General features: G+C 37.9%; 7 protein-coding genes across 8 annotated transcripts; 3 read left to right on the top strand and 4 right to left on the bottom strand.

Annotated features, from left to right (window-relative positions):
- Positions 1-26,607: 26,607 nt before the first annotated feature.
- Positions 26,608-27,660, top strand: LOC137725038 (uncharacterized). Its single transcript, XM_068463650.1, has 3 exons — positions 26,608-26,846; positions 26,936-26,999; positions 27,100-27,660. The coding sequence occupies exons 1-3, from the start codon at positions 26,608-26,610 to the stop codon at positions 27,658-27,660; spliced, it is 864 nt and encodes a 287-aa protein (XP_068319751.1).
- Positions 27,661-37,026: 9,366 nt separating this feature from the next.
- LOC137729172 (zinc finger protein STOP1 homolog) lies at positions 37,027-38,185 on the top strand. The gene has a single exon (XM_068468025.1). It carries the CDS (start codon positions 37,059-37,061, stop codon positions 38,136-38,138), a length of 1,080 nt encoding a protein of 359 aa, XP_068324126.1. The 5' UTR covers positions 37,027-37,058; the 3' UTR covers positions 38,139-38,185.
- A 24,795-nt stretch (positions 38,186-62,980) lies between these two features.
- LOC137735974 (probable LRR receptor-like serine/threonine-protein kinase At5g10290) lies at positions 62,981-70,607 on the bottom strand. The gene is made up of 13 exons (XM_068475328.1): positions 70,522-70,607; positions 70,227-70,441; positions 69,377-69,525; positions 68,776-68,908; positions 68,569-68,640; positions 67,529-67,672; positions 67,383-67,454; positions 67,132-67,197; positions 66,931-67,001; positions 66,695-66,838; positions 64,930-65,666; positions 64,201-64,516; positions 62,981-63,596 (listed from the first exon to the last, which is right to left on the bottom strand). Exons 3-12 carry the CDS (start codon positions 69,456-69,458, stop codon positions 64,202-64,204), a joined length of 1,836 nt encoding a protein of 611 aa, XP_068331429.1. The 5' UTR covers positions 69,459-69,525; positions 70,227-70,441; positions 70,522-70,607; the 3' UTR covers positions 62,981-63,596; position 64,201.
- A 17,681-nt stretch (positions 70,608-88,288) lies between these two features.
- LOC137749356 (probable LRR receptor-like serine/threonine-protein kinase At5g10290) lies at positions 88,289-95,410 on the bottom strand. The gene is made up of 11 exons (XM_068489456.1): positions 95,272-95,410; positions 94,249-94,397; positions 93,684-93,819; positions 93,484-93,555; positions 91,336-91,479; positions 91,164-91,235; positions 90,967-91,032; positions 90,763-90,833; positions 90,533-90,676; positions 89,277-90,007; positions 88,289-88,844 (listed from the first exon to the last, which is right to left on the bottom strand). The coding sequence occupies exons 2-11, from the start codon at positions 94,328-94,330 to the stop codon at positions 88,536-88,538; spliced, it is 1,827 nt and encodes a 608-aa protein (XP_068345557.1). The 5' UTR covers positions 94,331-94,397; positions 95,272-95,410; the 3' UTR covers positions 88,289-88,535.
- Positions 95,411-112,130: 16,720 nt separating this feature from the next.
- On the top strand, positions 112,131-112,862 carry LOC137725025 (pentatricopeptide repeat-containing protein At4g39952, mitochondrial-like). The gene has a single exon (XM_068463639.1). The coding sequence runs from the start codon at positions 112,131-112,133 to the stop codon at positions 112,860-112,862; it is 732 nt and encodes a 243-aa protein (XP_068319740.1).
- A 912-nt stretch (positions 112,863-113,774) lies between these two features.
- On the bottom strand, positions 113,775-114,731 carry LOC137725017 (zinc finger BED domain-containing protein RICESLEEPER 2-like). Its single transcript, XM_068463635.1, has one exon. The coding sequence runs from the start codon at positions 114,729-114,731 to the stop codon at positions 113,775-113,777; it is 957 nt and encodes a 318-aa protein (XP_068319736.1).
- An 8,632-nt stretch (positions 114,732-123,363) lies between these two features.
- Positions 123,364-125,359, bottom strand: LOC137720162 (wall-associated receptor kinase-like 20). 2 transcript variants are annotated; one of them, XM_068459180.1, is made up of 2 exons: positions 124,320-125,359; positions 123,364-123,832 (listed from the first exon to the last, which is right to left on the bottom strand). In XM_068459180.1, the coding sequence occupies exons 1-2, from the start codon at positions 125,230-125,232 to the stop codon at positions 123,783-123,785; spliced, it is 963 nt and encodes a 320-aa protein (XP_068315281.1). In that variant the 5' UTR covers positions 125,233-125,359; the 3' UTR covers positions 123,364-123,782. The 2 variants fall into 2 exon arrangements, with proteins under 2 accessions (XP_068315281.1, XP_068315289.1); XM_068459188.1 differs by lacking the exon at positions 123,364-123,832 and adding an exon at positions 123,945-124,088.
- Positions 125,360-144,179: the final 18,820 nt, after the last annotated feature.

Raw genomic sequence — 144,179 nt, 5'->3', positions numbered from 1 at the left:
ATTTGGCATCATGTAGTAGTTGAGGAAGTTGACTCGTCGGCACTGATTTTGAGAACATGTTATTCTGAAACAAGGTAGGAACTTGCATAAGGAAGTAAGTCTCACAAAAAACCCTCAGGCTAAAAACCCAAGTAAGGACAAAATCCATAGCTTAAGGAAAAATGCATGAGAAATGCAAAGTCAAATGGAATGTCAACTGGACGTCATCAAGGATATGATCAACCCAAGGTGGGTGCCTCGTTAAAACCTAGTTCGGTAGGAAAAACCCAGTGGCAAAATGCTCCTAATCGTAGGGAAAAAGAGTACATTAAGATCAAGCAAGTATACTTCAAGATACTCCCCCTAAATTTGACACAATTCCAAAGAGAACTAGCAATCTTACAACTCAGAAAGTTTACGCATACCAATTCCTTGAATGAGCTTCTGAAATGTCGCTGTAGACATACAAAAGGTGTATCACAAAGCTCTAAGTGGCATATGACTGGTCATAAATAGACAAGTCATCAAAGACATGTGGCACAAATCAAGCAAAGGAAGTACAAAACCTTCCTAAATGTTGGCAAAGGAGAGAAAATCCCTCTTAAAATTGGCGAGGTGTCCAAGTTGCTCCCAAAACCAGAAAGAAAGCTAAAGCATTTTCATAAAAACAAGTAAGAATTGAAGATTGCTTACAAAATAGGTAACAAGCCCTCTAATTCGGCCAAAGTAAGGGAAAGTGGTTGAAATTAAGACACAAAACATAGATTCTCCCATGGACGAATCAAGACACAAATCAAAGCCAAATCCACCCAAAGGCATGGCTTTGGAAGTTTATAAATACAAGGTCCCAAGACAAGCATAAGGTCAACAATTTCTACATTGAAGGGCAGAAATTCTCACATTGAGAAGAACCTCTGCCAAATCTTTGAAGACTAATACGCTACCAAAGCTTTCTTTGAAGAATGTACAGCCAAAGCCAAAGGTTTCTTTCGACCAAAGTTGAAGCATTCCCTTGAAGAATCTAAAAGCACTTGTGTTAATTCTTTCAAGACATTGTTGCTCAAAACTTGTAATGATGTTTGTTTCAAGATCAAGTCGCCAAGACCCTTGAATCAACGAAATCCTACATCAACACTACCTTTGTTATAGGTCATACACAAACTTAGAGGTGAAGACTATCCACTCATTGTTTTAAGCTCAAAACTTGAAGCTATCGTTCAATCATTCGTCCGAGATCAAGTCATCATGACCCTTGGATCAACAACCTATGCATCTACATCAAATTTGAAGGCTAAATGAGAGGAAAATTGTAAACAGAAATTGGAACCCTACAAATTCATGTTTACAAATTTGGCATGCCCGGTGGGATTTCTCTGCCTTTCATCTTTGTCTTCAGATCCATAAGAAGCGCAAATGGCATCAAGAAATGATCAAGCTGTTCGCACAACCAACGTGAAAAACAAGAACATCCTTGCCACAAGTGGTGACACTTTGGGCATTACAACCTGTAGCAAGGCAAGAGTTCTTTCTTCCATACTTTCCACCCTTACACCAAACTTGCCGAATGAGCAAGAGCACCCGAGGCATAAGCTCGTCATCACTTTGGCCTTGCTAAGGACGCTAGGGGAAGAAAGCCCGAAGAGGTACTCTGAGTCCTTGATTTCCGATGTCGACTCAAGTAACAGCTTGCATCCCTTAGCCATGCAAGTCATGATTATTAATGCGATTTCTATTGAGGAACAGCTGGCTCAAATGAATAAAGCAATTGCAAGGCTAACAAGGACCGTAGAGGAAAATGACTTGCAAATTGCCGCACTCATTAACCGACTGGAAGCGTAGCAGGACAAAAAAGCTGACCATGACTGAAAGATTGATCTACAAAAGAAGGAAACTGACAAGGATGAAGAGCCTTCGATGGAAAAAGTCAAGGAGGAGCCGACCAAGCAACAGATTTCATGGGATCTTTTTCTATCCAGCAGCTACAGGAGATGATCATTAGCATGATCAAGGCGCAGTACAAAGGAAGCTCACACTACTCCGTACTGTACACAAAGCCATACTCCAAGAAGATTGACGCCTTGAGGATGCCAAGGGGTTATCAGCTGCTAAAATTCATGCAATTCGATGGAAAAGGAAATCCCTAACAACGTATTGGCCATTTCATTGAAACCTACAACAATGCTAGGATGAAAGGAAACTACCTCGTCAAGCAATTCAGGTGCTCGTTAAAAGGTAATGCCTTTGACTGGTACACCAACCTCGAGCCCGAGTCTATCAATAGCTAGGACCAGCATGAAAAGGGAATTCCTCAACTGCTTTTACAATACTCGCCGCACCATAAGCATGTCGGAGCTGACGAGTAGAAAACAATGGAATGATGAACCTGTCATCAACTGCATCAATAAGTGGTGTTCAATAAGTCTGGATTGCAAAGATCGGTTTTCTGAAACCTCCACCATTGAGATGTGTGTTCAAGGCATGCACTGGGGGTTACAACTCGTTCCCACGACATGAAGTTGAGTATTACCAATCATGGGAAGAAGGAGCCCATCATCGGCTTAAAAAATGATAAGGTGTTCGACCCAAAGGTAAACAAGACTGGGAAGAAGCCCACAAAAGATACTTTTACCTTCAATACTACCCCCATCAAGACCTCCTTTACGCTCATCAAGATCTCCTTCAAGAACAAAGCGAAGGAGATAAAGAGAGGTGAGCCTTTTCGCACCAAGGACAGGTACAAAAAAACCTTGAGGGAGTTGGAGCAAAACACATACCCTTTTCCTGACTCTGACGTGGCTGCAATGTTAGATAACTTGCTGGAAAAGAAAGTCTTCGAGCTACCCGAATGCAAGCTCCCTGAAGAGATGAATTGTGTTAACAATCCTAGGTATTGCAAGTACCATTGTATCTTGAGCCATCCTGTTGACAAGTGCTTCGTCCTCAAATAGCTTGTCATGAAGTTGGCACAACAAGGGCAAATTGTACTTGACCTTGAAGACATGGTCGCAACACACGCTACTATGATTATGTTTGGATCCTTTGATTCTGTGCCTCTCCAAATGACGCATAACCACTCTCATCAATGCTCAAGCCACACGACACCTTCTGCATAACTATCGCTAGGGGCAAGTGACCAAAATGCACTTATCGACAATGAAAAAGGATGGACGTTGGTGACCTACAAAAATAAAGGAAGCCAAGACAACAAGCCACACAACCAATGGTTGAACAAGGGAGAAAACACTGTTACCGCAACAATAAGAAGCCCAAGAGAAACGTAAGAGCTGCTAAGCCAACGGACGCTGAGGAACCTATGGAGCAAGAGCCACGCATTCCCGTCTCCTTGCATGAGGACTTCCCGAATGACTTTTACCAACAATGCACTACCGTTGCCTATCACATGGTTGAAATAAAGATAAAAGAGCCCTTAAAAGGCAAAGTTGTCGCCATCGATGAAGAGAAGACCCTCACACCCAAAGAAGGCCTGCAAACATACTTTAGCATCGAGGAAGCACTAGTATTGCCTAAGGAGATATGAAAAGCACTAATAGCAATCTTGGCAAGTCCCGACGACCACGAAGTGCAAGAAAGCAAGGACGAAGGCTTAAAACTTTGGCCACATGAGTATGCCATGTGTTGTGCTACCCATGATGCAATCAAGCATGATATTCCATGTGATTGATGCAAAAACTTCATATAGCTTACTTTAGGAAGGCCTTGGATACATGAGAATGAAGTGATGTTATCCACCATTCTTCAATGCTTGAAGTTGTACCGAGAAGGAATAAAGGTGATACAAGGCGACACCAAGCCATTCATAAAGTTGAATCACACTTCGCGGATGCCAAGTTCTACATGGGCATGGTGCTTGAAGCTCTTCCAAAAGAAATCATATCCACAGGCAAAGCCGCACCTAAGAAACAGGAATGGCAAGCTGTGCCCAAGAAGCCAGAAAGGGAAGCCGTGCCATCTTCAAGCAAAAAAGACGATGAGTCTGCTAAGCCCACAACAATCAAAGGGAGTGTGACACCCTCAAAAGGATCAAACACACCCTTCTTTGGATACATCCTTATGTCGAGAAGAAAGAATGGGCAATCCCCATTCGAAACTGGAACAAGCAAAGCCGACACACAGCTGCACAAGGATGATGTAAAATTGCTCAAGATAAATGTCGTTTTACCTCTGACACGGCTAGGCGATGCTAAAGTTTCAAAACCACCACAAGGTTTTGTAAAACCCCTGCCAAAGGGGGCGGAACCAAGCTTTCTTCCAACCAAGAGGACCGAAGAAGGTTTCGACCCAAACGCCTACAAACTCATGTCAAAGGCTAGGTACGATTTCATCTTCTATTCAAATCTTGGAAAGAAGAATGTAAACACCGTCAATGACAAAGAACGTGACCTCAACGAGACTCAAAAGAAGTTGATGTAGCATAGTTATAGAGTTGACAACAATAAAGCTAAACTTGGCTTCACACAAAATACACTTGTGAAGATTTCAAGGAAAGCGAAAAACACTAACGCTCAACACATCAGCATGATCGTTGAACAAGATCAAGAGGAGCCTAAACCTCTCGAACACCAGTCTTTGATAGGTTGACTCGTTCAAGACCCAAAATTTCAGCATTTGATCTCATTGCTGGTCAAGACTGAACTTTCATCTTCAAGTGACTTAACATGCCAACAGGCCAAAAAGACGACACTGACGAAGAAGTCCAAGAAGTCTTCCACATCACAATCCAAGAAGACAAAGAAGACAAAATCCCCGAGGAAGACGTCACTATTGGGCCACCACAGCTTGAGGATAAGGAGCAAGCCACGGTTGATGATCTTAAAGGGCTTAACTTAGACACAAACGAGGAACTGAAGCCTATCTTCGTAAGTGCACTACTAAGTACAGACGAGATCGAGGAGTACTTCCAATTGTTAATGGACTACAAAAGCGTCTTTGCTTGGACCTACAAAGAAATACCCAGCCTTGACCTTACCATCGTCGTGCATCGTCTTGCAGTCAAGCCTGGAACACGACCGATAAAGCAAACTCAAAGACGTTATTGATCCGAGCTCATTCCACAAATTGAGGCCTTGATTGACAAGCTAATCGAAGCAGACTTTATTCAAGAGGTGCAATACCCTAAATGGATCTCCAACATTGTCATTGTCCTTAAGAAATCTGGACAAATACGTATTTGCGTAGATTTCCTCGACCTCAAATATGCTTTCCAGAAGGATGACTTTCCCTTACCAATCATCCAAATCATGTTGGACACGACCATTAGCCATGAGAATGTTACATAGACAACGTAGTTGTCAAAACCAATAAGAGATCCGATCACTTGAAGGATTTACGAATGGTGTTCGATAAACTACGACACTACAACCTCAAGATAAACTCGTTGAAGTAGGTATTTGGCATTACCTCTAGGAAGTTCCTTGGCCTTATTGTCAAGCACCGTGGCATTGAAGTGAACCAATCAAAGATTAAGGCAATTCAAATGATGCCTAAGCCAAGGAATTAACATGAGATGAAAAGTCTACAAGGACGGCTAGCCTTCATTAGGTGTGTCATCTCTAACCTTGCTGGACGTTGTCAACCCTTTAGTCGACTCATAAAGAATGACGTTCCATTCATATGGGATAACGCCTATCGCAATGCCTTTGAGAACATAAAAAGGTACCTGGCAAACCCACCTATCTTAGGAGCTTTCATGCCTAGAAAGCCCCCATCATCCTATACATTACTGCACAAGAAGGTTCCATTGGAACACTCTACTACCAAAGTAGAACTCTCACTGGTGCCGAGCTCAACTGCTCACCAATCGAGAAGATGTGCCTTGCCCTAGTCTTTGTCGTCCAAAAGCTAAGACGCTACATGCACATTTACACCATCCACTTAGTTGCTAAAGCAGACCCGGGCAAGTACATTATGTACAAGCTGGTTCTAACGGGGCTACTAGCTAAATAGGCGTTACTTCTCAACCAACACGAAATCATATTCGACAGATCTGCATGAGCGGACAAAGCTGGGGCAGGAGTAGTGTTCATGTCACCACAAAGACAAGTATTATCCTATTCTTTCCGACTAAGCGAGCTATGCTCCAACAACGTCGCTGAGTACCAAGCATTGATTATTAGACTCCAAATGGCGATCGACAGGGAAATCACAATACTATAAGTGTATGGCGACTCCAAACTCATAATCAATCAACTTTTGACAACATGAAGTGAGGAAATATGATATCATCTTATACTTTCTGCTAGCAACTCAACTGCTACAAAAATTCGAGGCTGCAACTCTAGAACATGTGCCAAGCAAAGAAAACGAATCTAAGGATGTGCTAGTTTGCCAAAGATAGGTGATCTTGCTCATCATTGAAATGCTACTGGATGATACAAACATCATCTCAGTACTTCCAGTCAACACTGAAGAGTGAAGACATCCATTGATCAATTACTTAGAGCATGGAAAACTTTCGGACGATCCTAGACCCCGCTCTAAAATACATTGACGACCACATTAATCTGGACCAAAGCTACACTTCTAACTCAAAAGAATAGGCTACTATTGGCCAAGCATGGTGAATGATTTCTTGGAATATGCCAAATGTGCCAAGCCTGCCAATTCTATGCCAACTTCATACATTAACCGCCTGAGCCATTACACTCTACAGTTGTTTCATGGCCATTTGATGTATGGGGATTGGACATCGTGGGACCAATCATACCAAAATCATCTGCAAGAGAATTCTTCATCCTAGCTGCAACATATTACTTTTCCAAGTGGGCTGAAGTCGTACCCCAAAGGGAAGTTAGGAAGGAAACTGTCGTCCGTTTCATCAAGAAACATATCATCCACAGATATGGTTTGCCTTGTTACATCATCACTGACAACGGAAAACAGTTCTCCAACTGACTCATGGACGAGCTCTGTGAGAAATATCAGTTCAAGCAGCACAAGTCTTCTATGTATCATGCTCCGGCCAACTGTCTTGCAGAAGCATTCAACAAAATGATGTGTAACCTCTTGAAGAATGTGATTGGCCCAATAAAGAGAGACTGGCACGAAAAAATAAGCAAAGCATTTTGGGCATATAGGACGACACATAAGACTCTTACCCAAGCTACACCTTGTTCTCTCGTATATGGCGCGGAAGCTATTCTACCGCTTGAAAGTCAAATCCCCTTACTGAGGATGGCTATACAAGAAGGCTTGACTAAAGAGGAAAATGTAAAACTACGACTTCAAGAGTTGGAAGCACTCGACAAAAGAAGGCTCAAAGATCAACAACACTTGGAATGCTACCAAGCATGGCTATCCAAGACATTTAACAAGAAGGTCCACCCAAGGTCTTTCCAAACTAGAGATCTTGTCTTGGCATTACGAAGGCCTATCATCCCAACTCATAAGACAAAAAGCAAGTTCACATCAAAATGGGATGGACCTTACGTAATACAAGAGGTTTACACCACCGGCACCAACCTAATCATGGCAGAAGATGGCTTAAAGATCAGCCCCATCAATGGAAAATTATTCAAGTGTTACTACCCTTAAAAAGAGACACACAACGCTGCTTGTTCGCAATAGCTTAAAAGGTGACACATAACGCTTCTTGTTCGCATGAGCTCAATACTTCAAGTACAGTCACATCACCAACAAAACGCAAACACTTTGGAGAATAAAGTGCAAATTCAAAATGTGAATACTTTATTTCTTTGAAGGAAGAATTCGATTACAAAACCTTATTACAAAGTAAGCAAAACAAAGAAGACTTAAAGCACAAAAATAGAAGACACTACTTGAAAGCTATGTTCTTAAAACTAGGGCAACGACCTTCAAGCAAGCCTTCCAAAGTCTTTAAAGTCTCCACATCGGTGGGAGACAAGGTGGGCACTTCCATGGCCATGCCTTTCTCTTGCTATAAGCGTAAAATCTCATCTTTATGCTGGAAAGTGTAGCTTTCTGTTCCAAGAGAACACCTTGAAGTCGTGGTGCTTCAATTTTCATCTGCTCTCGTTGTCACACCAACGCTACTAGATGCGCTTGAATGGAAGCTAAAGAAGTCCTTATGGCTTGATAACCTTCCAAAGCATCTTGTTAAGAAGTACGAACTTGGGCAATTAATAAGTCTATTGCCACAAGTTGCTGAGCTCTAACCTCTGGATTCAACTTCTTCAAGGAAACAACATGCAAAAAAGAATACTTAATTGGGGCAGCCATAAGTTCGACAATCTTGACTTTCAAGAACGAGGGATCAATGTTAAGGTTATCAATTGTAGAAACAAGCTTCGACAAGTCCTCCTTGAGCAACGCATTGTCTTCCAAAGGGCACTTTGAAATCCTTTTCTCAATATGGCTCTTGATATCCAAGGTCACGAGGTTGATACAATGGATAAGATGCTCAGTGCCACAAAGGTTCGACTCTCTAAGAGAGATTTTGGAGCTAGTTGATAAAGGTGTTGGACGTATGAAAGGCTCTTGTATACCTACACCTACACACGGCAAACTTAGGTAACTTGGCTGATTTGGAACAAGCTATACACCGAGCGGATCCCCAATCTCTTTGTCTGTAGGTAGATTGCCTTCAAATAACATCTTTGTAAAGGAATGAACACCCGCGTTCGTCAAATAAAAAAAATAAGAAGGCTCAGCCTAAAGAAGACAAGGAAATGTGTTAGAAACAAAAGCTAAACCAATGAAAGTAGAAGAAATCACAAGAAAGAAGGAAATACATACATCTTTCTCAAGTGACACATGGCCATCAAACTGAGGAGGCCTAAACACTTTCTTCTTCTTATGACAAAAATTAATGTCACTTGTTCAAAACTTAAGGACGCTATTGCAAAACAAGTTCATCCCCGTGCGAATCTACTTTGTCACCCACCTCTTCAGAAGCATCCAAATGTTAAGAAGACAAGCACGGGCGTTAAGAAGCTAAAACAGTAGGTCCATCTTGCAAAAGAGTGGCCTTCGCACAATCAAAGTTGCTAGTTACATAGGAATAGCAAAACAACCCTCTCAGTGCATCATTATGTGAATGAGAAGATTCGGTGTCACTTGCTATCCCAAAGTCTTCACGATGTACCTTTGACTACCAACCTACATAGGCACAGGTCACTGGATTACTCTTAAACCTGTTCTTAGCTGGTAGGGTGATAGAATCATTTGTACATGTACGGATGCAAGACTCCTAAAGCATATACACTACTTGCAAGGATTCCAACTGTGCATTTTCCTTCAGCTTGCTTGGCACATGTTAGACAAAACCAAATTGCCTGCTAAAACGGTGAAGACTATACAGCTAAACAATACATCGGTCTCTTTGCCGTAAAGAAACATACCCCGAGACTTATGTGAGATAAGACAAGTCTAAGAAATGAAGATGTGAATCATCTATGAGACCTTGTCCTGCCGAGCCAACTCTCACCAGATGGTCCATCGTCAAACGGTCATAACTTCTATACAATGCTTACGCCTGCAAATCATCAAGGCTCTTCATAGAAAGCACGCTAGAGTACTTTGTCATCAAAGGCCCCAGCTCTCAGCTTGACTCAAGTTGTTGAATAAGACCCCGACTTGTCTAAAGTCGAAAAAGAAAAATGAGTCCCAAAATACTCACCTAACCAACCGTACACATAGTGGTAGAGAAGTACTGCCACACGATCTTCGGTGCTCGTTGAGTTCGAAACAACACTCAAGCCATCATAAATATTGGCTAAAATCGGAATAGCAAGGCTAAAAGATTCATCTGCAGCCCTCTTGCTAGCCACTTTGAAGACTTCGGGGCGAATAAAGTTGACGTCGTCTTTGGGGAAAACAAACTTACAAAGCCAACAAGCTAAGAAAACGGCTAGGTAAGATTCTTCCACATGCTCTGATGCTACACCAAGATCCTTAAGCGCTTTCAACTCAGTAGGGGTACGGCGCCTAGCTGAACCAATGGCACCTGATGGATCTGAGTCTTCCTTTGGCCTAGTGGTCTTGTTACGGCCATTTTTCTTCGAAGGCTTCTTGTACTTTATGGCATCCCAATACCAAAATCGGATCCATGAAGAAATATTCATGCTTGACTTACCTTGAGCCTCCTAGGAAAACTTGTGATACGCCTAAAACAAATATCGGCAACTCGCAGGCAATCCTCAGCTATTGCGATGAGAAAATTCCTCTATGCAAAGAATAACCTCATTGTAAAATTTACCATAGATCGGCAAGCCTCCTATCTTGTGGAGATCCCAAAGTGAAATCGACATCTCCTCTTGTGACGTGTGAAGTGTGTTGGTCACTGGACACCAATGTTCAAAGAACGCATAAAGGACGGAAGGATGGCAATCATAACTAAACAAAGATGCGTACACAACGTGATAAAGGCCTACATTAGTAAGCACATCTTTAGATTGGCTCAAGACATCTTCAAACCACTCCTAATAAAACTTAACAAAGACGGCTTTTCTAGTAGTCGGCAAAGTGCTATTCCAAGTCACAGCTCCGTTACACATGCGGTCACTAAGAAGCTCAAACAAAGCCAGTGAATTGACACGAACACGGTGCGAAAGATTCAAGATAAAAATCCTTGACGTACATACCCTCTTCTTCATATTTGGTCGACCAAAATCTGTCACCTCCCAACATACTTCCGAAGACCACGATTTGATATGCATCGAGTTGTCTTTTGTAGGAAGAACAAGTGCCTTAGGGCTAGTCAACGGTGCACAAAGTTTCAAAGTCGTTCCCCTATCTTGCAAATCACCTTCGTTCGCAAAAATAGTGATGGCATTTCTCTTAAAACACTTGAAAAATACCATGGCTGCAGCAAAACAAAAAAGACAACATAAGCACAAGTGGGAAGGCAAGAAAGAAAAAAAAAAGAAAAAAAGGAAAATAAAGATTGCTTCACTAAAGTAAAAAGACATGCGAGACAAACCTCGTGAGTGATAAAAATGACGATGACAAAGTCACAAAGACAAAAAGAAATCAACCACAAAGCTTGAGCAACACAGTGCAGAGAGCAGCTGCAAGACAGTCCTTCAAAGAATGTTATAGTAGCAAAGAAAACCAAAATGCTACGCAACCCCACAACGATTACTCAAGTAGTTTCTTGCACTGCACGGCAACGCCACCACCGAGGGAAAATTTTGACCAAAAGACACTACACAGCAAAACCCTGCTACAGTCTTTTGCATAGCACCACGCTGTAAAAATGACGCATTGCAACAAGCTCCAAATGCCAAAACTCACAGCAGTAGCAGCAAAAAAAAAAAAAACAAAATCCAACAGTAGCAAGCACAATGGCAGGAAACGGCAAGGTTTGTTATGCTAAAAACACACACCTAATTGTCCTATAAATAAGGGTCAATTGCTTCCTAATGCTATAAGGGAAATACATACCAAATAGCAAAAGGAAAATCAAAATAAGGAAGTACATTCCAACCAAAAGAAGGAAGCAAATTCCAAGCAAAAAAGGCAATGTAATTTTGGCACTAAGGAAAAAAAGCATGTTGTTTTTGCACCAAAAACTTAGCAAAGAAAAGAAATTGAAACAAAAAAAAATAAGGAAAGGACTTTAAAATTTCCAAAACATCTAAGAACCTTTCCTTGCCAAAATACAAAAGGGAATCCCTCCAAGGCAAGGACAGGTCTTCAAGTTTCCCAAACCAAGAGGAAAAACACCCCTTTAGCCCAAAAAAAAAAAAAACAAAAAAAAAAAAAAAAAAAAGAAACCAAAGAAAGGGAAAGAAAAAATGCAAATCCTACTTACCCAAGGACAAGCATTAAATCTTTCCAAAACCTTGAAATAACCAAAACTTTCCAACACTTTGAAGGAAATCACCCTCATTACCAAAATTGAAGGACGTTCCTATGTAAGGAAGGAAAAACATTTTTTTTCCCACAACCACAAGGAATAATTCAAAATACACCAAATGTATTTTGTTAAAAATTATGGAAAATCAATACGCACAATAAGTATATGTCGATTTACCCATTTCCAATATTTCTTTCAAGATTAAGCCTCTATGGCCCTTGAAGGAATAAATTTTTTTTTTTCTTTCAAGATCAAGCCTCTACGGCCTCTAAAGAAAATTTTCATTTCATTTAAGACCAAGCCTTAACGGCCCTTGAAGAAATATTTTGTTCAAGAAATACACATCAATGGCCCTTGACGAAATTCTCAATGGCCCTTGAAGAAATGTTTTCATTCAAGATCAAGCCTCTACGGGCCTTGAAGAAGCAAACTAATTCAAGATCAAGTCTCGATGACCCTTGAGTTAGAACATTCACATTGCAGGACTTCAAAACACGTTTCCTACATGTGACAAGCACATGCCCACAACGCGCCTTGAAGTGGGGGAATTTGTAGACATGTAAATTTCGTTGCATACAAAAGGTGCATTACAAATCTTCACATGGCATATGACTGGTCACAAATGGACAAGTCATCAAAGACATGTGGCACAAATCAAGCAAAGGAAAGACAAAACCTTCCCAAAAGTTGGCAAAAGGGAGAAAATCCGTCTTAAAATCGGCAAGGGGTCTAAGTTGCTCCCAAAATTAGAAAGAAAGCTAAAGCATCTTAATAAAACAACCAAGAATTGAAGATTACTCACAAAATAGGTAACAAGCCCTATAATTCGGCCAAGGTAAGGGAAAGTGACTGAAATTAAGACATAAAACATGCCTAAATTCTCCCATGGACGAATCAAGACACAAATCAAAGCCAAATCCACCCAAAGGCATAGCTTTGGAAGTCTATAAATAAAAGGTCCCAAGACAAGCATAAGGTCGACAATTTCTACATTGAAGGGCCAAAATTCTCACATTGAGAAAAACCTCTGCCAAATCTTTGAAGACTAATATGCTACCATAGCTCTCTTTGAATAATGTACAACCAAAGCTGAAGTTTTCTTTCAACCAAAGTCGAAGCATTCCCTTGAAGAATCTAAAAGCACTTGTGCCGATTCCTTCAAGACTTTGTTGCAAGCTCAAAACTTGTAACAACGTTGTTTCAAGATCAAGTTGCCAAGACCCTTGAATAAATGAAATCCTACTTCAACAGTACCTTTGCCATAGGTCATACAGAAGCCTAAAGGTGAAGATTATCCATGCATTGTTTCAAGCTCAAAACTTGAAGCAATCGTTTAATCGTTCGTCCGAGATCAAGTCATCACGACCATTGGATCAATAACCTACGCATCTACATCAAATTTGAAGACTTAATCAGAGGAAAATTGTAAACAAAGATTGTAACCCTACAAATTTATCAACACAAATCAACTTTGTACATCTGTTCTTATTTCATTCGTTACAGAATTTTTATGTCTACAGTCACCTTCGGTAGTGATTTGGTGAAGAGGTCAGCCATATTATCTTATGAACGGATTTGTGTGACTTCAATCTTCTGATGCTCTTGTTGTTCATATGAGAAGAAAAACTTTAATCTTCAATCTCCCGACTTGGTGTTGTCTCCTTTGATGTAACCCTTCTTGAGTTGTTTAATGCATGTTGCGTTGTCTTCATAGATAGTCTTCGGGACATCAATGACGGGGTAAAGATCGCAGGAACTTTGAATATGGCTCACAATTGCTCTCAACCAAACGCATTCCCGAGTTACGAGTAAGACGAAAATTTTTGCATGGTTAGACGAAGTGGCAACTAAGTCTATTTAGTTGACCTTTAAGAGATTATGGTGCCTGTAATGGTAAAGGCATAACCCCTTTGAGAACGCGCCTTATGCGGATCAGATAAGTATCATGTGTCGGCATAACAAACAAGGCGAGAATCAACTTGAGATAAGGAGGTGCGGCATCACTCCAGGATCCGTAGGGATAGAACAATCCCAAATCTGTAGTACTCTTAAGGTAGCGGAAGATGTCTTTAACACCAGTCCAAAGTTTTCATGTTGGTGCATTACTATATCTTGCCAAAAGATTAACAACGAAGGCAATGTCGGGTCTAGTGCATTGAGCTAAATACAATAAACCGCCTATCGCACTTAGATAAGGAACTTCATGCTCCAAAATCTCTTCATCATCCTCATTCAGATGGAAGCGTTCTTGTTTTGTACCTAGCGATCGAACAACCATATAATTACTTGAAAGCTTCGCTTTATCCTCGTTCAAGCGGCGCAACACCTTCTGGTGTAGTTCGTTTAATGTACAAAGATTCTATATGAACGGTGCTCTATCTCGAGACTCAGACAATATTAAGTCTTTGCTAGATCTTTCATCTCAAATTTTGACTTCAGGTGCGCAACAGTTCTCGCGAGATTTTCAAGATTCCAAAAAGGTTTATGTTATCGACATAAACTGCAACTATTGCAAAATCAGAATGTGACTTCTTAATGAATACACAAGGGCATAGTTCGTTGTTCACATATTCCTGACTAGTCAAATACTCACTCAGACGGTTATACCACATTCTTCTAGATTGCTTCAAACTATAGAGTGAACACCTTAGCCAAATTAAGAATGTGTTCTAGGGGTTAGAAATATTTGATCCAATCAATGTAAGTCCTTCGAGACCTTTCATATAAATTTCCGTATCAAGACCTCCATAGAGATACGCAATTACTACATCTATCAATTGCATACTCATTTTTTCGTAAAGTACCAAACTGTTAAGGTAGTGAAAAGTAATCACATCCATAACAGGTGAATAAGTTTCGTCATAGTCAATCCCGGGGCATTGTGAGAAGCCTTGCGCAACAAGACGAGCTTTGTAAACCACTTGTAGCCAACGGGCTTCACATGTGGAGGAGTAGGAGCTACAAGTCTAAACACCTTACGTTTAGCAAATGAATCAAGTTCGACTTGGATTGCTTATTCCCAGTTTGACCAATCGGTTCTACATCGACATTCATCAACGGTACGTGGTTCAATGTCATTACTCAACATGATCTCAGTAGCTACTGCATATGCTAATGCATCGTCGACGATCATCTCATTTCTACACCAACCATAATCTAAGCTAGCATAATAGATCGAAATCTCATGATTCTCAGGAGGTAGATTCGTCTCTTCAAGGACGCTTCCATAATCAAGAATTTCCTCATGAGTTAGATAGGATTAGTAGGCGACAGTCAGATTCACGGTAGGCTCTTTAGGTGCCTGTGCCATGGTTTTCTCTTCCGAGTGTGTGAATCCTTTGAACCAAGAAGTCTACCACGTTTTTGTGTAGGGGCAGATGATTGGCTACCTGCTAATGTACGTGGATTGCCAAATTTGGCATCTCGAGCCTCCTGGAGGAAAGTCTGTCGTACATTTGGTACATCCATCTTTCTAGGCACATTTGCAGCTGGAATATGTCATCTTGTCACTCACGCTAAATCGGTGAAAGCATCTGGCATGCTCTGAGCTATGCTATAGAGATCTAATATATACTGCACTTCAGCTTCAGACTAAGTGATGCGGGGATCTCAATGAGACAAAGTGGGAGTCGTCCACGATAATTCGTGTCATTCTTTAGGAACGTTGACGTTCTTATCTCCCCTTAACGATGGGAAGACTGTCTCATCGAAGTAACAATCCACAAAATGATTGGTAAACAGATCTCCTGTCAAATGTTCTAAGTAACGAATAATTGAAGGAGAATCATATCCGACATAGATTCCCATCATTTGCTAAGACCTCATTTTTGTACGTAAGGGCAGCGAAATAGGCATATAGACCGCATAACCGAAAATGCGCCGATGCAATATGTTGGGTTTGTATCCTGTAACCAACTGAAGGGCATTATATGGTTGGGTCGCAACATACCTCAGACGGACCAATATGGATGCATGCAATATTGCATGGCCCCAAGCAGCGATCGGGAACTTGGCATGTATGACCAACGATCGAGCAATCATTTGTAAGCACTTAATGAATGCCTCTACCAGGCCATTTTGGGTGTGAACATGGGGTATTAGATGTTTAACTTCAACCCCAATCGACATCCAATAGTCATCAAAAGTTTTAGATGTGAATTCTCCAGCATTATCCAATCGAATAGATTTGATTGGATAATCAGGGTGGTGAACACTGAGCTTGATAACCTAAGCCAACAGTTTAGAGAGTGCAGAGCTCCTTGTGGATAACAAGTACACGTGTGACCAACGTGTGGAAATGTAAACCAAAACCATAAAATATCTAAATGGTCTGCATGGAGGGTGAATCGGTCCACAAATGTCCCCCTAAATCCTTTGTAAAAAAATGTGAGGATTCGAGCGAATCTTGTCATAAGAAGGCTTAATAATAAGTTTTCCCATGGAGTAGGTTTGGCATGCGATTCCTTGAATCGAACCTACATTTCGGGTTAGTAGATGCACGTGTGATGATTTGAGGATATGGTGGATTGTTGTTCGTCCAAGGTGTCCTAAACGATCATGTCAACATGTAATTTCATGCGTGGTCCTAAAGGTAGGGTTGGCCACATAGTGGCTTTCTATAGGGCATATGGTTATAGTATACAAACCACTTGGGATACGCTCCATCTTCTCTAGAATACACTTCTGGCCATATTCGTAAGAAGTTATGCACAAAAATTCAACTCTGTTTTCTACATAGGTTTCAGCATGGTAATTATTATCTCTAATGTCCTTAAAACTCAACAACGTTCTTCTGGAATGCAGAGAATAAAGTGCCTCATCAATGGTCAAAATTGTACAATTGGACAACATTATACATGCCTTATCGTATCCTTTGATCAGGTTTGATGGGCTTGAGAAGGTTGTCAAAGGTGTCTTCTTAGGTACAATGTTAATGAAATAGATGCATTCACGTAAAACAGTGTGCGTGGTTGCACTATCTACCAAACAACTAACTTCCCCACTAGTCATACCTAGAATGAAAATTAATTTGAATCGATCGCATGCATAAAAGTTCTAAGAACAAATATCCATTCAAAATAATTTTAAGTAATCAAGGATGGTAATTAATTAAAAACTTAATATCGAAAAATAAATCACCAACAAATAATCTAAACATAAAGGAAAATTGTTCAAAATTAACCAAAAACACAAGAGGGAAGCGGTTCGGCCACTAGGTGGAATTAGGCCCCATTGTGTAAATTTTAACTAGAAAAATAATTTATGTCTAAGATTCTAATCATCCATAGGGGTGGTATCCTCCTGAAAGTCAGAAACCTCCATCGTGGTATTCTCTGGTTTATCCACTTGCACAAAGTTTGATTCAAACTTCTTACAACGAGAATGATATTCAACTACAATCTTCTGAGGAGCTCGGCAAATACGAGACCAATGGTCCTTTGAACCACAGTGATAGCATATGTTCGCATACATGGTTTTGATTGCTTTACCCTTATTCTTGAAGTTTAAGACCTTGTGAGCGAGGTTAGGGCGCTTCTAGGCTTTGTTTCCTCCCTTGGATGGGCCTTGGCTCTATTGACCTTGACTGTGTGGCTTCTGGCTATCCCTACCACGCCTATGTTGGCGTTTTGTGAGCTTGTTTTTGCTATAGTGTGCTTCAGGCATAGTAGTCGCCCTAGTAGGTCAAACTTGATGATTTTTCATCAACAGGTGATTCTGCTTTTCAACGAGAAGTAAAACACAGATCAAATTCAAAAACTTCGTAAACTTCTAAGCCCTATATTGTTGCTGCATGACAATATTAGTAGCAAAGAAGGTCGAATAGGTCTTCTCGAAGAGATCTTCTTCGGTCAAAGTTTCGTTACACAACTTGAGAAGTGATAGGATTCGGCAAACTTCAGAATTATATTCATTCATAGACTCAAAGTCTTGGAAGTGCAAATTCTACCTGTCATGTCTTGCTCGTGGATCCTCCTCAGCAAGGTACTCGGTTTGCAGTGTATCATGAATATGTCTTAGGATGAAGATCATGGTAATGGCTTTCTCAACTTTGCTAACCGGATTATCCATCTCATCTTCAATGGCGGGACCTAAATTCTTTGTAGTGAGGTGGATTTTCACATCTTAGATCCATTTGAGGTAGTTTCTTCCAGAGACCTCCAAAGCAGTGACGTCGAGTTTGTTCAAATTCGACATATTCCTATCACAAAATAGATGGACAAGATACGGTTAGTGTAATGGAGAAAAAATCAATCCATTCATATAGAAGTAGAACATTCAGGTTCTAATAAACATGTATTGGTTTAAATTCGCATGAAAAACTTCGGGTTTTCATGGGTGATGTTTTTAAGGAAAAACTTCAAGTTTTCAAACAAGGCATGTTTCTAGAAACTTCAGGTTTCAAAATAATTATGAACTTTAGGTTCATATGTTCCTCCAGACAAACACAAATATATACACAGAAATATGCAACAAGAAAATATGCAAATAGAACTTCAGGTCTATAATTATAATTGAATTAATTATTTAGACTTTGGGCCAAATTTAAAGTGTGGGTGAAAAATTATAAAACCCAATTTGTCTAAAAAAAAATTAAACAATTAAGCTCGGGGCCCAAGCCTAAAATTGGGCTAGAATGGGCTCGGGCCTAGCATGCAGGCTAGCCCAGCATCACAAATTTGATGGGTTATAGGCGTAACTCCAAAAAACAGAGGCCTGTGAAAGGCTTTGATCCATTGTGATGCATACACGGATACACCAGTGCATAGGCTGGGATTCAGTGCGATGTGAACATGGGGGAACACTAAGAACTAGCTTAGGCTTGTGTTATGAGGGCTGGGAGTCCAACAGAAGCCCAATTGGCATGTTGGATATGGGCTATGGTAGCAAAAGCAAACAGCAAGACCAAAATGGGTGCTGTGTAATGCAGGCCTGTGTGTCCGAGGCCTACTAGGGCTCAGGTTGAGAAACCTAAGACAACCTAGTGGCACTAGGTGTTGGATTTGAACCGAAAAAAATTCCGGCATCGCTTTAGGCGACTTTCCTCGAGTGGTTATGGCACGACAATGCACAGGGGTTTAATTGGGAACCCTAGGTTTGGAAGGAAAATCAAGTTTCAACATTAGGGAGGTCTAAGAAACCTTCGAGGATTCGAAGAATCCGTCGAAAAATTCACGATTTTCATCGGTTTTTCCAAGAAAAATTCATTGTCGTTGACGATGGTTTGGTCCTAAGCACGACTGCAAGTCATGATTTCCTAGGGGGAAATGGCGGTGAGGTCGTGGCCAACTACGAGCAGTGCTGGGTCGTGGGTTCGATGCCAAAATGGCATTGTCTTAGATGGAGCATAGATTCAGCTCTGATGAATCGCAGCCCAATGAGAATCGCTTGAGCTTGGGTGTGCGTCACAGGTCATGGGTTCGAAGAACCCTAAGAGTTTCTGATTTTTTTTCTTTTTTCTTTTTAGATTATAATTCAATGCATATTGACAAATAATTTTAATGAATGAACATATATTTGATGCAATTCATGGAAAATGTCAAATTCACATAATTAAACAATTATCGATATAATGCATACACAATTTATGTAGAATCTAAAATTCAAAAAATGTAAAGTTGGGTCATGCATTATGGTGAATGTTCATGCTATCAGGGCTGGAAAAATATGGAGATAAAAACCATTGTTTTGGAAGAACCTGATTGCGTGATGATATTTGGATGAACTGGTTTGATGCAGAAAGCTTCCACGTCAGATTCCTAAGTACAGTGGTAAGAACGTGTTGATAACGTGTTGTGACCTATATTTAACTGATAAAGGAAGAGGGCCAGTGGCACAAAGAGAGGTTAGAGAGAGATGTGTTTGTAGGATTATGTAGAGGAATGTGTGTGTTATTCCCCTTACGCAATGCCTTTATTTATAATAATAAGAAAGAGAATAAATCATTATCCTACAAGGAATACAAATCCATACAGGAAAGAATAACTAGAATCAAATCTAATATAGGATTTACACAATCAAACTTAAACTAGAAGTTCACAACACTGACACATATTTTTATTTTTTATTTTATTTATTATTATTATTATTATTATTATGGAAAGGGAATGTAAGGATGATGAAATCAAATGCTCAGAGAATGTCACTTGTCAATAGATAAAGGAGTTGATTATATGGTTATATTTTTATTTTTTATTTTATTTATTATTATTATACTATTATTACATATATACTCAATATTTGTGTAAGGTTCATATTGATCAATAAGAAAAGTTTTCCTTTCTAAAGTCTTGAATTCTTTGTCTCTCCCTCTAACTTTTTCTTCCTTCTTATTCAGACCTTCATTGCTAAAATATTGAGTTCTTAATGTGAATCTACACATGGTATCTCTAACTCTGACTTCTTTCTTCTATGTTATCTTCTACAATCTGGGCTTCTTCAATCAAGAAATTCGATAGAAAATTTATTGTTCTTCTGGTGCTTGACAATTGTTTGTTCCAGCATTTTAGTGAAAATGTACTTCATCTGTCTAAAGACGGTTATTGCTGGTTAACTTCAAATTGTTCAATCTCATATCACAAGCTTAATGTTGACTATTTCTACATCTGTTACAGTCAAATTTGATGACACAAAATTATCTTACTTGGAGTTTTTAGATCAAGCTTTTACTAAAAGGTCATGGTATTCTAGGTTTCGTTGATGGTTCAAGAAAGTGTCCACAATAATTTTCTAACAACTTAGTTGTCGAAGATGTGAAACTGAAGATTTCTTGGTTTAGAAAATGCATGATTGAGCTCTCATGAAACACTGTCCTCTACTGCAGTTTCTTGTATAATTGGAAGCAATAGCTCTCATGAAATGTGGGTTATTCTTAAGGAAAGATTCTCCATGGTGACAAAAACAAGCATTTTTCAGATGAAAACTGAACTACAAAACATCAAGAAAGACTCATATTTATCATCATATTAGTTACAGAAAATCAAGAATGTAAGAGATCAACTTGCTGCTGCTAGAGTATCTTTTGATGACGATGACATCATCATCCTAGCACTAAAGTTTACCGATAGAGTATAATACTTTTTGGTGTGTAATCAAAGGCCAAGAAAATGGTATTTCTCTAAAAGAATTGTGATCTCAACTTCTTGCAGAAGAAGCCAAACTTCTGATTCTTCCTTGTTGTTTGGTACTGCTATGGTTGCAAGTAGTTCATTAGTAAAAGTACAAGCTTCTTGATTTAGATTCCAAGAAGTTTTATTCTTCTGGACAAGAAAATAATCAAGGTGTTAGATCAAGTTCTCAGGGACTTCATTCAAGGAATGGCTCTAACTATGGCTACAACTATGTATTAAATTCTTAGGGATGTAATAATTTCAATGGTGGTTTTTTCAACTCTGGCAGGTACAAAGGTTTAAATTTTAAGGGGCAAAGAGAACGGCATATTTCAATACAATTCTTCTCTAAGATTCAATCAGCAGGTCTACATGCAAAGACTAGGACATATATCAAATGCAATCACTTCTGCAATTCTTCATCAAACTCAAGTTTCAACATTACTAGATAATTGTCCTACTATATGTCCATCATGTTTAGAAGGGAAATTTACAAAACTCTCTTTCTCATATCCTACAATTAAATTTGTGCATCATTTAGAGGTTATACACAATGATATATGGAGACCGGCCTCTTTGTTGTCATTAGAAGACTTTATGTAATATGTGAGTTTTATTGATGAATGTATTTGATATATATGGGATTTTTAATTGAATAATAAATCAGAAGGTTTGTAATCTTGTCAAATTCTATGCCTTTCACAATACTCAATTTTCTGCAAGAATTAAAGTGTTTCAAGGTTATGGTGGTGGTAAATACATTAGTAAAAAATTTCAAATCTTTTTTTACTGAAAGATGGTGTTTTTTTATGAAAATCTAGTCCATATACTCTAGAGCAAAATGGATCGGCAGAAAGAAACTATAGACACATTGTTGAGCCTCCTATCTTATTACTACAAACTGCAAGTCTTCCACCAAAGTGTTGGTTTCATGCCTGTGCTAATGCAACATGTTTGATTCGTAGAATACCTTATGCTACATTAAAAATGAAATCTCCTTTTATGTTGTTAAATGGTCAAGTTCCTAGTATTAATCATATGAGAGTGTTTAGATGTGCATGCTTTCCTTTACTAAAACGTTATGCAACATCTAATTTTCAACTAAAAACCATAATGCTCCGTTTGGATACAGTAAAATAAAACAGAATTTCACTTAAACTAGGGAATTAGGATGGGAAAGCAGTTTTCCCACGTTTGGGAACCTTCCTGCGAGAGAAACGGCAATTTCTACGGGAAAAAAAAGGGGAAATTGGGGATGAAGATTACCGAGTTTAATTTCCATCTAAATAGGTGGAATTTCACAATTCCAACAACAGAGAGAATCCCAAATCCATCAGGGGGGAAATCTTGCAGGCGCCAAATTTTGCAGATTAGGGCACCAAACTGGGAGTAACCGCCAAAGTTCACAGTAAAAAGGGCTCTCACCAATCTTCGAAGGGATTCTCGCTCGTGCGCTCGTGCTTCATCTTCTTCCTTCGTTCTAGGTCAGCCTCTTCCCTCTTCTCTCTTCTGTCTTGAATTATTTTAAGCTTTTTGGGTATACTCTTTATAGCAATTGTGAATTTTGGTGATAGTCATATGCTTGGTGTGCTTATGAATTTTTTTTATCCGATTGACAACATCTTTAGTTCCTGCTACATATCTTCTGCGTTTAGGGTTCGTAGGAATTTATCCGCTTCTATTTTCAAGCTGTGGTCTAGGTTTTGCAGACCTGCTTTTCCCCAAAACTGATGATTTTTGTATGAATTTGAAGGAGGTTGGGTTTTAGTTATATCTGATTGACTTGCTTTTCCCGAAAACTTATGATATTTGTATGAATTGGAAAATTTGTAGCTTAGAATTACACTGTGTTTGGATGGACAACAGATACTTTTGAGGGACAATTAAACGAATGAAATTATACATGGATGTTTGGTGTCATATTCATGGGGTCAGAATCTTGAGGCGGTTGGTATACTACAATCTGCATGTTTTCGGGGTTTCCACGGTCTGTATTCTCTGACCACCTCGCCTTCAACTCTGCTGTTTTTGCCTGTGTAAACTGAAAATGTTCCAACAATTACCGTATAGTCAAATTCCAGTTAAACCAAGAGTACTTTTTAATTAGAGGTAAGGGGCCAAATTAGCCAAGAGGCAGAGACTTACAGAAATCAACAGGGGCTTGTATCTCATGTATAGTACTACTCGAGCCCTCCATAGGACTAATAATACCTTTTGGATCAACAGGGGCCGGTATTTCATGGTTTTCAAAGGGTAGGACTCCTCGAAATACCATTTGAGGTGTGGAGGATGGTGAAACAAAAAAGTTTTGAACATCATTTGAGGTTAAATTCAAAAGATCTTCAAAAAGTATCCTGATGGCATACTATCACATGAGAAAGACATTTTGGAGAGGAGATTTAGGGAGAGATAGAACTACTTTGTGAAAGGAATAGAAGCAAGAGTACAAGGACCGATGGAGAGACTGTATAAAGATGTAGGGAACAAATGCTAGTTCTAAATTTATAGCGAAGAAGGAATCTGCATAGAAGGCAGGCACATTAGGCACGGAGATGTTTTGGAAAAAAAAAAAAAAAATTTATTGCGGGCCTTCATTTGGATAAAGGATTGCCAATTAGGAAAGTTGACGGGCCAATAAAATGCTTAGAGAGGGGGAGGGGGGGAATTATCTACACACCGTGTCCAACTGCTTGGCAAACCACTGATTTAGCTCCTTGATACAAGATGAATCTCCAATTAAGTATGGATGAAAGTCTACGTAAGCTAAATAGATGCCATCCCCTGCAAGTTAAGTAGGGCTAAAAGCTCATAAATATGAAAAGGCAAAAATAGTGAGCTTGAATGTGGAATTCCTAAGCAGAAAAGTGAACATGCATTCCTCCTTCAATTGTGCACAAATCACATAATGAAACTAATGTCTCTAATGCACAGTTCCAGAGGTCTTAATAATTAATACATTGATCATGTCTCTAATGCAGTTCATGGATGATGCTGCTCCTAGTCCGAATATCTTTAATTTGAATGTGACTTGTATTGCTACTCTTTTGGTTAAAGCAGAAAGTTGCATATCCCATAACTGTTGTTGCATGTCACATTATATCTTTGTTCATATATTCAAACAGGTATGGAAAATACTGATGTTGTAGACATGGTAACGAGGTTAAAGCGAAAGCGTGCTATAAATGAAGAGGAAAATAGGAAAAAGAGGAAAATTATTGTCGGTACGATTATATATGTTATTGTCATTGTCATGCATTGGTATAGTAAGAGTGTTCTTCTCAAAGAACCTTCAAATGATTGGGATCAAGAAAGACAATCTTTCCTCGGCCGATTGTTTAATGGAAAAGATTCAACTTGCATTGAACAATTACGAGTTAGCAAGAGTGCATTTAAACGGTTATGTGAAATTTTACAAGGGATTGGTGGATTAGTTCGCACTAGACATGTCTCCATTGAAGAATCTGTTGCAATTTTTTTGCATATACTTGCCCACAACTTGAAGTTTAGAGTCGTCGGTTTTCACTATTATCGTTCCAAGGAAACAATTAGTCGGCAATTTCACAATGTGTTGCATGCAATGATGAAAATAAGTCAAGAATATGTGAAATATCAACCATGCATTATTGGTAATTCTGAAAGAGAGAAGTGGCGGTGGTTTGAGGTAATTCTGAAATGCATTAGTTGTTTGTTTGATATCTTCACTGGCTTTTTAGACTTTAATCTTTTTTTCATTGTATGAAATTTTTATTTAGAATTGTCTTGGAGCACTTGATGGAACTCTCGTTCCGGTAACAATAACGGCTGAGGAAAGACCAAGATATCGAGATAGAAAGGGTGATATATCCACTAATATGTTAGGAGTTTGTGGTCCAGATTTAAGATTTTTTTATGTGTTACCTGGATGGGAAGGCTCTGCATCTGATGCTCGTGTTTTGCGTGATGCTTTACATAGGAGTAACTGGTTTCATGTTCCAAATGGTAATGTGTGATACCAATTAGTTCTATGTTAGAAAAACAAAACTTTAAAATGTATCTAAATTTGTTCTCTAAATTTTTATTGTAGATAAGTATTTTCTTGTGGACGCTGGCTATAGTAATGGACCGGGGTTTTTAGCACCTTACCGTGGAACTAGATATCACTTGAAAGAGTGGGTTGGAAACCGTCGACCTGAAAACTACAAAGAATTATATAATTTGCGTCATTCAAGGGCAAGGAATGTTATTGAGAGGGCATTTGGATTGTTAAAAAAACGATGGAGCATATTGCGCACACCATCCTTTTTTGATATTAAAACACAAGTTAGGATTATAAATGCATGTTGTATCTTGCATAATTTTATTAGAACTGAGCAAGCAGCTGATCCAGTTCTAGAAGCTCAAGATTTACAATTTTTAGAATCTGTGGACTCAGAGTTGTTAAATCGTTCAACAAGAGAGGAAAATGAAAATAACTCTGATGGGATTACATATGTTCAAGCTACTGCCGAATGGACAGCATTTCGTGATACATTGGCATTGCATATGTTCCATGATTACCAAGCTCAGATAGTTGCCAATACTTCTTAATCGAATATTAGTTGTTTTTCTTAGCATGTTATCTTTAACGTCTCATTTAATAATTTTGTCAATGACATTATTGCTACGAAATGCATTAAGTTTTTAAATTTTATGGAATGCCCCGATTTTCAGATTTTGGTTTGATTATATTGTCTTAATGAATGCTAATACTCTGATTCTTGATATGCATGCTATGAAATGCATTAGTTTTTATATTTTATGGAATGCCCTGGTTTTCAGATTTTAGTTTGATTATATTGTCTTAGTGAATGTTAATACTCTGATTCTTGATATGCATGCTATGAAATGCATTAGTTTTTATATTTTATGGAATGCCTCGGTTTTCAGATTTTGGTTTGATTATATTGTCTTAATGAATGCTAATACTCTGATTCTTGATACGCATGCTATGAAATGCATTAGTTTTTATATTTTATGGAATGCCCTGGTTTTCAGATTTTCTTATTAGATTTAGTTTCCTGAATTGAGTATTTACATCATGATGTTGCCTTCTGGAGTGTTATAATTTACTTACTCAGTATAATAATCATCCAGTAAGCTGGATTTACCATCAAATTGTTTCAGTTATGAATTCCAAAGTTAGTTCATAGTTTTTCTAGGGGAACAAATCATTTGTAATGGGATAGTCGTGTGATGGTGGAGATACAAGTGTCACGGAAGGAAAGCAAACGATTGTAACCTAAATGCATTGTCACATACCTACATTGCCATCTTTAAAAAGTAAAACCATGTGCATATTTAAACAAGCTGGTAATTTCATGAACATGCCTGGGTGCGCTGGCTCCAAAATATGTCTTCAACATGTTGCTGCCAAACCGTGTCTTCAGTGCACATTGCAGAACGATTTCAATGTGCTGAATCATCATGAATGGCAAGAATGCTTTGATGCTTCATTCCAGGCACATAATGTTGTACTTGATTGCGTGCCCGAGCACATTTATCCGTTGTCTGTTGGTATATTGCTGTTGTTTTCTTGTTAATAGAATAAAATGATCCAAACAATTGTATGACTCAAATCCATCCCTCTTTTTCAGGTAGTTGGCAAAAAGTATATTGCTTAGTGAATGTTAATACTCTGATTCTTGATATGCATGGGTTTACGAATGACTTAAAATTTCAATTAATATTTGTTTAATGTTAGGAGCAATGGAAGGATCCGATAGAAAACCAGTATGCAAACAAAAACCAAGGAGAAAGAAAGAGAACCAAGAAATTGAAAATGAAGGAGATGAAAATAATTATTTTAGATGGAATGTAGATATGGAACGTGCTTTGGCTGACATACTTCGTGAAGAACGAAGATTGGGTAACAAAGGAGATGGTGGTTGGAAGACAGCTGCTTATGAAGACAGCTCCATATATTATCTGCTCAATTTGATATTCATGTAACTGTTGATAACATTCGAAATCGTGTGAAGTCTTGGAAAAAGTTCTATGCAATTGTGAGTGATATACTAAGTCAAAGTGGATTTAGTTGGCATGCAACCAAGAAGATGATAAGTGTAGATGAAGATCATGTCTGGCAAGAGTACGTGAAGGTATGACAAATTCATTATTTTTCTTTTGTGTGTGTGATATTATTTTAACTCTTCTTATACTTACGGTTTGCTTTTTTGATTTTTATGTTTTGATTGGTAGTCACATAGTGGCGCTAAAAGTTTTCGTTGGAAGGTCATTCCAAATTGGGATGATATAGTGGATTTGTGTGGCAAAGATAGAACCATGGGTGAGGGTGCTGAAACAGGTGTGGAAGCTGTTGAGATTATGACTCCTCCGCATAATGAAACTAATCATATTGATTTGGATGGTGATACGCAAGGTTTAGAAGATATTGAAATTATTAATGATATATCACCTACTTCAGCCAATGTTCAGAAGACTCAAAGTAAGAGAAAACCAACAAATTTTGTTGATGTGCCTCATACAAAGAAAAAACCAACCACCCCTAAAGATATGATTGCAGATTCACTTGCCAAGATGGCTTCATCCTTTCAAGAATATATTTGTGCAGACACAAAGAAGCTTGATCCAACAGAGGTATATGATGAAGTAAATGCAATACCAGATCTCAGTGAAGAAGAACAAATCAAAGCATGTGCTTGGTTGATCGAAAATGACAAGCAATTTCTCATGTTGAAGACACTCCCAGTCGAGAAGAAAAAGAATATGGTATTATTGTTTACTTCACGAGGCGCATAGGATTATTTTCATTATATTTCCCATTTTAGTTTTCCAGTAAGATTTTAGTTAGAATAAAAGCCTTGATGAGATTACATTGGTTGGTCTCATTTCGGCTTCTGCACAATTAGGTGCGTCTAAGTATGCTAATTGGGTTCGAGACATTAACCTTGATGATTTTTTCAGGGAGTGAGGGAAAGAAACGTATTTTCTCATAGCTCAATGATTTTTGTTTCATGACATTAACCTTGATGATTTATAACCAGTTTAACATTTTTATTCAAATTTGTATTCCTCTATTTAATACAAATTCTAGAGAATATCCAAACAATGAAATTTGGAATTCCCTTCATTTTGTAATTTCTATGTATCCAACATCCAAACGATGAAATTTCAATTAACGGGAATTTAATTACTGTCAATTGTAATTCCCATCATTTAAAATTCTGTGATAATTTAGAAATTCTCCATCCAAACACAGTGTAACTTGTACTTTTTTGGGGTATGTAGGGCATTTTAAATGTTTTGCATACTTTGATCCTGTTACCAACAAAACTTGTATTAGAAGACATGTGCTTTTTCATGAAACAAGTTTTCGACACTATAAAAGATTTGTTTCTGTAGAATTCAAATCATCACTATCAGTTCATAATTCGCTACCTTTACCTGTTATACAATTACCATCCATTTCATTGCATAATCAGGTATTATTACCTTTATTATTATCACATTCATTTGCTTCTAGAGCTTTAGAGTCCTTGAATGCACATTCATTTAAAGCCTCAGAATTCTTGAATACAGATTCATCGAAAGCCTCAGAGTTTATTAACACACATTCATCTGATACAGCAAAAAACATGTCAACATTAAATCCATGAACTCCAAACCCATTTCCAATTTGCCTAACAGTCTCCAATCCCCATGAATCCTAATTTTCAACATAAACAACTTATTGTTGTTATTCCTTTACCTATGAATATCCATCCAATGCAGACACCCAAAAGTGGAATTGTTAAAGTGAAACTCTGCTACTGTTACTTCACATTCGTCTTTAGTAGAGCTTAAAAGTTTCAAAGCAACATCCAAAGTGGCAGAATGGCAGTCTGCAATGAAAGATGAAATTGATGCTCTTCATTCTTAATAAACATGGTCTTTGGTCCTTTTCCACTAGACAAGAACCTTGTGGAGGTGTAAATGGGTATATAGAATTAAAAATAATGTTGATGGTTCTATAGCTATGTATAAGGCTAAGCTAGGATGTAGTTAAGAAGAAGAGATATACTATGGTGAAACTTTCAGTCCAGTAGTTAAACCAAGAACAATAAGGATAATTCTTGCTCTGATAGCTCAGTTCAAATCGTCCTTTAGGAAACTAGATGTGAAAAATGCATTCTTGCATGGTGTTCGAGTCATCCATCTCTTTTGTTTTTTGGTTTTTATTTTATTTTATTTTGTTTTTTTCGCAAACTTCAATGGTCACTATATGGTTCAACAAAGCTCCTAGAGCTTGGAATGATAGATTTACAAGTTTCTTAACTGGTTTAGGCTTCAAAGCATCGCAAGCATATCTATCTTTGTTTGTTAAGCACTCTTCATCAAGTAGAATGGTGTTGTTGTTATATATGGATGATGTGATCTTAACTAGTAGCAATTCTCAGTTGATTTCAGAAGTTATCAAGGATCTCACCACAAAGTTTGATATGAATGATTTAGGCACATTGCGTTATTTTCTGGGTTTGCAAATCAATTATAATTTTGAAGGCCTGTATGTGTCCCAGTCCAAGTACAAGATTTAATTGATATAGTTGATTTACAGGATTGTAAACCATGTGCTACACCATGTTTACCCTATCACAGGTTGCAAAAAGATGATGGTAAGCCATACCATAGTCATGAACAATATGAGTATTGTTAGGGCACTACAATATCTTACCTTCACAAGGCCTAATATAGCTTTTCTTGTCAATCAAGTTTGTCAGTTTATGCATAATCCAATTGAATCTCATGTTTTTGTAATAAAAACAATACTAAGATATCTTCAAGGTACTTCAAAATTTGAAATTCTGTTTAAACAGGGACTTTTATACTTGCAATCATACAGCGGTATTGATAGGGCTAGTAATCCTAATGACAGAAGATCAACTTTAGGGTCTACAATTTTTCTTAGTTCTAATCCAATTTCTTAGGTTTCAAAAAGACGGCATATTGTGTCCAAATCCTCCATAGAAGCTAATTATAGAGCACTTGCAATCACTGGGGTTGAAATTTCTTGGATTAGATAGTGGTTTTGTGACTTACATGTTCCTATCTTAATGCCTCCTATGGTCTACACATCTCAACTATAGCCTTGTCGGAGTTGGTTATATGAGTTTGTTAAAGTGAGAATCTTAGAGAATAAGTAACAATCTTTTGTAATAAGGATCTTATCCTATAAGAGAATCTATGTAATAATGACTTCTATACTCAATAATGTGTGTAAGATTCACATGTATCAATAAGAAAAGTTTTCCCTCTAAAATCTTGAATTCTTTATTTCTCTCTTTCTCTGTCTTCTTCTTCTTTCTTATTCAGACCTTCAATTCTGCAATCTTGAGTTCATAATGTGAATCTTCACAGGAGAGAGTTCGAAACAATTACAATACTTTAGGGAAAGGGGGAGTATTAAACTCGGGACGCGTGGGTAAAAACCTAACACCTTATCTACTAGAATATTGGACCACATGCTCGACTGACACATTATCGCCTTATAACAATGAAATTCTGACTATAAGAATGAAAGGGCTAATGATTTCTCGTTTGGACTCAATTTTGTAAATATGATCTATGATTCTTGATCCAAAAATTGAACGATTTATTTTATAAGAACAAGTATTATGGAGTGAGACCGAACACGTGGTAAACTATGTATTAAGTTAATAAATAGTTAGCGCTTTAGGGCTCTTAATAAATGAAGAAAAAAACTCACACATGTTAGAAATTTAGAATTGGGTCAGTTGGATAAAACAAGGGAATTTTAACGAAAAGCCCGCGGTATTGTTCACTTTAATGAAAAACCACATTTTTACACTAAAAAGTCAATCCTGGTACTATTCACTTTACCCTTTATTTTGTCCTTATCATTAAAACTCCAAATTTTCAAGTCTTTTTCATTAGTTTTCCTATAAAACAATGGGAGATTAAAGCCCCACTGAACAAGAGACTGGGAGCGAATGACAGATTAAAGCCCACTGGGGCTGAGTTAATGGTTGGACTGGACCATAAGGTCAAATTAATTGATTATCGATGTGTTGTTTGGCTCTTTCGAAATGGTTTACGATGGTTTTGCAGGATTATGTTGTTAAAACATAGCACTAGGAACATGTGTGTAATCAGCCATGCGTAACGAATTTAATGCTCATGAAGAAAAGTTTTGTTAATTGTGTGGTTGTTAGTAAGTAAAACATGAAATATTTTATGGTACTTTGAAGTATTTGGTATTTTGGATATTTTAGACTTTTTTATTATTAGTTTTTTTGGTTGAAAACACAAAAGTAAATTTCTAACAATTAAAAAGTTTAAAATATTCTATACTCTACAACACCATACAATTTTTGGTAGAATCAAGCTATATTGTAAGTTTAAAATATCATGTTTGAAGGTGAAAACATTCGACCTATGGTTATTATTGCAAAATTCAATATGGACTTACGGAATTGTACGTCCACCAGCCCTATTGGAACTATAATGCCACATATCAAATAAAGCCTAATAGGGGTTACAATTGATCTCTATTGTTTTCTCCAGTAGTTGTGATTTTGATGGGTTTTTCTTTTTTCCAACCAAATGATAGATTTTGTTATATTAGATGTTAGATTAGTCACCAACGGGGTTCGAACCCACGCTATCATGCAAAGACTCGACTCTTTTCCACTACTATGGTAAAGGGCCACTTGCAATTCCCTCCAATACATTTTAGACTTGCGTTGGTTTTTATTACGAATGTGACGATTGGATTGGTCATTGACAATATTTTTTACCATATTTGGTGCTAATTTTGCTCTCTGTATTGATGTCATTTGTAATTGGGACGGAACACTTGCCTATTTTTATGTTCTATTAGTTAAGCAAAACAATATTATCTCACTTTTTAGATACAAAATACACACTAGATTCAGCTAGCTGCTTTAACTACCATCAAGTACAAGATGAAATTAATAATAAAACTAAATTTTATCCACAAACCCACACCTAATAACCAAACCCTTATCATCACACAATTTTTGCCCTATATTCTATTATGGCTAAAAACTAGCTCTATTCGATAGGTGGATTGTAATTTCGAAGTTTTGGATCCTCCAACTAAGGTAGGTTTTATGCAAGTATGTTTTCTTGCCATACGTTAGAAGTGTATTGCCTTCAAAAATGGTCTTTGTTAGCCCAAGTCGGTGTGCAAAACAAAAGAAAGAAAAAGAAAAGGGATTTTATGCCCTAGCTTTTGCCGTGAGAAAGACAAAGAGTCGTAAAAGAAAAAGGGTCTTTGATTGGTGGGATTTATGCTGAAATTCAGGTTACAACCATGCGATTCTCCATATAGTGTAGCACTAGCAATCTCCAAGCTTTCATAAGCGGCAGTCCTAGCTTTTATGTAGTACTTTACATAAGCACTTTTCACTTTGATTTTTGTTGGGATCAAACAACTCATCCAACATATTGACGAGGGTATTGCACAGCTCTGAAGAAGTTTGGTCGGTTAGTATTGCCACAAAACAACCAAGCTCTTAGAGCCCATGGAAAATTTCTCTGCGTTTTAATAGCCAAGAACTTGTCCCAGGCTTGAAGCAGTCATTGTTGAAACTAAATTCACACACCATTGCGGACAGAGGAGGTTTTCAAGTCCGGCTACCTGTAAGAGAGGAAATAACCGAAGTCAGACCTCGGGTACCAATGGGGTATCGGTTAAAGGCTCTTGTGGGACCTTAATTTTCCAAGGTTGGAATAAAGCTGATCCGAATATAGTTACCTCAAAAGTCCAGTCATAGACTCACCAACTTCGTGCAGAGCTGTATCAAAAGGAGCAGCGGTGCCACCATCACCCTGTTCCAGGGTAACAGGTGGAGTCGCTGGATAACCATGCTTGTACTACAAGACACGTATTTTGATTCGGATATGGAATCAGATACTTCAAGTCTTGGAGTTCCTACAATCTAGGAATTAGCGTGGGCCACAAGTAATCACAACTCCTAAGAGGGTGCAATATATACTTCTAAATATCCTCTAGGATTCTCCTAGCTTAAAACGAGGATTCTATTAAAAAAATGGCTCTCTCCCACAGTATAAATACGCCCATTTAGAGTTTATCTTTGGTAATGCAATCTAAACACTTGAATTCGCTTACTCATTACTTGAGTCTAAAATCATTCACTAACTTGGCCGTCGAAGAGCCTTTGGCCAACACACACATTCTTTGGTCTTGGGTTTGTTCGCATTTGTTTACTATTTTGCAAATTGCTCGAGTTTGTGCACAACCACTACTCACAGCAGTGCGCGAATTTAGTTCCAACAATTGGTGCTTTCATTGAGAGTAGACTCTTATTCCTCTCAGCCAAATCACTTTGCTAACCTACATGTCTGAGAGTTCGATTAACAATATTGGTTTTTCCGTCCTCTAAGGCAATATCCACTAAGAATATGATGGAGTCATTGCAATAGATGAGATGTGGAAAGACGTCATGGAAATCTGTCTGTCTCTTAAAAGTGTTCGGCAAAGCCCGTTGGTAACAAAATCCATTAGACTTGTCGACATGAAGGCACATGTCAAAGATCTAAAGGAAACTATTTCCCAATTCAAAGAATTGGCTACCCGAATAATAGAAGTAATTGATCTGACTTCTGAATAATCGCCTCAACATCCTAACCCTAAACAGCATCGTAAGAAATCTAGAAGGCTTCTGGGTCTCACCATGTCCAGTCTCAAGGGGAATGAATGTTTTATGGAGTGAATTACATACGGTAAGTAAGAATACCTGGGAAACACTTGGAAAGAAAGATGAGCAGCTTGTAAGAAACCAAGAACGGTGGCCTCCATTAACAAACCACTAGCCATAGATTCCAATATCCTACCATTCTCATATTGGGATTTGGAAGATGTCCACTTGCCCCATGATGACGCCTTTGTTGTCGAAATACAAATCCCTAACGCCCTAGTAAGTCGCATCTTGGTTGAAAATGGCTCAAAAATTAGTGTACTCTTCAAGGATACCGCTGCAAAGATGGGGATTGTTGACATCGTTAACAAAGGAAAAATGACCCTTTCATGTGATGGATTCTTTAACTCCCACAACACCATCATCTGTTGAAATTGGTTGTATAAGATGAAGATTGTTCCATCTAGCACAGTTACTTCACTACCTTACTCCAAGTAGAGTAAGGGAATGGCACACTGTTATGCTATTGTTGAGAGTATGAACATGATCCATAATGGAGAACGAAGCTCAAATGTCTTCATGAACTAATCAGCATAGCAACCATAGTCCAAGGGTCAGCAAATGAGCTACAAAGAATTCAACTTAGATCTTGACCCCTAAGACGACAGCATGTCGGAGTCAATGGCGGACGAAGATGCACTGTATATCAGCCTCGACCTGACAAATCAGAGTGAAAAATGAGGAATGGTTCGAAGCTAACTGATAGAGAGAAAAAATTGTTCACCAACTTACTGCGGGCTAACAAAGACATGTTTGCATGGTCAGTAAAAGACATGCCAAGAATCAATCCCTCTGTGATCTGCCACCATTTTCACCTAGACCCAATTGCTAGACCACTTACCTAGCACAAACGCAACCACAGAGCTAAATGAAGAAAATCATAGGAGCAGAGATCGACAAACTCAAATATGCTTTGTTCATCTCGAAGTACACCATCCAGACTGGCTAGCGAATGTGGTGTTGGTCCAAAAGAAGAATGAAAAGTGAAGGGTAAGTGTAGACTTTACAAATTTGAATAAAGCTTGCCCAAATGAACCATACTCATTCCCACAGATCAACCTACTGGTAGATTCAATGGTAGTTTAGGAAGAGCTGCTGAGCTTCATGGACACTTACTTCGGATACAACTAGATAAAAATGTATGAGCCAGACATGGAGGCAACATCCTTCCTTATCGACCCAAGGACAATTGCTTCAAGGTTATACCTTTTGGACTTAATGCAGTGGCAATAAACCAACGACTTGCCAATCAAATCTTTAAGGAAAATATCAAGGGCATGATGGAATTTTACTTGGACGACATGGTTGTCAAAAGCACATAGAAGAAGGATCACATAGTACACCTCCAAGAGTCGTTTGGTCTACTCCAGAAGTACAAAATGAAGCTAAACTTGGAAAAGTGCACATTTGAAGTAGCATCGGGCCAGTTCTTAAGATGTCTGGTTATCAAGTATGGAATTGAGGCTAACCCAAATCAAATAAAAGCCATTATGGAGTAAAGTTGCCCAGAATTATGAAGGAAATACAAAGCCTGACAAGACGAGTGGCAGCCCTCAGCAAATTCCTTTCGCAATCCACAGACAAGTGCAAGCCATTCTTTATGCCGATAAAGAAAAACAAGCGCTTGCTTTGGACCGACGAATGCGAAAATGACTTCCCAAAGCTCAAGGAATGCCTCTCTAAACCCTTATTGATGTCCAAACCAATCAATAGAGAGGACTTGGAAGGGACAAAAAGAACATCTTGTTCTTTCATCAACAATTGTTCATCACTAGTGGACCTCTTAGTAGGGTTCGAACCGAAATGAAGTTCTAACCATCTATTAGATGTAAAAGAACGAATGAATCTTCTAGGAATTCCTAAAAGCAGTGTGTGTCTACTAATTTCACTATAACGGCTTATTCGAAATCATAATAACCTATTTTTAGTCACTTGTCGAGCATGAAAGAGTTAATTCAATCCAATATTTTTTTAAGAAACCATTCAAATTGATGAACAAAAACTCGTTTAAAAATTAGGGATAAAACGTTTTCGTTAATGATAATAATATTGATTTTTCTTATTATTGTCTTTTTATTTAGTATTTTAGGATGACAATTTTTTTTAACTGAACTAATAATGTAATTTTTCGTAGGCTATTACTTTATGCTCTCTTAAAATTAATATGTAAAAATAATATAAGTGTAAGTGCAAAGTGAGGTCATATTGGTTCAATAAAATATTCCTTCTAAAAATTAGATAGTTTTTGTAGGTGGAATCATCGACCACCGTGTCTTTGGAACTTGGGAGTGTCGCTGAAAACTGGTAAGCAATATCGTCCTACATTATTGCCTTCAAATTTGATTAAGTGTGCATAACTTTTTCCATTTCCCCTCATTGGTTGGTGTGCTTCTTGCCCTATTGTTGGAGTAAAATATTAGTACACCATCTACACATTTTTATTAAATTCTAGCTATTGATTTTTTTTAATTCATTCAACTTGAAAATTGAAAACAAAAAAAAAAGTGTGTAAGAAATAAAAATAGATGTGTGAATAGTACTATTCTTGTATAATTTACTATCAATAATGACAAATATAAGTATATTTTAAGAAAAATAATGTACTGAGATACGAGCCTGCTTCTTCAGGATCCAATTGAAGAACACCATTGGCATGTTGATGCCATGTTAAAAAAACACTAAAAAATTCTGGAGTACCACATCCGACGGTTAAACGTGTTTACAACATGGCATATCACATGATTCAAAAGAATGGTTCACTGTTTTGTTGTTAAGTAGCTCATAATTTAAAAAAGTAAAAACATGATACGATATGCACATTCATCATTCATGCAAGGATTCACGTTATCTATGTATAAGTGGATTATGTTAATTGAGTAAGATATTGTGTCTATTCCATTATATTTAAAGTTTAAATTTAACTTTTGATTTTACTTTTGCTAAAAAAAACCCTCGAGGTTATCTTCAAGAAATTTTTTAATGTACTTAAAATACAGAAGAAAACATTTCATGTTATTATACACTTCAAAGAAAGTTTTCTTTTTTTAAGGCGTCCCTCGAATTATGAAGCACCTGGTATGGAAAGCTTCCAGAATCGAGAGGGTTTGTATGTGTCTTGGCCAATAAAGCACTTCACCTGATGCAATGGGCTTATAACATATAATACTGAAAACGAAGCTTCTTAGCTTCCACCACCTATTTTATACTACAAAGTAGAGACTTTAACCGAAGCACCCCGAACAAACAATACCACATTTCTCCGCCTCATTCAACGGCTCCACATGACCGACCTTTGCCACGTGTTCCGTGAGGCCCCACCTTTGCCACCTGTTCGGTGGCCCCCATCTTTGTGCTGATTTCTGCTCGTGCTTCGCAGCACTCCCCAACGAAGTATTGACAATAAGAAACTCTTGGAGATGGAGTCTTGAGAGTTGAGATTGTGATCGTGTCCGCACTATGTCGTTTCCGCGTCAACCTTTTCATACTCCGCCGGAGAGCTCCGTCGAGTCTTTGAATGAGGACACGGACCAGGCAGTCCCGCTCCGGAATCTCTCGATGGTCCGAACAAGAATGGATTCCCTGCAGTACTTCCTCACTGATTCAATCCACGCCAACGCTCTAGTCAGCAACGACCAGATGGATATGGTATCCGCCGGCATCGCCTCCGCCATCCACGAAATCATCTCAAACGGCGCCGCTCTGTTGGCTCTCTCTCAGAACCCGATACCCTATTCCGACCCGACCCGAACACCTGCCGCTCAAATCGAGGTTCCCGAGGTCAAGAAAGAGGTAAAAGAGAACGACAGCGGTAAGGATGACGCAGACGGAGGTGAGATCGTGGAGGTGGACGCGATGGAGCTGCTGGCGGAGCACATCCATTACTGCGAGATTTGCGGGAAAGGGTTCAAGCGAGACGCGAATTTGAGAATGCACATGCGGGCTCACGGGAACCGGTTCAAGACCCCCGAGGCGTTGGCCAAACCGGATAAGACCCCGGCCCAATCGAGCAGGAATTCCCGGTTCTCGTGCCCGTACGTCGGGTGCAACCGGAACAAGGAGCACGGGAAGTTCCGGCCGTTAAAATCGGTGATTTGCGTGAAGAATCACTTCAAGAGGAGTCACTGCCCAAAAATGTACTCGTGTAACAGGTGCAATAAGAAAAGCTTCTCGGTGGTGGCGGATTTGAAGAGCCACTTGAAGCATTGTGGCGAGGCTAGGTGGCGGTGCACGTGCGGCACGAGCTTCTCGAGGAAGAGCAAACTGTTCGGACACATGGCGTTGTTCGAAGGGCACATGCCGGCGGTTGAGGACGAGAAGAGTGGTGGTGGGAGTAAGGTTGTGACAGCTATGGAGCAGCATGATGATGAGGAGGAGGAAGAAGAGGAGGAGGAGGAGGGCATGACGACGTCGTCGAAGGGAAGGGAGTTGAATTCGAGTTCCAATATTTACGAGGATATTGAGTTTTCTGATGAATTGCTTAATGGGTTCGGTTCGATAGATGACTATTTTTTGGAGGATATGTTGACTGATTTGTAACTGAGATAATGATGGTAAGGTGGATTACATCTTTTGCTTTATTTCATTTGTTGTAGTGCTTTTGTATGTATTATGGATGTAATAATTTTTTTAATGAGAGATTTCTTGTTAATTTCTCTGTTGAGATTAATTTTCTTTTTTTCTTTTTTTTCTTTTTTTTTTGGTAATCTCCTGCTGGATTTTCTAATAATTTGAATAAATGCGTATTTTTAGGGTATATTTGCAAGGCTACCATCCTTGTTTTGTTGGTCACAATGAGACTCAGTAACAAATGTGTTTTCATGGAGTTGCATATCAAGAAATGAAACACGGCAAAATTGTAGCAATGATCTGAAGTCTAAACTATACCGGAGTTGCATGGGTCCAATTCTTCTGAAGTCCAAGCTTTAAGGAAATCATGGTCACTCATTGTTCGGTTTTAATTTACCTGTGAAGAGAAAGTAACAATAAATGTTAAATGATCATAATTGTTATCGAACAGTAGGCAGTGGCAGATTCAAAAAATATTATTTTGGGGACTCAGTAAGACTAGCACGAGCAGCGTGTAGAACTTTTTGAACGGAATCACATGAAAATTGGCATTTCATTGAGCCCTGGTAGGCCCGGGCTCATTTATCAAGTCATATTCCATGCATGTCGACAAATGCCAACAACTTCCAAACGAGCATGTCAACTAATGTCAATGGTTTTTGAGTGAGCATGTCGGCATATGCTAATGTACACCGAGTGAGCTTACCGACAAATGCTCATAACAATGCATATAAAAGTACGAGACTAGCATCTACTCAACCCAGTGTCCATACAGGCAATTCGTCGAGTAGTTGGAGAGCAGTTTTCAAGAGTATCTCAAATTTCCAAAAGGCAACACCTAGTTCTTCCATAGAAAATTTCTGAGCTTGGGAGGGTCAACCGATCCACATTACCTGAAGGTGAATCCGTCCCCGACAATAGGTGACCACGATTTTTTAACCTCCCAAGGTCCAGGAGAACAAGACTGGGAGTTCTATTTTCGGTTCCAAAACTAGTATAACAGTTGATCTAGTCCTCTATTTAACCCTAAATTTGTACTTGTTTCTTTTTAGGCTTATGTTCTTTAACAAATGCGCCTAATTTTGTGTTTTGTCTTTTCGTGACCTATAAAGTCACTATATTTAGAGAGAGTGTTGACTATACATTTTAAGTGAGTGCATTATACGGGGATATGAACGTAGTTCCGCAGGTATCTTCAAACGAGAAAACTCTCTCACAGCTATCTAGTTATGAAATGCAAAACTTCACTCTTGACTATGTTTTTTGGGCTTTTAAAAATTAATTTTTTTGTGGGAGAGTCAGTTAAGCCTTATAATAGGCTAACTATGATAATTTGGTCCGAATTTGCCTTTGACGACAATAAGACTTCTCACTTACAAGTAAAGAGAAATATTACTAGACAGCAGTATAATGTGGCTTAAGATAATTGGAGAAATGGTTTATGAACTTTGCTTAACTTGAGGTTTGGCCACTGAACTAAAAATTCGTGATCGAGTATGAGTTCTTGAACTTGTTATCATATGGAGCAATGATCATTTTGACTAACTACAATAGAATTTACATTCATTTTTGCCCCTTTAAACTCTTTATTTTGGATTAAGTCTAACGAAATTAGTCTAAACGACCATTACTCTATATTAAACAGGTTTAGGGATTAGTCCAATTTCCTTTTAATATCTTTTTTTTTTTTTTAACAAATGATATTATGCATATTATGAAAATAATGTAACTGTTGTTTAATTAGTTTTTACAAGAAACAATGTATCTACTAGTTTATATTTATAAGAAAATAAAGAACCTATTAGAATTTACATCCATTTTTTGCCGCTTTAAACTCTTTATTTTGGATTAAGTCTTACGAAATTAGCCTAAACGACCATTGCTCTATATTATAATTGTAGAGCCAAAAATAATTAAGAGGCAACACGTGGATTTTTGGGCAAAAATGACAAAATTACCCTTAAGGAGCACCAAAATTCCTATGCGCGAGCGGTGGACAAACATCCCACAATCAAGTCAAAAGTACCCAAAATAGGTAACAAATTCAAAGTTATTTCATCCATCCTCATCCTATATTTTCCACAAGGTAATTATTTCATAACCTTCAAAACATTCCATATAAATTGAGTTAATTGGTTAATTAATGGATTTATTCCTAATTAATCCATTAATTACCAATTAAATCACCCATTTCACACAAAAATACCCCAAAGGGCCGGCCACCTTTTCTCAAGAGGGGGACTGGCCATGCACTATATATTCAACCTCATTTCCTCTAAAAACCTAAGTCCACACTCTTGCAAAACTCCAAAAACTCTCTAAACACTTTTCTCTATAAATTCTAACTTTGGCATCCGAGGTTCTTCGGCCAAAGCCCCCCCACCCCCCCTCCCCCGCCAATTTATCGTGGGTGCGTGAGGCTCTTGGCCTTGACCCTAAGGTGTTAATTGTTTGGTAGGTGAAATTTTGTCCAAGAAGAAGGAGGCGGATATTTGCATCCACAAATTGGTGCTTTCATTAAGAGTTGAAGTACACACACTCGTAGAAGACTCTCGCATAAAAGGTTTTTCTCTATTTTTTCTTGTCCATTTGTATATTTTTTTGTATGTTCTTATTTTTTTGTCAAAGTAGTATATGCATGACCAGGTGATATATGATTTTGGAATAGCAGTACTCACTAGCTTCCTGACAGAATAACTTGTTTCAATTGTGTTCTTTTGATTTCTCATTCGTGATCACAACACCAATAATGTGTATAGGGAATTAGTACATAATATTTTGGCATTTTTCTTTTTTTACCAAACGATAGCATTGGTGTGGTAAATTGTTGGTTATTAGAAAGGAAAGGGATTTGTAAAGATCGAACCCGCACCAGAGTGTATAAATATGATTTCCTTTCATCACTACAGTAATGCATCATCTGCATAATATTGTGGCATTGAGCAAGTTGCTTCTTGTTGGAATATGGGGTTTCGGAAATTAATCAGATAAAAATGGTTTGAGGTAAAATCAAGCTATTTCTTCTTTATTTTTTGCCAATTTCTTATGAGAATATTTATTCTGAATTATATTTTGTCTTTTATTTATGAATCTAATTATATAATGTTATGCATGATTAATTAGGGTCTCGATAAGAACAATGTTTTCCTTTCATTGCTCAACTTGGGGATTGTAAAAACACCATACATGTCATTTCGAATTTGCAAAGGTTACATGCTCAATTGTGATTGATTTCATTAGAGTACATGCAAAGGAATGTACATCTTATGGACAATCTAATTAAAGGATACAAAGATAGTTGTTATATTGCTCTATCTATTTATGATGCAATTAAAAATGAATATATTCAGCATTGTTATGAACTTTTCTAGTTTAAGTATGATTGTGTAAATCCTAGATTATATTTGATTCTAGTTATTCTTTCCTATATGGACTTGTATTCCTCGGGGATGAAGGATTTCTTCTTTGCTTTTACTACTATAAATAAAGGCACTACGTAGGAGGGATAACATATCCTCAACACACAATTCCCCTACGATTCTACCAACACATCTCTCCTCTCTCTCTACCCTTGCGACTGGCCCTCTCTAACGTTGTCAGATAAAATAGGCTACAACACGTTATCAGCACGCTCTTACCGTTGCGCTTAGGAATCTAACGTTGAAGTTTTTCTGCATCAAACCAGTTAATCCTTATCATCACACAATCAGGTTCTTCCAAAACAATGGTTTTTATCTCAATATTTTTGCAGCCTTGATAGCATGAACATTCACCATAATGCATGACCTAACTTTACGTTTTTCAAATTTTAGATTCTATACAAATTGTATATGCATTATATTCATAATTGTTGACTTATGTGAATTTGATATTGCCATGAATTGCATCTATATATATATGTACATGCATTAAAATATTTGAATAGAATATGCATCAAATTGAATTGAATTGAAAAAGAACAAAAAACAAAAGAAATCAGAAAAGGCAACCTGGGTACCCATGAGCTTGAGCCATTCGACCAAGCCTGCAGCTTGGGTGGCCGAGCCGTGCCAAGCCGCGAGTTCCCCAGTTGGAATTGAGGGCTCCAATACTAAAACCCAGTAACCCCAACGCCTTTCACAGCGTCTTCTCCCATTACAGGTTGGCCTGCAGCCAATCCCCACCCACGGGTCATCGTGTTTTGACTGCCTGAAGTTCGTCCCCAACACCAATTGACCAAGATTCCTTCGAATCTCGTTAGAATTTTTCTAATTTTTCGATTCATTTTCTAGGGTTTTTGATAGAACGTTGAGATTTCTCAATTCCCATTCCTATTTATGGTCTCCATTGATCCATGAACTCGCCCCAAGCATCGTTGTCTCAAAGCACGGCCGCTTGAAGCGGTGACCCCGACTTTCTTCCTTGGCATACCCACCCAACTACGGCTGGGGTGTCTTTGGACTCAACCCGAGCCCTATTGGGCTTTGTCTTTCGGCTTATTTCTCTTTGGGCTTGCCTGCAGCAGCCCCCTCTATTCGCCTGGCCTAAGACCCAGTCGAGCCCATCTAGGCTCCTGCCCTCTCTCCCATGCACTACGTTGCCAATCCATGCCCTTCTTGGACTCTTACTTTGGACTTGCAAATGAAGGCCACTCTTTGTGTTGATGGGCCCGCATGGCTACTAGGACCAAGACCAAAATTCACCTAGTTTTTTGGGCCTGGGATGCACTGCACCCTTTTATTAAGCCCACCCATGGGCTTAGGCCTTATTTTGGGCCCTGAATTTAATTGCCTAATTATTTTAGGGCCAATGGGTTTTATATTTTTTCACCCACACTTTAATTTTGGCCTGAAGTCCAAATAATTAATTCAATTATAATTTTAGACCTGAAGTTCTTGATAGGAGCATATTCATGCGACTTAAATGGCTTGTTCTCGTGAATTTACGTTATGTTTCTCTCGTTATTTTAGTCCTTTATGCTTCTTTTGTGTGTTTTCAGGTTCTAAGGGCCTAGGGAGCAAGAAAGTGCATTTTGAGGCCATTTGGAGCATTTTTGGGCATGGATTGGATAGCTTATCCATGGAGCCAAGAGGATGGACGAATTTGAAGGCCTTGTATGCACTTGAAGACACAAAACAATGGCTCTAGCCCAATCAAACACATTATGCCATACAAACCAACCTATTTTAGGCCCATTCTATGTACTTAAACCCTAGCCCTTTAAACTAATTCATTTATCACTTATCAAACCATTCACTTATCACTCACCACATATCATTCACTTATCACTTAACATATCATTCATTTATTTCACTTCCATACTCCTCTTAATTCCACATGCATTCTCACACATGCACATCATTCACTCACATTTCCACCATTCATTCTTTATTCCTTTCCAAACATCTCACATGCATTTCCACCTTCCTACTTCATCATTTCACCACATTCTCCCTCTTTAACTCACATGCATTCATCATAATTTACAACACAAAACAACTTCATTGCCGTGGGTTCCCATTTCCTTTCCAAACATCTCACATGCATTTCTTCATTATTTCCTAACCCTACATGCATTATTTATTGCATCTTCACATGCATTCACACACACTTTACACATTCAAACCGTGAGCTCCCATTCCTATATGCCATTTTCAGATTTCCACCCACTAACCTAGTCATCAACACATGCACTTCCACCTTTCATCCACAATGATTCATGATTCATTCACTTTGCATCCTTTAAATCACATACTTTTCCATCATTAATTAGCCATTTGCATCTTAAACAAACAACCATATGTTCCCTCCACTACTCCTATAAATACCCTTGCATTCATTCATTCAATTCATATCTCATATTTCCATTCACAACACTTCACACAACACAAATACACATCCATTGCCGCAATTCCCCTTCCATTTTCTGTGCAGTTTTTCTCCTTCATTGCAGCCACTATCCAACCACTTCCCATCCCTCCAAAACACTTCACATAATCCCCAAAGCTCACCTTAGACCTTGTGCTACAACAACGAGGAAGAAAAGAGTGCTTAAACGTTCATACAATTCAAGTTTGAGTTGTTGGAATGTTTAAGTGTTTCTTTGATTTCAAAGTTTAAATTTAATTCTCTTTGTTTTGTACGTATGAGAAGGGAAGAGAAGAGTGCCTAAACGTTCATACAATTCACGTTTGAGTTGTTGGAATGTTTAGGTGTTTCTTTGATTTCAAAGTTATGAGGAACTAAACCCCCCTTTAGCTAGGGGGTGATTCGAAACTATGTTTATATTTGCATTTTGAATTGATTACGTTTGGTTGGAATTTCATAAGTTGTGGATTCAATTCGTTTAACTGTTTGATTGATAACTTATTTATGTATGTTCATTGAGATTGCAAGCTTAATTTTCATGCATAAATATGACGCTAGAATATAAGTGAATTTCACCTAATCGTTATGAACTTATATTCACAAGTAGTAGAGGTTGCTTATAAACAATCTCGTTAAACGAATTCTTGGCATAAATTTCATGCGTATTCCATAGTAACGAATGCCTCGTCGATGTTTATGATTTCCGTTGAACTTAATGATCTTGGTTAAATGTCTCTATCATGCGTATTCCATAGTTAGGGACTTTGATTAAGAATAATTTGGTTGTAATGCGTATTCCATTCAATCCAACGAATTTAGGGAAATCTGAAAGTTAATCTAAGCGGATCTAATTAACTTGGAGCATTGAGTTTCACAACTTATCGAAAGACCAACTGAGAATCAATTTTGTTTGCAAGTGTAACATGTGTGGAGAAGAACCCCTTGGCTATTCCATCATCCATATTTTCATCACATTCATATTTACATTTTGCCTTTAATTATATTCTGTCTTTTTAATTTAATATCGTCCAAACACAATTCCCCCCCTCTATTTTGTTAAGTTTTAATCATTCGTATTTGTTTTATTTTTGTAACTTTAAGCTTTTGGAGTCATAAACATTTGCAAATTCGTCTAAATCAAGTTCTAGCTTCTATTTGAGTCAATTTGATTGTTTTAGACAATTTGAGTTTTTCAAAGCCATTCTGAGTCATAGTAGTCTTGTTAAGAGTATTTTAATTTAGTTTTTATGTTTTTAAGTCAATTTAGAAGGTTTTAGCAAGCCCTCCTAATCCCCGGTCTAGAACGGTCCCTCACTTATCCATTCTACTACAATTGTCAAACGAGGGTTTAATTTGAGTGTCAAGTAAATCTCGCATCAGTTCTATTTGCATATTTTCTTGTTGCATATTTATGTGTATATATTTGCGTTTGTTTGCAGGAACATGTGAACCTAAAGTTCATAATTATTTTGAAACCTAAAGTTTCTATAAACATGCCTTGTTTGAAAACCTGAAGTTTTCATTAAAAAATCACCCATGAAAGCTCGAAGCTTTTTCATGCGAATATTAACCAATACTTGTCTATTAAAACCTGAATGTTCTACTCATATATGAATGGATTGATTTTTTTTTTCTCCATTGCACTAATCACATCTTGTCCTTTATTTTGTGATAGGAACATGTCGAATTTGAACAAACTCGACTTTACCACTTTGGAGGTCTCTACAAGGAACTACCTCAAATGAGTCCAAGATGTGCAGCTTCACCTCACTGCAACGAATTTGCATCTTACCATTGAAGATGAGACGGACAACCCTGTTGGCGAAGCTAAGAAAGCCACTGCTATGATCTTCATCCGAAGACATATTCATGACGCTTTGTAAACTAAATATCTTGCTTAAAAGGATCCACGAGCATTATAGGTCGCTTTGGCTGATCATTTTGATCACCAAAAAGACATCTTCTTGCTTGAAGCAAGACATGATTGGCAACAATTGCGCTTCCAAGACTTTAAGTTTGTGAATGAATATAATTATGAAGTTTGTCGAATCTGATCACTTCTCAAGTTTTGTAATGAAACTTTGACCGAATAGGATCTCCTGGAGAAGACCTATTCGACCTTGTCTGCTACTAATATTGTTCTGCAGCAACAATATAAAGCTCAGAAGTTCACTAAGTTCTCGGATTTGATCTCTGTTTTACTTCTCGCTGAAAAGCAAAATTACCTGTTGATGACTAATCATCAAGCTCGACCTCCTGGGGCGACTGTTGTGCTTGAAGCACACTATAGGGCAAACCAATGCCCAAAACACCAAAAGAGGCATGGTAGAGGCGGCCAGAAGCCATCCCGCCAAGGTCCACAGAGTCAAGGCCCATTTAAGGGAGGAAACAAAGCCCAGAAGTGCCCTAACCTCACTTCCAAGGCCCCAAACTTTAAGAATAAGGGCAAAGCACTTAAAAGATCATTGGTCTCGTGTTTTCTGAGCTCCCCAAAAGGTTGTAGCTAAGTATCATTATCGTCATAAGAAGTTTGAATAAAACTTTATGCAAGTGGATGATCCAAAAAGTACGAAGATAGAGGTTTCTGACTTTCAGAAGGCTATCACACCTATGGAAGATTAGAATCTTAGACATAGACTTATTTTTTAGTTGAAATAAGACCATGGGGCCGAATTCCACAGTAGTGGCCGCCCCCTTGTTTTTGGTTAAATTTTGAACAATTTTCCTTTATATTTGGATTATTTGTTGGTGATTTGTTTTTTGGATATTAAGTTTTAATTAATTTCCGTCCTTGAATACTTCAAATTATTTTGAATCGATATTTGTTTTTAGAACTTTTATGCATGTGACTGATTCAAATTAATTTTTCATTCTAGGTATGACTAGTGGGGAAGTTAGTTGTCTGGTAGATAGTGTAACCATGCAATCTGTTTTACATGAACGCATCTATTTCACTAACTTCATACCTAAGAATGCACCTCTAACAGCCCTCTCAGGCCCATCCAATCTGATTGAAGGATACGGTAAGGCACGTATAATGTTGTCTAATGGTACAATCTTGACCATTGATGGGGCTCTTTATTCTCCACGTTCCAGAAGAACATTGTTGAGCTTTAAGGACAATAGAGATAATAATTACCACACTGAAACCTACGTAGAAAACAGAGTTGAATTTCTATGCATAACTTCTTATGAATATGGCCAAAAACGTATATACCCACAGAAAGCCACAGAAAGCCATATGCCCACAGAAAGCCATATGCCCGAGTGATCTGTATACTAAGACCATATGCCCACAGAAAGCCACTATGTGGCCCGCCCTACCTCTAGGACCTCGCACGAAATTATACTTTGGCATGATCGTTTGGGACATCCTGGACGAATAACGATGCGTCGTATCCTCAAATCATCACATGAGCATCCACTAACCCGAAGTTTAGATTCGATTCAAGGAATCGCATGTCAAACATGTTCTATAGGAAAGCTTATTACTAAGCCTTCTTATGACAAGATTCCTTCGAATCCTCCTATTTTTCTGCAAAGGATTTAGGGGGACATTTGTGGACCTATTCACCCTCCATGCGAACCATTTAGATATTTTATGGTTTTGGTTGACGCTTCCACACGTTGGTCACATGTGTGCTTGTTGTCCACAAGGAGCGCTACATTCTTCAAACTATTGGCTCAGGTTATCAAGCTCAGGGCTCACCACCCTGATTATCCAATCAAATTTATTTGATTGGATAATATTATAGAATTCACATCTAAAACTTTTTATGACTATTGCACGTCGATTGGGGTTGAAGTTGAACATCCAGTACCCCATCACACCCAAAACGGCCAGGTAGAGGCATTTATTAAGCACTTACAAATGATTGTTCAATTGTTGGTGATACGTACCAAGCTCCCAATCATTGCTTGGGGCCATGCAATATTGCACGCATCCATGTTGGTCCGCCTGAGGCCTGTTGCCACCCAACCATATAACGCCCTTCAGTTAGTTACCAGATACGAACCTGACATATTGCATCTGCACATTTTTGGTTGTGCGGTCTATGTACCAATTTTGCCGCCCTTACGTACAAAAATGGGGCCTCAGCGAAAGATAGGAATCTATGTCGGATATGATTTTCCTTCGATTATTCATTACTTAGAACCTTTGACAGGTGATCTGCTTACTACTCTTTTCATGAATTGTCACTTCTATAAGACAATCTTCCCGTTGTTATAGGATGATAAGAACTTCAACATTCCTGAAGAACGACGAGAATTATCGTGGACGACTCCCACTTTGTCTTATTTAGATCCCCGCATCGCTCAGTCTAAAACTGAAGTGCAGTACATATTAGATATTCAGAGCATAGCTTAGAGCATGCCAGGTGCTTTCACCGATCTAGCGCGCGTGACAAGATCACATATTCCAGCTGCAAATGTGCCTGCAAAGATGGACGTACCAAATGTACGGCGGACGTCCCTCCTAGAGGCCCAGGACGCTAATTTTAGTGATCCACGTACATTAACGGCTAGCCGATTATCTGCCCCTACACAAAAGTGTGGTAAACCTCTTGGTTCAAATGATTCATACCCCCAGAAGAGGAAACCCACGACAGAGGCTTCTAAAGAGCTTACCGTGAATCTGACTAGCGTTTACTCGTTTATCTAACTCATAAGGAAATTCTAAATTACAAAAGCATCCTTGAATAGACGATTCCTCCTCTCAAGAATCATGAGATTTCAGTCTCTTATGCTAGCTTAGCTGATGTGTGGTGTAGAAATACGATGATCGTCGACGACGCATTAGCATATACAGTAGCTACTGAGATCCTATTAAACGATAACATTGAACCTCGTTTCGTTGATGAATGTCGACGTAGAACCGATTGGTCAAACTAGAAACAAGCAATCCAAGTCAAACTCGATTCGCTTGCAAAACGTAAGGTGTTTGGACTTGTAGCTCCTACTCCTCCACATATGAAGCTCGTTGGCTACAAGTGGGTTTTCGTTAGGAAACGTAATCAAAAGAACGAAATTGTGTGTTATAAAGTTTGTCTTGTTGCGCAAGGATTCTCACAACCCCTCGGGATTGACTATGATGAAACTTATTCACCCGTTATAAATATGATTACTTTTCGCTACCTTATCAGTTTGGTAGTTTCCAAAAAATTGAGTATGCAACTGATGGACGTAATAACTATGTATTTCTGTGGGGATCTTAATATGAAAATCTATATGAAAGTTCCCGAATGCTTACATTAACTAGATCAAATATTTCCAAACCCCAAAACACGCTTTCAATTCGAGTGAGGCATTCACTTTATGGTTTGAAGCAATTTGGAAGAATGTGGTATAACCGTCTGAGTGAGTATTTGACTAGTCAGGGATATGTGAACAATGAACTATGCCCTTATGTGGTCATTTAGAAGTCACATTCTGGTTTTGCGATAGTTGCAGTATATGTCGATGGCATGAACCTTATCGAAACTCCTAAAAAGCTCGCGAGAACTGCCGCGCACCTGAAGTCGAAAATTGAGATGAAAGATTTAGGAAAGACTCGATACTATCTTGGTCTCGAGATAAGGGCACCATTCGGATGGAATCTTAGTACATCAAACGAACTACACCCAGAAGGTGTTGCACCGCTTTAACGAGGATAAAGCGAAGCCTTTAAGTACTCCTATGGTCGTTTGATCGCTAGATGTAAAACAAGATGCCTTCCACCCGAATGAGGATGATGAAAAGGTTTTGGAGCCTGATGTTCCTTATCTAAGTACGATAGGTGCTTTATTGTACTTAACTCGATGCACTAGACCCGACATCTCCTTTGTTGTTAATCTTTTGGCAAGATACAGTAATGCACCAACATACAGACATTGGACTGGCATAAAAGACATCTTTCATTACCTTAAGGGTACTACGGATTTGGGCTTGTTCTATCCCTACAAATCTTTGAGTGATATCGTGCCCTCTTCTTCTCGAGTCGATTCTCGCCTTGTTGGTTATGCCAACGTAGGATACTTATATGATCCGCATAATGCACGTTCTCAAATGGGTTATATGTTTACCATTTGAGGCACCACAATATCTTGAAGGTTAACGAAACAGATCTTAGTTGCCACTTCGTCTAAGCATGCTGAAATTCTCACCTTACATGAAGCAACTTGGGAATGCTTTGGGTTAAGAGCAATTGTGGGCCATATTCGAAGCTCTTGTGATCTTTACCCCGTTGTAGATGTCCTAACGAGGATCTTTGAAGACAACGTAGCATGCATCGAACAGCTTAAGAAGGGTTACATCAAAGGTGACAACACCAAGCACATTGCACCGAAGTTCTTGTTCTCACATCAACAACAAGAGCATCAGAAGATTGAAGTCATGCAAATCCGTTCACAAGACAATCTGGCCGACCTTTTCACAAAATCACTACTGAAGGCAACGTTTCAGAAGCTTGTTCAAGGAATTGGTATACGTAAACTTTCTGAGTTGTAACATTGCTAGTTCTCTTTGAAATTGTGTCAAACTCAGGGGGATTATCCTAAAGTATACTTGCTTGATCTTAATGTACTCTTTTTCCCTACAATTAGGAGTATTTTTCCTACTGGGTTTTTGCTACCTAACTAGGTTTTAACGAGGCACCCACCTTGGTTTGGTCATATCCCTAATGACGCCCCGCAGACGTTTCTCTTGACTTTTGCATTGCTCATGCACTTTTCCTTTGACTATGGATTTTGTCCCTACTTGGGTTTTTGTCATAGCCTTAGGGATTTTTAGTGAGACTTACTACCATATGCAAGTTCCTACCTTATTGAGAATAAGCATTGTTCCCAGAATTTGTGCCTACGAGTCGACTTCCTCAACTTCTGCATGATACTAAAATCTACCTTGAGTATTTACACACTCAAGGGGGAGTGTTATGAACTTTCCTAGTTTAAGTGTGATTGTGTAAATCCTAAATTAGATTTGACTCTGGTTATTCTTTCCTATATGGATTTGTATTCCTTAAGGATGAAGGACTTCTTCTCTCATTTTACTACTATAAATAAAGGCACTACATTGGGGGGATAACATATCCTCAACACACAATTCCCCTACGATTATACAAACACATCTCTCCTCTCTCTCTACCCTTGCCACCGGCCCTCTCTTTCTTGTCAGATAAAATAGGCTACAACAAGCATCATATTGTTAGGTTTGTGCATAATTAGTCCACATGAAGAAGGTTTTTTTTGTTACATAAACTCCAAATTTGGACATTGCGTCCGATCCTAGCTACAAGTCCAAATTTCAAGGAGCTTATGACTAGGCACAACTCAATTGTTGCTCAATTTGTTTCTATAAAAACGAGTGATTTTTCAAGAGTACAAGGTCTAGCTGGTTCTTGGAGTCTATCAATTATACCACAAACGCCAGATCATCAAAACGTCAGAAGGTAAATTATTTGATCATTCAAACTCCAATGTGAATTTTTTTTTTTTTTTTTTTTTTTTTTGTCTGTTTTCTTAGATAACATGGGAACCCTGATGAACCTTCTCAAGGATCCAAAGAAGACGATCAAGTTGGAGACCTTTCATTTGTTCAAGATAGAGAGCATTTGTTCTCAACGCCATAACTATGGTATATGCTCACCATACACCTAATCATCTATCATGTGTTCTTTCACTTAACTCTAGTTAACTTTCACATTAAATGTTATATTTTGAATTTTGAAAAAATTAACCAAAATTAAGTATAATAACACGTGATAGATAATTAAGTATATGGTGAGCATATACCATAGTTTATGGTGCTAAACAATAATGCACCCGTTCAAGATATTTGTTGCAAATCAAAATAAAGCTTCCTAAGATTATTCACGTGATTATATATAAAAATAAAAAAAAAAAAAAAAAAAAAGGCGATTGACAATTGAACAATTGATGTACATGCCTTGTAAATCATTATTTGAAAAAGGAAATTGAATCACATGGTCACCTAACTAAATTATCTTCAATAAATATTTACAGGGTCACGCTCAATTTTTGGATAAAAAATAGATAAAGCTAGTTCATAGATGGCACAATGTAACAAATTTCTTTTTGGGTTCCTAAAGACAACATATTGACTATATCAATATATCAATGTAATCAATTTACGGAATTATTTGTGATGCCCACAAATTCATCATTTTTGGTAAAATAAGTGACGCATTTCGAAATGTTTTCTTGTTGTCTATATTTGCAGCCCTTGCGCGATGAACAATATCGTTGTCAAGGCCATTTCTGAGATTTCGGGGGTCCTGTGCGAAATTTATAAAATGGCCCCTCCCTAAGATAGTTTTAGAAAAGTCGGACAATGTATTAATGTCAAAAAACAATCACTTAAATCAAAACAAACTTTAGTACTCACTTATTGCAAGTTTACAAATGTCATTAATTATAAGTAAAAAGAGGTACAAATATAATATTCACTAAATGATCAAAAGCATTTCAATATTCAACAACCAAACATGAAAAAAAACTTCAAACCTCTAACTTTAAAGTTTCACTTGAATATATAACATTATTATATAATAAAATTGAAAAATATCCCTTTTTAGGAGGTTACTATTGATACCCAAAATATCTCATTGCACTCCAAATTTTTATATTTAGAATAGAAAAAAAAAATACTCTTTTAAGCAGTGCATAATGAGATTTTAAAGTGCTAAGAAAAGAAATTTTTAAATATAGAACATTATTACATAATATTAGATGGCAAAAATTTGGGGCCCTATCTAACTGCACCTTTCACTCCCCCAGGGGGGAGGTGGAACGAAAATTTAACCCAGTTTCGTTCCGTGGAACAACATATTCCACATAATTTAGCGCATCAAACATGAGACGGAACGTCTCCGTCCCACTTCGTTCCGTTCCATCCCACGTACCCCCCTCTGATCATTGTGCAAGGGTTTTTTCTTTCTTTCTATTTTTTGTGTTTTTTTTTTTTTTTTTTTAAGTTTTTGCTTGAGGAAATTGACTTTTTTGTCGCTCAAGGAAGCATTGAGCAACAAAAGGTATTTCGTCACGCAAGTAGTTTTTTTTTTTTACTAGTGAATGTTATTACGGGTTCTTTATTAATCAAAGAAAGAAAAAAAATATTCTTATGCCTATTTTAAATTTTTGTAACAACCCGTCCCTAATTTTACGAGTTTATTAATTTTAAAAGAGTGAATTGATGAAAATGCCCCTAGTGGCAAGATTGTTGACTTTCGTTTACCATCTTTTCGTGACGTGTACAAGCTATTATTTTATCGTATTCTCGAAGTACTCGATGGTATGAATGCGTAGGCGAAAGCAGAATCAAAATCGGAGTTACGATGGAGGTTTTACGAAACTACAAATCCGCAAAATACTTTTGTTAAAATTACTATTTTATATTTTATATATTTTTCAAAATTATTATATTATTATTTAATAATTTTTTGTGGATCTTTTATTATTTTAATAATTTATTTTTGGCTGTGAGGCATGCACATCACAAACTCTCCACTCTCTTCTTGCCACATTTCCTTTCTCCCTACACTCCCAGACCTCTTTCTTCCTTCTTCCGTCAGTCTCTTTCTCGTCCCTTTCATCTCTCCCGATTCTCTCTCTCACTCTAACTCTCTCCCTTTCCGAGAGTACTACCTTCGGCCTTACACGCCATTTCGACGAGCATCTTCACCAACAATCACAACCTTAAAAACCTTCCTAGTCAAGATCCCAAACCAAGCAGAGACCTTTTTTCTACCTTCTCTCTCTACACAGTGGCACCGCCACTGTTCATATTTTCCTATGGCGAGTTCTCGAGTTTTCCGGCGAAGGTAAGCCTCGAAAATAACCCAAAGCTTCTTGGATCATGTTTTAGTTCTTGATCCTAACATCTTTAAGGATTTTCGGTGATGTTTGAACACAAAAACTAGCTTAGGAAGTCTCCCCAATTTTTTCGATGATGACGCCACAAGTGTTGCCATTTTCTGACCACGGCTGAAAACCAAAATGGTATAACTCGAATCCTTATGTTCATAGCTTCATTTTGATATTTAAGTGGTGAATTTTAGTTGAGTTTTGGAGCTAATCAAAGCCGTGGTAGCTTCCCAGCCAAAATACCTAATTCCAGGCGGTTGTAGCGGCAACCGAAAAAATAAAAAAAAAAGGGCCCAATCTGAATCCATGACTTGGCCCAAACCTTCGGCCCGTTAACCCGATCAAGCCCATTTCTGAAAATGGATTTAGAATATTCCTGGAATATTCTCTGAAATATTCCTTAGAATATTCTTTGGAATATTCCTTAGGTTGACTTTTTCAAAATTTTCTCGGAAACCCTCATAGGCTAATTTCGATGCCCCAAGTTTGTTTGACATTTATTTAGTTAAATTTCAAAGTTTTAACGTAGTTGACTGTCTCGGCGACTCGGTTGACTTTTTGGGTTTAACTGTTGACTTTTTAAAAAATTGCACAGGACCCTTCTTAGCGTATTTTGATGCCTCCAAATTCTCACCCCGTTTTCCCAAATTTAATTGTTTTAGTTGAGTTTTACTAATGGGTCCCAATATTATGCTTAGGTGCGATTACTATTGGAGACTTCGGCTTCCCTCGTTCGAACGGCTACAACTTCGCAAGTATCTGTGAGTGAATCTTTACTTTTATATAGTATATATATACTTGTTTAGTTTCCAAATATACATCTAATAACGAAGTTCCTATGTGATTGCCATAATTAAATTAACATTTATAAGAAATGTCGTATTGTTGGGAAATTATGAAAAAATCATATGGGATGCATAGGTAAGCTTACTATAAGGGGATGCCTTAATTAGATTTATGGCTATGAATAGTTTTATGTCGACTAGAATTATCGAATTACCATGCATATTTATATTTACGTTATATGCTCATCATGTTTGTACACGCTCGAGCCAGGGCCAGACTTCACGTGTATGTTCACATCGCACCGCATGCTCACTTTGGATCCATTATAGGTGTCAGTCATGTCCTAAATTGCTATAGGCAATTAGGACTCGTATGTGATGCGCATAGTGCCAATCTTCACTTGATTGTAGTACTAGAGTGTAAATCACTACTACACCCAGTCCTGCTCATGCCATAATATCTTTGCATGAGCTCATGTGTCAGCATATGTTGATGAGCACTCGATATGATATGTTTATTTCTGCAAGATATTATGATTACTAGAAATATATGCTTATTTACGAATTATTGTGAAGTATTGCATTTTTGAGGTATTGCTGGTTACGATAAGCATTTTCATACTATATGTAGTATCTTATATTTGGAAACTATATTTGTTTTACGGTGAGGGGTTATACGTTTTTGAAAAGGTTTTTACAAAGCTTTATTTTTAGGCCCACTCACCCTTGTTTTTTGCCCCTACAGGTTTTAGACCAACTCCAACCGAAGTGTTAAAACCTATTTTTCCCCTTCCCCCTCCCCCCCCCCCCCCCAAAAAAAAAAATCCATTCCATCCCAAGTGGAAAATTGGACCTAAAACCTAAAACCTAAAACCAAGCCAGAAATAGCCCTGGATTTAGCCCAAAAAATGGTGTGGGCACCACCAGCGGGACCCTACCCACTTGGGCATATCCCCCATGGTTTATTGAATCCAACGGCTGAGATCGAATATAATCAAATCTAATGGTAAAAAAAAGGATCTAACAGTTCAAATTTAAGTCAAACAGCTAAAATAATTATAAAAAAAAAAAACTATTTAACTCAAAATTCATCCAAATTTAGTGATTTTTCAATATTTATTGGAATCTAAATATTTTTAGGTTAAAATGTTCATAAAATAAAATTAGGATAGTGTACATAATTTTTTTTTAAATTACTTAAAAGAAAAAATTAGCCTAAATTTATTCTTTAATAATCTCGGGCTGAAACTTTTAGGCCATAAGGGGTTGGAGCAAAAAAGCTGTTTCTGGGTTAAAACCTAAATTTTCTGGGCTACAAATTTTAGGTTTTAGGCCAAGAGTTGGACATGGTCTTAATAGCAGAGCTTTCGTGTCGACGAGGATTCTTGGCAAATGTTGGAATAGGAGATTACCTTCGATGATATAATTCTTATTTCACTTTTACTATACTTTACTTGTGCTCTAACATCACGTGTGAAATGGGTTCATTCCCGCTCACAAGCGCACTCTTACATTTAAACACTTTTAGGTTTAAATTTACTCACATTTTCCCAAGGTTCTAGGCGCTAGTCGGGCGGCAGGCAGGGGCCTAGGGCCTAGGCGGATTTATGTAAATTTATTATATATCTTGTAAATAAGTGCATGTTTACACCTAAAAAAAATATGCTTGTATGGATAATAAAATAATGATAAAATGCAAAAATAGAAGTAGAAGAATACACAAAGTAATACATACAAAAAAGTTCAATATTTAAAAAACAGTAAGCATATAATCATAATGAGGAGGATTCTTGGATGATAAACTAAATTCTTCTTGTTCATGATCCTTGCATTGGATTGGACATAGACTAAATTATTTAAACTTGTTGTATCTAGTTTATTTCTTTTCCTTGTATGTATCCCCTCAAAAGTGCTCCAATTCATTTCACTATTGGATGAACTTGTAGTAAATCCATCATTTGCAAATTAGGTACACCATTTTCACAAGTATACCACCATAAAACCAAAAAAGAAAAAAGCACACAATTAATAATAAATAAAAAAATAAAAACCGCCTAGGTGCTGCCTAGCCCTCCGCCTAAGAGCCACCTAGGACCGCCTAGCTCCAAACCGATTTTTCGAAACGATTTGCCCTAAATCGCGGCGAGTTTTCACCGCCTAGGCCGATTTTTAGAACACTGCATTTTCCACTTCACTACACTTTATGACTTCGTCACCTTCCTGGTGTCGACCAACACAGCTCGATTCGGAGTTTAGGTGGACATTCCGGGTTGGGGTGTGTCAATTTTAGTAAGTCTATGCAGAAGAAAAAGTACTATTATTATTTTTTTAATGTCATTATAATTTGAGAATAATTTATAATTCATAATATGAAAAGTTGGGTTCATGCATTATGGTGAAATTTCATGTAATTAAGGATGAAAAAATATCGACAATTAAGAATGTGTTTTAGAAGAATTTGAATTGTGTGATGATAATTGTAAACTGGTTCGCAGCAAAAAATTCTCTTTCCAATTCCATAGTGCAGCATAGGAACGTGTTGTAACTAATATTCTAATGGGTATAGAGAGGGTGGGGCAAGAAAGAGAGTGGAGAGAAATGTTAGAATGCTTAGGGATTGTGTGGCTCTCCCTATGTCATTGCCTTTATATATAGTAAACCATAAGAAAATAATAACTTGTCCTCCAAGTAATACAAAGTCTAAAACAAAGAATCACTAAAATAATAGGTAATCTAAAATTTCCACAATCACATATATTAAATATTGATCACAACAAGCCAATACTTCTTTTGTCATGGTTAATTAGCGTGGCGTAGATGTAAATGCATGCATCTAACTGGACTTGTATTATTATAACAGAACCAAAATTCAAATTTGATAAAGCTTAATAATTGCATCATTGCTTTCATCAACAAATCCCATTAAAAAAAATTGGCAGCTACGTAACAAGGCTAGCATCATGACTTCGATCACGACATAAGGCTTTAAAATTATATAGAAGAACATAAATAATAAGCAAAAGTAGTTAATTTAATATCAATAGCTAGAATCATGTAGTTCACGAGAACATTGCCTCTTAAAATAATCATATGCCATATATTTCCCTCCTTGACATGTTCTGGTAGACCAAAAAATTTTCCCTGTTTGAATATTATGATTCACTCGTGATCATTATTAATGAATGAAACTGGTACGCCTCTCCTTGATGAGAATTGCACACCTATATAATTCATCTCCAAATATTTACAAACTTATATAAGTTACGTTGATAGTATATCTGGTTAGAGCATGCACACATAAATCATGTCATTTGTGTCGTTAGAAGCTTTAGCAATGGCAGGCGTCGATTATCGCTCGGCTGATATAACTGTGGAAGGATGGGAGAACGGGGACTTCGAGCCATCAACTCCACCTCATTTGCTAGCAGAAGATGTAGAATACAGAAAAGAGGAAGTAATAGTTGAGAAGAAAGAAGAGAATCATGAGAAGAGAAAACCACTTAGGGATTGTAATTGTATAAAGAACGGATTTCTTAATACCACATTTCTCCCTTACCAGGAAAAATTGACGAATTTGTAAACGATACTATGTTAATCGTGGGTAGGCCATATGTGGCTTTTATCTCAAAAGTTTAGGATACGATTGAAAGTGAAATCACTCAATTTAAGTTATATTTAATGTTGTCAATTTAATTTACAATGTAATATTTTGTATCCTTCAACATATGTAATCCTAAATTTTTAACGTGGCGAAAAAAGTAAATTTGGATAGGTTTACTTTTAGTTTTTCTTTTTATAGTTATAAATGAGTGATATATTAATTACACGTTGCAATACTTTAATTAATTTTCTAGATCGAAAGATGATAAAGTAGGATAGAATAGTTTATATATCAATCGTTCGAACCAATTTGGAATAATTCGGGATGCAAAAACATGGGAATCGATGTTTGTTAAGGGCTACCATATGGAAATTTTTTGTTAGTGATCAATCACGAGAATTTCAAGATTTTAAGAAAAGTAACTAAATTATCAGGCGTTGAAGTAAATGACATTGGCAAAGGTTGTTGATTCTACGAGAATATGCTAAAAATTATAACCATAATTTTGCCAATATCACCCAAACGTTAGCCCTTATTGTAAATTGTCACCTAAAAAAATAATTTTAGTAGTCTCACTCAGTTAAAATTATGTTGCAATGTGCCAACAACTGAGAAACTTCATCTGTTTTGCTTCAAAAATTTTGCATGTGCTTGCTACGAAATCCTACAGAACGTCAAAAGAGTCACGTTTGATTCACCCACAACATTTTTAGACAAAAATAAAAAATAATGAGTTACGCTATAAGCGACACATTGCAATGAAGTTCTATACGAGCATTGAAATTTAATTACTTTTGCAAGTCGAAAATAGTACACATTGGTCCAATAAATTCAGTAAAGTTGATGGTTTTCAAGCGGTGCTTCTTGTCCTTACAATATGGATGAAATGATACAGTTGATACCGCTTGAAACTCATTACTCCTTTCATGTACCATCATGTAAAAAATATTAACTATCTACATACGTATTTTTACTTTGCATATACATCTTTCAATTTCGGCCTTCAGATCGAATGAATTGAAGAAGATCAATGGCTAAATATTAACAAGAGTATGTGAAAGGTAAAAATGAGTGTGGAAGGTAAAAATAGGTGTGTGAATAGAACTATTCTAAAGAAAAAAAGGTTGTTTCAGTTTTTTGCTTCTTGCTGTGGTTTTTCTTTTTTGTACAAAGGATATTATCTATACTACGGGAGAGGGCGTGGGCTTAACCTCCCAATAAGTTAACAACAATGTGGTTCAAATTCACCTTTGACAAGAATCGAACCTAACCTCTACTTAAATGAAGAAGAATACTACTAAACCATAGTACTAAGTGGCAACTGGTAACGTCATTTTAATTTGTAATTACAGTGGGGAATTGGGAATTACCTAAATAAAAAAGTGTACAAGATAAGACAAATCTCTCTCCCCGATCTATAATACGAGAAATTCTTGGATCCGGATTGTAGACCCATCAATATCATGTGGTTTGGAAACCAATAATTATATGCCAGTTGTGTCACCTTTCTTTCTTCTCTCACGAGTCACATCTCTCGTGCTTGGTTTCTTCTTGTTCATGAATAGTTTTCAGTTCTCTCCTAAGAAGTTTCCAAACGACCATACCCAATTCAGATGATATGTTCCGGCTTCTTTCATCCTTGATAAGCGCACAATAATTAGCAAAAAGAAGAAAATTTTAGTTTAGGGAGTTTTTTCTATTAGATATGGAAACTAAAGGGATGTTTGACAAGGAAACGGATTAGTATATTACTGGTCCTGTTATTTGTTTTCACAGTTTAGAGCCGCTATATTGCCAATTTGTTGCCTTTATATTTCCCATATGTTTCCTTTATATTTCAAGTATATTGACACTGTATTTCCACTATATTTCTAGTAAATTTTCAAATACTATTGTATAAAATCAAAGTTAAAATCTTTTCAAAGAAAAAAAACCACTGAGAAAGAAGGGTTCAGGAAGTCCCACCCCTATATTGAAAAGTATTTCCTTTATCATCGCTTGTTCATTTTGTGGCTTAGCTTGAACCGCACGTGATGTGAGTGTAAAGTATTTTCTTTTTGGAGAGTGGTTGCCTCATTGCTTTCATCAGTTAACCCCATCAGAAAATGGCAGCTATGTAACGAGGCTTGCATCATGGCTTTGATCATGAGCATAAGACTATAAAATTATATAGAAGAAGATGATTCATAAGAAAAAGTTGTTAATTCAACAGCTAGAATCATATTGCTCACGAGAACATTGCCTCTTGAAAGAATCATATACTATATTTCCCTCCTTGAAATTTTCAGGTTTGACGAGAATTTTCCCTGTTTATGCCTTTGATATCCCGTGATCACTTTTATTGATTGAAATTGGTACGCAGCTCTTTGATGAGAATTGCACACATATATAATTCATCGTCATGTAACCGAGATCGAGTTCATCATCAAAACATTTCAGTGTCACTTCTAAAGAATCTCCAAATATTCACAAACACAGTAATTACATTCACAGTATATTAAGTTTAAGCTAGCACACATAAATCATGTCATTCGTATCATTTGAAGCTTTAGCAATGGCTGGCGTAGATTATCGTTCGATTGCTGTAACTATTGAAGGATGGGAGAACGGCGACTTGGAGCCGTCAACTGCACCCCATTTACTAACAGAAGATGAAGACGGCAGAGAAGAGGAAGAAGTCCAGAAGAAAGAAGAAGAGAATCATGAGAAAAGCAAACCCACCTGCAAAATTTAACGAATTTGTAATTGATACTATACATTTATAGTTAGGCCAGGTTTAGGGGTGTGATTTTTATCTTAAAAGTTTTCGATATTATTAGAAGTGAAAGCCCTCAATATAAGTCATATTTAATTTTGTCAATTTTCTGATGCTATATTCTTGTATTCTTCAACATAAGTTGCCATCTTACCAACCATGATTTTTTTTCGCAGTTTGTATATGAGTGACATGCACTTTGGCAGCGTAAACAGAATCATATCAAATGTTGTCGGTTTGAAATTAAGACTAAAATAACCTAGGTTAATCGAGTGGGTCAACAAAAGAGAAAGAAACCGAAACTTTTAGACATAAAATGTCGATTGAACCTTCGGAAATGGCAGGCGTGGATCATGCATAACTATTGATCTTGAAAGTTGGAGTGTGGCGCTCAGGAACAGCCATCAGCCGACGCCATATCTTCTAGCCGATCGGGCAAAGTTCTGACATTGACACTGATGAAAAAAAACATGGAAGATGTCATACTAGTTGTCAAACGAATAACAGATGAATGCAAAATATGCGGATTATAATGTTTCACCCAAAATCAAGAAGGAAATGTCTTCAGATTATGTATCATAAAAGCTGAGGATAATTTTAAACAATCTCACCCAACTAAATGTTGTTGCAACATGCCAGCAACGAGGAACTTCATCTATTTTTTCTTCCAAACGACCCTTTGAAAAAGGTCAAGTTCAAATCACACACAACATTTGACACCAGAAAAATAGACGAAATTTTGTTGTAAGTGATGCATTGCAATAAAATTCTAAATGTGGTTGTACATCGACACCATTTTTTTGCAAGTGAAAAAATGATAACAAATCATTTAGTTATGTTGTCATTGGTCTAACTTTCCCATAAATTATCATTTCTTTTTCCTTCTGGAATCCCATAACTTATAAAAGAGAATATGGAGTAAAATGGTCCAATAAATTGAGTCAAGATTGCTGGTTTCAAGCATTGGTCGTTTTTTTTTTTTTTTTTTGGAAAATTCGAGCATTGGTCTTTTGTCCATACAAATATGGATAAAATGATACTGCAGCTTGAAACACATAACCCATGTTAATTACGACCTCACTTTTCATGTATATACCTTGATATTTCTGCACGGTTAGATGATAAGTATATTACGGATTGGAATTAGCAATAGTTTAGCCAACACCCTTCTTTTCTTTTTTCTTTTTTTTTTTTATTGTCAAACCATATATTTGTTAGATTAGATGTTTAGATTAGGAAGTCGACGGCGTTCGAACTCACACTGTAGTGCAAGGACAACACTCATCTCCACCTCTATGATAAAGGACCACTTGCTAACTAACACCCTTCTTGTTTCCCATGTTTTGGGTGAACGCAGTGGCGGAGCCACATGGAGGCCATGGTCGGGGCAGGCCTATCCTGGAATTATTCCTCAGAAAAAATCAATATATAGAAATTGTCTGCTCCTTTTATCATAAACAATTTGTGTATTGGTTATCAGTATTTGACAGTAGTGGAGAAGTGATGAGAAGTTATGTTCTTATAATATTTTCAATTCCAATTTTTTTCATATGAGTTTTAAAGCTCCATCACATTTGTTTGATTAAAATTTTTCATGCCACTTTCCAACTAATTATATTGTTATATTTTTCCTAATTTCTTTCATATGGCTTAAAGGCCCTCTTGAGAACGATTTCTAGCTCCGCCACTAGTTGAATGGTTGCTTGAGTTTTGAACTTGTTACCGCAGTGTATTCGTGACTTCTTATTGGTATGGTGCATCCTATTGAACTTTGTCATATAAATTTACACCCATTCTGGCCTTACAGCAAGAATCATCAAAGAAAAAGAGACCAACCAGTTTATGGAATAACTGCAAAACTACAACATTTCTATAATGACTGTTGACGTAAATTAATATCATCTCATAGCAATGCATCCACACCTACCCAAGGAAACTAATTAAACTACATCACATGTGTTCATATGTAAATCCATTTAACACTTCCCAGTTAAAGAAGCTCCTCCTGGAACCAAATCAAATCTTGTGTCTTTTGCCACATTTGGGCAAGATCATAATTGCATATTAACCAAACTTTACATTTCTTCGATTTAATTGTAGTAATGAGAGAGAGCGAGAGTGGTTGAGGTCACAGATTTAACAATTTAAACTCTCTGTACATGAAACCTGTGAACCGCTTTGCACAAAGGGGTTGGTACCACATATCAACATCATTCAACCAGACTTCTGAGAGCAACGACGTCTGCACCCATATATAATCTCAAACGCTATAGGTCTTTGACAAACTAACAGTCTTCACAAGTTCAAACACCAGTTTATGGGTGCTCAACACACATAGGTGAAGCCATGTCAGCAGAAGCTTTGGCATGAAGAGATGGAAAGAAGAGACAAGGACCACGCATCACAGTATCTACTGGCCGAGCAAAAACCAAACAACAAAAGTCAAAGGAATGAGAAGAAAGAGATGATGGTAGCAGAACCACAGGTGAAGGAAAAAGTGGAACCATGAGCAACAGTTCCCTTCATGCAACCTGAAACTTCTCGTGGTTGCACAAGACCTTCGTTGATGAAGTTGAGCATCTGCATTATTGCAAGACGTTTTGCAAAGTCGTCTGATTAGATATCAATTTCAAATTAAACATGTATTTACAGATCTTAAGCTGAGTTTGATCTCTTAAATATTATAGTTCTATTTTATCATGACACCACAAATAGCAATAGCTAACTGTAACTTAGTATCGATGACTACAACTAATTTAATTGTTTGAATAGTAATTCAATTTTTCCCCTGCAAAGAATAACAACACTCTAATATCAAGGTTTGTACCTAAACATGAACTGAAAAGTGAGACGTAGACTCTACTGCCAACGATAACCAAAATTATGGAAAGCAAAAAAAAGCTTCTATCACGCTCCCTGGCTTTCCTTTAAGATAAATACTAAATTCAGAACAATATTAATCAACTTGATGATACAATCTGCAAGGTTTGTGCTCCATGACTTGGCCACACCAACAAAAGCATGTATCCACAAGATTGCAAATTAGAATTTAAAAGATGAAATCATGATATTATGAATTGGAAATACAGATATGCTTCATTGAGGGTTTAACCGAGCTAAACTACCAAAAACAGTATTACATGCTGACGGAGTAAGAGGAAATGAGTATATAATTTCTGATTACCTCAACGTCCACCGGATAATTCAATAGCATCCTGATTATAAACAGAATCTTCTCCCCAGTCAAATCTCCTTTGTAGTCTTTCATACTCTTGCCTGCGAGTAACTTCTACGTTCTGCCATTCTTCCCAGCGCTCAGCCAGACCCTCCCCTTCGAGCATCCGTACCACCTCCGACATTAATGGGCGCTCTTCAGGGGATCCTTGAGTACAGAGAAGTGCAACTTTGATCATCATTTCTACCTCTTGGATGTTGAAACTATCATTCAAATTGCTGTCTACAATAGCATCCAGTCTCTTTTCCCTTTCCAGCTTTTTGACCTTCAGGAGCAGATAAGCAGAGAAGGTTAGCACAGTGAGTCCAAACTCAGGCAAAAATCTGCACTCAGTGAAAGAAAAAAAAGCTACTTTTTCTTCCTCAAGTGTGATATCATTTCATGTTGAGCATAAGTTACGAATAAAATTCCATACCCTAGCTTCATAGAATTGGAAACAGTCTTTGACCCTACAACTTCATATCATCTGTGAGCATGCTAAGCTCCCAATGCCAATGAAACAATTATTACGAATAAAATTTAAAAACATGCCACTTCCTTGAGTTATCTTAACATGTGCAAAAATAAGTTTATCTTCCATGGTCAAGGAACTAAACAAGTTTATATAAAAACAGAAGTTCGGAGAGGGGGAGTGGAGAAGAGAAAGAGAGACCCAAATACAGAAAGAGTTTATCTTACATGGTCAAGCAACAAAACATCATCTTCTTCTTCCAAGCGTGAAAAATCAATTGCCCGTTGTCCTGTTACAAGTTCTAAAAGCATAATCCCATAGCCAAACACATCTGTCCTTTCTGATGACTTCCCAGTGGACAAATATTCAGGAGCTATGTGACCCATTGTGCCACGAACTTGAGTTGTCACATTAGTCTTTCTAACATCCACCAACTTTGCCAAGCCAAAGTCGCCAACAACTGCTTCAAAATCTTCATCAAGTAATACATTAGCAGCCTTAACATCTCGATGAATAATCTTAGGGTTACAATGTTCATGTAGGTACTCTAGCCCACGGGCTGTGCCTAATGCCACCTGCTTTCTTCTAGGCCAATCTAAAACAGGCTCGCCAGGTTTAATCTCTCGTAACCGATAGGCAACACTTAAATTCTGCATAAAGGGATACACTAGAAGGCGTTCTGTTGGAGTCGTGCAAAATCCAATCAGTTTTAATAGATTTCTGTGAACAGCTACACTTATCATTTCAACTTCGCGCTGGAAAGCTGCATCCCCCCCAGGACTTTCAAAATCAGTGAGACGCTTAACAGCAACTTTTGTGTTATCAGATAGCACTCCTTTATAGACTTTTCCAAAACCTCCCTGTCCTAGAACATTTTTCTCACTGAAGCTGTCTGTTGCTAGCTGCAATTCCCTCCACAAAAATCTTTTTAACTGGCCAAATGCAATCCTTCGGTCAACTTCACCTGGTGGTTTTCGATTATAAAAATTAAAAATTAAAAAAATAATTAAAAAAAAAAAAAAAAAAAAAAAAAACCCAAATGAGCTCAATTATGCATGGCAGGGCTCACCTATAGACAGAAATTGGTGACAATAAAAAGTTCATTGACAACAAAATCTAAAATACACAGCTTTAGATGACGTGTGCCATACCCTGTCATGAGTACTTAATGGATCCAATCAATTTTCTCACAGATACTTTAGATTTTTTTTTTTCTTGCATCATTGAGTGACTTGTGCAGTCAAATGGAGAAAACACAATCTTTCTTGTAATGATTAACGTTTCATGATTTGATTTATATCAAAATCAAGTTTTCATCACATTCCCATATTAATGATTTCCACTTAAAAATTTGTTTAACTTATTCAGGGGTCCCTTTTGCATCCATTATTTCGATAATTTACAGTGTGTACAACTTTCAGACTAGCAGTTGATCCAGCATTTTTTTATCTGTTTCCTTCAATCATGTTACAATGATGATGATTTCCTAATGGTTGTGGGACGCCCAGTGGTGACACAAAGGGCCCAAATGTCACTGCCTATTAGAGCATTTCTAATGGTAACGGCAAGGGCCAGAGGTCAAATCTAGCCTCCCGACCAAAAAGTCGCTATTCATAAAGTTTAGCCCTCTAAATTTGTATTAGAGAACTCAAAATTTTTAACATGGACTGGCCAATAAACAATATTTTCTTTTATGAAACTACAAGATATTGATCACCCCCACCGCTCTCAACCTTACATAAGTGCAATGACACGACATACCATGAATATGTAAATATTTATCCTGAAGAGGAACCCCTTATGTAACTTCAGTCGATAGACCAATTCAATAATAATCCTAATTTGGTTGACAGAAAGGAAATCTCACTGAGCCATTATAAGATTATGGTTGAATCACTTTAGCATGATTGGTCAAAGCTAAAATCAAGGTCCCATTGATTGGTCAGATGATGGAGTTGTTAATCAGTTCTACAACTAGAAAGCAATGCATACCTGCAACATCCACAAAAACTTCACGCTTGGAGCCTTCGTGTCTACGCTTCCAGGTGAAGTACAGTAAACCTCCAAGTAATAATAAAATGATCAGCCCCCCAACAACTCCAACTATGATTCCAAGCTTCGGCTTACTTTTAGCGCCTGTCAAGAGTGGGGAAACCCAATCGTGTAAGCTTATAAACGGAGAGGGTAAATAGAACGGTTCAATTTTAGATGTTGCTTGACCCATTAACCTGGACCAGCAGTATCAGGTGCACAATGATGAGGGAGATTCACACCACAGTTTAGGTGGTTTCCTGTAAAACTGAAACAAGCAACACGGGTCAACTCAAGATTCATGCTGAAAAACATATTCTGAATATGTGGGTGTGTAGAGAGAGAGAGAGAGAGAGAGAGAGAGAGAGAGAGAATAGCATGTAGTCTTGTGTTCATACTTGTATTTTGGGACATCAAACAACTGCTCAGGTATTTTTCCAGTGAGAGCATTGGAGACAAGCTGACTGCAAACAAAGTTTTAAGTTTGCCATCAAATACTGACGAAATGAGCCCCAAGCATACAACTTTCACATGGATAGCGTTCAGACTTTTAAAAGTTGGAGAGCCAAATTAATTCGTCTAGTATAAAGAATGGACAAATCCTGATTTCTCATATCACATGTGCATTGTACAGGAAAAGATAACGTACAGACTAATCAAGTTTGAAAGACTTGAAAGTGACTCTGGGATAGTACCACTCAGATTATTGTTATTCAAAGTCCTGTTTACATCGTCAAGAAAGCACTGTCAGATAGAAGTAAGGATAATGCAGACAATGTGGACGAAACAACTTACAAGAATTGAAGACTTTTCAGATTGCCAAGGGAGGCTGGTATTTCACCAGTTAAATTATTATTTTCTAAATTCAAGGTGGACAAACTTGTCAGATTTCCAAACTCTTTTGGTATCTCGCCAGTTATGCCATTTCCTTGTAATGAACTGCAAGATGAATGCACCTTATACATATTAGAATCGTGGGCATTGCCTTTCTGTTCGTCCTGCCTGTTACATCTTATGGTAATCAATAGAAATCGAAAAACACAAAATAAAAAACAATATCACTTGTTTTCTTCATAAGAATATTGGTGTACCACAATTCGGGAAAGCAAGTTGTTAGGATGAGAACCACCACTTCTTTTATATTCTAACAGTTCTTCCCACATGTAGGCCTCCCTCCACTATCATATCCCAACATGTGGGATTCAACTTACAAGGGAGGTTTCAATTGCAGGACTTCCAACTCATGATTTTCTATAATCTAACAATTTGCGAGGTACCTCATTTGCAAGCTTCAATTACTAAAGTTAAATGTCTTAGCAAGCGGTCAAACAGAAAATAACAAGTGTAGACACATGAAGCTAACCAAATTAGCTAGAAGTTGGAACAAGGTTTGTTTAATCCTGAATTAATCCGGAAAATGCTTGAGTTGAATTTGCAATCATAGAAAAGTTGACATTGTCATACTCTACAAACAAGTCTAACCGTACTATCTTAACAATTCCTTACTTTTAAAGCATGGGATTTGGAGTCTAAGCTAAAAACAAATAAATTGACTTCAATAACTCAAGTACACAACCCAGGACGCTGTCAATGCATCAGAATGAAGCATGACATTATTTATTCTTCAGTTACCCTAAATTGCATTTTCCATATTCTTAGAAGAAAATATTATAGTTGATCACAAAATATAATACATCAGATATCTTACAAGTCAATATCAAACTACAGATACTGAGAATCCAGTATCTGTGGTGACAATGCTAGTTTCCGAAATGACTCCAGACGATCCAGTGTTAGAAATTATGATAAACAGAACTAGTATTCTCCTTACTCACAGTGTTTGAAGATTTTTCAGGGCTCCTAATTTAGGAGACAAGATGCCAGAAAATCCAATATTGGACAATATTCTGCAAAATGAAAAAGACCAAACTAAGCATAGACAAGCCAAAAAAAAAAAAACATTAATCTAGGCAATGAGGAATTTCGTATTGTGAAGTGATCTGTTGACAACAAAACATCACAATAACCAAAGGATGTCTTACACAGAAACGACATTATAGTTAGAGTCGCAATTCACATTGGACCAAGTGCATGGATTGACTTGGTTCTGGTTCCAGTCCTTGAGCTGATTGGGTGAACTATTCAAAGAAGTCCTTAATGAAAACAGTGCATCTCCTGAAACCGAAAATGCCAATATTCATTATCTAATCGGACAAATTCGCCAACAAAAATGCACTACCACGTTACATAAATACTAGAAAAGGAATAGATACAACAAAGGAAAGTAAAAGATAGTAAACATATTCTACCATACAAAAACCTAAAGACAGTCCACTAACCCCCTGGTTCAACGTTCTTTCTACAATATCCTAGAAAGAGCAAGAGAGGAGATAAAGAAAGAGGTGCAGAGAGGACAGCAAGAGAAGAGAGAAAAAAGGAGGTGCAGAGAGGACACCAATGTTTGAATATTCTAATTGCATCGAAGTCACAATATTGGACATATAGCATTAAACAATACTAGACTTCTTAGCCCTTATCTTGTTTCTTATGATATGTAACTGAAAGAATGGGAAGATTGTTGTGATTAGCATATCCCAGATGCTGTCTGAATGAATTAAATGTAGCATAACCTCAGAACCGTACCTTGTGAATCAGGCAGTACAAAAGACTGTAAGCAAGCCCACACTAAAACTGCAAAGACCAACTCCATTTTCAACAACACCATTCTTGCTAGTGATGGATGCAATGAAATGCATGGCGGTGATCAAGGAGCGCTTGAATCAATTCCATATCTGCAAAAAGGGACAAAAATCCTTCAGTGAGCTATAAATAGTAGGAACTGCAACAATAACAAATTCGAGGCAAGCCTACGTTGCCATCCTACCAAAGTATAGTTCAGTCAGGAAAATGAAACTGCGATAACAAACAACTTAATGGAAAACAATATGTGATTAAGTTTTTTGGGAGCCATAGTCTATATTTGAGTACAAAGCCTCAATTCAATTATTTCCTGCAGCAGTCTATTTCTTAAGAAGCAAATTTTAATTATTACAATGAATTTCATACTTGACAAGAAATTAGAAATTGTCATCCTTTGGAAGTTTAAGCTTTAAAGTGCACAATGTAAGAGATTCAATCATTCATGTTGCTGGCTCGGCTGTTCCCTTCTCAACAATCATTCATATATTGCAACCAGACTCGAAAATCGAAAGAAACACAGATTCAGCTCAACCCACAAAACAATTCAAACTAATAAATCAAAAATGGGGGAAATTGCAGTTCAATCTTCATTCCAGGAAAAAGTTTATTCCTTTTCTCAGGTCCCAATTAAATGTTTAAAAGTTCAAATTTTCGTCACTTCCATTCCCCACGATCCCGTCAAGTTTTCCCAGCAACCAAACAACAATGAAAAGCAAGCAAAACCCATGTCTACAAACAATAAAACTAAGAAGAAATACAGCTGAAAGGAGAACAAGAGGAAGGATAGAAGTACCTTTGAGGAGGAATCAGGAAGGCATGGCAGAGTTTCTGGAAGATTGAGGGAAGCTAACCACTCATAAGCTTCTTAGCTGTTTCCCAGTTGACTGTGAGACTTGAGAGGGGGGAGAGAGAGAGAGAGAGTTCAGGAGGGTCTGGTTATTCTCAGCAGCAAGTAAATCTCCGAAGACTCAAAGAAGCTTCTGTTAAGTCTTCTGTCTTTTTGCTTTTCTGTCATGGAAACATTTTCTAATTCGACTTTATAATTTCGTGGAGGAGAAAAATCCTCGGAAAAATAAAAAATTAATTACTTTCTCTCGCTGGCGGCTGTGCTGCTGCTGGTGTAACAATTTGGTTCAATGCTTCTGGTGAAGCAAGAGAGAGATCCGTATCAGTTACCTTATCACCTAATTATTGAGAGACAATTGACTGTTTGTAATTGTTGAATTTGTTGAACGGACCCACGGACCCCAGCAGACATAATAAGATACGAGTCTTGGCTCTTTGGAAAACAAACACTAATCATTCTATATATGGAGTTCAAGGGGTGAAAATTTTAAACGTGTTATCGATTAACAATTAAATAGGAAATAAATAAAATAGTAAACAAAGTTCCAACAACATTCTTAAAAACTTAAATGGTGTTTTGAGAAAGTACATGAGGGATTGTGGCCAAAAATACCCCTAGATATCAAACAAAGTTGTGAGTATTGTTTCTTGCACCATTCTCTTCGAGATAACATATTACAGGCATGATTCTGACACTGACGACCACACCTACATTTTGGAAACTTTACTGCGACTTTCACGCCTTTTGAGTTGTTCTTCAATTTGCTCGTCCGTCCATTCTATATCAGTCCCCTCCGCTTCAGAAAGTTATTATCAATTCACAATAGATTATTAAGAGTTACAATCGCATACTGCCTCGCTAATTGAAACTTAATGGATCGTACACCAAGTATAGATGAATGTAAAGAAATATCAATGAGATGGATAATCAATTAAATATTTTAATTAAGCTTGGCTAAGACTAATTAATTGGTTAATTAACCATACGAAAATGTTTCGCATTGGGCTTTATATTAGTTTCGATTTTCGTGGCCCAAATGTGTTTGGTCTATAAAGACCCATTGGTTTTAAGTTGTATGACACAACCCATTGGTTTTAAGTTGTATGACACAACTAAAACCAAATAGGGAATTAGTCCAAAACTAAAGACCTGGTCGGCCAACATGCAAGGGGAAGTGATGGTAGACTTACTACAAGTTTGCTCCTTTTGGTGTAAATATATTGTTTGAAAAAAAAAAAAAAAAAAAATGTGTATTAGGTCTTCCACAATGCCTATTCAAAATTGTTCGGAAAGAGTATGATGAAGTCTATAAAAAGATAATTCTTTTCTCTAGGCAAATCATTTAATGTACTTTCTCTTCTCTTTGATGTGCTTTTTTTCCAGGCTCTACCTCATAGTAATGAATAGTCTAACAATATTAAAGCTCAATCCTATGTCATCCTGTGATATCTTAAAGAGATGTCGAGCACTCCCTTCTGTGGTATCACATAAGGAAGAAGAAGGCTTCGGCACTATCACGTATCACGGCATCGTACGCATGTATTTTGTTTGTTTACGAACGTGATCTGCAACAAAGACAAACTGGGATTCTTGGAGCGTGATTATCACAACAAGAATAGAAAAACAATTCAATTGGTTTGAGAGAAGATAATATATTTGAATTCAAAACCAATTAAACTTGCCACTCATTCCAAGCTCCAAATGGTGCAGTAGAAACCGCACTCAGAAGTCCGCGATCAGACCTGAATGCAATAGATTTGCTTTTCCACAAATCTTCACTATCCATAAATCAAAACCAAGTCTCAGTCAACCACTAATCCAAATTATTAAATATTTGGAAAAAGGTTCTTGAAAGTTGATTTGTATGTTTGTTATTACTACTGCTTTTGATCAAGTTTATCAAGCAGCAGTATTTTTTCTGAGTTACTTTTATTTTTATTATTGGCTGTGGCATAAATTAATATTTGTAGTTATGAGCTCTATTTTAATTTGTGAAATGGCTAATAAGTTTGAGTCAATCAAAACTGAGAGATTCAATAATGTTAATCATCGTATATGAAAGATAAAAATTACTTATCTTCTTACTCATGAGAAAACTTTGTATATAATTCAAGATGAGACGCTCGTTTACGCGAGCTTATACAATATGGGAAAAGGATAATAAGATGGCTCGTGCCACAATTTTGAACCATATGAAAGATGATTTGATTTCTCTTTATGAGGAGTACATGATTGTAAAGAAGATCATGGATATTCTTGAAGACAAGTATAGTCCCAATTTCAAACTTATATTCAATTACATTTTGAGAAGTACAACAGTATATATGTCTGAGAATGATACCATGGTGGACCATATTACCAAGATCGAGATTATGGCAAGAGATCTTTCTAATGTTGGTCATCCTATTTCTGATGAAATGCAAGTCTTTATACTTTTGAATAGTTTACCAAAGTCGTGGGAAAGTAGTAACTGCTTTGACAAGATTACCATGGTTTACTATGACCACATTACCCGCGATGCTAGCTATAGAGGAAGTTGGAATGTATCCGAGGAATGAAAATGACAAGATTAATAGAGATGGCAATCTTTCGCCCTATGACCATGATCATGACGTAGGGAATATGATCCTGATCATCTTCATAACATTTTTGGATTTCTAATATTTTTAATTTTTATTATTATTTTTTATTACTAAAATTCAATATTCCTAACATATTTCCACGTGGCATTATCTGAGCACACCACATGGATAATTGAGGCAACAATCGCAGTGGAGGGAAATAAAAATTTTGGGGGAACCTTTTCCCTCCAAATCCTTCAGTCTTTGTAGAAGGCAGCAAAAAGAGGATTTTAATCCTTAGTTTTCACGTAATTCATTAACTCCCATCTCCCATCTTTCCTTACATCTTTAATTCCCTCTCTTTAATTTCCAACTCTCCTTACATCTGTGATGGATCAGTAACTTCATTCAATCATGGAAATACAACCCAAGTCGTCTCCTCCAACCCTATTGAATACACCAACAGCCAAAACTCCTCGCTAAATCCTCTTTTATACATCAACAGTCATACCTCCTCCTCCAATCATCATTAATACTCCACCTCCCAAAACCAGTCTAGTCCTATTTTATACTCCTACTCCCACATATGTTTGTCCTCAACCCAATTCCAAATCTCAGAAACCAGTCACTATGAATACACCCTTGGCAAAGAACCAAAGTCTGGCAACAAGCGGCCACACTCAGGGCTTAGAGGTGGTAGACTTCATTACAACCTTCTGTTTTCAGGTGTACATCACTTAAACCACTATCTTTTCTTTTGCAAGAAAAAACACGTTCAGTTGATTGGGGAAATCGAACATATTCGTAGTGAGTTGAGAACTGTTGAAAAGGCAACCAAGAATTAAAAACAGAGGCAACAGAGATTATTGCCTCCCTCCACCATTTGAAGTACTTGAACAAACTCAGCTAATAGAGAAATCCAAAGGATGCACCTCCACTAAGGAGGAAATGGAATTGAGGAAAACTTGTTGTGCATGAAAGGATTAATTCTTTTAAGTCTTATACCCAACGTGTGCTACCCAATGATCAACCCATTCATAAGTAACTATACCCAAGGTCCTTGGATTTGGTAACAATTCACTAAATTAAGTTTCCATGCGTGGGATGTGTACATGTTTTTTGGTTCTCAACTCATTCTAGAATGCTTGTAAGAGTGGATGTGGTAGTGGGATAAGTACATTTCTTGGAGCACAAATGTACGCATAATGTCTTTAACATTTGGTGTGGGGGTTAGATGACAACGTGGTTTTTTGGCTCTCAAATGTTCAAACTATGTGTTTAGCATTGCCTATGGGAGTGGTGATATGTTTCTGTGTATTTTTCATATTTTGTATCAATGATCCCTTTGAATATCTATTGTGTGCTTCTGGAAAGACCTAACTGACAAGATGATGCGTGATTTATACGCACACAAATTAAACCCTCTTTTTGTCAATTGTAGTATAAGTATAAGTAGGGATCGTTCTGGACCGGGGATTAGGAGGGATTGTTAATCACTTGGATTTGACTCAAAAACATAAAAACAAAGTTAAAAACGTTCACAAAGACTCAAAGGACTCAAAACAAGTTCAAAAGACTCAAAACTGCCTACAAACACTAACTAGGCAGTTTCTGACCTTAACCCCAATGTTGGACGAATTTAGGATTATGGCTTGATTCAAACGTAAAATAACAATATAAAACACTATACTAGACTCAAAGAATGCAAAACTAAACTTTAAAACACTAAAACAAACCAAAAGACTCAAACATCACCCAAAACACTCAAAACAGCCTTAAAATCACTTTCTGGGCAGTTTTGAGCACTTTGGTGAATTTGGACGAATTTTGGGAAATAAATTGAATCAAAACACTTTAAAACATAAACTAAACAAAGTCTAAACACTAAAGAACAAGAAAGTAAAGGGGGGGGGGGGTTAGGTTTTGACGAATTTAAACTAAAAGAACAGATTGTAAGTAAAAGCAAAATGTAAATGTGAATGTGTGATAGAATTGAATGGAATGAAGGCTAGCTAAGGGGTTCATCTCCATATATGTTACACTTGCATAATAAAAAGATTTCCAATTGCATTTCAATAAACCATGACTTCTCAACGCTCCAAGTTAATTAGGTCCGCTTAAATTAACTTTCAGATTTCCCTAGATTCATTGGATTGAATGGAATACGCATTACAACCAAATTATTCCTAATCAAAGTCCCTAACTATGGAATACGCATGATAGAGACATTTAACAAAGATCATTAAGTTCAATGGAAATCATAAGTGTTGACGAGGCATTCGTTACTATGGAATACGCATGAAACTTATGCCAAGAATTCGTTTAACGCGATTGTTTATAAGCAACCTCCACTACTTGTGAATATAAGTTCGTAACTATTAGGTGAAACTCACTTATATTCTAGCGTCATATTCATGCATGAAAATTAAGTGTGCACTCTCAATAAACATACATAAATAAGTTATCAATCAAACAGTTAAACGAATTGAATTCACAACTTATGAAACGTAATTAGAAGTAGTCAAATCAAAATGCAAGCATAAACATATATTTCGAATCCCCCCCTAGCCAAGGGGGGTTTAGTTCCTCATGATTACAAAACAAAGAAAATCAAAGAAACACCTAAACATTCCAACAACTCAAACTTGAATTGTATGAACGTTTAGGCCCTCTTATCTTCCTCTTCGTTGTGGCACAAGGTCTAGGGATAGTTTGATGGTGTGAATGGTTTGGGGAGTGGTTGAATGGCTGAATTTCTGGTGGTGTGATGGTGTTTGGATTGTAGGGAAATGGGTGTTGTTTTGCACGGCACAAAGGCTTGGTTTTCTGAAATGGAAGAGTGTATGTCTGAAATGTGTATGAATGAGTGTGTATGAGAATGAATGCAATGGATGCTTATTTATAGATGAAATGGGGGGAACATGACAGCTAGGAAAGCATGTGAAAGCTGGAATTGCATGTGTGTGAATGTGAAATCTGCCAAGATGCATGTGTGTGAATGTGTGGCTGATTAGAATCTAGGGTGCATGTGGAGTGGCTTTGTGGCTGAAATGATGAAGTGAGATGCATGTGAATGCAAAGGGAGGCCACGACAATGATGTTGTTTGTGTGAATGATGGCAGATTGTGTGAATGAATGATTAGGGTCTTGTAAGGGTGGAAATGCATGTGAAATCTGCCAAGATGCATGTGTTGTGTTGGTTGAATTAAAGAATGGGAATGCAATCTGAAATGCATGTGAATTAAAGCTATGTGAATGATTAAGGTGAATGTGCATGAGTGCATGTGAATTAAAGCTAAAGTGATGATGATAAGTGATAAGTGATAAGTGATATGATATGTGGTTATGATGTGATAAGTGGTTATGATAAGTGATAAGTGATAAGTGATATGATAAAGTGATGATGATAAGTGATAAGTGATAAGTGATATGATATGTGGTTATGATAAGTAATGGGAGCATGTGGGTTAATTAATGAAGGAAATGCATGTGCGATGACAATGTGTTAGAATGGATGTGTGTTATGCATGGCATGATTGGGATTAGGAAAGGTTTAAATGTCCTAAAACTAAAGGAAACAAGGTTCCAACACTTTGGTCTTCAATTAGGTCTTCAATTTCGTCCAACACTTTGGCTCCAAGCATAAGCTATCCATCCTTAGCCCAAAAGTGCTCCAAAAGTCTCCAAAATGCATCTTTTTGCTCCTTTAGCCCTTTAGACCTACAAACACACGAAAATAGCTTAAAGTACTAAAATAACTAAAGAAACATAACGTAAATGCACGAGAACAAGCCATTTAAGTCGCATGAATATGCTCCTATCACAAGACTACAGCAGAGCAGACATAAAAATTCATAACTACTCATAAACCCACACACAACCAAAACCACCCTATTAAATGTGACTATACAAACTGAATAATTCCTAGCAACCACAACACATCCTTAATATAGTTATAAAAAAGGTTAACGATTTGGACAGAATTTCGAACCAATTGGTTGTAAACTGTATACAAACTAAATATACCTACAACAAACCATCACATATATGTCCCGTCCATCCAGATTTTTGTTGGTGTAAATAATTTAATGACATCTAAACTAATCTCCTATAAACACAAGCCAAGGACAATAAAGATCCCAACATTTACTTCATCCACAACCATGGCAACCGTAGATGTCATGTGTGATTCGAGGAATGTTGCTGATTTCATGATCCGACCGATCAAATTGCACAAGTGAATATCAAATTCAGAAATTACTCACAGTCCATCATTGTGTGGCTTCAAAAATGCAACGAACAGGAGTCCATCTTGGTTATGGTACAACAAAATTTGTACAAAGCGTTGTACAAATCGGCCGAGTACAAATGCCAAATACATAGCCCAAAGCATAAGTATGATGAACTAGTTCTAAATAAGGAGGAAGATGTACATCGTACGTCAATCACTTTATGAGCGACAAACTAGCTCTAACAAGAGTGTGACTCTGGTTTCTTTGATGAGTTTAAGAAATTTCATTCGTATCTCCATCGTAACCACAGGGATATGATTAGGACTACATTTTGCCGTCGCATAAGGAGGACATTGCAGGAGACGGTCATGATTACAAGGAGTATGAGTACGTAAAAAAGACTCAAACAAGCCACTAAAAGGATCCTTAGGGTCAAGTTTGCCTTCTTATATTTTTACGACTTGTTGTTATGTACATTATGCGCACTTTTTTAAGTATATCATAATGTCAAGCTTTTTTAAGTGACTCAAGTGTTATTGTTATAAATGTTCATAAGCTGTCACAAATATTCATATACATTCAACATATGTCACAGTTTATGTAGCACAATTTCCAACACTGGTGTGGCACTGAAACGTTCTAAAACAACTGTGCCCACATAAAAATATTAGTTCATCCCCATCCAATTACACTACAATGTCTTCACAACTACAACACAATGTATCACAACCCATCACAAGTTTTACACATATATATCTAAATTCCAAATTCACTATTTCAACCAGGTGTAGTCCAAACCACCCACCATTATAGACTCAAATCCCTGATTTATAAAAACCCAATGAAATCAACCCTTCAGCAGCTCACAAACTCCTTTTCTGCCTCTCTTTCACCCCGACTATAACCCTCACCCATCCCTCTCTTTGATAAAAACACACCTAGTGAATTTTTTTTTTAAAGGTATAGGATTTTACCGGGTCCCAATCAATCGACCTGAAATCAAACCCTTCCAACCTCACCAGCTCCTTCTCTTTGCCTATATTTCCTATCGAAGAAAACCCTAATCTCCCCCTCTCTCGCCGACAAAAACACCCCTACTAAACGAAAAAAATTAAAGGTATAAGATTACTCTCCTCCTCTCTTGCTGACAAACACCCCAAGTGAACAAAAAAAAAATTAAAGATATAAGATTACTCTCCCAAACTGGAATCCATCGCAATCGCAACGCTGCTTTAGCCTAACTGGAATTGATCCTCACCCCAGCTCCATGTCTCTGCCTCTCTTTCTTTCATCTACAATGCGCGAACATATCCTTCAGCTCCTTGCCTTCAACTTTTTCTCTGACAAACACATACCCACTGAATAAAAAAAAAATTTAAACGCTTAATTACACTGGGTCACAACAACTCAGTTCTACCCGTGAGCTCAGCAACACCACTGTTAGATTGCAGTCTGCACACAAGGTGTGTTTTTGCGGTCCGCACCATACAATATGGGTAACATTATTTGTATGGGTAAATTAGTAGGCAAGTTTTAATATATATATATATATATATATATATATATAGAGAGAGAGAGAGAGAGAGAGAATGATATAACATGAAAAAATGTAGTATAAAAAATAAAGTATAAGAAATACAAATAACAAGAGAGACAAGAGAGAATATAGAGATTGGGAGGAGAAATATGAGTGTATCATTAGACCCCTTTATATAGGGTAAGAGTTACTTGAAAGAGAAGCCCAAGTGCCTCTAATTACATCAATGATTAATAAGAGATTAACTACACAATTGGTTACAAATGTGGACAGCCACATAGACATAAATATTTACAACACTCTCCCTTGGATACCCGTGCATTAATAAATTTATGCTCACCATTGATGATAGTTGTCCTAATAAAAACCTTGTTTGGAAAACCCAATGGGACAAAACCAAAGTGAAGGAGAAAAATCAAGTACAACTTTGAAACCACTGGTAAGGTATTGGACGCGCATTTTGCTGCTTCGCTAAAACTTTGCCAGAAAAAACCTAGTGGAATCAAAACCTGGTCGGAGGGCAAAAAACACAGCACGCTTGTATGTCCATAACTGCAACATTATAGTTCAGTTTGAACTAAAAGAAGTACTCATTGAGTCAATATATACCAAATTTAGCTAGAAAATGTATTGAGTACATATTGAGCTTTATGCTCTTCATTTGAAATCTTTGATAAAGAGTTTCATGGCATTCTCTATTCTTTATTAAATTGGTTCAATGGAGAGACCAAAACTAAAAATCTTAAGTAGTATGTAGCCTCCACATGCTATGAGTCTCACGTTAAAATGACATTGTACTTGTAGAAATGTAGTTGCATAAATGGTGACAAAAAAATACTCATGTCTCTACTATGGAGCACCATAATGTAATTAGTGAGCTTGTTTCATTACAAACACACAAGAATAACATTTAGAGGTATAAATGATAGGTTCCCTTATTTCATGTTTTTTAATGGCTCTCAAAATGGAATTTACCTCTTTCCAATTTGGCCAACCATTTTACAATATGTCGACAATTTGTGATTGAATAGACCTTGATGGGAAAACGGGTTTGGATAGCCCTTTATGATGTGAGTAGCTACTATAAATATTTTAATTAAGCTTGGCTAAGACTAATTAATTGGTTAATTAATCATACGAAAATGTTTCGCATTGGGCTTTATATTAGTTTCGATTTTCGTGGCCCAAATGTGTTTGGTCTATAAAGACCCATTGGTTTTAAGTTGTATGACACAACTAAAACCAAATAGGGAATTAGTCCAAAACTAAAGACCTGGTCGGCCAACATGCAAGGGGAAGTGATGGTAGACTTACTACAAGTTTGCTCCATTTGGTGTAAATATATTGTTTGAAAAAAAAAAAAAAAAAAAATGTGTATTAGGTCTTCCACAATGCCTATTCAAAATTGTTCGGAAAGAGTATGATGAAGTCTATAAAAAGATAATTCTTTTCTCTAGACAAATCATTTAATGTATTTTCTCTTCTCTTTGATGTGCTTTTTTTCCAGGCTCTACCTCATAGTAATGAATAGTCTAACAATATTAAAGCTCAATCCTATGTCATCCTGTGATATCTTAAAGAGATGTCGAGCACTCCCTTCTGTGGTATCACATAAGGAAGAAGAAGGCTTCGGCACTATCACGTATCACGGCATCGTACGCATGTATTTTGTTTGTTTACGAACGTGATCTGCAACAAAGACAAACTGGGATTCTTGGAGCGTGATTATCACAACAAGAATAGAAAAACAATTCAATTGGTTTGAGAGAAGATAATATATTTGAATTCAAAACCAATTAAACTTGCCACTCATTCCAAGCTCCAAATGGTGCAGTAGAAACCGCACTCAGAAGTCCGCGATCAGACCTGAATGCAATAGATTTGCTTTTCCACAAATCTTCACTATCCATAAATCAAAACCAAGTCTCAGTCAACCACTAATCCAAATTATTAAATATTTGGAAAAAGGTTCTTCAAAGTTGATTTGTATGTTTGTTATTACTACTGCTTTTGATCAAGTTTATCAAGTAGCAGTATTTTTTCTGAGTTATTTTTATTTTTATTATTGGCTGTGGCATAAATTAATATTTGTAGTTATGAGCTCTATTTTAATTTGTGAAATGGCTAATAAGTTTGAGTCAATCAAAACTGAGAGATTCAATAATGTTAATCATCGTATATGAAAGATAAAGATTACTTATCTTCTTACTCATGAGAAAACTTTGTATATAATTCAAGATGAGACACTCGTTTACGCGAGCTTATACAATATGGGAAAAGGATAATAAGATGGCTCGTGCCACAATTTTGAACCATTTGAAAGATGATTTGATTTCTCTTTATGAGGAGTACATGATTGTAAAGAAGATCATGGATATTCTTGAAGACAAGTATAGTCCCAATTTCAAACTTATATTCAATTACATTTTGAGAAGTACAACAGGACATATGTCTGAGAATGATACCACGGTGGACCATATTACCAAGATCGAGATTATGGCAAGAGATCTTTCTAATGTTGGTCATCCTGTTTCTGATGAAATGCAAGTCTTTATACTTTTGAATAGTTTACCAAAGTCGTGGGAAAGTAGTAACTGCTTTGACAAGATTATCATGGTTTACTATGACCACATTACCCGTGATGCTAGCTATAGAGGAAGTTGGAATGTATCCGAGGAATGAAAATGACAAGATTAATAGAGATGGCAATCTTTCGCCCTATGACCATGATCATGACGTAGGGAATATGATCCTGATCATCTTCATAACATTTTTGGATTTCTAATATTTTTAATTTTAATTTTTTTTTTATTACTAAAATTCAATATTCCTAACATATTTCCACATGGCGTTATATGAGTACACCACATGGATAATTGAGGCAACAGTCGCAGTGGAGGGAAATAAAAATTTTGGGGGAACCTTTTCCCTCCAAATCCTTCGATCTTTGTAGAAGGCAGCAAAAAGAGGATTTTAATCCCAAGTTTTCACCTAATTCATTAACTCCCATCTCCCATCTTTCCTTACATCTTTAATTCCCTCTCTTTAATTTCCAACTCTCCTTACATCTCTGATGGATCAGTAACTTCATTCAATCATGGAAATACCACCCAAGTCGTCTCCTACAACCCTATTGAATACACCAACAGCCAAAACTCCTCGCGAAATCCTCTTTATACATCAACAGTCATACCTCCTCCTCCAATCATCATTAATACTCCACCTCCCAAAACCAATCTAGTCCTATTTTATACTCCTACTCCCACATATGTTTGTCCTACACCCAATTCCAAATCTCAGAAACCAATCACCGAGAATACACCCTTGGCAAAGAACCAAAGTCTGGCAACAAGTGGCCACACTCAGGGCTTAGAGGTGGTAGACTTCATTACAACCTTCTGTTTTCAGGTGTACATCACTTAAACCACTATCTTTTCTTTTGCAAAAAAAAAAACACGTTCAGTTGGTTGGGGAAATCAAACATATTCGTAGTGAGTTCAGAATTGTTGAAAAGGCAACCAAGAATTAAAAACAGAGGCAACAGAGATTATTGCCTCCCTCCACCATTTGAAGTACTTGAACAAACTCAGCTAATAGAGAAATCCAAAGGATGCACCTCCACTAAGGAGGAAATGGAATTGAGGAAAACTTGTTGTACATGAAGGGATTAATTCTTTTAAGTTTTATACCCAACATGTGCTACCCAATGATCAACCCATTCATAAGTAACCATACCCGAGGTCCTTGGATTTGGTAACAATTCACTAAATTAAGTTTCCGTGCGTGGGATGTGTACATATTTTTTGGTTCTCAACTCATTCTAGAATGCTTGTAAGAGTGGATGTGGTAGTGGGATAAGTACATTTTTTGGAGCACAAATGTACGCATAATGTCTTTAACATTTGGTGTGGGGGTTAGATGACAACGTGGTTTTTTGGCTCTCAAATGTTCAAACTATGTGTTTAGCATTGTCTATGGGAGTGGTGATATGTTTCTGTGTATTTTTCATATTTTGTATCAATGATCCCTTTGAATATCTATTGTGTGCTTCTGGAAAGACCTAACTGACAAGACTACAGCAGAGCAGACATAAAAATTCATAACTACTCATAAACCCACACACAACCAAAACCACCCCATTAAATGTGACTATACAAACTGAATAATTCCTAGCAACCACAACACATCCTTAATATAGTTATAAAAAAAGGTTAAGGATTTGGACAGAATTTCGAACCAATTGGTTGTAAACTGTATACGAACTGAATATACCTACAACAGACCATCATATATATGTCCCGTCCATCCAGATTTTTGTTGGTGTAAATAATTTAATGACATGTAAACTAATCTCCTATAAACACAAGCCAAGGACAATAAAGATCCCAACATTTACTTCATCGACAATCATGGCAACCGTAGATGTCATGTGTGATTTGAGGAATGTTGCTGATTTCATGATCCGGCCGATCAAATTGCACAAGTGAATATCAAATTCAGAAATTACTCACGGTCCGTCATTGTGTGACATCAAAAATGCAACGAACAGGAGTCCATCTTGGTTATGGTACAACAAAATTTGTACGAAGCGTTGTACAAATCGGCCAAGTACAAATGCCAAATACATAGCCCAAAGCATAAGTATGATGAACTAGTTCTAAATAAGGAGGAAGATGTACATCGTACGTCAATCACTTTATGAGCGACAAACTAGCTCTAACAAGAGTGTGACGCCGGTTTCTTTGATGCGTTTAAGAAATTTCATTCGTATCTCCATCGTAACCGCAGGGAAATGATTAGGACTACATTTTGCCGTCGCATAAGGAGGACATTGTAGGAGACGGTCATGATTACAAGGAGTATGAGTACGTAAAAAAGACTCAAACAAGCCACTAAAAGGATCCTTAGGGTCAAGTTTGCCTTCTTATATATTTACGACTTGTTGTTATGTACATTATGCGCACTTTTTTAAGTATATCATAATGTCAAGCTTTTTAAAGTGACTCAAGTGTTATTGTTATAAATGTTCATAAGCTATCACAAATATTCATATACATTCAACATATGTCACAGTTTATGTAGCACAATTTCCAACACTGGTGTGGCACTGAAACGTTCTAAAACAACTGTGCCCACATAAAAATATTAGTTCATCCCCCATCCAATTACACTTCAATGTCTTCACAACTACAACACAATGTATCACAACCCATCACAAGTTTTACACCTATATATCTAAATTCCAAATTCACTATTTCAACCAGGTGTAGTCCAAACCACCCACCATTATAGACTTAAATCCCTGATTTATAAAAACCCAATGAAATCGACCCTTCACCAGCTCACAAACTCCCTTTCTGCCTCTCTTTCACCCCGACTATAACTCTCACCCGTCCCTCTCTTTGATAAAAACACACCTAGTGAAATTTTTTTTTTTAAAGGTATAGGATTTTACCGAGTCCCAGTCAATCGACCTGAAATCAAACCCTTCCAACCTCACCAGCTCCTTCTCTCTGCCTCTATTTCCTATCGAAGAAAACCCTAATCTCCCCCTCTCTCGCCGACAAAAACACCCCTACTAAACGAAAAAAATTAAAGGTATAAGATTACTCTCCTCCTCTCTTGCCGACAAACACCCCAAGTGAAGAAAAAAAAAAAAATTAAAGATATAAGATTACTCTCCCAAACTAGAATCGATCGCAGTCGCAACGCTGCTTTAGCCTCACTGGAATTGATCCTCACCCCATCTCCATGTCTCTGCCTCTCTTTCTTTCCCTCTACAATGCGCGAACATATCCTTCAGCTCCCCGCCTTCAACTTTTTCTCTGACAAACACATACCCACCGAATAAAAAAAATTAAATGTTTAATTACACAGGGTCACAACAACTCAGTTCTACCCGTGAGCTTAGCAACACCACTGTTAGATTGCAGGCTGCACACAAGGTGTGTTTTTGCGGTCTGCACCTTACAATATGGGTAACATTATTTGTATAGGTAAATTAGTAGGCAAGTTTTAATATATATATATATATATATATATATATATATAGAGAGAGATAGAGAGAGAGAGAGAGAGAGAGAGAGAGAGAGAGAATAATATAACATGAAAAAATGTAGTATAAAAAATAAAGTATAAGAAATACAAATAACAAGAGAGACAAGAGAGAATATAGAGATTGGGAGGAGAAATATGAGTGTATCATTAGACCCCTTCATATAGGGTAAGAGTTACTTGAAAGAGAAGCCCAAGTGCCTCTAACTACATCAATGATTAATAAGAGATTAACTACACAATTGGTTACAAATGTGGACAGCCACATAGACATAAATATTTACAACACTCTCCCTTGGATACCCGTGCATTAATAAATTTAAGTTCACCATTGATGATAGTTGTCCTAATAAAAACCTTGCTTGGAAAACCCAATGGGACAAAACCAAAGTGAAGGAGAAAAATCAAGTACAACTTTGAAACCACTGATAAGGTATTGGACGCGCATTTTGCTACTTCGCTAAAACCTTGCCAGGAAACACCTAGTGGGTTCAAAACCTGGTCGGAGGGCAAAGAACACAGCACGCTTGTATGTCCATAACTGCAACATTATAGTTCAGTTTGAACTAAAAGAAGTACTCATTGAGTCAATATATACCAAATTTAGCTAGAAAATGTATTGAGTACATATTTTGAGCTTTATGCTCTTCATTTGAAATCTTTGATAAAGAGTTTCATGGCATTCTCTATTCTTTATAAAATTGTTTCAATGGAGAGACCAAAACTAAAAATCTTAAGTAGTATGTAGCCTCCACATGCTATGAGTCTCACGTACTTGTAGAAATGTGGTTGCATAAATGGTGACAAAAAAATACTCATGTCTCTACTATGGAGCACCATAACGTAATTAGTGAGCTTGTTTCATTACAAACACACAAGAATAACATTTAGAGGTATAAATTATAGGTTCCCTTATTTCATGTTTTTTAATGGCTCTCAAAATGGAATTTACCTCTTTCCAATTTGGCCAACCATTTTACAATATGTCGACAATTTGTGATTGAATAGACCTTGATGGGAAAACGGGATTGGATAGCCCTTTATGATGTGAGTAGCTACTATAATCCTCAATTTGTGATCTAACAATTCTCCCATTCCGATGCGCATGTGTGATTTTATAAGTATTTCATTGTTTGGGTACAATGCCTCTTTAGGGCTTCTATTGTCACATTTAGGACAAACATCTTAAGATGAATTACTTGAGATTTGGGTGATAACCTCCTATGGAGCGTTATTTTCAATTAGGGCTTGAACTTTATTAATCTTTACTTATGAGGAATTCAAAGTTTAGAACCTATACATGTGTCATGCTTTAGGCATGCAACAAATTAATCAACGTCACTTATGACTTTATATAGTTTGGATGAGACAAATGCGGATGTATCAACACTAATTCTCGATGTTCTTTGAAAACAATCATTTCTCCCCCGAACGTCAGGAATATTGTCTAACCAAAGTGACAATCCACAAAACTATGGTAACTATGAGCAAAACTTGAAACAAATTGACTTGAATCCCAATTTTAAATGATTAAAACTATCTTTGTATACACAATTACTTGTTGGTTGGAAAATAAAAATCAACCGAAATGATAATGATGATGCATGTGATCATAATGCATCTCCCAAGCAAAAATTTGTAATGAACAAAACACTTAAAGCTTGTGGTAAGCCATGAGAGTTATGTGCTCAAAATTAGTCCCAAATGGCATGAAATGGCCTACCAAATTTGGGAATTTCGCTTGTAATTGCGAGTAAATATTATAATGACCATAGATACATCTAAGTCATTGGTCAAATAATCCACAATAAGATGCTGAATAAGCTCACAAATACCCTTATAAATTCTCGAGATAAAAATACAAGATCCAAAGTAAATTTTAGATAGTCTGAGGACCAAGTTTCCGTGTGAGCAATCCTTGCAAGGACATGCACAATGTACTACGTTAAGGCATAGAAATATATCAAGGATAATCATACATCTCATTGTGGATGGAGAATGGCGAAGATAATTATCCCATGATTGGGTCACTGAACTTCTAGTTCATGAAAAGCGTACACTACTTCCATGATTGTGTAATACAATTCATAAAAGAAAAAAGTAGGAGCTTCCGTTGAAAAAATGAATTGAACGATATACAATTTGATATGATAATAAATTGAATTAATGAATTCATAGTAACATAAAAAAAAAAATGAAATAAACAAAATCGAAATTAACATAATAAAAGTGCCGAAAAATAAATAAAATAAAGAGCCAAGCTATATATGGGAGATAACTCAATTGCTAATTGCTTGTAAGCTCAACGTGGGAGAATAAACTCAACCACAAAGAATGGCATAAAATGATTTTCCATATGTCCACTGAGTTCAAATTCATGGGAGAATCGTAAAAAATTTCTCAACCATTTTTCTTGTTTTAATCAAGACTTGGTAAAAATACACCAAATGTTTTAGCGCATGGCAGGGTCGTGTTCGATGCCATATCATAAGTGCCACAGAAAAAAAAATCGTATAGTTTAGTTACGCAATTAAAACTCGAGGAAATTTAGCCCTCAATTATTTAGAATCAAAGAACTTTAGGTTCCGATTCAGTCCAATAATTTGTAATTTAAGATGTGCAATTTCATACCTAGTCAGGAGACAAATTTATCTCATAGTGTCGAGAAAAAAAACTCAAGGCGAAGTGTTTACATCCACCAAGCCCGACATATTAATTTACTCATTTGGAGTATGAATACAGTGAGCTATATGCTTCAATATAATTGCTTGAATATGAACTTTGAATTCATGATAAATGGGGCTACATGCCTCCCACTCATATTGGATGAGAATGAAAGACCAACAGATGAATGTCTCGTAACATGATGAGATTTCATTAAAACTCATTATCCCAAATAACTCATAGATTGAGGATCAACACTTCATTAGCTCTTTGATCTCATACAACTTACATAAGCCACTTAGTACTACGGTATAGTGATATTTCTCTTCACTTATAAGTAAGATGTTTAAGGTTCAAATCTCACCAAAGACGATTTGAACCATATTATTGCTGCCTCGTTGTGAGGCTAAACCCACCTCTTTCACCTTCGTTTGCTCAAAATAAAATAAAATAAAATAAAATAAAATAAAATAAATAAACTCACATAAATATAAATGAGTGAGTGATTAAATGGAAACTAATAACTCTGAACAAATATGAATCATCTTCCATTTAAGATTACATAAATTGGCAATCATGAGTTCCAATATTAATAGGTATTACTAATAAACATAAAGGAAAGCACATTAAAAGTTTGCATCCATCTCATTAATATCCAAAAAATATGTAACTTAAAACGTGTAAGGAATTGGCCTTCGATATGGAATATAAAAGGACATAACATGTTTATGTCATGTATTAATTCATAACAAAATAATTCAACGCTCGATTAATATTTGTCAAAAAAGAACGAACAACTTTGAGCGTGGTAGAGTCTAATGGTTGAGTATAAGAAACTCTAAACTACATGATGATCCTAGCTCAAACGAAATATAAAAAGAGCATTCTGATAACGTGTTAAAAAATAAAGTATAAGAAATACAATGAAAAAGAGAGAGAGAATATAGAGATTGGGAGGAGAAATACGAGTGTATCCTTTTATTATCGTGATTCATGAGACCCCTTTATATAGGGTAAGAGTAACTTGGAAGAGAAGCCCAAGTGCCCTAATTACATCAATGATCAATAAGAAATTAACTACATAATTGGTTACAAATGCGGACGGCCACATAGACATAAATATTTACAACATGTAGTTTTATTTTGAATTGGAAATACAGATATGCTTCATTCAGGGTTTAACCGAGCTAAACTACCAGAAACAATACTACATGCTGACAGTGTAAGCATCCTGATTACATACAGAATCTTCTCCTTGGTTAAATCTCCTTTGTAGTCTTTCACTCTGTTGCCTACGAGCAACCTCAACATTCTGCCATTCTTCCCAGCGCTCGGCCAGACCATCCCCTTCTAGCATCCGTACCACCCCCGACATTAATGGGCGGTCTTCAGGGGATCCTTGCGTACAAAGAAGCGCAACTTTGATCATCATTTCTACCTCTTGGACGTTGAAACTATCATTCAAATTTCTATCTACAATAGCATCCAGTCTCTTTTCCCTTTCCAGCTTTTTGACCTTCAGGAGCAGATAAGCAAAGAAGGTTAGCACAGTGAATACAAACTCAGGCAAAATTATGCACTCAGTGAAACAAAAAAAAAAAAAAAAAACACGGCATTTTCTTCCTTAAGCGTGATATCAATTTGTTTTGAGCATATGTTAGGCACAAAATTCCATACCATACCTACATATAATCGGAAACAGTTTTTGACCATACAACTACACATCATTTGTGAGCATGCAGAGCTCCCAATACCAAAGAAACAATTGTTACGAGTAAAAATTAAAAATCATGCCATTTCTTTGAGTTATCTTAACATGCACGAAAACAAGTTTATCTTTCATGGTCAAGCAACAAAAAAAGTTTATATAAATGCACACTAGGAGGAGGTAGGGAGAGGGAGAGTGGGGAAGAGAAAGAACGACCCAAATACAGAGAGTTTATCTTACATGGTCAAGCAAAAAAAGATCATCATCTTCTTCCAAGCGTGAAAAATTAACTGTCCGTTGTCCTGTTACAAGTTCTAAAAGCATAATCCCATAGCCAAAAACATCCGTCTTTTCTGATGACTTCCCAGTGGAGAAATATTCAGGTGCTATGTGACCCATTGTGCCACGAACTTCAGTTGTCACATTAGTCTTTCTAACATCCACCAACTTTGCCAAGCCAAAGTCGCCAACAACTGCTTCAAAATCTTCATCAAGTAATACATTAGCAGCCTTAACATCTCGATGAATAATCTTAGGATTACAATGTTCGTGCAGGTACTCTAACCCACGGGCTGTGCCTAATGCCACCTGCCTTCTTGTAGGCCAATCTAAGACGAGCTCACCAGGTTTAATCTCTCGCAACCGATCGGCAACACTTAAATTCTGCATAAAGGGATACACAAGAAGGCGTTCTGTTGGAGTCGTGCAAAATCCGATCAGTCTTAATAGATTCCTGTGAACAGCTACACTTATCATTTCAACTTCGCGCTGGAAAGCTGTATCACCCCCAGGTCTCTCATAATCAGTGAGACGCTTAACAGCAACTTCTGTGTTATCAGATAGCACTCCTTTATAGACTTTTCCAAAACCTCCCTGTCCTAGAACATGTTTCTCACTGAAGTTGTCTGTTGCTAGCTGCAGTTCCCTCCATGAAAATCTTATTAACTGGCCAAATGCAATCCTTTGGTCACCTTTAAAAATAAAAAATAAAAAAATAAAAAAATAAAAAAAAACCAGATGAGCTAAGTTATGCATGGCAAGGATCATCCAGGCCCTTTTGGCTCCAATCAATTTACTCACAGATACTTAACGTTTTTAACGGCAAGGGCCAGAGGCCAAATCAAGCCTCCCAACCAAAATGTTGTTATTCATGAAGTGTAGCCCTCCAAATTTGTATTTCAGAACAACTTTTTAACATTGACTGGAAAATAAACGATATTTCTTTTATGAAACTACAAGATATTGGCCACCCCCACCACTCTCAACCTTACCAAATGTGCAATGGCATAACATACCATGAACATGTAAATATTTATCCTAAAGAGGAACCCCTTACGTAACTCCAGTCATTGCGATAAACCAATTCAATAATAATCCTAAATTGGTTGAATAACTTTAGCATGATGGGTCAAAAGACTCAACTAAAATCAAGGTTCCAATGATTGGTCAGATGATGGAGTTGTTAATCAGTTCTACAACTAGAAAGCAATGCGCACCTGCAACATCCTCAAAAACTTCACGCTTGAAGCCTTTGTGTCTACGCTTGCCAGTAAAGTACAGTAAACCTCCAAGTAATAATAAAATGGTAAGCCCCACAAGAAGTCCAACTATTATTCCAAGCTTCAGCTTACTTTTAGCGCCTGTCAAGAGTGGGAAAACCCCATCGTGTAAGCTTATAAAAGAAAGGGTAAGAATTCAATTTCAGATGTTTGTTTGACCCATTAACCTGAACCATAAATATCAGGTGCACAAAGGTGAGGGAGAATCACGCCACAGTTTAGGTGGTTTCCTGTAAAACTGAAACAAGCAACACAGGTCAAGTCAAGATTAGATAAACATATTTTGAATACGTGGGTGTGTGGAGAGAGAGAGAGAATGGTTTGCAGTCTTGTCAAGAATAGAAACACTAACAGTAACAAGTTGTTCATACTTGTATGTTTTGACACTAAACAGCTGCTCAGGTATTTGACCCATGAGAGCATTAAAGGCAAGCTGACTGCAAACAAAGTTTCAAGTATGGCATCAAATACTGAAGAACTGAGGCCCAAGTATACAACTTCACACAGATAATGTTCAGAATTCTAAAAGATGGAGTGCCAAAATAGTTGTCCATGAAAAATAACGTACAGACTAATCAAGTTTGAAAGACTTGAAAGTGACTCTGGGATTGTACCACTCAGATTATTGTTATTCAAATTCCTGTTTGCATCATCAAGAAAGCACTGTCAGACAAAACTAGATACTGCAGAGTCAGTATATATTAGGGAAAACCTAAAACAATGCGGATGAAACAACTCACAAAAATTGGAGATTTTTCAGATTGCCAAAGGAAGCTGGTATTTCACCATGTAAATTATTGTTTCCTAAATTCAAGGCGGACAAACTTATCAGATTTCCAAACTCTTTTGGTATCTCGCCAGTTATGCCATTTCCTTGTAATGAACTGCAAGATGAATGCACCTTATAGGTATTAGAGTCGTTGGCATATGGAATGCATATAAATATATATACATGTCTACAAATAGAAGAGGCTAAAAAAATCAGACAAATGGGAACTGCTGCACAAGCTTTATACAAAACAAAAAAATCAATTGCTACCCTCGAAAAATAGTTTTCTAAAGATGTTAACAATGGTCTCTCATGTGAGTAAGAATTCATCTCAAATTCCGTTCATCCTAAGCTAATATAGGACACATGTATTAGCAGTATGTACAATACAGAAGTGAAGTGCTACACCATGCTTTCAGTCATCTAAAGCTTAGCTCCTAATGGATAAGTCTGCACATGTTAACAAACGAAAATGAGCACAACATAAATTGCATGAAATCATGGAATTACATATGGGCTTTTGGAAATTCTCATTGCCCTTCTGTTCTGCCTGTTACATCTTATGGTGATCAATAGAAATCCAAAAATCTATATATATATATATATATATATATATATATATATATAGATATATGTATGTATGTATGTATATATTGTTGGAGAACAATTCAGAAATAAACAAAAATAACAAAAATAAACAGAACTTGAAATTCTAATATTTTATTAACTAAAAATACTTGATGTGCAGAATGAAATTATACAATAAATACAGAAACTAATATAAGAATATCAATGATACTAATTTGATCACAGAAGGTAGAGGCTAGCGTAAAAGCTATGTCCTTCGAACAGTATTTTCGTCCCACTCTTGTGCTTGTGGTTCTACAACGTCTGCTCGACCAGGATTCAACTATCTAATTCTACAACCCGCACTGGATTCTAGAATTCTAGCGAATCTGCTTTGTGTGCTTACTCTCTGGAAATTTCGTACGGAAGAAAAAGAGGAAGAAAGATAATCTCACTTGGATACTGTGATTGCAAATATATAGGCTGTTTCACACCCTTTCAAATACCTGTTCAGTGTATTTGAAAGTACACAACTCTTTCTAATAGCTGTGTCTTTTAATCAAAACGTTTTTTAATTAATAAATTAATTAAAAAACTTAATCCAAAAATTAAAATTAATGAATCTAATTAATTTTAAATTCCAAGGCCCCATGGCCCTTATCTTGATTAATTAATATTAATTGTATTTAGGCTATATTATATTCAAGCCTAATCCACACAACCATAAGGCCCAAGTCTTCAATCCATTTCCAAATGGTCCAAGTTCTAATTACTAAGTAGAAGGAATAAGCCTATACAAAGGCTAGTGAAAAAATACTGTTGCCCAATGTGGGACAAGAAGGTCTCAAACTCCTACATATATATGTATACATTTGTTCTTCATAAGTATGTTGGTGTACCACAAATCGGGAAAGCTTCAGTTGTTAGAAGGAGATCCACCACTTCTTTTATATTCTACAGTTCTCCCCACATGTAGATCTCTCTCCACTGTCATATTCCAACATGTGGGATTCAACTTATTTGGGAGGTCGCAATTGCAGGACTTCAAACTCATGAATTTCAATACTAAACGATTTGTGAGGTACCTCACTTGCAAGCTTCAATTAAAGAAGTTAAATGTCTCAGGCAAGCTGTCAAACAGAAAATAACAAGTGAAGACACATGAAGCTAACCAAATTAGCTAGAAGTTGGATCAAAGTTTTTTTAATCCTCAACTAATCTGTAATGCTTAGGTGAGTTGACTTTGAATCATCGAAAAGTTGACATTGTCATACTCTACAAACAAGTCTAACCATACGATCTTAACAATTACCTTACTTCTAAAGCACGCGTTTGGAGACTAAGCTAAAAACAAATAAATTGACTTCAATAACTGAAGTACATAACCCAGGTCGCTGTCAATGCATCCCAATGATGCATGACATTTTTTATTCTTCAATGCATCCCAATGAGAATCCAGCATCTGTGGTGACAATCCTAGTTTTTGAAATGACTCCAGAAAATGAAGTGTATAGAAATTATGATAAACAGGACTAGTATTCTCTGTGCTTACAGTGTTCGAAGATTTTTCAAGGCTCCTAATTTAGGAGACAAGATGCCAGAAAATCCAATATTTACCAACACTCTGCAAAATGAAAAAGACAAAACTAAGCATAGACAAGTGAAAAAACCTTAATCTATGCAAGGATGAATTTCGTATCGTGAAGTGATCCGTTGACAACAATACATCACGATAAACAAAGGATGTCTTACACAGAAACAACATTATTATTGTTAGGGTCACACTGCACATTGGTCCAACTGCATGGATTGACTTGGTTGCGGTTCCAGTCCTTGAGCTGATTAGGTGAACTATTCAAAGAATCCCGCAATGAAAACAGTGCTTCTCCTGAAACCGAAAATGCCGACATTCATCACCTAATCAGACAAATTTGCCAACGGAAATTCACTACCACATTACATAAATACTAGAAAAGGAATAGATACAACAAAGGAAAGTAAAAGATAGTGAACAAATTCTAACATACAAAAACCTCAAGACAGTCCACTAACACCCTGGGTCTGTGTTCGTTCTATAATATCCTAGAGAGTGCAAGATAAGAGAGAAAGAAAGAGTTGCAGAGAGGACCCCCAATGTTTGAATGTTAATTGCATCGAGGTTACAATATTGGGTATATAGCATTAATCAATACCAGACTTGTTTGCCTTAGTCTTGTTTGTTATGATATGTAACCGAAAAAATGCGGAGATTGTTGTGATTAGCATATCCCAGATGCTGTCTGAATGAATTAAATGTTGCAAAACCTCAGAACCGTACCCTGTGAATCAGGCAATACAAAAGACTGTAAGCAAGCCAAGACCAAAACTGCAATGACTAGATCCATTTTCAACAGCATCATTCTTTCTAGTGATGGATGCAATGAAATGCATGGTGTTGATCAAGGAGCACTTGAAACAATTCCATATCTGCAAAAAGGGAAAACACCCCTTCAGTGAGCTATAAATGTTCAAATACACATTAGGAACTGCAACAACAATGCCTTATCCCACTAAGTGGGGTCCGCAACAACAACAACAAAGTAGGAACTGCAACAATAGTAAATTCGGGGCAAGCCTATGTTGAAGATCCTCTACAGTTTGCTAGTTGCCATGCTATAAAAGTATAGTTCAGTCAGGAAAACAAAACTGCGAGAAACGAACAACTTAATGGAAATCAAGCTGTGCATAAGATTTTTGGGAGCCATAGTCTATATTTGAGTACAAAGCCTCAATTATTTCATGGAGCAGATTATTTCTTAAGGAGCAAAGTTTAATACTACAATGAACATCATACTTGAGAAAAAATCGGAAATTGTCTTCCTTTGGTAGTTTAAATTTTGAAGTGCACAATGTAAGAGATTCAATTTTCGATATGCTTCCCTCTTTGTTGGGGTCTGGTTTTTTTTTTACCACATCATGTTGTTGGCTTGGCTGTTCGCTTCTCAACAATCATTCATATATTACAAGCAGTAGCAGAAATATTACTAGTTCCTATCACACAAGGTAGAAACTACTCGAAAATCGAAAGAATCATAGATTCAGCTCAACCCACAAAACCAATACATCAAAAAATGGGGGAAATTGCAGTTCAATCTTCATTCCAGGAAAAAGTTTGCTTTTTTTTCAGGTCCCAATTAAATGTTCAAAAGTTCAAACTTTTGTCACTTCCATTTCCCCACGATCTCATCAAATTTCCCAGAAACCAAACAAATGTGAAAAACAAGCAAAACCCATGTCTGCAAATAATTAAAAAAAATAAGAAATGCAGCTGAAAAGAGAAGAAGAGGAAAGAGAGAAGTACCTGTGAGGAGGAATCAGGAAGACATGGCAGAGCTTCTGGAAGATTGAGTGAAGCTAACCACTCACAAGCTTCTTAGCTGTTTCCCATGTCCGAGTTGGCTGTGAGACTTGAGAAGAGAGAGTTCAGAGGCTCTGGTTATTCTTAGAGCAGTTCCATATGTTATCCACCTAGTAAACAGTGATTACCCAACGGTAATTGTCATCTTCACCGTTATATTTCAATAGCCCTGGTAATAGATAATAAAATATTAATATTTTTTTTATTTATAAAATAATACAAAATAATTTTATTTGAAATTTTGGATAAGATTTTTAATCGTTCTCGTTGCGCCACGTGTTATTATTTACATTACGGTCAGCAAACAAGTTAAAGAAATTAAGCAACCTAACTACAAACTTCAAAAAAAAATTGAAGCTCCACAAGCAACCACAAAAGCCAGAAATTGAAATATACAAAGGAAATGCAGGAAATTAATAAATGTTTAATCTGTCAATACGCACAAAGCAAGCTCCAAAAAAAATATCCATTTCAAAAACCCTAGAAATCCAAACCCAGATGGAAAATGCGACCATAAAAGACATCAGAGACGGAATATACCGTCATCGAAGTCACTCTCGTCACAGTCGTCGACTTCATCAGCGATGTCTTCGAAGAATCTAAGGACGTCGGGGTTGCTCCTCTTCCGGCCACCACCGGACTTGTCATCGTGCTTACGTTTCCCATCAGAGAATCCACCTCCTGCGGCAATCCCCTTACCCTTCGACGCCATCACAATGCGAAGGTTTCAGAGAAGGAATGCCCTAATCGCAGGCAGTGAGAGAGAGAGAGAAGTGCCACTGACATCGCCTTGACGTCAGCCCACGTCAGACAGCCTTCGGGCGCTCGGGCGGCCACGAATCCACGGGCCTGGAGCTCGAGCCTGCTCGGGCTCGATCGCCAGCCTGATAGGAGCATATTTATGCGACTTAGTTTGCTTGTTTTCGTACATTTATGTTATTAGTTCTTAGTTATTTTAGTTCTTTAAGCTTCTTTTGTGTGTTTTCAAGTTCATAAGATGTATTTGGCGAAAGGATGCATTTTGGAGCCTTTTGGAGCACTTTTGGGCACAAATTGGATAGTTTATGCTTGGAGCAAAAAGAATGGACGAAATTGAAGAGTTGATGTCGCAAGGATTCCTACTACGACAAGGATTCCAATTACGAGAAGGTTTCCAAATTGAAGGAAGTTTCCCACTCACATGAGGATTCCTAGTTGGACGAGGATTCCTAATCACACAAGGATTCCTACTTGAAGTAGGAAAGTTAAGCCAAAGTTTCCTATTTTGGTTGACCTTTCCTAAATCAAGAACGCTCTAAGTTTAGCAACTAAGATGGCTCCCGAGCACCCTTGGACAACAAACAAAGGTTCTTTGCAACTTTCCCTTCCTTGCCGTGCAAGGAAGGTTGTTTCCTTTTCTTTGTGTAAACTTCCCTATTTCCATCCGTGTTAGGACCTTTCCCTTATTCTAATACCTCTTGCTTTGTGTCTTACCTTTCCCTAAACTATGTGCCGCACCCTTCCCTTGTGTTTCCTGATTTCAATTTCCTATTTCCTAGTTTAATTCACTTTCCTAGTTCTAAAATTTTCCCTAAAGTCCTAATTTCTGATTTCTTGCAAGGAATAGACTTTTCCTTCCTTCTTTTGCACCAATTTTGTACCTTACCTTAAATTCCCTTTCCTTGCTGTGCAAGAGGTTTAATTTCTGACTCTTTGCAAGGCAAGGACATTCCTTACTTGTTTTAAATTCGTGCATTCCCCTTTTCTGACCTTATTTGGACTTTATTCACTTACCTTTTCTATTTAGACTAGGAAATCTGAATCATAACTCAATTAGGTATGTTATTAACTTCCCAAAACACTTATAATCAGCCCTTGGCTGAACCCTAGAGGGGGATTCACCAAAAAAACACCATTCTGCAACCCAGAAACACAACCAGCCATTCCACCTTCTTCCACCATCATTGCCGAGTCCTCCACCACCTTCCAACCATCAAACACTCCTCCACACTCAACCTACATCCCTTGCCGTGCCTCTAAACACCCCAAATCCATTCTACATCATCAAAACAACCCAGAAACCATCATCACTCAATCTGCCGCAAGCAAGGGAAATGAGATAGATTCACTCAATTGTTTGGCTCTTCATTCTGAGTTGTTGAACAATTTTGGGTGTATTCTATCTTATATTTCAATGTCTAATTCATGTAATCTTTGTTTTGCTTTGAGTATGATTGGCTAAATTCGTTTTGGCTAAAGGTGTATTCGAAACCATGATTATATATGTGAAATAAGTTGACTACTTCCAGTTATCGTTGCATAAGTCGTGAATACAATTTGCTTAACTGTTTGATTTAGAACTTATTCTTGTATGTTGATTGAGAGTGCACGCTTAATTTGCATGCTTGAATCTGGTGCTAGGGTATAAGTGTGTTTCACCTAATCGTTATGAATTTATATTCGCAAGTAGTGTAGGTCACTAGTCACGATCGTGTTAAGTAGATTCCTGGCAGGAGTATCATGCTTTTCATAGTTACAAATGCCTTGTCGATGCTTATGATTTCCAAAGAACGTAATGATTCTAACTTGTGTCTTTATCATGTTGTTCATATAGAGAACTTGTTAGGAATAATTTGGTTGCGATGCATATTCATCCAATTCAATGATTCTAGGGAAATTTGAAGGTTAATTTAAGCGGACCTAATTAACTTGGAGTGTCGAGGTTCATAACTTATTGAATTGATAAATGGAAATTGATTTACGTTGCATATATTTCATGTGTGGAGAAGAACCCCTTAGCTATTCCATCATCCATTGGTTCATCACAAATTGTCTTACAATCTGTTTTTCTTTACAATCTGTCCATTAAATTTAATTTCGCTCAAACACAATCCCCCCATATTTTGTTAAGTCTTAGTCATTATAATCTGTCTTATTTTGTGTTTTTAAGTATTTTGAGTCACAAGCACTTTCAAATTCGTCCAAATCAAGTTTTAGTTTCTGTTTGAGTCAATTTGATTGTTTTAGGCAATTTTGAGTGTTTCAAATCTTCTTTGAGTCATAGTAGTCTAGTTAGAGTCTTTAAGTTTAGTTTTTGTGTTTTTAAGTCAATTTATATTAGATGAGTACCCCTAGTTAATCCCCGGTTAGAACGATCCTTACTTACATCATTACTACAATTGTCACAAATAGGGTTTAATTTGTGTGTCACATTCGTAACACATCACAGCCAATGCTGGACTTCCTCCCTCGGGCAATCAAGCCTTGTTTCGCAGCCTATCCCTTGAGCAGTTGCTCTCATTGGAGCTGCTCTTAGAGCAGCAATTCGAAGAACACCCATTTTAGGGTTTCCGACGGATCGAGGTGAATTTAGGATCTTCCCGGTCGAATTGGACTTCAGCCCAAGTATGAAAATTCTTCCTCGTGGTGTGTTCTACAATTTTCAAAAATTTGGTAATTTTTAGTGTTGGTCGGAAAATTTGGTTTCCGTTAGCCGAAAACTGTCACTTACAGCGGTGTGTGGCCAGTGGGCCGACTTTGCCTTTTTACATTAAATTTCATATTCTGAATTCATATTTGATATTTGTTTGATGTGATTCAATCATTTGAACCTAGTATCGCTAACATTCGATACTTGAAAATTATAATAAATGGTCTAAATAAAGCGGTGAACTACGAATGGTTTGATCCTGTTTAAGGATACGTAGACAGTCTAACAAGAAAGTTAGATGCAGCCATAAAGTAAACAAAATAAATTTTAATTTAGGTTGTATTTTATCTTACAAGTAATGATAAATGGCGGAAAAAAATTTAATTTGTAATACACAGGGGGCAGATGTAGCCAAGTGAATCAAGGCAATGGATTGTGAATCCACCATGACTTTATTTTTGACCTATCACTAAGTATCGCTTCCGAATAAGTTTGGATCATTACAAGCTCGCGGTGCCACAATCAACCACTGATGACAGCTAACTAGTAGTAGCTCCCAAAAAAAAAAAAATTAAAAAAAACAACAAGCAAGAATATCTTCTTACATTGGTGCAGTGTGGAGAATAAGAAAATCAACGACAAACAACTGTTTGCAAGGGTAAGCAAAGAAAATGACAAGGGGAAGGGGAATAAATTTCCTCTAGCTTTCTTTCTTTCTTGTAGGGATACAAATTGCTCTCCATATTTACTTAACTCCCTACTTAAGATAGACTTAAATAGGTTTTGGTGGCAATTAGTTTCCCTTTCCTAAAAGACTTTATTTCTAAGTCAAATTGAAAGATCTTCATCAAATTGGGAAACAACTCTCTACTTATCTAAGCAGCTTGGGATTTCTACACTTATTGCCCTTTCCTGCGAGCAACCCAGCAGGTTTTGGGGCATTTGTGGAGCCAAAAATAATCTCAAAAATCCACAAAGCGACACGTGGACTTTAGCTCAAGAAAGATATGACTGCCCTCATTAAATGGGCAAGGCTTTCAAGTTCCCCACGTGTAGCTCAACATCCCTGGAAGTTGAAGCAGTGGGTGCTCAAGTGGAAAAGTCAAAGCTATTAAAGATAAGAATTAACTACTAAATCCTATCTTTAATACAATCGTAAATGAAGACCGACACACTAAGTAAGAATCCCTTTCACAATCAATTTGGGCTATTCTCATCATAATTCCAAGATATTATCTCCTAATTAATATCTTGGAAATATTCTTTCCTTGCGCATATCATGGATGACATAACTTGGCCAATAAGAAGCCGCCATGTGTAAGGCAAAACCCTACACCGATGGTCGGTCACTACCTCTTATATGTACCCTTATTTCCACCAAATTTTGGTAAGTTTTTCGCTATACAGAAAACCCTCAACACCCACTCTATTCAGAGTTACTGAGTTTGGCATCGGAGATCGATTGGCCAAACCACCCCCTCCCCTAACTCCTCGTGGGCACGTGAAGCTTTGGTCTTTGATCAAAGGTGTTGATTGTTTTGTAAGTACTTTTTCGTTAAGATTGAAGACGGCGAAAATTTACTACCACGGTTATATGTTTGTGAATAATATTTGGGTATTTGTGATCAATTTTAGGATTAGGGTTTATTTGAATCAAGTAAAAGGGATCTTTGTGATCTTGATCTTCATCTATGTTTACTACTAGTTGTAGTTGTTGTGTAGAACAACATGAATCCCTCCTGCCCTTTTCATAGACAATTCATGCCTTAGACCATCTCAAAATCTTGGGTTAAAACCTAAAGTATTTCACCCAGAAAATTGAAGTTTTAACCAGAAACAGTTTTTCTTCTCCAATGGTTCTAGGTTAAAATTTTAGCCCCGAGAATATTAAAGAATAAATTTAGGCTAGATTTTCTTTTTAGTAACCTTTTTTAAAATAAAATTGATGTAGATTATCATAATTTATTTTAGATTATCATATTTATTTTTATGAACATTTTAATAAAAAAAAAATATTAGATTCTGATAAAAGTTGAAAATCACTAAACCGACCCCAAGAAACATGTATTTATTGAGTTTTTGGGTGAATTTGATTTAAAGAATTTTTTTTTTAATTGTTTTAGCCATTGGGTTTAATTTTTGTCAATTAGAACTTTCTTTTTGTACCGTTAGATTTGATCATATTCGATTTCAAGCATTGGATTTATTGAATTTAAAAATTAATTATGTTTGAATTTTGACTCTTGGATCAACCAATGGTCTAATAATTAAAACCGTCAGATCAAAAAAGAGGCATTGGGCTCATTTTGGGTGACTAACATTCTTGTTCTGAGCTCCACGACCTAACCTCATGGCGAAGAAGTTTGGGCTCAGGGTGAACAACCTGTTTCTTGGTGATGAAGGCATCCAAAACCTTGGCCCTTGTCAAGGTCACGTACTGGTTCGCAAAGCCAAGTTCAGTATCCACCCAATCTGCCTAGCTAGTGGCCTCATTGTAAGGGAACTCAAAGTGGATCGACACGGCAAGAAACAATCGACTTTCGATGTAGCATTTGGAAATAGGCGTGGGATCAATAGGAGGGAAAAAGTCTAAGGAAGGCTTCTATTCCTTGAAAGCCTTGTTCTGAGAACCAAGTGGAGCCAGCGACCTACCTCGCTGAAGGCCGTCCTCAGTAGTGAAAGACTTGTCCACTGTAGTTAAGCACTTTGGTGATTCCGCAGCCATAACACACTTATAGAAAGCAAGTGTCAAACCATAAATACTACAAGCCAGTGCAACATGCAGGAAGAAATATGCAAGCATGCAAAGTGAAGCATGGCAAGGAATCTACCTTGGGAAAGCAAGCAAGCATGCCTCGGGAAAGCAAATGGGTACATTCATAAAATTCAAAGCCTTACATGCAAAAGTCTAAGACTTTAACATGAGACTATTTTTCCTACAAGCTATCATGCAAAACACATGCATATTTCCCTACACATGCCATGCTATCAAAGCCCTATAAGATCTAGCCAGGGAAAGTATGCTATACGCATATTCGAGCAAAAACAGGCTATATGCAATCAAGCTAATCATGCCAAGTAGATCGATGCAATTAATTGATCAATCCCACTCAAGCACGCATCAACAGTAAGCAAGCCAAGTTCGATAACAATTGCACAGTATACATGAAAAGTAAAAAGTAAACACACAAGATTTCGAAGTAGCAAAACTACCCAAGGAGTGGAGTTCGATTTCGACGGAAAAAGCCACACCCCTTGTGCGCCCTTGCTGAAACCTTAAAATGTTTGGAACATATAATCAAAAGGAAGAAATGCATGCCTAATTTCATCACTAGGGAAAATAGAGAAGGCATAAAAGGGAAGAAAAATTCAAAAATGGTCTAGGGAAGAACTTCCTTACCTGAAAAAACCCTTGTCGCAGAGCACGGAGAAGTATGAACGAGATGGCACAACCTAATACAGAAAGCAGAAAGGAATTTGAAAGAAAAATAGTTATGGGAAATTTGAAGAATGAAGGAGAATTAAAGGATGAGAAGGAAGATCAAGGACAAATTAAATACTTGTCCTAATGAGAAGAGCAATTTGTAACGATTACCAAATGGATGAGAAGGAATACCCAGAGTTTCTCCATATGATTGGACATGCACAGGAAGCAAGGGAGCACAACGATAGGGAATTATCTGCTGCCATATGGGAAAAGGAAGAGTCCTATCAAGAAGCCCACGTAAAAAAAAAAAAAAAAAAAAAAAAAGAATCCCTTGGGCTTGGGTTGATTATTCAGCCCACTTAAGGTTTCTCATAGCCCAAATAATCAAGGAGGCTAATGTTGGGGCCAAGAAATGTCACGCACCAATCCAACCAAGTCTCAAGACCCAATCGTCCTACATTCAAGCCCAAATACATGCTATGCCACGGTGATTAAGCCAGATATTCACACCATGCTCATGCCTATTCATCACACCATGCTTCATTATGCTAGTCACTATTCATGCTAAGCCCAAGTCACATATTCGAGGCTTGTCAAGTGGATTGTGGTGCGGATGGTTACGGAAGGTTATCAGGCCTACGTGGAGTTAGGGTCATGAAAAACTTTGGGCTGGTTGGAGGCCCAAAGGTCCAAGCCCATACCCTTTGCATTTCACGCAAGCATCATTGAGAGAGAACTAGCCTACTTTACCCTTTTCCCTAGCGAGTCAACCCCCTTAGTTAGAACTAAACTAGATTTATGCATTAAATGCATGCTAAACCCAGCAAGTCAGGCATTTAACATTGACTTTCCCTTCCCAGCTTGCACAGACAACCAACGTGCGAAAGCCATAAAGCGCTACCAAAAGTAGCGCTTGCGGAAAACCATGCCTCGGGAAGAAGCAAACTGCAGGTCTCTACAATGTAGCTATCTTACACCAATAGGGGAATAATATGAGAGTTAGGGAGAAATGAGGGGAAGACTAAGCCACAAAGGGAGATTCCCTTGAAGCTTAGAGGAGAACCTTTTACCTACATAACGGGGGAGAAACCATTAGAGAAAAGAGACCACAGATGGAGGGAGAACACAAACAAGGTAACACAAACTACACCACTCCATTGGGTTAGTTTAATCCTAAATTTAGGTTTTAACCCAAGAGTTGGAGATGGTCTGACACAATTTCTCATCTTTTCTCTTTTTTTCTTTGAATTTAATGAAATAATATTAGAGAGCAAATGGAGAGGTGTAGTTTGTGTTATATATTAACACAAAGGGATGAGGATTGGAGAGGGGAAATATGGTAAGATAACGGGAAAAGATAAAGCTTTTAGCAAAGGAGAGCCAAACCTAATTTGTTGCAACATTGGATCACATGTAGTCCTCACTACTATTTATTTTTAGAGTCAATTTTAACAATTGTGACAATGTTTCAATTAAAAAGTACATCAATTAGCTAGATTGTAAAGGTTATAGATTTAACAATCAAATTTTGATGTAAACAACAATGTCGTATGCTTGTTAATGTTATAAAAAGTGTTACTATGCTTTTCTATGTATCGCTTTCTCAAGTTCCAATGCCTTCTCAAGTCTATTCACAAATTCAAAGGCCTCCTAAACCTTCAAAGAGTAAATGTCCAAAAAGAAAGGGAAAGAAAAATGCTGAACGATTCAAAGTAGTGACTTGAAACACCAAAACTTTTTTGTTGAATTGCATAAACAATCTTTTTTCTTCGGGTTATGCCTCGTCAAAATTTCATTAGGTAGCAAAAACCCAAAGGGAAAAATGCTTCTAATCGTAGGGGAAAAAGAGTATATTAAGATCAAGCAAGTATACTTTAGGATACTCCCCTAAGTTTGACATAATTCCAAAGAGAACTAATAGTGTTACAACTTAGAAAGTTTACACATGCATATTCCTTGAACAAGCTTCTGAAACGTCGCATTCAGTAGTGATTTTGTGAATAGGTCTGCCAGGTTGTCATGTGAACAGATTTGCATGACTTCAATCTTCTGATGCTCTTGTTGCTGATGTGAAAAGAAGAACTTCGGCGCAATGTTCTTGGTGTTGTCTCCTTGATGTAACCCTTCTTGAGTTGTTCGATGCATGTTGCGTTATCTTCATAGATCTTCGTGGGGACGTCAATGATGGGGTAAAGATCATAGGAGCTTCGAATATAGCCCACAATTGTTTTCATCCAAAAGCATTCCTGAGTAGCTTCATGTAAGACGATAATTTCAACATGGTTAGACGAAGTGGCAACTAAGGTCTGTTTTGTTAACCTCCAAGACATTGTGATGCCTCCAATGGTAAAGACGTAACCCGTTTGAGAGCACGCATTGTGCAGGTCAGATAAGTAACATGTGTCGACATAACCAACAAGGCGAGAATTGACTTGAGAACCAAAGGCGCTTATGGCATCACTCGAGGATCTATAGGGATAGAACAGACCCAAATCCATATTACCCTTAAGGTAACAGAAGCTGTCTTTAACACCAGTCCATTGTCTGCATGTCGGTGCAATATTGTATCTTGCCAAAAGATTAACAACAAAGAAGATGTTGGGTCTAGTGCATTGAGCTAAGTACAATAAAGTGCGGCTTGCCAAAAGATTAACAACAAAGAAGATGTTGGGTCTAGTGCATTGAGCTAAGTACAATAAAGTGCCTATCGCACTTAAGATAAGGAAATTCGGGTTCCAAAATCTCTTGTTCATCCTCCTTCAGATGGAAGGAATCTTGTTTTGCATTTAGCGATCGAACGACCATAGGTGTACTCAAAGGCTTCGCTTCATCCTCGTTAAAGTGGCGCAACACTTTCTGGGTGTACTAAGATTCCATCTAAACGATGCTCCATCTCGAGATTAAAACAATATTAAGTCTTTGATAAGATCTTTCATCTCAAATTCTGACTTCAGGTGCGCGGCATTTCTCCTCAGCTCTTCAGGAGTTCCGATGAGGTTCATGTAGTCGACATAAACAGCAATAATCGCAAAACCGGAATGTGATTTCTTAATGAACATGTAAGGGCATAGTTTGTTATTCACATATCCTTGACTAGTCAAATACTCACTTAGATGGTTATACCACATTCTTTCGGATTGCTTCAAACCATAGAGTAAACGTCTCACTCGAATTGAGAGCGTGTTTCGAGGTCTAAAACTATTTGATCCAATCAAAGTAAGTCCTTCAGGAAATTTCATATAACATTTCATATCAAGATCCCATAGAGATACGTAGTTACTACGTCCATAAGCTGCATGCTTAGTTTTTCAAAAACTACCAAACTAATAAGGTAGTGAAAAGTAATCACATCCATAACGGGTGAATAAGTTTCGTCATAGTCAATCCTGGACGTTGTGAGAAGCCTTAAACAAGAAGATGAGCTTTATAACGCACAATTTTGTTCTTCTCATTAAGCTTCTAAATGAAAACCCATTTGTAGCCAACTGGCTTTACATATAGAGGAGTATGAGCTATAAGTCCAAACACCTTACGTTTCGCAAGTGAATCAAGTTCAACTTGGATTGCTTATTTCCAATTTGACCAATCAGTTCTATGTCAACATTCATCAACGGAACATGGTTCAGTGTTATCGCACAACATGATCTCAGTAGCTACTACATACACTAATGCATCGTCGATTATCATCTCACTCTACACCAAACATCATCCAAGCTAGCATAATGGACCAAAATCTTATGATTCTCAGAGGGTGAATTCGTCTTTTCAAGGACGCTTCCGTAATCTAGAATTTCTTCATAAGTTGGATATAATGAGTAAGCAATAGTCGGATTCATAATAGGCTTAGTGGCCTGTGCCATGGGTTTCCTCTTTCGTGGGTGTAAATCCTTTGAACCAAGAGGTATGCCACGCTTTTATGTAGGGGCAGAGGATTGGCTAGCCGCTAATGTACGTGGATAGGCCACTAGGGCGTCCAAGGCCTCTAGGAGGGAAGTTCGTCGTACATTTGGTACATCCATCTTTGCAGGCACGTTTGCAGCTGGAATATGTGATCTTGTTACTCTCACTAGATCTGTGAAAGCATCTGGCATGCTCTGAGCTACGCTTTAAAGATCTAATATGCGTTGCGCTTCAGTTTTAGATAGAGCGATGCGGGGATCTAAATAAGACAAAGTGGGAGTCGTCCTTGACAATTTGCTTCGTTCTTAACTCCCTTTAACGAAGGGAAGATTGCCTCATAGAAGTGACAATCCACGAAATGAGCGGTAAAAAGATCGCCTATCAAAGGTTCTAAGTAATGAATAATTAAAAAAGAATCATATCTGACAAAGATTCTCATCCTTCGCTAAGGCCCAATTTTTTTACGTAAGGGTGGCGAAATCTACACATAGTGCCCCACAACCAAAAATGCGCAGATGCGATATGTTGAGTTTGTATCTATTAACCAACTAAAGGGCGCTATATGGTTGGGTCTTAACACGCATCAGGCGGACCAACATGGCTGTTTGCAATATTGCATGGCCCCAAACAACGATCAGGAGCTTGGTATCAACGATCAAGCAATCATTTGTAAGCGCTTAATGAATGCCTCTGTAGGCCGTTTTGGGTGAGAACATGGGGTACATGATGTTCAACTTCAACCCCAACTAACATGCAATAATCATCAAAAGTTTTAGATGTGAATTCTCCAACATTATCCAATCAAATATATTTGATTGGATAATCAGGGTGGTGAACCCTGAGCTTGATAACATGAGCCAACAATTTGGAGAAAACAACGTCCCTTGTGGACAACAAACATGTGTGACCAACGTGTGGAAGCTTCAACCAAATGATTCACAGGGAGGGTGAATCAGTCCACAAATGTCCCCCTAAATCCTTTATAGAAAATAGGATGATTCGAGCAAATCTTGTCATAGGAAGGCTTAATGATAAGATTTCCCAAATAGTAGGTTTGACATGCGATTCCTTGAATCAAACCTAAACTTTGGGTTATTGGATGCCCGTGTGAAGATTTAAGGATACGGTGCATCACTGTTCATCCCGGGTGTCCCAAACGATCATGCCACAGTATAATTTCATGCGTAGTCCCTAAGGTAAGGCCAACCACATAGTGGCTCTCCATAAGGCGTATGGTTGTAGTATACAAACCACTTGGGATACACTCCATCTTCTCTAGAATATGCTTCTGGCCATATTCGTAGGAAGTGAGGCATAGAAATTCAACTCTGTTTTCCACGTTGGTTTCAGCGTGGTAATTATTGTCTTGTATGTCTTTGAAGCTCAACAACATTCTCTCAGAACATGGAGAATAAAGTGCCTCATCAATGGTCAAGATCGTACCATTGGACAACATTATACATGTTTTACAGTATCCTTCGATCACATAGGATGGGCCTAATAAGGTTGTTAGATATGCATTCTTACGTACGAAGTTAGTGAAACAGATGCGCTCGCGTAAAACAGTGTGTGTGGTTGCATTGTCTACCAAACAACTAACTTTCCCACTAGTCATACCAAGAAAGTAAAATTAATTTGAATAGGTCACATGTATAAAAGTTCTAAAAACAAATATCAATTCAAAATAATTTAAGTATTCGAGGATGATAATTAAAAAAAACTTAATATCCAAAATTAAAACAAATAATCCAAACCTAAAGGAAAATTGTTCAAACTTAAACAAAAAAACAAGGTAGGTTCGCCCACTTAGTGGAATTCAGCCCCAGGGGTCTAAAATTCAACTACAAAAATGGTCCATGTCTGAGATTATAATCTTCCATAGGGGTGACAACCTCTTCAAAATTAGAATCCTCCATCTTGGTACTCTCCGATTCATCCACTTGCATAAAGTTTGATTCAAACTTTTTACGATGAAAATGATATTCAGCTATAACCTTCGAATGAGCATGGAAAACAGGGAACCAATGGTCCTTTGAACCACAGCGGTAGCACATATCCGTATCCATGGTGTCAGGTGCTTTACCCTTGTTCTTTAAGTTCGAGGCCTTGAAAGCGAGGTTGGAACACTTTTGAGCTTAGTTTCCTCCCTTAAATGGGCCTTGGCTCTGTTGACCTTTGACAGGGTGGCTTTTGGTTGCCCTTACCACATTTATGTTGGCATTTTAGGTGTTGGTTTGTGCTATAGTGTGCTTCAGGTAAAGCAGTCGCCCTAGTAGGTCCAGCTTGATGATTTTTCATCAACAGTTGATTCTGCTTTTCAGCAATAAGTAAAACAGAGATCAAATCCGAAAACTTAATGAATTTCTGAACCTTATATTATTGTTACAGGACAATATTGGTAGTAGAAAAGGTCGAATAGGTCTTCTCTAGAAGATCTTCTTCGGTCAAGTCCCCATTATAGAACTTGAGAAGTGATCGGATTCGACAAACTTCATAATTATATTCATTCATAAACTTAAAGTCTTGGAAGCGCAGATACTGCCAGTCATGTCTTGCTTCAGGCAAGAAGATGTCTTTTTGGTGATTGAAACGATAGGCCAAAGTGACCCAAAATGCTTATGGATCTTCCTCAGCAAGGTACTCGACTTGCAATGCATCATGAATATGCCTTCAGATGGAGATCATGGCAATGGCTTTCTTAGCTTGGCCAACTGGGTCATCTGTCTCAACTTCAATAGCTGGGCACAAATTCTTTGCGGTGAGGTGGAGCTTCACATCTTGGACCCACTTGAGATAGTTTTTTTTTTCTAGAGACCTCTAAAGTGGTGAAGTCAAGTTTGTTCAAATTTGACATGTCCATATCACAAAGTAAATGGACAAGAATGTGGTTAGTCTAATGGAGACAAATCAATCCATTCACATGGGACTAGAACATTCAGGTTTTAATAGATATTTATTGGTTTAAAGTTACATGAAAAGTTTTGGGTTTTCACGGGTGATGTTTTAAGAAAAACTTCAGGTTTTCAAACAAGGCATGTTTTGAAAAACTTTAGGTTTCGAAAGAATTATGAACTTCAGGTTCATATGTTCTTGCAGACAAACACAAATATATATACAGAAATATGCAACCAAAATATGCAAATAGGTCTTCGGGGCCTATAACTATAATTGAATTAATTATTTGGACTTCAGGCCAAAATTAAAGTTTGGGTGAAAAATTATAAACCTGAAGGGTCTAAAAAAGTAGGCTACTAACACTTGAGGCCCAAAACAGTGGGCTGAAACCCACAGATGGGCTGAGTAAATTGATGGCGTGAGGTCCAGGCCCAAAAATGGGCTAGGATAGGCACGGGCCTAGCTGCAAGCAAGCCCATGGTAACACGGGTGGGCTGCAGGCCTAAATGGTTGTGGATCAAGTGCATCGCAGTAGAGTACACCAATACTCCAGCAGCGGGCTAGGATCATGTGTAGGTGGGGGTAGGTACACAGATGCACTAGCCAGGGCTAGGATCTAGTGTGTTGCAGGTGCAAAGACACTATAGCCCACATGCTAGTGTCACAGGTCGAGTCCAACAAGGGGACCCAAATTGTACATAGGGGGCATGTTCACGTAGGCCCTGGCACAGAGGCCCTAAACAGAGGGTTTGCTTCGACGTGACGCAGGCACACATACACCAGCATAAGGCTGTGATCGTGTGTGGCACTGGTTCTCAGGCTGATAATCACTAAAGCCTAAAAGGCTAGTGATGTGGATCAAGGCAGCAAGCACAAGCAAGCCTAAAGAGTTATTGTGCCATATGAACAGAAAGAAATTGAGGCCCTTCAGGCCCTTCAGGGCTTGCATTGGATTTGCAGGCCATCGACGTTGGGTGTGGGAATTTGACGGAGAAAATCAACAACACCGCTTCAAGCGATTTTTCCTTGGTCGAGGCAAGCCATGGTTCATCGGAGAATCGAGTTTTGGCGATGGAGGTAAAGCCTCAACATCGGTGGTGTGAGAACTGAAAGGATTCTACGTGAATCCCGTGAAAAACTCACAAAATTCTATTGGAATTTCGAAGATCGTTATTGAAAATGATGAATTTCGTCCAAATCGCACGACTGTAGGTCGAGATCTTGTCAGAAAATTCGATGGGGGAGGTCTCAACTTCAGGCCAAGGGTTTGGGTTAGGGACGATGGTGCCAAAACGCACCACTTGGTTCTTTAGGCTTGTAGCCTTGTGACTCGTGGTTGGGCTGGGCTCGCTAAGCCGACGTAGGCTACTGGCCTGGTGTTGGCGACTTGCACAGCGGCGTAGCTCAAAGCCGTTGCAAACAAGGTATCCAATCGAAATCCTAATTTAAATTTTTTTTTTCTTTTCAGAGTATAATCATGCATATTCAACATATAATTCAATGTATGAACATATATTTGATGCAATTCATGGCAATATCAATTCACATAATTCAATAATTACGAATATAATGCATACACAATTTATGTAGAATCTAAAATTCGAAAAAACGTAAAGTTGGGTAATGCATTATGGTGAATGTTCATATGCTATCAGGGCTACAAAAATGTCAAGATAAAAACCATTGTTTTGAAAGAATCTAATTGCGTGATGATATTAATGAACTGGTTTGATGCAGAAAACTTCCACGTCAAATCCCTCAGCGCAATGGTAAGAGCGTGTTGTGACTTATTTTAATCTGACAAGAGAGAGAGGACTGTCAGAGAGAGAGTAAGGAAAGAGATGTGTTTGTAAGGTTGGGTAGAGGATGTGTTATTCTCTCTACACATTGCGTTTATTTATAGTAATAAGCAAAGTTCTAAAAGAAGCTAGGCACTAGTCGAGAGGCCAACTGGGGCCTAGCCCCTAGGCGGACTAGACGAATTTAAATAAATCTATTATATTTCGTGTAAATAAATGTCTGTTTATACTTAAAATACATATAATTTCATCATAAACTACATAATAGAATGATATATATATATATATATATATATATATATATATATTATGAACTATTGGAACATAATGAGGAACAAGCATATAATGTGTTTTCATTTAAGTATTCAACAAGTCTCTTACAATTTATTGAAAAAATAAAATGCAAAATGAAAGTTATCTGTTTTTCTATCTAAGTGAGCCACAACTTAGGCAGGTGCCTAGGCGGCTCTAAGCGGGCACCTCAATAGGTCTAGGCGCCCTTTCTTAAGTTTCAAACGACTAAGCATTAATCGAGACGGTGGCTGCCTAGTGCCTAAGCAGGGCCTAGACAGTGCTAGGCGAGGATGTTTAGAACAATGGTAATAAGGGAAGGAATAATCCTTCTCCTCCAAGGAATACAAGTCATAATAGGGAAGAATAACTAATATCAAATCTAATCTAGAATTTATACAATCACACTTTAATATAATGTTTATAACTGTCCCATCATTGTACTATTTTTCATAACTTATTTGTTTTTTGAAGAATTTTAAAATCCAATCACACTCCTTTATAAAATAAAATAAAATCAAATAGTTCACAAGCATATGCTAATATAGATAAAGAGTAACGTGAGACTTACAATTTATTTGTATTATCAATTTAATAGGGATATGGCCCACCAACGTATATAGTATCATACCATCTTTATTAAATAGATGATACAAATAGATTGTAAAAGTAACATTTTAATAAATAAAAGGCCAAGACCCAAGAAACCGTTCGAGATTCCATGTTCATGCTCAGACGTAAACCCCTCTACTTGTTCGGACGCCTTGCCTCCTCTCTTCCATTTTGTTCTTTCTCTTCTTCTAACTACCTTAACCGCCATCTCGATTCTTTTTTCTCTGACCAACTTCCAACTTTGCAGCATCTCTCTCGGTCCCACGCTCTCATTGTATCGTCTGGAAACTCAAACAACATCTTCATTGCCGCAAAGCTCATCTCTCTCTATGCGTCTTTCTCCAAACCCACGTTCTCCACCAAATTATTTGCTTCAGTTTCTCCCAAAGATACCTTTCTTTGGAACTCCATAATCAAAACCCATTTCTTAAATGCCAATTACTCGAAGGCCCTCGATTTCTTTTTCCAAATGCGGGGTTTGGGTTTATCTCCTAACCAATTTACTCTTCCGATGGTGGTTGCCTCGTGCGCCGAGTTGATGCTGCTTGACCATGGTAACAGTGTTCGTGGGTTGGCTAAGAAACTCGGGAACTTCGCGGGTAATTCGGCAGTTGGATCTTCTTTTGTGTATATGTATTCAAAGTGTGGTCAAATGGAGGATGCATCTCTTATGTTTGATGAAATTACTGTGAGAGATGTGGTTTGTTGGACCGCGCTTATAATTGGGTATGTGCAGAATGATGAGAGCGAGAAGGGTTTGGAGTATCTTTGTGAGATGCATAGGGTTGGTGGCATTGGTGAGAGGCCAACTTTCAGAACGTTGGAAGTTGGGCTTCAAGCTTGTGGGGACCTGGGTGCTTTAGTAGAAGGTAGATGCTTGCATGGTTTTGTAGTGAAAAGTGGGACTGGGTGTTCTCGAGATGTTAAATCTTTGCTTTTGTCCATGTATTCCAGATGCGGGACACCTGAAGAATCTTATCTTTCGTTTTGTGATGTAGAAAATAAAGATGTTATATCTTGGATTATTGGTGTTTATGCTAGATCTGGGTTAATGACTGAATTAAGTTTGTTTTGGGAAATGCAGGATAGTGATATATATCCAGATGAAATTGTTGTCAGTTGCGTGCTTTCTGGGTTTAGAAATTCATCCAATGTCAATGAAGGTAAGGCGTTCGTAGGATTAGTCATGAGGCAAAATTAGGGCTGGGTTCGGTTCTCAGCGGTTTGGTTTTTTCTCAAAACCGAAACCGAACCGAAATTTCGGTTCGGTTCGGTTCGGTTCAATTTTATTTCGATTTTTCTCGGTTCGGTTTTTTTTTTGGTTCGGTTTTTCTCGATTCGGTTTCGGGTTTTTTTTTTTTTTTTTTTTTAAGGAAATATGAAAGTTCACATTCAAAGTCACTTCTTCAAAGTCATCCACATGAAAACCTACAAGTATGAAATCAATTTTACACATCTACATTTGATATAAAAGGAAAGATATGCCATTTGAGAAGTGGTACTACTATCATAACCTTAGACCATATTCAACAACAAAACCACAATTAGAATCCAAAGTTTAAGTCTTCTAAGTTCCAACTAGAATCATCAATCAAGTCTTCCAATTTCCAAAGTCCAAACTTCAATAAACATCAAAGTTTAAGTCTTCAAAAAGTCCATATTTACAATAAACATCACACAAGTGAAATAAACCTTCAAGGTTTCATCATTTCATGTCTTGGCACAAATAAAATATTCCAAGTCCTCAAGCTCAACGCTTAGGCGGCCTAGGCAGCAACATAGCACCTTTGTTTGAGTTTCCACTTGCCATTTCTACATACAAATAAAAAATGAAACAACATGATGTAAAGCAAGCATGCGACTTAGCATGTAATTAAAATAGTCTAACAAAACCAAATGCAATAAGTAAAATTACCTTTCTCAACTTCTTCACAAAATTCAATCTCCTCAATGGTTGGCTCATGATGTAATGCTACATGAATTGACCTAAGCCAATTTTGTGTACATATCAAAGCTTCCACCATTTTTGGACTCAAAGAACTACGATATGGATCAATTATTCGTCCACTTGTGCTAAAGGAGGATTCCGAAGCAATGGTTGATACGGGAATAGCTAAAATCTCTTTGCAACTCGTGCCAAAATAGGATACTTAGAAAGCCCATTCACCCTCCACCAATTCGAGATATCAAAGTTTGCCTCTTCTTCCCCTTCATTAGGATCCGAAAGATACCTATCCAAATCATTGTGCACAATACGGGCTCTCTTTGCTTTTCTCATTTCACTTTTCTCTTTCAACTTTCTTTCAATCTCCGTCATGCTTGATAAAGGATCTCCACTTGTAGTTGCCGATTGAGAACTACCAACACTACTTGTGCTTTGTTGTGTATCAAAAGACAACTCTTCATGAATCTTGTAAAGATCAAACAACAAAATTTTCACCGCATTGGTTGCAATTTCAACTTTTTCCTCATCCTCGCCATATAATATCTCATAATAATCAACCACTTTGTCCAATTTATGGCGAGGATCAAGCACAAGTGCAATAAAAACATATTGATTCATATCATCAATTGAACCCCAATATTTGTCATATTTTTCTTGCATCAACATGGAGATCATAGACAAGAATTCATTATCTTTGTTTTCAAGGAGGAGACTTTTGATCTTAAACAAATCAACAAAAGTAGTATGAATTGTTGGAGTATTAGAACAGCACACTTTTAAAGTGACTTCATAGAAAGGTCTCAAAAAGGATGCAAATATTCCCACCTCACTCCAATCATGAGTCGAAGGTGGCCCCTCCCTTATATTATCATGATTTTCTTTAGTAAAGTAAGGAAGGTAATGACCATCATCTACTTTCAACCTATCAAAAACCATCTTGAACTTCAAAGCCGATTCTAACATTAAAAATGTGGAATTCCACCTAGTAGGGACATCTAAAATCACAAGCCCTTTGCTTTCTATTCTCACTTTCTCAACACACCTTTTAAAGCTCTCCAACCCTTGAGGGGAAGATCTTACATACCTAACCGCATTACGAATGCTTTGTATGGCGGTATTCAACATCTTTATCCCATCATTCACCACCAAATTAAGGATATGAGCAACACACCTCATGTGCAAATACTTTCCATCATGCAAAAGTGCATTAGGAATCCCCACCCGCTTATTCGGTGCACCAAATCCCTTAAGCCGGAATCATTTGCCGAAGCATTGTCAACCGTAATAGTTAACACCTTCTCTATGCCCCACTCCACCAAACACTCCTCCAAAAGTTGAGCAATGGATTCTCCTTTATGATTTGGAATGACACAAAAGTTCAAAATCTTTTTATGTAACATCCAATCATCATCAATAAAATGAGCGGTGAGAACCATGTAATTTATTTGTTGAATAGAAGTCCATGTATCCGTTGTTAGACACACCCTAAATGTTTTTTCTCCTTTTCGGAGTAAAACAAGCCAAGTACATCTTTAGCTATTGTCTTACAACTAGGTACTCTCCACAAAGGACAAGCATGCATGCAAAAATGACGAAAACCATCTCCCTTGACGAAAGAAAAAGGTAACTCGTCTATAATTATCCTCTCAACACAAGCCTTAGTAACTTCCACTTGAGAAAAACCAATAGCTTCCAACTTATCTTTTGTGCCGGCAAAGGTTAAGATATTTTGCCTATTTGCGGCAAATATTTCCTTATTAGGACCATAGCTCCTACATCTAGCTAAGTGATTTCTTATTCTAGTTGTACCATTTTTATCCGTGTCGGCCATATACAATTTGTTGCAATACTTGCACACCCCTTTAACTCTACCTCCCTCAATTATCCTATCAAAATGCTCCCAAATTGTAGATCTTGAATGACTTTTTAGTGAATCCAAGAGAGTGTCTTCTTTACTTGATCACTTGAGCCACCTTGTTTTGGAGTTGCATCCAATAAATTTGTGGATCCACCATGAGTAAGAGGAGTTTGTTGAGTTGCCACCATGGGGGGTTGAGGTGGAGTTGATTCACCAACAATGTCCTTCAAAAATAAGAGTAAGAATCATTACAATTAACTATTAAATAAATTGAGACATAAGAACCATAGAGAAAGTATAGAGATGACAACTTACTTGTGATGGAGTAGAAGTAGATGAGTTTATTTTTTCATGGGAGCTATTTGATGATCTCATTGAGTTTGAGCTTGAGCTCGAGGCCTTTGATGCACTTGACTTCATCTAATTAAGATACAAAACATATAATAAGTTATAATAAACATTTATGTTCGTATCCAATAATATTCTTCTTTGAAAAAAAAAAAAAAAACTGTATAAGTAAAGTCGTCATGCTTAAGTAAAAACTGTATAAGTTGGGACACAATGAGGTGGGGCATACAATTTATTAAGAAATTAAATTCATTAACAGTGCCTGTGTTCTTTTTGAAAAAATTGTTTCATATTTTATTTCCACAATATTTAGATACAAATATGAAAGTGATTCTTGAATTGGACGTCTATGATTTGCTTGAAAAGTCATCTGGCCATTTGGAACTCAGAGAGGACCCAGAGCAAGGAGTAATTGTTGCTGGGCTGAGGTGTATCGAGGTTGACATTCAGCCATCTATTTGCATCTGGTTTGACTATCTGTGAATAATTGACTATCTGTAAATTCTGCCTCTTCTCATAGTTTAGAAGAATTTAGTTTAGAATATTCTATCGTTTGTTACAAATCTTATTCCGATTTTATGAATTAATCATCCTTCTTATTACAAATGATTAATTTCATTTTGTTTCTATGAATTTTAGTTGAGAGAGGATTAAATGTGGAAAGTCAGACACCTGGAAGAAGGAGAAATGTCTGCTTAGCCAATTTAGCCTTTACAGTTGACTCCACCTACCCAATCCGACCCCAAAGGTATCAATATACCAAACAAGTAAACACAAGCAAATAAGCATGTTTAAGAGTCCGAAATTGTATTAAATAATTAGAAAGTAAGTAAAGTATTTTTTTTTTTTTTGTTTCTGTCAGTTTATTTTTAGTATTAAATAATACTAAGTAGCTTAATCTATTCAAGAAAAAATGGAGCAAGTAACTGTAACATACACTTTATGTCTTTTGTACAACAAAATTTTGTGTATAACCGATTGTACATGATCTGATTATAGGTGTTAATAGGTAGGAAAAAAAATGTACAACAAGTTACGTGTTAAAATTTCCATATAAGAAAAGAAATTACACGAAAATAGATTTAACATCAACATAACGTCCCCATCAAATAAAATAATAACACGTATAGGTTTTACCATATAACATTGTGCTATTGAATAGAAACATCACGGTTGACAGAGAACTCATTTTATGCACTATACAGAACATCAAGCACACCATGACAACTTCAGTCTCCTACTCCCACCCAACTCATTTTACTTATTCAGGTACAATCAGCAGATAAGATTCTTGAACTCTTAAACTTGGGGAATAGCAGACGGAAAACTGAAGGCACAGAGGCTAATGCAACATCTTCTCGGTAGGTTGAATTCAATTGTGTGCTGTGGACATACCATTATCGTTGTTGTCCACTTCAGTTTTAAACTTTTAATCATGCTTGGAAAAGAAACCACTTCTTTTCCAATTTCATTTGCCTAAACCTTCTTTTACAGATTCTTCCATACCTTATATACCAACAACTGTATAGCTTTATTAGGTTTAGGTTCTGTGAATTCTTCTGTTGTCAGGTGTCTTGGTTATACTTGCGTATTATTCGTTTCAAACAGCAAATCACAATTCAACTATCATAATCATACTGTTTCTAGTTAAGTAGATCACTTAAATCGCTAATTAATTTAACTTAAGCCAATGTAATTTTGGGAGGTGGGGATTTAAAAATTTACAGATCAGAAGAACCAATGTTTATAACCAATTACAAATGTCTGAGACTCTTAATAAGGTTACACAATGTCTGAAATCTGAATAATGTTTATAAACCAAAATTAAAACAATGGTTATAGCAATATAGCATACCCAACCCAATAGAAATGTCTACAAATTATAACCAATGAAATCGAAAAAAAAAAATCTACACAACGCATCACAGTTCACAGCAGAGCAGGGTGACTGGGTCTGGGTGAGAGACTAACCTTGCAAAGGAGGGAATTTGTGGGTCAAGACTGGAGATTAGAAACGGCGAGAGGAAGTCGTGGGTCGCGCGCGGGTTACTGATCACAGGTCACGCCGTCACGGGGGTGAGAGACTGAGAGAGAGTAAGACGGCGTCGCATTGGCGAGATGTGTGAGGCAGGTCGCAGGGAAGGAGGAAGAAGACGAAGCGGAAGAGCGGCGGATCTGGGAAGGAGATGGTCCAGAGTGAGAGTGCAAAGGAGGATAAGGGAAAGGGAAGGCCGGAAGCGGAAGAGCGGCGGATCTGTTTAGTGTTTAGGGGTTTCACACTTTCACTTCACTTTCAGACTGAAGACGAGACTCGAGGAGTCGAGAGTGAGTGCGAGACGACGCCGTTCAAGTCTTCAAGATAAAAAAAAAAATTATTAATTTATAATTAAATATAAAACGACGTCGTTTTGCCTTACTTCGGTTCGGTTTGGTCCGGTCCGGTTTCAAAACCTTAGAAATCGAACCGAACTGAACCAGATTCGGTTTGGTTCGGTTTTACACTTTCGATTCGGTTTTTTTTTTCGGTTCAGTTTTTTCGGCCTCGGTTCGGTTTTCGGTACGGTTTTTTTCGGTTTTCGGTTTTTCGAACCCACCCCAGAAATTATGCATTGAGTCAGAATATTCATAGTAAACTACTGTCCCTGTACTGCAAGTTTGAGTTGTTGACTCTTTCAGAGAAGCTCTTTAGCAGAATGCAGCACCAGAACAAAGAGTCTTGTAACACTATGCTTTATGGCTATGGTAAGATGGGACTGCATACAAAATGCATAGAACTGTTTAGGAAGATGAAACATCGAAGCATTGGAGCTGATTCTAATGGCTTGATATCTGTGATTTGTTCGTGTTTTCAGACGGGAGCAATCCATCTTGGCCGATCACTTCATTGCTTTATAATTAAGGCTTCAATGGATGAAAATGTCTCAGTAGCCAACACACTCATAGACATGTAAGGAAAAATTGGTTATTTGACCATTGTAAGGAGAATTTTTTCTGGGACACAGAAAGATATTATAACATGGAACTCATTGATCTCATCTCACACTCACAATGGACATTATTTTGAGGCCATAGCCCTATTTCATAAGATGATTGCAAAAAACTTCATGCCCAACTCAGCAACATCGGTAACAGTGCTCTCAGCTTGCTCTCATCTCGCATCTCTGGAAGAAGGAAAAAAAGTTCATTGTTACATTAAGGAAAGACATCTTGAGATCAATTTATCCCTTGCCACTGCATTAGTTGATATGTATGCATAATGTGGGCAGCTTGAGAAATCAAGAGAGTTGTTCAACTCAATGGAAGATAGGGATGTCATTTCTTGGAATGTGATGATCTCAGGTTATGCAACACATGGACATGCAGAATCTGCAACAAAACTTTTCCGCGAGATGGAAGATTTAAATGTTAAACCAAATGAACTCACCTTTCTTGCTCTCCTCTCAGCCTGTAATCACTCAGGGCTGGTTGAAGAAGGGAAACATCTGTTTTGTAGAATGCAAGATCTTTCCTTACAACCACATTTGAAGCACTATGCTTGTATGGTAGGTATTCTTGGCAGGTCCGGTACACTGCAAGAAGCTGAAGATTTGGTTCTGTCAATGCCCATTTCTCCTGATGGTGGTGTGTGGGGATCATTGTTAGCTGCCTGCAAGATTCACAATGAAATTGAGTTGGGCGTAAGGGTTGCAAGGCATGCTATGAAATCTGATCCAGAAAATGATGGCTACTATATAATGCTTTCGAACTTGTAGTCCTATTGGGACGTGGGAGGCAGCTATAAATGTGAGAAAAATGATGGAGGACCAGAGCATCGGAAAGACAAAGGGTTGGAGTGTCGTCTAACTTGTGTAATTAAGAGAAACGGAAATCAGTTTACAAAAGGAGTTATCAGGATCTACTGCATTCACTTACAGAAAAGGAAAAGTTTGATCCTGTGTCCCGAGTTTCAGTCCACCACCTGCAAAAACAAGGCCATGACCACTACTGAACTAATTTTGACGTAGTATCATTGTTCAGTGCGCTGTACTGCTTTTAACCATGTGATACTGATAGCCTGTTGGAGATAATTGTCGAGATATACATGCATTACAGAATGATTTTAATGCTCTGTTAGCATAATTGCGTTCATATCTTCTCCAAAAATGAACCATACTGAATTGATTTCAGAAAACACTACCTTTTTCTTCCTGCTTGATTTTTAGATTTTATTTCTTAGAACATAGCTATGGCATTAGGAGCATGGTTGAAGAGTAAACTTAATTGCCCCATTCTCCGGTCCGTGGATGCCTATTGAACATGGATCAGAAGTCAATGTTAGGTTTTAAGCTACTTTATTAGCTACTTATGCTTTTGTGTGCTTGTATACATTCATTTGTTGATTTCTTGAAACCGTGAGAGTGCATCAGCAGCTGTTTTATTTCCTACACTAAAAATCTCAAGCATTTGAAGTTGGATTTCGGAGAACTGCCAAATCCAAATGTTCCTTTAATCCCTCAGGATAGTGGAGATTTACTAATTTTTTGATCCCCTGAGTGATTACAGAACGTTTGAACCTCAATCTTAATAAAGTATTTATTGAAGGTTTCAGGTTGAAGAAATGCCTTCTGTTGAAAATGGGATGTGATATCCACACATCCCATTTTACTTCTCACACACCTTTTTAATTTTCAGCTGTCAAATCTGATGAATTGAAGAAGATCAACGGACAGAAATTATCAATGAATGTGTGAAAAGTAAAATGTCAGCATACTCCTAAGAGAATGCCCTTTCTTATTTTGTATGTATACAAAATCCCTAGTTTGCCCAAGGCTTCTAGAATTTTAATATATTCGATTGAGTGAGACTTACATGCAAGTGGGCTGCCATGTGTCCCGCTACATTTGATCAAATCCCATGTCTTCATAAACTACAATAAATTTAGTATTTGGGGAAGGTGTGTTGTATGTTGCAGTACCATGCATTATTGACAGAAAAAAAAAATGAGGAAAAAGAGGAAAACTAATGAAAAAAACTTGAAAACTTTGAGTTTTAACGATATAAAACTTTTGGTTATGGCTTTGGATAATTATTTAAATAAATAAACTGTTATGGGTATAACTATTTACCTGTGAAATTTAATTTGTATGTCTCTTGTTAATGGTTATGGGTAAAATTAAAGAATAACTAATACAAATGACTTGAAAACTTTGAGTTTTAACGATAAGGACAAAATAAAGGGTAAAGTGAATAGTGCCATGATTGATTTTTTAGTGTAAAAATATGGTTTTTCGTTAAAGTGAATAGTACCAGGAGTTTTTCGTTAAAGTTCCCTAAAATTAATTCTAATAAAGTTCTGCTCTATCACCATCAGCAACAACAATTTATGTCTTTTGATAATTGATGTCTGTTTTGGACTTTGCATTGCCTCGCATAAAAGTAGTATCACAGAGACACAGCTTTCCTCTGTTATTCAGGAGTAGTGATCATAAACTCTTCAGAGGAAAGCTCTAAATTGTTGGAACAGCGTTTAGTCTTACTGTTCTTCTCCCTTTGCTGTCAATAGGTGAAAGTGCAGAACTAGTGATCATAAAGAACGCAGGGCATGCTATAAATGCAGAGAACCCCAAAGAGATGTGCAAGCACATGAAGGCTTTCCTCATCGATCCACTCCCTAAACCGAAACAAGAAAACCACAGCAACGGCCACAAGATGGATTGAGATACCAAGAAAAGGTGAAGGCTAATCAAGATGATCATTTTCTGACATTATTGGATATGAGTTTCTGTATTGTGGATTATATGTGCGAGTTGAATTTTGTACTAGAAGTTATTTTGTTTGTTTAGAAAGCAGAAGAGTATACATCACCGCCCAAAATGTCTTTTGGTCCATCACGGTAGAACAATGATTGGTTTTGCAAGAACTTGATTTATGCAGATCCATCTTATACTGCTTGTATGTTCATATGATCAATATGTTTTCTTATCAGATTGACTGGCAACTTAAGAGAATTGTGTCGCCGGACTTTGATTCTAGACATTGCTCCACGATCATTTTGATTTAGAGAAAATTGGAGCATGGACCCCTAAATTTTGATTCAATTGGCGCTCTGGCTCCTGAACTCGCTATAATACAGAGCACTATAGTTCTTTTAGGTAAATCAACCTTATTTTCCCTTTAAACCCCTTTTTTTTTGGGACATGGTGTTACCCATAAAGACTATTGTTTCATATCATGGATTATTAATTCAGGGACCAAGGCTTCAATTGCACCAAAAGGCTAAGAATCAATAATACTGCACTTTTTTGTTTTAATTTATGTTGTGTGGTTCAGATCGAACCTGGCATCATAATTCAGGCAAGGAAAACATTCTCTATCAATAGTATCTAGCAAGTTATATGGCTTTATAGTAAATCACAGCAAAGATTATGCTCTCGGATGTTTACAATGACTTTATACTTTATGGAAGTAAAGATGCTTTCACTAGCTTTGGACTCTTTAAACGTTAAGCCTGTGTATAGTAAACATCAAACCGGGAATGTTAAATAATACTTCTCTTCTCAATAGTGAAAGATATTCAAAGTTCGGGATCCGCTTTGGCCTTAAGCTCGCTGTTGAATCGTATTATGTTCTTAATTTGTTACATCAGGATGATGCTGGTTTGTGCCATCCTTTTGCTTCCCCGTTTGATCAACATTTGAGGTCTTCAAAATCGATTTTTTCACTGTGAGATCAGACACATTGAGAAGGAAACGAATAATGCGGCGGACAATCTTGCCAACTGGAGTTATAATTTATATTTTGGTTTTTGTATTCTTATTGATAGCCCTTCTCTGCGGGTTCGAATTCGTCCTTACCAATTTACAAAAATGATTAATTGGATGGTTAAGGTTTCCAAGCTCCCACTACCCAACTTTCAAGTGGAGCATGGCATATCCTATGTAGTACACATATGCGCAGATGATGCCCGATAAGTTGCTCACCTTTATTCCTGTTTCTATTTACCTGTTAATTAGAGCTCGACACTTGTACAAAATCTTTTGCTTTTGTATTGTTGATAAATTATCTCTCCATACATGTCAAAGTTGGATTTGCAAGAAGGAAGATTGACTATTCAACGTATAATAAAAAGCTAAATTAACAACTATTGGTGGGTGAGTACAATTTATCAAGAAAAATAGTATTATTTGACAATTTCATTTTTTTTCTTTTATGGGAAATTGGCTAAATAGATTGGAAGCCAATTTTATATTGCATCATTCAAATAATTTCTTCAAGGCCTAAACCAAATTGAAAGGGAAACCAAAACTTACGATTTAGTCGTCAAAAATAAATTTTTTTCATCAATATGTTTGTGTTTTTAGGGGTTTCTTCTATGGTGGAGAGTATGAGTGAATTTTTAGGGCTTGGATAGTTATTTCATATTAGAGTTACAAGTTATTTATATTTTGTAGGATGTATTTAACAATATGTGAGATGCTAATGAAAAAACCTTATTAAATAGATCAAAATTTATTATTGACAAATGCAGCGATCAAAGATCGATGACATTATGATATATAAGATATTGACAACATACAACAATTTGATAGCTATTTCATTTTCAGTTTTTAGTTTTCACATTTTCGAAAATGAATTCTTGTCCGATAATTATTTCAGTTTTTTTAGAAAAATGAAAACTGAAAATTAAAAAGTAAAATCTCAAGGCCAAATTTTGTAAACTCTAAAAGTAGTTTTCAGTTTTTATTTTAAATAAAAACTGAAAGTAACTACCAGACAAGATTTCAGTTTCCAGTTTTCAAAAAAGTGAAAGCAAAAACTGAAAACTCAAAATAAAATGGTTATCAAACGGATTGTTGAGATTTGAAAAACGACAATTTCCAAACAAATCAAATCTCAGTTTTCGGTCAGAAAACTTAAGTTTTTCCAAGTCCTGTTACAGCTTACACAGATCAAATCAAAAGAAGCATTTCCAAGCAAAAACCATCTCTCTCTCAAGCCATTATGATCATCAAGCCAGCCACAAGCGCAGACCACATTTTCCCTGCAAAATTCAAAAGATGACGATCGATCAGCTTAGAGTTTATAAATTATTCTTTTTTTTTTTTAATAAATAATTTTCTTACTCTAAACTACACTAAGAGGAAGATAAGAGTTTAAACGTTGTATGTAGTGGGTTAAAGAGGAATACCTAAAGCCAACAAGACACTAGATATATTTTTCGATTTGAAAGGTTTTGTAACTTCCATTGCTCCTTAACGCTTAAGTTCTCTCTCTTTTGCTCACGCAATAAAACTTGTCTTTATTCCCCAACACAAACAAAACCCATCAATTGCAAACATACAGAGGGAAAGGCATCAGGTGCGCACTTTACGCACCATGAAACCTCACTTTATGACAACAAATTAGCATCAACATTCATAAATAATTAACCACACTTATTAAAATGGTTTAGCTGTAATCAATTTCATTATCAATATATCATCGATTTACTTAAATAATGGTAAGAAAAATATTGAAGAACAACTTACAAATAGCAACTGGTAAATGATTATCACAGGCGCCGGAGCCCCAAAGCAGTTCCGAATCCGGAGTGTAATTATTATGGCAATCTGATGAGGTGTTGTAACCATTCTTACACACACAAAGAAACTGATCCTGATCATCAACCCTATACCCACAAACCCCATCACTCATCTCACAGCTCTTGCACTTTGTATCCACAATGCCACTGTCCAAACCACCGTGACTGTACTTCAACGCCACCCCATACTCCCACCGCACAGGGTCCGTCGGGTAGTCTCCGAGAGACACCACGGATGTAAATGAGGCACACTTTAACCCGTGGAGGTCCAACTCACCCTTAGCATCAAGATTCCCTGGTGAATACACACAGCATGTGTTTGTTGGGGGGAACAAGGGGAGGCCAAGACCTACGACGGATGGACACGTATATATAGAAGCACAAAGGTAAGAGTAGGAGGGATCACAGACGGGGATGCCGGAGGGTTTGAGGGTGAGGGAAGAGGTGGGGGTCTGGCAGGACAAGAGGATGAAAGTTGATGGGCCGAGCTGAAAAGGGGAGGCCCAGTCAAGGCCGAAGTTGGAGGAAGAAGGTTGCATGGAGGTGCAGTTGGACATGGAGGGTGGGCTTAGGATTAGGGTTTGGGTGGCGTAGGAAATGGAAGTGATAGGGTATGAGCCTGTGTGGGTGGTGAGGAGGAGGAGCTGCTGCTGATTATTGATAAATGCGCAGGTTATGTAGGGTTGGAAAATTGGTGAGCCACAGCCAGGGCCTGTGCCAAAAGGGTATCTCAGTTGCAGGGATCCACATGTGGGCTTGCAAGCAGGCGAGTCTGTGGCGAAGGCTGTGGTGATGTAGCGGTGGTTGAAGAGGAGGAGGAGGAGGAGGATGAATATTGAAAGAGCTGGTACTCCAACCATTTGAGCTAGCTTTCTCCTGGCTTATCTCTCTGTCTTGTGATCGATGACGCTGTTATGATCTTATCCAAAGAGGAGGAAGAAAGGTGGACTTGTGTTTAATGGGTATAGGAGGAGGGCAACAAGTGTAAGAAAGCAGACCATCGCATAAGTTACAACTTACTACATATGTAATTCGAGAGAAAATTTTTATTAGGTGATTTGGGAAGGGAATTTGAACTCTCGACCTAATCAATGTTGAAAATTAAATAATAATATCAAGTTAGTTTGAGAATTCACTGTTACTTGTATGTGGAAATTAACAATTTTTGGTAAGTTTTTGAAGTTAACCCATTTAAATGGTGTCATTAGTTAAAGATATATTATGATTAGGTTAGGTCAAAAGTTTGATTCCTTACAATGAATTAGAAGAAATAATTTTGCGGTAAAGTTGGTTCAAAACCGTCCTCACTAGTAGTACCTATCCTTGACAACCATTAGCACAACTTCGAAGAATAATTTTTTTTTTTTTTTTTACACACTGTCTACAACTATGGATGTTGTTCATGTGCCTTCTTTTGTTGTTTGGCTACCATAGACAACAAATTAGAGTAATGTTATTCATATCATGTTTATATATTACATTTCTATACCATCTTAGGTGACATCTGATGTGGACAGCCACATCATTTGAAAAATTTGCAAAACTCAAGGAAAGAAAGGAGAAAGACTCCTCGTATACCACAATCATCATTTAATTAACTAGTTTTTTTCTTAATTATTAGTTTATTAAATAATGAACAAAATTTAAAAATCTGATTAATTCAAATAATATGGCTGTCCACATCAAATGCCACCGAAAATGGTATGAAAATATGATACAAAAACATGATATAAATAACATTACTCTACAAATTATGCCTTTTTGCTCCAATTGGTTCTAATATATATTTACAATTAGATTCTTCAAGATAAGGATGGAATAAACTTTAATGCACATTTTTCCTCTTGCTTCGTTTATGCATGTAACGTACAGAGATGGAATCGTGTGTGTGTGTTGCAGCTACCTACACCACATTAGTTTGCCATTTGTATATCTGAATAAAATCAACGGTGAAGAATATAGCAACACTAGTAACTTTCATTGCCTTACATATACAATTGTTACTTCGCACTGAATTCCCATAACACAATTGTAATTACGAAGAAAATGTATACAAAAAGGCAAGATATGAACGGTTTAGAAGCCATTGCATATTGACAAAAGAAAAAAGAGAAAGAAGATGCTATTGGATAGGACCGGTGAATAAAAATAATATATATATATATATATATATATATGCAAAATAGAAAATAAATTCGAAATAAAAGTTGAATTAAGTCTGGGCTTGACATCCGACGTTAAGTTGGAAACTCAAATGCTCTTTAGCACAATTCGAAGTGGACGAGGGTCTCCTGTCCCGACTTTGGTGTCTCGTTTGCGTCTCAATTCTTATTTAGTTGACATGTGTCCATTCATTAACTCAAAAATTGACACCGTTAACCTTCAACGTAGAAAAAGCTAAACATAAAATAAGAGATAAAGAAAGGCCGGGGCCCTTGGGTCTCACTGTTAAAACTCATCGTCACCGCCCTCTTCCCGTCCTACTCCCTTGTCACCACCGCAGTCCTTAATTGGGTCTCACTGTTAAAAAAGGAAAATGGTATTTCTCTCTCCTCTCTCCTCTTCCTCACCCTCTCTCGCCAACGTCTCTCAAACCATGAAAAGGTCATGGACTCATGACTCCGAATTTACAAAAACTCCATTAAAAACCGATCAAGCAAACCCAATAGCTCATAGAGCGAAAAATATACATTCACCAATTTCCGATGGAATTTAGAGAAAAATTAAGATATAGGGAGAAATCCATAAGAAAAAACTAAGTTTGGAAAAGAGAGAGACAAAATCAAATTGTGGGTTTACTCCAGACTTTTTCCATTTCCGAATTTCAAATCTTAAGTTGTTTCTTCCGTTTGCAGATTCAAATCCTCGGTTTCCCCAGTGTATTTCGATGGATATTTTCCAATTGGAAACCATGGTTACCAATTCATAGTGTGAGAGAACTGAAATTGACAACCATGTTTCTGGTTTCATTGGGAAGGTGAAAAGGTGAGGAAAAGGAGAGAGGTGTGGGAATTAAGCCGACATATAATAGTTGTATTGAAAGACTATTTACTCTGGTAATTCATCATTACTAGAAACATCTTAATATACATATAAGAAACAAGTAACATATTTGACATAAGAGCTTGTAAGTTCAGTTATGTACTCCCAACTCAAATTAATAAGTGTGAATAGTAATCGTAAAAAATGCTTAAATGCAAAGGTAGAAATTAATTGAATTTAACTAGTTTCATAATTCAAATTAAGATCACAAATGCATAGTAGGCCTGGCAAACGGGTCGTGTCTATCGTATTCGTGTCGTTTTCGTGTAACACCTGTTATCTTAACGGGTCGTGTCGTGTCACACCCGTTATCTTAACGGGTCCTTAACAGGTCGTGTCACTTTACCCAACGGGTAAAGTGACCCGACCCGTTATGACCCGTTAAGAAAAAAATATATTTTTAAAAAATTTGCCCATACCACACATTGCTACATAAATATTACTTCAAAACATTAAAACATTTCTCGTTCAAGTACTACATCTACACTCGAAAATAAAAGCCTAATAAAAAAATAATACATACACTACTAATCTATTACAAATATTAAATGTGCAAGGATAAAGAGTTTTTGTTTTTAAGATTGTAAGTCTTTCTCAAAAGTTATTATAGTTTTTACTTTTTAGGGATATAAAATTATTAAATTAATGTATATAATTATTAATATTATAGTTGATTCATACTTTTATTAAGTATATAAATTATAACATAAGATTTTGTGATATCCACATTCACTGGTGTAAATATTTTAAATTGAAGATCAAATTCATTATTTGTATTCATATAGGGTCAAGGAGTGTAGCTGTAAAAATTCATCAAAATCAGAGTTAAAATAACCGTTAAATCTTGATTTTTCGTTTATAACCGTCGAAAAGTTTTGTCCCGTTACTTGATCTCTGAATGTTATTTTTTTGTGATTTTTTGCTGATGTGATCTCCAAGCATATACAAACAATTTTGACGGTTTGGCTCATTGAAATTAGTTTTGGAGAATTCGTAAAACGATAGATTGACTAATACTTCGAGTTTATTTATACTTTCATTAAGTATAACATAAGATTTTGTGGTATCCACTTGTGTAAATATTTTAAATTGAAGATCGAATTCATTCATTGTATTCATATAGGGTCAAGGAGTGTAGTTATAAAAAATCATCAAAATCGGAGTTAAAATAACCGTTAAATCGTGATTTTTCGTTTATAACCGTTGAAAAGCTTTGTCCCGTTACTTGATCTCTGAATGTTTTTTTTTTGTGATTTTTTGCTGATGTGATCTCCAAGCATATACAAACAATTTTGACGGTTTGGATTGTTGAAATTAGTTTTGGAGAATTCGTAAAACGATAGATTGACTAACACTTAGAGTTTATTTATACTTTTATTAAGTATAACAAAAGATTTTGTGGTATCCACTTGTGTAAATATTTTAAATTGAAGATCGAATTCATTCATTGTATTCATATAGGGTCAAGGAGTGTAGTTATAAAAAATCATCAAAATCGGAGTTAAAATAACCGTTAAATCGTGATTTTTCGTTTATAACCATTGAAAAGCTTTGTCCCGTTACTTGATCTTTGAATGTTTTTTTTTTTTTTGTGATTTTTTGCTGATTTGATCTCCAAGCATTTACAAACAATTTTGACGGTTTGGATCGTTGAAATTAGTTTTGGAGAATTCGTAAAACGATAGATTGACTAACACTTAGAGTTTATTTATACTTTCATTAAGTATAACATAAGATTTTGTGGTATCCACTTGTGTAAATATTTTAAATTGAAGATCGAATTCATTCATTGTATTCATATAAGGTCAATGAGTGTAGTTATAAAAAATCATCAAAATCGGAGTTAAAATAACCGTTAAATCGTGATTTTTCGTTTATAACCATTGAAAAGCTTTGTCTCGTTACTTGATCTCTGAATGTTTTTTTTTTTTGGTGATTTTTTGCTGATGTGATCTCCAAGCATATACAAACAATTTTGACGGTTGGGATCGTTGAAATTAGTTTTGGAGAATTCGTAAAATGATAGATTGACTAACACTTAGAGTTTATTTATACTTTCATTAAGTATAACATAAGATTTTGTGGTATCCACTTGTGTAAATATTTTAAATTGAAGATCGAATTCATTCATTGTATTCATATAGGGTCAATGTGACATCCCGTCTCGGAATTATCGGAAACGTGCATATGAAATGACCCTTTTACCCCTAGCTTGTTTTCGTATTATTGTTTTTGGTTGTTTTGTGTGGTGTTGGCAAGCTTAGGGCCACACACCCACACTGTCTCACTCTCCCTCACCCTCTGTCATTCTCTCTTTCCCTCTCCCCCGAGTCCTCTATCCTTCTTCTTCTTCCTAAAACGTACGGACCAACACACATACCCCTCAAACCGTACCAGATCGAGGAAACCAAGGACACCATCGAGTTGGTGAGGCTGTGAGGAGTCCAGTGATACCATTTTCAGGTAAGAACATCGACGTTTTCACGTCGATATCGCCATGTCCGTTTTAGTTACTGTTCATGCAAGATTAATTTACTTAGTTTTTGGACATTTGAAGCTTGTAGATGTGTTGGTGAGGTCCTAAGGAGCGTCGGAGTAGATCGTTGGACGAATTTGGACGTCGGGAAGGCTTGGTTCGAAGTGGCCGAGTTTGGAGTTTTTGGACAGGTATAATCTTGTAGTTTTCGACCTTAAAACTTGTTGGGACATGTTCTACTAGCTCTAGGGTTGATTTTGGTGCAAGAATCGTGGAAAAAGGTGGAAAAACGAATGAGAAATTGTGAGTTGCAGGTTTTCCGGCGACGGCGACGGCGCCGGCGTCGGGGACTGATTTGAGAAGGAGACGGAATATTCCATCAAATTTGACGGAATATTCCTGACGCCGTTAACGGCATCAGTTAGGTTTAACGGAATATTCCGTTAGTTTAACGGAATATTCCTGACGGCGTCTGTTGACACCGTCAGTGTGCATGGCACGTGGCCGCGCGTGGGGGGCGCGTAGGTCCGTGCCTTGGCCGGCGCGTGGGGGCGCGTGCGGCGGAGGAAAATTATTCTAAAAATATGGTTGTGATCCTGAGGTTGTGTAGAGCTCGTTGGTATATTCATTTGTCCATTTTGAGCAATGTATGAGAAGTTATTACGAGAAGTTGGTTATGTGCTTTAAAGTTAACGTTTTTATAGTTGTTTCGCATTTAGGTGACACATATCCCGAGGACGAGCGTGCACACGCGAGGCAGGGGGGCTACGACCCTTCTACATACCAGTGAGTGGGCTTTTGTTTTCCGTATATACCTATATACATTTATATTCCCAGAAATTGAATTAAAAAGGGTTATTTACCTTATGCCATGCATGTTATTATTATCGTTTATGCATCATTGCACGCATTAGTAGTGGCATACATATATATATATGCATATTGGGTGCTGTGGACGCACAGGTAAGTGCCAGGTAAGTGGTATTCATATTTACTTTCAGCAGTAGTTGAGAGACTTAGAGAGCTCATAACCTGCGCCCCCGGTGTTAGTGCTCCCGCCCAGAGTAGGGCACAGTCCTTCACGTGATGTTCACCTCCCGCACCACACGCTCAGCTTGGATCCAAGTTAGGTGCATAGGCCTGTCGTACAGACCACATTAGGTGGTTCCGACTCGTAGGTGACCCGCGATTATTCGCACAGCCTTCACGTGATCGTAGCACTAGAGCGTATATATATATTACACCCAGGCCTGTCGTACAGACCACCTTGAGTGGTTCCGACTCGTGGGCAGGTTCGGTTATAAAGTTGAGATTTGAGCTCTAGATGCAGCCGTACAGGTCACGTTAGGTGACTCCGGCTGCCAGATGTTATGATGTTGATATGATTTATACCTGGGCACTTACATTCATAATGAGGCTTTGGCATGGCATATCTTGAGCATGATTGGCATACCCTTGAGCATGTTTTGCATGTTTATACATACGTATATATGTTTATTTTTCTGGGAAGTATACAGGTTTTACGGCTAGGGGTTAGAATGTATTTTACTAAATGGTTTTCAAAGAGCTTTGTTTTTGCCCACTCACGCTTTTGTTTTGCGCCCCTCCAGGTTCTAGTTGCTTAGCCGTTGCGGTGGTTTCCTTTGAGGGCTCTCCGGCGTTCTGACAGACACTCCCTATTGTAGGGTCGCCTTCGGGCGTACTGCTGTTGTCATTTTTGTTTGGACTGCTTTAGACCTGCTCTGAATTTGTATATCACTTACTAGCACTTGTATTAGTACCTTGTATGCTAGTTTTTTGATTATTCGTACTTTTATATTACTACTTTATTAGCTTCCGCACGTGCACATGGCTACGTCACCTTCGTGTGACGGCCAGCACGCTCCGGTCTCGGTCGGGGTGTGTCAGTCAAGGAGTGTAGTTATAAAAAAATCATCAAAATCGGAGTTAAAATAACCGTTAAATTGTGATTTTTCGTTTATAACCGTTGAAAAGTTTTGTCCCGTTACTTGATCTCTGAATGTTTATTTTTTATGATTTTTTGTTGATGTGATCTCAAAGCATATACAAACAAGTTTGACGGTTGGGATCGTTGAAATTAGTTTTGGAGAATTCGTATGCCATCAATCAAGTTCCGTGTGTGTGTGTGTGTGTATATATATTTATTAAGTAGATTTAAATCTATTTATTTTGTACGTATAAATTATAATTGACTGGTACACGGAATAGTACTGTGAACACGAAAGATTCCTTGAAACAAGAAACCAGAATAACGTGTACAAAATAATATTTTTGTGTTTATGATTTTGGGGTTACGATCTCTCTCAAATTTGGTCCTCTGATTCTATCTTCGTAGGGTGTAGGTTTGTGGATGAGTTGTTGATCCAAAGGGCCGTCGGGGCTTGATCTAAGGATGAACAGTTGATGAACGGATGAACACTTTCTTCAAGGGCCGTCGGGGCTTGATCTTGAATAATGGTTGTGTGGATTTCTTCAAGGGCTTTTGGGCTTGATCTTGAAGGTTGATGGATGAGCGGATCTTCAAGGGCTTTTGGGCTTAATCTTGAAGAACGATTGGATGTGTGGATTTGTTGAGGTTGTTGATCCAAAGGGTCGTTGGGGGCTTATGCTTAGGATGAACGGATGAACACTTTCTTCAAGGGCCGTCGGGGCTTGATCTTGAAAGAGGATTTAACGAAGAACGAAGAGAGCTTTCTTGATCCTTCGGGATTTGCTTGAAAGCTTTAGAGTTTCAAAGCTTCAAGGATTTGGGGAGTTCTCTTCCAATTTGGGAGTAGAGAAATGTATTTGTGAATTGGTTGATGCTTGATACCTTGATGGAGAAGCCTATTTATAGGCTTTGAGAATGAATCACCACCACAAAATATTTTTTTTCTTTCCAAGCACCATTGCCTAATTTTCCCACTTAATGCAATATTGAAATTGAAGTGGTGTAACTTATGGCCTAATTTCCCACTTAATACCATTTTAAACTTGAAGTGGTCTAACTTATGGCCTAATTTCCCACTTAATGCAATATTGAAATTGAAGTGGTGTAACTTATGGCCTAATTTCCCACTTAATACCATTTTAAACTTGAAGTGGTCTAACTTATGGCCTAATTTCCCACTTAACACCATTTTAAACTTGAAATGTGTATGCTTTGTCATTGCCCAAATGAGAAAAACTTGCTTTGATCCGTAATGGATTGAAGTGTGCTTGCCTTGTCATTGCCAAACATGAGAAGAAAAACTTGTTTTGATCCTCAATGGGTTGAAATGTACTTGCCTTGTCATTGCCCAAAATGAGAAGAAAAACTTGTTTAATCCTTCAAGGGTATTTCTTCCTATTTTGTTGAGTCACACGCCATGTGTACAATTTGTACAACACGTGGCGTATGCCATGTATGCCTTGACACGTCAAAACTTTAATGCATTGGTGAACATTTGTTTCACTGAAATTTCGATGTCTACAAATGCCCCCACTTCAAGGCGCGTCGTAGACATGTGCTTGTCACGTGTAGAAGATGCGTTTTGAAGTCCCTTAATGTAGATGTCAACCTAAGGGCCGTCGAGGCTTGATCTTGAATTGGGCTGGAAATTTCTTCAAGGGCCATTGAGGCTTGATCTTGAGTTCGACTGGAAGATTTTCTGGTTTCCTCCAATCGTTGATTTTCCACAGGCTTAGTCTTGAACTGGGCTGGAAATTTCTTCAAGGGCCATCGAGGCTTGATCTTGAGTTCGACTGGAAGATTTTCTGGTTTCCTCCAATCGTTGATTTTCCTTTGTGCTACTCTTGAACTGGGCTGGAAATTTCTTCAAGGGCCATCGAGGCTTGATCTTGAGTTCGACTGGAAGATTTTCTGGTTTCCTCCAATCGTTGATTTTCCTTTGTGCTACTCTTGAACTGGGCAGCAGGATTCTTTTGGTCTCCCCCGAAGGTCTGAGCTTTACTCATTTTTTCTGTTTCTTTGTTCAATCTCTCCAATTCGTATTGAAGAGGGTTAGAGGATAGCTCATCATATGCAGTTGTTGCTTGTCTCCACATGCTTTAATGTATCATTTTCACTTGCCTTACTTGCTCTCCTTTGCAGAAGTGGTCCCTTCTCTGGAAGTGTATCAACCGTTGAAGATGACTACTCGAGAGCAACGCTAGGTAAGCAACCAGGGAATAGATTCCAGGCAGTCGGTTCCAGATCGGAAGACTGACTCCAAGTGCCGGCTGATTGCTCTTTCACTTTGCCATGCGAGTAAGAACAAGGACAAAGAAAAAAACAGGGAAAGAGCATGATATGAGATACTTTTGCTTTTGACCTTGATGATATGAGATACCTTTGCTTTTGAAGAAGCGGCGAATGGATCAGTATATGTATTTGTTGTGCTTGTCTCCACATGCTTCAATCTACCGTTTCCTCCTGGGTCATCTGTACTCCAGGCATCTGGTATCTTCTTTGGGGAAGAAGAAAAAATTGAGTATTTCGAAAGGCTTTGCTGGGAGTGCGCCCTCAGAGGTGAGGAAGAGTTGGGCATTTTTTTTTTTTGCAGGTCTGCCTTGCCATAAAAGATGAAGGTTGACATATATAGGGATTTCCCAATAGCAAGTGGTGGTACTGTTCCTTTACCGAACAGTAAGATTCACGCGTTCTCAACTTTGTCAGAAATCTTTGACAAAGTTGCTCGTGATTTCTGCAAAGCTGGGGTTGCATATGAAGGGTGATGACAAATCTGGAAGAGCCCAGCTTTTGAAATTCAGAGAGTGATGACTCTTCGATCCTTGAATAAGCGGCCCAGCTTTTGAGGTTCGGAGGGTGTTACCTCTTTGATTTCTGAACAAACGCTTCTTCGATTTTTGAGCAAGTGTCTCTTCGATTTCTGAACAAATGCTTCGTCGATTTTTTAGCAAGCGCCTCTTTGATTTCTGAATGGCAAACAGTAGTGCGGATGCGGCTTTGTCAGAGATCTTTTGACAAAGTTGCACGCGTTTTCTGAAAAGCCGAGAAAGCATCGCCTAACTTACGCCTTTTATCTGGCTTTTGAGATTTTGAAGAGTAGTGTCTCTTCCATTTTTGAATCGATGGTCGTGTCGCCTCTCCTCTTTATAGAGGTATCGATTACCTCCAACATCCACATCTTGAAGGTTGCTCATTCCTGAAAATCATCTCCGGTGTATTTTGTTTTAACAGCCCCTTGAGATTTTTCTCCATCTGACCCTTCTCTTTTAACACCTTTGAAAAATGGCCAACCCATCTAACATTTGCTTAGATTTGAGTCTCAGCAGTGTGCCGCGTCAAGGTAAGGTATGGTGCCCGTCTTTTTTATTTTCTAATGGCCCTCTTACAGGTGAAGACTCCGTGATGATGGATGCAACAACAGCTACGATAGTAGCTAGGAACCTCCTTACTCCCAAAGATAGTAGGCTGCTTTCAAGACGGTCCGATGAGTTGGCCGTTCAAGAGTCCCTAGCTCTCAGCGTTCAGTGTGTGGGCTCTGTGTCCAACATGGGCCAACGCCTACTTGCTCGCTCCTGTCAAGTTGAATCGTTGATGGCAGAGGTGGAAAATCTCAAGCAAGAGAACAAACAGCGTAAGCACGAGAATAGAAGTTTGCACGTGCTTGCAAATAACTATTCGACGGGCATGAAGAGGAAGCTTGATGAGCTGCAAGAATCTGAAGGTCGGATTCAAAGTGACCGTCAAAGGCTTGCGGCTTATCTCCAGAGGCACCTTTTTCCTGGGTCATCCAGCGTTCCACCAAGTATTGAGGCCTCGAATGATCTATCTTCGATGCCTCCTGCTTCGATGCTTCCCGCTCTAATGCCTCCCGCTCCTAGAGTTTTGCCAAGTACTGGGGCTTCACGTGAACATCCTTTGTGAAAGCTTCATCTTTTTTTTTTTTTTTTGTACGCACTTGTAATTTCTCGGAGATCAATGAACATGCTTTAATTTATTCAGTGTATTGTGCTAAATACAGATAAAACATATACATCACCAAGATGTGTTATTTCCCTTTTTTTATTTTTTTATTTATTTTTTTTTTATTTTGATGATGTGACTGTACTTGATGTTTTGAAGTTTCAAGTTGCCTACGTACCCTTGGTTGAGGAGGGATCAAGTCATGACGTAGTTCAAATGAGTGATGGTTTTTTTTTTTTTTTTTGATGATTTTGCCGTACACAGTTTATGCTCTTGCGGGCCAGGAGCGTGGTGCGTTTGCTTTAGGGGTAGTAGCGCTTCAAAAATCTGCCGTTGATGGGGCCGATCTTCAACCCGTCGTCTGCCATGATTAAGTAGGCGCCATTGGTGTAAATCTCTTGTATTACGTAGGGTCCATCCCACTTTGATGTGAACTTGCTTTTTGTCTTATGAGTTGTAATGATAGGCCTACGCAATGCCAGCACGAGATCTCCGGCTTGGAAAGACCTTGGGCGGACTTTCTTGTTGAATGCCTTGGATAACCGTGCTTGGTAGCATTCCAAGTGTTGTTGAGCTTCGAGCCTTTTCTCATCCAACGCTTCCAACTCTTGAAGGCGCAACTTTGCATTTTCTTCATCAGTCAAGCCTTCTTGTATAGCCATCCTTAGTGAGGGGATTTGACTTTGAAGCGGTAGAACAGCTTCTACGCCATATACGAGAGAATAAGGTGTAGCTTGGGTAGGAGTCCTATGTGTAGTCCTATATGCCCAAAGTGCTTCACTTATTCTTTCATGCCAGTCTCTCTTTGTTCGGCCGATTACCTTTTTCAGGAGGTTGCACAACGTCTTGTTGAATGCTTCCGCGAGGCCGTTGGCCGGAGCATGATACATGGAAGACTTGTGCTGCTTGAACTTGTATTTGTCGCAAAGCTCGTCCACGAGTCGGTTGGAGAATTGCTTTCCATTGTCAGTGATAATGTAGCGAGGCACCCCATATTGGTGGATGATATGCTCCTTGATGAAACGAACAACAGTTTCCTTTTTTACTTCCTTTAAAGGTATGGCTTCAGCCCACTTGGAGAAGTAATCTGTTGCAGCTAGGATGTAAGCTTCCCCTGCAGATGACTTTGGCGTAATTGGTCCTACAACGTCCAATCCCCATGCGTCGAACGGCCATGAAGCAATTGTAGGGTGTAATGGTTCAGGCGGTTGATGTATGAAGTTGGCGTGAAATTGGCAGGCTTGGCACCTTTTGGCGTGTTCCAGGCAGTCCTTCACCATGCTCGGCCAGTAGTAACCCATTCTTTTAAGCTGGAAATGTAGCTTTGGTTCAGATTGATGTGCCCCACACACACCTGAATGTGCTTCTTCCATGGCTTGATTAACTTCTTCCTCACCTAGGCATCTCAGGAGCAGTCCTTCAAAAGAGCGTCGGTAGAGTGTTCCTTTGTAGTAAAGGAAGCGAGGTGCTCATCGACGTATTTCGGAACGGTGTCTAAGATCATCTGGAAGCTTTCCGTGCTCTAAGTAGTCGATCAGCGGCTGTCTCCACTCTTCAGCATCGACTGGAAGTACTGAGATGACATTTGTATCATCTAGTGACATTTCATTAACGAGCGGAATCACCCATATTTGGCAAACTGGCACGTCTGCAACTTCATCTTTTCCTAGTGTCATACTCGAGGCTAGATTGGCGAGAGCGTCTGCCATTTGATTTTCCTTTCTTGGCACATGTTCTAGTGTCACAGCTTCGAACTTTTGTAGCAGTTGGGTCGCTAGCCGGAAGTATGGGATGAGATCATCTTTCCTCACCTCATACTCAGTTAAGAGTTGATTGATTATGAGCTTGGAATCGCCATATACCTCAAGAGCTGTGATTTCCATGTTGATCGCGATTTGGAGCTCGATGATCAATGCTTGGTACTCAGCAACATTGTTGGAGCATAGCTCATTCAGTTGGAAGGAGTAAGGTAGTATGTGCCTTTGTGGTGACATGAATACTACTCCTGCCCCCGCTCCGTCTGTTCGTGCAGATCCGTCGAAGAACATCGTCCATGTCGGGAAGATGTCGATGTAGAACACCTCCTCGTCAGGCAAGTCGTTTGAGATTTTCCAATCAGCCGGGATTGGATGATCGGCAAGGAAGTCTGCTAGCGCTTGTCCCTTGACGGCTTTAGCTGGGACGTATATGATCTCATATTGATTAAGAAGCAAAGCCCATTTAGCGAGTCGCCCTGTCAAGACTGGCTTAGTCATAACGTATTTGACAGGGTCGGCTTTAACAACCAAGTGGATGGTGTAAGCATGCATGTAATGTCTGAGTTTCTGAATGGCAAACACCAAAGCGAGGCACATCTTTTCTATTGGGGAATAGTTCAACTCAGCACTGGTGAGAGTTCGACTGAGGTAGTAAAGTGCTCCTTCTCTTTGGGATTCATTCTCTTGCGCTAAGAGTGCTCCGATTGAACTTTCCTGAGCAGCAATATACAATATGAGTGGTTTCCCGGGCACAGGTGCCCCCAGGACAGGTAGACTTGACAAATATTTCTTTATACTTTCAAAAGCATTATGGCATGCTTTGTCCCATACGAATGGAACATCTTTCTTCATAAGGCGACTAAACGGTTGACAACGCCCTGCGAGGTTGGAGATGAAGCGTCTGATGAAGGCTAGCCGTCCTTGTAGACTTTTCAGCTCGTGCAGGTTTCTTGGCTCGGGCATGCTTTGAATGGCCTTGATCTTTGATTGGTCTACTTCAATACCACGGTGCTTGACGATGAAGCCGAGGAATTTTCCAGAGGTGATGCCAAACGCACACTTTAACGGGTTCATCTTGAGGTTGTATTTTCGCAGCCTTTCGAACACTATTCGCAGATCCTTCAAATGGTCTGATCTTTTCTTCGTCTTAACCACCACATCATCTACGTAACATTCTACGTTTTTGTGTAGCATGTCATTGAAGATTTTCTGCATTGCGCGTTGATACGTAGCTCCAACGTTCTTTAGACCAAAGGGCATCACCTTGTAGCAATAGATACCTTTTGGAGTACGAAAGGCTGTTAGTTCCTCATCTTCGAGGGCCATGCGAATTTGATTGTACCCAGAAGAGCCATCCATGAATGATAATGCCTCATGGCCAGTGGTTGCATCCACCATGATTTCAATGATTGGCAAGGGGAAGTCATCCTTTGGGCAAGCATCGTTGAGATCCCGGAAGTCTACGCAAACACGTATTTGTCCTGATTTCTTAAAGACAATGACGATGTTGGAGATCCACTTAGGGTATTGCACTTCTCGAATAAAGCCTGCTTCGATTAGCTTGTCGATCTCGACCTCGATTTGTGGGATAAGCTCAGATCGATAGCGTCTTTGAGTTTGCTTTATCGGTCGTGTTCCAGGCCTGACCGCAAGATGATGAACAGCGATGATAGGGTCCAGGCCGGGCATTTCTTTGTAGGTCCAGGCAAAGACGTCTTTGTACTCTAACAACAGCTGATAATACTCCTCTATCTCGTCTGTACTTAATAATGCACTTACGAAGATAGGCTTTGGTTCCTTGCTTGTACCTAAGTTGAGTTCCTTGAGATCATCGATCGTGGCTTGCCCCCTATCTTCGAGCTATGGTGGTGCAGCAGTGACATCTTTCTCGGGGATTTCGTCTTCTTTACCTTCTTGAACCGTGACGTGGAAAACATCTTGGATCTCCTTTTCGGTGCTGTCTTCTCGAGCTTGTCGGCATAAGGATTGTCTGGTGTTCTGGGAGAGGAGTTCCTCGCAATCTTCATAGGAAGGAGCCTTGACCGAGTAATTGAATAAGTCTTCTGGGAAGAGGTCGCACATTGTGATGGGGATGGACGATCTTTGTGTCGAAATTTCATTATCTCCAACACTTTCACATTGTTCTGGAGGTTGACATGAGCTGTTTTGCCCCTTTTTCGACTGATAAACTTGTGGACAAGATGGTTGCTGCTTGTCCAATTTCTTCGAAGCGATCTTCGAAATGCATTCCTCACAATTTTCATAACAAGGAGCCTTGATCGAGGAATTGAAGACGTCTTCGAGGAAGAAAAGATCCTGCATGAACGATCTTTGTGTTGTAATTTCATCATCCTCAACATTTTCATGTAGCTTTGAAGGTTGATGGTAGCTGCTTTGCCCCCTTTCCGATTGGTGACCTTGTGGAGAAGACATATGTTTCTCGTGCAGTTTCTTCGGAGTGACCTGAGTCCATCCTTCAATTTCACTTGACTTGGAGCATGCCCCCAACAGTCGAGGTGAAGACTTTGAGTTGAAAGAGCCAGAAGTGACATCTTTCTTAGGGATTTCATCTTCAGTGTCGTTCTCTTGGGTTTGTTGGCATGAAGATTTGCCAGTGTGGATGATGATGCGCCTCCTTACCTTCAGTGGTCCTTTTGTGTCGACCTCTAGGATTGCTTGGCGCTTCATCCTTGAAGGAATCAAGCTTCGAACGTCGTCCTTTTCTTCTAACCCATCGAGTTTTTCTCCCTTTGGTGTTGTCTTCCTCTTTCCAAAAGGCTTCTCATTATCTTCAAATCTTTCTGAAGTTGATCGTCGCAGAGGAGAGATAACTGTGTTGCTTTGTTTCTTAAGCTTTAACAACCTTTCAAAAACAGAGCTTTGGGATGCCGGCGCGTTAAGCCTCTTGAAGACAGAGGTTCGCTCTTGACCACCAATGCGATTAAGCACTGAAGTTCTAGAGCTTGAATGGCTCATTCTATCGAAGACCGACGTCCGAGGGGAGGGTTTAGGCTCTTCTTGGTCTTGTTCAATGTTCATGCTGACGTATTGAGTGCTAGTGTTTTTCGCTTTGTTTGAAATCGTCACAGGTGCATTTGGTGTGAAACCAAGTCCGGCTTTGTTGTTATTAACTCCGTAACCATGCTCCTTCAACTTCTTTTGAGTTTTGGTGAGGTTACGTTCTTCGTCATTGACAGTGTTTGAAACCTTCTTTCCAGCCACCGCAGAAGAAGCGAAGTCGTACCCGGCCTTTGACATGAGTTTGTAGGCGTTAGGGTCGAAACCTTCCTCGGTCCTCTTGGTTGGGAGAAAGCTTGATTCCACCTTCTTTGGTAGAGCTTTTATGAAGCCTTGTGGTAGTCTTGCGGCCTTAGCACCCCCTAGCTGTGTCAGAGGCAAAACTGCATTCGTCTTGAGCAATTTCACATTATCCGTGTGCCACTGTGTGTCGGCTTTTCTTGTTCCAGTTTCGAATGGAGATTGACCATTCTTCCTTCTTGACATCGGGATATATCGAAATATGGGTGCGTTCGGTCCTTCTGACGGCATCCTACTCCCCTTGGTTGTTGCAGGTTTAGCAAACTCGTCATCGTCTTTGCTTGAAGATGGCACAGTCTGCTCTTTTTGCTTTTTAGGCATGACTTGCCACTCCTGCTTTTTAGGTACTGCTTTGCCCGTGGATTTGATATCTTCCGGAAGGGCTTCGGGTACCATGTCTTCATCCATGTAGAACTTGGCGTCTACAAAGTGTGATTCGGCTTCGGTGAATAGCTTGGTATCACCTTGGATCACCTTCACTCATTCTCGGTAAAATTTTAGGCATTGGTGAAGGGTGGACGACACTACCCCATTTGCGTGGATCCAAGGTCTTCCTAAGAGCAAGCTGTAGGAAGTTCTTGCATCAATCACGTGGAATATCGTGCTTGATTTGAGCTCACCCATGGTCATCTCTACTCGGATCATGCCCATCGCCCTTTGTCCTCCTTGGTTAAAACCCTGGATTAGCAGACGGCTCAGGGATAGTTCATTCACCTTGATGCCGATTATGGTCATTGTTGATTTTGGCATGATGTTTATGGCCGACCCACCATCCACAAGCATGCGGTTGACTTTGTATTCCCTTATGTACCCGGAGACGAAGAGAGGACGGTTGTGAGGCTTTGATCCCAACAGTAGGTCTTCGTCAGTGAAGTTAATTATGTCCTGGGTGGCACAACATATGGCACATTCATGTGGCTGAAGCTTCGAGCCTTCGTCGTTACTTTCTTGCACTTCGTGGTCGCCGGGACCTGCCAAGACTGCTGCTAGTCCTCTTCGCATCTTTTTTGGCAATGGTAGCGCTTCCTCGATGCTAAAGTGTGTTGGCAGACCTTCTCCAGGTGTAAGGGTCTTTTCTACCTCAGTGGCGATAGCTTTGCCTTTTGAGGGCTCTTCTATTTCTACTTCAACCATGTGACAGGCCACGGTAGTGCACTGTTGGAAAAAGTTATTCGGGTAGTACTCATGCAATGAAACGGGAATGCGTGGCTCCTGCTCCATAGGTTCCCTAGCATATGTTGTTTTATTATGCTTTATGTTTCTTTTAGACTTCGCATTGTTGCGGCCGTGGTGATTTCTTCTTTGTTCCACCTTTGGCTGTATGACTTGTGGTCTTGGTTTCCTTGTCTTTTTGTAGGTTACCAATATCCATCCTTCTTCATCATCAGCATGTGCATCTTGGTCGCTTCTCTCCAGTGATGGTTGTGTAGGAGGTGCCGTGCAACTTAAGCATTCACGGGAACGGTCAGGTGTCGTTTGGAGAGGCACAGGATTAAACGATCCAAACGCAATTGTAGTGGTATGCGTTGCGGCCGTGTCCTCAAGGTCGAGCTCAATTTGCCCTTGTTGTGCTAGCTTCATGATGAATTCTTTGAGAACGAAGCACTTGCCAACAGGATGGCTCACAATACGATGGTACTTGCAGTACCTAGGATCGTTTGTGCGATTCATTTCTTCAGGACGCTTGCATTCGGGTAGCTCAATCACCTTTTTTTCCAGCAAGTCATCTAACATGGCAGCCATGTCAGAGTCAGGAAAATGGTACGTTTTCTGTTCCAACTCTCTCAAGGTGCTCTTGATCTGTCTTGGGTGCGAGAAGGCTCACTTGTCTTTATCTCCTTCGCTTTCTTCTTGGAGGAGATCTTTATGGGCGCTGAGGAGGTCTTGATGGGCGCTGAAGAGGTCTTGATGGGCGCTAAAGAGGTCTTGATGGGGGTAGTGTTGACGGTGAAAGCTTCTTTAGCGGGCTTCTTCCCGGTCTTGTCTACATTTGGGGTGAATACTTTATCCTTATTGAAGTTAGTAATCGGCTCCTTTTTCTCGTGATTAGCGATACTCAGCTCCATGTCGTGGGAACGAGTTGCTAGCTCTTCGAATGTTCTTGGTTTTATACCTTGGAGGATGTAATGTAACCCCCAGTGCATGCCTTGAACGCACATCTCAATGGCAGAGGTTTCAGAAAGCCGATCTTTGCAATCCAGACTTAAGGAGCGCCATCTATTTATGTAGTCGACGACAGGTTCATCTCTCCACTGTTTCGTACTGGTCAGCTCTAGCATGCTTACAGTACGACGAGTGCTGTAGAAACGGTTGAGGAATTCCCTTTCTAGCTGGTCCCAACTGTTGATAGACTCAGGTTCGAGGTCAATGTACCAGTCAAAAGCGTTACTTTTCAGCGAACGCACGAACTGTTTGACGAGGTAGTCTCCCTCTGTCCCAGCATTGTTGCAAGTTTCAATGAAATGGGCGACATGTTGCTTCGGGTTGCCTTTTCCATCGAACTGCATGAACTTTGGGGGCTGATAACCCCTTGGCATTTTCAAAGCATCAATCTTCTTGGAGTAAGGCTTTGAGTACAGTACGGAGTCATGCGAGCTTCCTTCGTATTGTGTCTTGATAGTGCTTGTGATCATCTCCTGTAGCTGCTGGATAGAGAGAGATCCCATGAATGCCGTTGCTTGGTCTAGCTTCGGCTTCTCTTCAACTTTCTCCGCTGGTGGCTCCTCTTCTTCGTCGACTTATTTCTTTAATAGGCCAACATTTGGGTCGACTTTCACGTCGGGCAGCGCATCTAGTTGGTTGACAAGTGTGGCAATCTGCAAGTCCTTCTCTTCCACAGTCCGTGTGAGCTTTGCGATTGCTTCATTCATCTGAGCTAGCTGCTCTTCGATTGAAGTTGCTCTAGTGGTCATGACTTGCATGGTTGTACTGCCGCTCGAATCAGCGTCGGAGAGTAGGGACTCTGAGTATTTCCTCGGGCTTTCTCCCCTTGATGCCCTTAGCGAGGCTAGGGTGATCACAGGCTCGTACCTCAGGTGCTCTTGTTCCTTTGACAAAATTAATGCAGGGGCGGAAGCCGCGGCAAAAAGAGCTCTTGCCTTACTTGGGGTTATGATGCCCGAAATATCACCACTTGCGGCGATGATGTTCTTGTTCTTTGCTTTGATTGCAGGAACAGCTTGATCCTTTCTTGATGCCATTTGCGTTTTTCGATGATTTGAGGATAAAGATGAGAGGTAGAGAGGTCCCACTGGGCGTGCCAAATTTGTGAACACGAAAGATTCCTTGAAACAAGAAACCAGA

The sequence above is a fragment of the Pyrus communis genome, chromosome 1 (genome assembly GCF_963583255.1).
Source record: "Pyrus communis chromosome 1, drPyrComm1.1, whole genome shotgun sequence".
NCBI lineage: Eukaryota > Viridiplantae > Streptophyta > Magnoliopsida > Rosales > Rosaceae > Pyrus > Pyrus communis.
Note: the sequence above shows the minus strand (reverse complement) of the source record. Positions and strands in the feature narration are given on the sequence as shown.

What these genes read in the sequence shown, in the direction of transcription:
- LOC137725038 (XM_068463650.1), top strand. Translation starts at nt 26,608, where the DNA reads ATGGAAGGATCCGATAGAAAACCAGTATGCAAACAAAAACCAAGGAGA. An exon ending in CTGCTCAATTTGATATTCAT is followed by an intron (nt 26,847 to 26,935) that starts GTAACTGTTGAT and finishes AAGTGGATTTAG; the next exon opens with TTGGCATGCAACCAAGAAGA. An exon ending in TCTGGCAAGAGTACGTGAAG is followed by an intron (nt 27,000 to 27,099) that starts GTATGACAAATT and finishes TTTGATTGGTAG; the next exon opens with TCACATAGTGGCGCTAAAAG.
- LOC137729172 (XM_068468025.1), top strand. Translation starts at nt 37,059, where the DNA reads ATGTCGTTTCCGCGTCAACCTTTTCATACTCCGCCGGAGAGCTCCGTC.
- LOC137735974 (XM_068475328.1), bottom strand. Translation starts at nt 69,458, where the DNA reads ATGGTGTTGTTGAAAATGGAGTTGGTCTTTGCAGTTTTAGTGTGGGCT. An exon ending in CTTTCAAACTTGATTAGTCT is followed by an intron (nt 67,198 to 67,382) that starts GTACGTTATCTT and finishes CTTTGTTTGCAG; the next exon opens with TCAGCTTGTCTCCAATGCTC. An exon ending in ACCTGATACTGCTGGTCCAG is followed by an intron (nt 66,839 to 66,930) that starts GTTAATGGGTCA and finishes CACTCTTGACAG; the next exon opens with GCGCTAAAAGTAAGCCGAAG.
- LOC137749356 (XM_068489456.1), bottom strand. Translation starts at nt 94,330, where the DNA reads ATGATGCTGTTGAAAATGGATCTAGTCATTGCAGTTTTGGTCTTGGCT. An exon ending in AATAATAATGTTGTTTCTGT is followed by an intron (nt 93,556 to 93,683) that starts GTAAGACATCCT and finishes TTCATTTTGCAG; the next exon opens with AGTGTTGGTAAATATTGGAT. An exon ending in TTTAGTGTCAAAACATACAA is followed by an intron (nt 90,834 to 90,966) that starts GTATGAACAACT and finishes TGCTTGTTTCAG; the next exon opens with TTTTACAGGAAACCACCTAA.
- LOC137725025 (XM_068463639.1), top strand. Translation starts at nt 112,131, where the DNA reads ATGCGGGGTTTGGGTTTATCTCCTAACCAATTTACTCTTCCGATGGTG.
- LOC137725017 (XM_068463635.1), bottom strand. Translation starts at nt 114,731, where the DNA reads ATGTTGAATACCGCCATACAAAGCATTCGTAATGCGGTTAGGTATGTA.
- LOC137720162 (XM_068459180.1), bottom strand. Translation starts at nt 125,232, where the DNA reads ATGGTTGGAGTACCAGCTCTTTCAATATTCATCCTCCTCCTCCTCCTC. An exon ending in TCATTTACCAGTTGCTATTT is followed by an intron (nt 123,833 to 124,319) that starts GTAAGTTGTTCT and finishes TGAATTTTGCAG; the next exon opens with GGAAAATGTGGTCTGCGCTT.